This window comes from Myotis yumanensis, unplaced genomic scaffold (assembly GCF_028538775.1).
Source record: "Myotis yumanensis isolate MYYU_CA2020_CCGP unplaced genomic scaffold, mMyoYum1.0.hap1 SCAF_7, whole genome shotgun sequence".
Lineage (NCBI taxonomy): Eukaryota > Metazoa > Chordata > Mammalia > Chiroptera > Vespertilionidae > Myotis > Myotis yumanensis.
In genome coordinates, this window is record NW_027223758.1 from 47,351,614 (window position 1) to 47,495,792 (window position 144,179).

At 36.3% G+C, this 144,179-nt stretch overlaps 1 protein-coding gene and 1 non-coding gene across 4 annotated transcripts; both read right to left on the minus strand.

The window, feature by feature from the left end:
* Window positions 1–50,418: 50,418 nt before the first annotated feature.
* Window positions 50,419–106,858, minus strand: CDH19 (cadherin 19). 3 transcript variants are annotated; one of them, XM_070421540.1, is made up of 13 exons: window positions 106,753–106,858; window positions 88,775–89,083; window positions 85,951–86,245; window positions 77,473–77,592; window positions 73,163–73,327; window positions 69,638–69,822; window positions 68,726–68,979; window positions 64,612–64,733; window positions 56,648–56,769; window positions 55,225–55,342; window positions 53,594–53,845; window positions 51,990–52,030; window positions 50,889–50,906 (listed from the first exon to the last, which is right to left on the minus strand). In XM_070421540.1, exons 2-12 carry the CDS (start codon window positions 88,967–88,969, stop codon window positions 52,026–52,028), a joined length of 1,833 nt encoding a protein of 610 aa, XP_070277641.1. In that variant the 5' UTR covers window positions 88,970–89,083; window positions 106,753–106,858; the 3' UTR covers window positions 50,889–50,906; window positions 51,990–52,025. The 3 variants fall into 3 exon arrangements, with proteins under 3 accessions (XP_070277639.1, XP_070277641.1, XP_070277642.1); XM_070421538.1 differs by lacking the exon at window positions 51,990–52,030 and having other exon boundaries at window positions 50,419–50,906; XM_070421541.1 differs by lacking the exons at window positions 50,889–50,906; window positions 51,990–52,030 and having other exon boundaries at window positions 53,681–53,817.
* LOC139014763 (small nucleolar RNA SNORA25) lies at window positions 78,836–78,959 on the minus strand. The gene has a single exon (XR_011472317.1). It is a non-coding gene; the product is annotated as a small nucleolar RNA SNORA25 (small nucleolar RNA).
* Window positions 106,859–144,179: the final 37,321 nt, after the last annotated feature.

Genomic DNA, 144,179 nt, shown 5'->3' on the forward strand with positions numbered 1-144,179 from the left:
AAGGCCCTATTTGCTTGCAATCTGATACTTTAAACTGTCCCTTTGATCGTATCACCAAAGCCCATACCTTCACTCTTCCGATATAATTTTATTAATATAAAGTTAATAACAGTTATACAATTTAAAGTCACAGAATTGTGAATGCAGCAGTTGGATTGCTTTCTGGTGTACAAATTACGATTTTTAAGTGGGATTTTAATGTGTTCAGTGGTTTACTGGTAATTTTTTATTATTTCAGTCAAAATCTGTTTTAAAAATCCATTTCTTTCTGTTATAGCTGCCTCTGAAGCAGTCACAACTGGGTTTTAGGGGAATTTGGGAGGATTAGTGTCTAAGCCCTTTATCTGGGTAAGTCTGATAAAAATGGAGTGCATTCATACACTTTTCTTAGTGGAAGTACAGCCACTACTCTCTCCAGCTTTTTCCAGGTCTCACAATTAGTGTGATTCAGTTGCTTCTCAGAGTAAAAGTAATTTCTGTTTCTGTTTCTTCGAGTGCCTCACCAGGAGACAGTGTGCCTCCTTGTTAATGTCTGTCTCATCTTTTTACCCAGGGACTTGCAGTGATGCACATCAGCTTTGGCCCCTCCTCAGCTAAGCTCCTGTTCCATAAATATTACCCCATTGATTCAACACATGAAGCAGAGTTTTTCCTAATTTGAAAGGAATAGAAGATAGATAATAAGAATTGATCCACCAGGGAAACACCACAGAACCACAGTCAGAGGAAGAAAGAATTGTTTGTAAGGTTTGTTTTCCATTTTTAATTCAGTAAATGCCTTTTTCTCTAAAAGGCAGCTGTGTTATTACACAGTAAGGCATATTTTGATAAGGCCCTTGGTGCTAAATTGATGAGAAACAGAAGTCGTAGGAGATGGGATTGTAGAGTGCCTAGTGGTCAGGCTTGGTTGTAGAAGAGAATCATATGGGGAGCTCTACAAAATACTATGATATAGGTCCCACCTCCACAAAATCTGGTTTAATTTATCTGGGTGCTAGCTAGAGCCTCTCAGAGTCATGTGTGAAAAGTTGACATAAGTGGAACATTTACACATGGAGCCAGAGCAGTCATTCTGAAGGGGAAAATGAGACATTTTGGGGAGCTAGCTATCTGAATCTGTGCCAGTAAGCTGCATTCTGACGCACACTCTTGCTTGCTGATAAACTCCATTCTTATCTGTGATGCCTGTCCTGCCTTGCAGAACCTGTTTCCCCGAATATTCCCCTTTTACAGAGGCCATGAACCATGAACCATATACAACCCCCTGAGGGGTTTGGCAACACTGATGCCAGACAGGCCTCTGATTGTAATCTCACTTATCCCATCCCAACTCATGGGGGGCTGGAAAGACAGCAAAAAGTTTGAAAGTCTGATCCATATTTGGGGGACAAGGAAACTAAAGGGTATAAAGGGAAAGCTTCATCCATATTCATCACTCAGGATTTGGAGACTGAATCCCTTGAGTCACGGCACTAGTGCACCTACAAATAAAGGCTACTGTCCTGAATATCCTCTGAGTGCCAGGCTGATTAATTCTCCCATGCCTCCTGGCAGCTTATCTGCAGCAATCCCAGATAAAATGTTTACATGTCTTGCCCCTTAAACCTTAGCAATGTTTGAACTAGGTAAAATAACCTTTGGACTGGGCCAATACAACATTGTCTTACAAACAACTGTTGGTAAAACTAATAGGAAAGCAGATATCCTGACCATAAGGACTACTGATATAGGACCTTCCTTCTGAAGATAGAATCAGTAACCACCCATGTACAGCTAAGGTGTAACTCAGTTTTTTAACACCAACAACAGTTCCTTTCTCTTCTCATGTAATTAATTCCTTTCCTTTTCTCATAAAAACACCTTGCTTTCACCCTGTAATCAGGCACAATTTGGGTTTGTGCCTAAATCTGTGCCCCATCAATGCAATTCTACGATCTCAAACACAAGCTGCCTCTTGCATTTGACTTTTTAATATATATATATATATATACACACACATATATATATATATATATACACATATATATATATTATTGATTTTTTTAAAGAGAGGAAGGGAGAGGGATAGTGAGTTAGAAACATCAATGAGAGAAAAACATCAATCAGCTGCCTCTTGCACACCCTCTACTGGGGTTGTTCCCGCAACCAAGGTACATGCCCTTGACCAGAATTGAACCTGGGACCCTTCAGTCCACAGGCTGACGCTCTATCCACTGAGCCAAACCGGTCAGGGCAACTTTTATTTCTAGGTTAACACATGAAAACTCTAGTATGAAGACAAGATTGAGAAAAACTGGTATTAAAGTTGGAAGCCTCTGTTTTACTCATCATTGAATCCTTCAATTCTAGCCTTCTGTTTGGTGCAGAGTGAGTGCTCAGTAAACATGTAGTGTTAACATAGTAAAGAAACACTGAAATTTGTTAAAGTGGCAAATACTAAGTATGGGTCAGAGTGAAAACACAGAACCCCTGGAAGTTGCATATACAAGAGGAACTTGGCCTTTTCACAGGCTCTTTTCTAGGGACAATGCTGAAGACGGGAGAAAGCATTCCACTGGGTGTGATCCTGGTAGAAGGAAAAGGCAGCATTAAGCCACTGGGGGATAGGCAGCAAACTCTAGTGCCTACAGGGCACAAGTGGAGGCCCACTACAGCTTGGAAAGGAGGAAAGATGAGAAAACCCTTTACCGCTGGGAGAGGAGGAATAAACATTAGAGGTCTTCTAAAATAGAGCTTTTATTTCACTGGAGGTATGTGGGGGGGGGGGGGGGGGGGTAGCCAGGGGGGAACACTGAGACCAGTTCTGAGACTCAGAATTTCAGTGGCTGCTTAGGAGACAGAAAATCCTTTCCCACATCCTGTCTAGCAAGTACCCAATCTTATTACTCAGAGAGAAATGACTGCAGAGAGAGAGAGAGAGAGCCCTGTTTTGAGGGACAGACACACAGAGAAGGTCTAACAGAGGAAAAGGGCACTGAGAAAAAATCTTCAGCAAACCAGACACCGCCCTAAGGACAAGGCAAGGTAACATTAGATAAATCTGAAGCTAATGGTGCATTGAAACAACAAAACCTAAACCGTAATTCAATTCTTGAAAATATTAATTCAACTCCCCTCATGAACTTACTAGGAACATATGCACATAAATATCCAGTTATAAGTATAAAGTGAAAAAATCACACACTCAGATATGACCCAGGTGTTGGACAGAAAGGAAATCCTATATAATAAAGAGGAAATATGCAAATTAACCCTCACACCCTCACAAGATGGCTGCCTATGACCAGGCCAGCAGGGGGGTTAGTGAGAGACAACCAAATGACTGAACAAGCAGGCTGACATGGGGCAACCAGGCTGACGGGGGGAGGGGGGGCAATTGGAGGTGACCAGACCAGTGGGGGAGTGCATTTGGGGACAACCAGGCTGGCAGAGGGAGGCAGTTGGGAGCAATTAGGCTGGCAGGGGAGCAGTTGGGGGCAACCAGGCCAGCAGGGGGGGAAGTAAGAGGTGACCAGGCCGGTGGGGGGGGTGGCAGTTAGAGGCAACCAGGCTGGGAGGGTGGGCAGTTGGGGGTGATTAGGCTGGCAGGGGGGGCAATTAGGGGTGATCATGCTGGCACACAGAGGCAGTGAGGGGTGATCAGGTCAGCAGTGGGAGCAGTTATGGGTGACCAGGCAGGCAGGCAGGCAGGCAGGTCAGCAATCAGGAGCCAGTGGTTCAGGATTGTGAGAGGGATATCTGACTGCTAAACTGGCAGTCGGACATCACCCAAGGGATCCCAGATTGGAGGGGGTACTGGCTGCACTGAGGTGACCCCTCCCCCTATGCACAAATTTCGTACACTGGGCCTCTAGTTTAAAATAATTGTGATTAATGTGTTAGATGTAGAAAAGGTGTTGAACATGGAAGAGCAGATTGGAAATTTCACAGAGAAATGGAAACTGTAATAAAGAATCAGCTAGAAATGTGAGAAGAAGGGTAGCAGAGATGAAAAGTCCCTTTGGTGGGCTGATCAGTAGACTTGACACAGCTGAAGAAAGAATCAAAGAAGACAGATAAATACAAATTACCTACAGTAAACCACCAAGGGATGGGGGTATAAAAGATAACTATGAAAACAAACAAAATTAGAGTCTCTATAAACAATGGAAAATTCTCAAACAATTTCACATACTAGTAAATGGATCTCTAAAAGCAGAAGAATGTAATAGAAAACATATATTAGTAGACATAAGGTTGAGACATTTCCAGATATAATGAATGAAATCAAATCATGGATCCAGGAAGCTAAATTAATTAAAGAGAATAAATATTGCCCAGTTGGTGTGGTTCAGTGGTTGAGAGTCCACGCATAACCAGGAGTTCACAGTTAGATTCCTGGTCAGGGCACATGTCTGGGCTGCAGGCTAAGTCCCCAGTAGGGGGAGTGCAGGAGGCAGCAGATCAATGACTCTCTCTCATCATTGATGTTTCTATCTCTCTCCCTCATACTTCCTCTCTCTGAAATCAATAAAGTCATTTAAAAAGGAGAATAAATATCAACATATACACACACCTATATAGATCATATTCACATTTTCACATATTAAAGATTTTTTTTAAAAATCCCAAAGCAGCTGAAAATAAAAGACACAGTACATCTAAATAAGATAATGAATTAACACTCCATAATGCTGAAACAGTAATAGAATCACTGCAATGCCAAATTCTATGTATGCTGAAAATATATTTCACCAAAAATGTAGAAATAGACTTCTTTTCTGACAAACAAAGGCTGAGAGGATCCATTATCAAGAGACCAAACAGAAATATGAATCTCCAAAAACAACCAATGATCAATGGTTAAAATATATGGAATATAAAATAAATCTGTCTCATCTTAATCTCTCTAAATAAAAATTAAATATTTTAAGGAAAATTAGTACCAATGTGCTATTGTCTGGAATGTATGAAAATTAAACTGTATGACAGCAAATAGCACAAAAGATGGAAAGAGAAGTTGGGAAATTGCTGTTGTAAGATTTATATAATAATGTATCAGCTATAATTTGATACATTATAGAAATGTATCAAACCTTCAATAAAGAAACATGAAGATAAGCATAAAACAACCGTAAAAAGGGAGAAAAAGGAAAAAAAGGTGGAAAAAATAATATACAACTATAAAGATAGATTTTAATCCTACCACTTTAAAAATTTCATTAAGAGGAATATAATGAACAACATAAACTGATGGAAAAAAAAAAACCAACAGATCCAGAGACAGAGAAGCATCGATCAATACAACAAAATAAGCATACATATCAAATCGCATATATGTATGAGAAGCATCGATCAGACTGTCAAACCTCAGAGGGAAGGTAGGGGAGGGTGAGGGTAGGGGGAGAGATCCAAAGGACTTATATGCTAGCATATAGGCCTAACCAATGGACACAGACAACAGGGGGGTGAGGGCATGAGTGGGGGGAGTGGGGGGTAATGTGGGGATAAGGACACATATGTAATAACTTAATCAATAAAAAAAATTTTCATTAAGAGTAACTGAGCTCTAATTGCATAAGAAAATATAGATCCTGACTCTATTCTGTCTATAAGAATTACACTTTAAATAAACATAAGTATATTGTTCAAAAACTACATTATTAAATATATATATATATTATTCAACAATAATTGCCGAAACCGGTTTGGCTCAGTGGATAGAGCGTCGGCCTGCGGACTGGAGGGTCCCAGGTTCGATTCCGGTCAAGGGCATGTACCTGGGTTGCAGGCACATCCCCAGTGGGAGATGTGCAGGAGGCAGCTGGTCGATGTTTCTCTCTCATCGATGTTTCTAACTCTCTATCTCTCTCCCTTCCTCTCTGTAAAAAATCAATAAAATATATTTTAAAAAAAAACAAAAATACAAACAAACAAAAAAAAAACAATAATTAAAAGAAAGCTTTAGTGGCTATATTAAATCAGAAAAGCTTGGCTTGAATAAGGAATATTACAATGGAAAAAGTCTACTACCTACAAAGAAAATCCCAGGTCCAGTTAGCTTCCCTCAAATATGTAATTACTCTCAAATATGTAAACATGGCACAATACCAGGTGTACTGGTTAATAATGCAGCTTTTTTTCAATTGATGGAGTTACACATGTTGATATATATGCGATTTGATATGTATGCTATTTTGTTGTATTGACAGCAAGCTTCAAAACTTCATATGTCAAATTTGCTGAAAGTATTAACATCATAGATATTTTTACACTTAAAAATGTCGAAAATTGTGCCAAAAAAGAGCATTTGTGGGAAGTTTTAATTCATTACTTTATTTTGAAGAAAAGTACTCCTGAAAGTTATCGTATACTTCAGGAAGCTTATGGTGAACATGCTCCATCTCAAGATACTTGTGAACGCTGGTCGATGTGAAAGACAAAGAATGTCCAGGTCAACCGAAAAAGTTTGAAGACCAACAATTACAAGCATTATTGGAAGAAGATGCATGTCAAACTCAAAAACAACTTGCAGAAAGATTAAATGTTGTTCAGCAAACAATTTCTGATCATTTACAAGCAATGGGAAATATTTTAAAGGAAGGAAAATGGGCGCCACATCAACTGAACAAAAAACAAATGGAAAACCGAAAAGTCATCAGTAAAATATTGCTTCAATGGCACGAAAGAACGTCTTTTTTGCATCGAATTGTGACTGGTGATGAAAAGTGGATTTATTTTGAGAATCCCAAATGCACAAAATCATAGGTTGATCCAGGTCAACCATCAACATCGACTGCAAGGCCAAATTGCTTCGGAAAGAAGACAATGCTCTGCGTTTGGTGGGATCAGGAAGGTGTGGTGTATTATGAGCTTCTAAAACCAGCTGAAACCATTAATACTGATCGCTACAGACAACAAATAATCAATTTGAACCAAGCTTTGATCATAAAAGGACCAGAATGTTCCAGAAGACACAGCAAAGTAATTTTGCTTCATGATATCGTGCCATCACACACTTGAAAACCAGTTAAAGACAGGTTAAAAGATCTTGCCTGGGAAGTATTAACCCACCTGCCATATTCACCAGACCTTTCTCCTTCAGATTACCACTTGTTCTGATCGATGGCACACACACTTTCTGAGCAGCACTTCAAAATGTAAGAAGAGGTGGAAAATTGAGTCTCTGAATGGTTTGCCTCAAAACAAGAACAGTTCTATTGGGACGGTATCCACAAATTACCTGAAAGATGGGGAAAATGTGTAGAGAGCGATGGACATTACTTTGAATAAAGCACTTTTGATGTTTCTCTTGAAATTATCATGTTTTCTTTGATTACAAAATTCGCATTATTATAAGGTACACCTGGTACTTATTGTTAAAAAAAAGTTTCAAAAAATAGAAGAGAACATTTCCCAACTCATTTGGTGACAAAGTATCCTGACACCAGCCAAAGACCTGTCATTCCTCAGAAAATTCATCATGACAATAATGAAGAAAAATCATATGAATATTGGATAGGAAAAAATAAAATGACCTCTTATTCAGAGATCACATGATTGTCTACATAGAATATCAAATAACCTATTATAATGTTACTAAATCTAATAAATAAGTTGAGTATTTTCACAGAATAAGATGTCAATATACAAAACCTATTGTGTTTCTATAAATTCAAGACAAATGTAAATTCAAAGTTTAAAAAAAATACCATTTACAATAACATCAAATACTTAGACATAAATATATATATTGTGGTATATACTGCTTATGGAAAATACTGCAAAAAGAAAATAATACATTTTTCACAGTGTTCCCCTTATATTTTCAGCACCATACATAGTTATTACAATACTATTGATTATATTTCCTATATCCCCCTGACTATTTTGGAACTACCAGTTTGGCTAATTCTTAATCCTATTGTCTAACCACACTATGCATCACACATAAAACTAATACACTATAATATTGGAAGAAAGTGTATTGAAAAATAAAACAAAAAAATGCAAAAACATTAAGTACATAGTAGGCTTATGAATTGATATTTCACATAAATATATGGATTTATTAACTTAAAAATAAAGCCAAAAAAACTGCAAAACAATTTTGAAATAAATACAAGGAACATACACAAGATTTATTAGGCATCTTCCTAAAAAGCAAAACCAAAAAACCTTTATGTCTATTTCACACTATATACCAAAAATTGTCTTGAAATTTGGCAGGAATTCTGACAGGTATCAAAATGACATGCAATTTAACATCATTAGAAGTTTCCATCAATACGAGTATTGGAATTTATCCTCAGAAGGCTTCAAAATCCTTCAACCATTTTTCTTCTTTCTGAATATGTCCTAATAGAAAACTCCTGCTTATATGTATGCAATGCAATCTCCTCATTCAGAGAAAATTAGCACCCATTGGGAAGAAAAATAATGCTTCCTAAGATGAATGAGTTTTCCCCTCTAGCATGTGATCAATTCATTTTAGATAAAAACTGAGTGTACATTAAGCTGAATATGTGCATGATATTTCGAAAATTATATACAAATAACAGAGCATGTATGTGCTTTGTCTACTGCCACTGTAATTCCATTTCTTGCACTATAAAATAGAGTTTCAATGAAAGAAAAAATATGTTTGATTCATATTTAAATGCACAGTAATTATCCAACAGGCTGAAAAGTCATGGCTCCCACAATGCTTTGCATTCGCACAATTTTATAAGTTATATAAAAGGCCTGTTTCCTAGAAAAGATTCTTCTTTTAATTTTGTACACTTTCCATCCGTTTTGTTAAATGCTTAACCAGTTTATATTTTTAACTCCCACTATTCAGAGGTTGATGTTTTCATTTTCCCCATAACTTCAAAATTAGCTATAATATTTTCCTTTTTCTTCTTTTAGTTGTTTTCACCTAATTGTGCAGCTCTTTATAACTGTTTTGTGTGCATACTTCTTATGATCTATTGCATCTTTACTACCAATCTATATATTCAAACTATGTATTTTCACTTAATGTTTCTGTAACATGTATCCTAGCTGATTGCATTGAGAATATCTATCTCTGTTTTATATTTAATTTGACACTTTGATCCATTTTTTTATCCCTTATAAGTTGCTCAGCTATTTCTTTTTTTTTTTAATTCTCATCCAAGTATATATTTTTATTGCTTTTGGAGAGAGAAAGAAAAACATATTTGTGAGAGCTACATCAATGGATTGCCTCCCATATATGACTCCACCAGGAATAGAACCCACAACTCAAGCCTGTGCCCTGACCAGGAATCAAACCTTCAATCATTTTGGTGGACCATATGATGCTCCCACCGACTGAGCCACCCAATCAGGGCCTGACTATTTCTAACATAAGCTTTGGTTGTGAATAGAAAATAAGATACTGATGTACTATAAAGCTATAAATAGCCACGATACAACATGAAGAGTGTTAAAATAAATGCTCAAAGTCACATGAAAGCTCATGGAAAAAGATGCTAATTTGAAGTAAGTAGAATTTTACAATGTATAGCTCTGTGAAAATCTTTTAATCAATGGTGGGCTTGTTAAAATCTTACAATTTCAGTAAAAGCCTGAAATTACTTTGCTAAATAGTTGTTTACTTTTGAGCCTAAATTAGGTATTGAGTCTTAACTCAATTTAAATGTGATTGGCATTATTTTGTAATCTTTTTTAAAATTAAATTTATTGGGGTGACATTGGTTAATAAGATAATATAGGTTTCACGTGTACCTTTCTATGATGCATGATTAGTATATTGCATATATTGCATTGTGTGCCCACAATCCAAAATGTGATAACATTATTTTTAATACTTTCCCTACTGTTAAATTTATGCCACAAACTTTGATTTTTTAAAAAGTAAAGAACTTGGTTATACTGACAAAGTACATTTTAGTGCAAGCTGCTAAAACATGCAAGACCCCTCCCCTTAATCACAAGAAGGCATCTTACATTGGAAGAGATGAGCATTAATTTTTAGAAATAATTTCTCATGTAACTCCAATTGCTAAAAGGTATTTGACAGAGATGTTAAATTATAAAAGATAAACATGTGTTAAAAGATGTTACATAGTCTCAAAATATAATGCTGTTAACAGTTTTAAGAAAATATTTTCTCCAGACATAAGAGAAACACACAAGCTGTTAAGTAGGCAGATAGGCCATGTATCACTGGGGAGAAAGGAGAGCAATCATCAATGTTTAGTATTCCACAAGTTTGGGGTAAATGAAGCTACTAAATGTAACCAGACTTGGCCTTTTCTACTGCCCAGAATATAGCTGGGAATTGGGAATTATGCTTGGTAATGAGCTCTTAAGCATATTTGTAGTGTGGGATAAAGTTCTTACTTGGATGAGTGATGTTCATTCAACCAGAGCCGATTTTAAAGGGATAGAATATAGGCCAGCAGATTTCTGTGACACATGTATAACCTTTTTGTAAATGTACTGCCTTTATTTTTATATCAAATGAATGCTGGGGTTTCAAAAGGTATTATTCATAAATAAGACATAGTTTCTCAAAGGGGAAAAAAAACCTAGCCCATAACATGCTGAGCCCTGGGAAATAAAACACCAAATCATTTCTTCTTTAACTCCAAAGGAAGCCTATATGTTTTATCAGTCACTTTTGTAGAGAAAGAAGTCACTAGAGTTTCACCATCTATCTCTGTTTCTATTGGATTGTCAATTTGGTTTGAGTTTTCATCAGAGTTGGATTAACAGCTGGGAGAAAAAGTTGTCCTATCCAAACATTCACCAGGGGGCACTGAGAAAAATCTATTAAATTTGATACAGGACAATGGTACTTATTCAAGAAGACACTTTGAACATTTGTAAAGAAAGGCAACTTTTTGAAAAAGTTTAGATAATTCTCACAAATTTAAGATTCTATTGAATGGAAAAAGCAATTTAATTCAACAAAGGAGAAATAAAGAACCATATCTGTATGTATTATTAATTAAGGAAGTATTTTAAATTAAGGCATTAATTTTGGAGTACAAATGCAGTAAGATTTCAAAAACTATCAGTGCCAGAATCTAATGCAAAAGAATAATTCTACATAATAAAAGATATATATTACTTCTAGTTTTGTTGCAGGGAATGAAAAGGATTTAAAGATTGCTCTAGTTACAGTTCAAGTGGCATATATTTTTAAAAGAAATAGTTGAAGTAAACATGATAAAATATTAATGTTTTCTAATTTGGCTGATGGCATCAAAAGAGTCTAATACATTCATTTCTTGGCTTTTCTATATATTTTAAATGCTTGTATCTTTCTTTCATATAAAAAATTCCTAAGAGACAGCAGGTATCTATTTGTTAATAAAGCCATGGGAAATAAATTTGATTTAAAAAAAAGCCATAATATTTATGTGGTGAAATGCAGATTATAAAGTATGATCTAAGAAAAACATCTTATCTAATAAAGAGGAAATATGCAAATTGACTGCCACACCATCACAAAGATGGCAGCACCCATAGCCACACGATGGTGGCACCCAGTCCCCTCAGCCCTGCCGGAGTCCCCCAGTCCTTTCAGCCCTGCTGGGGGTGTGGCAGGCGAGTGGTGTGGCCAGACCTGCCCTCAGTCCCCCAGATCCCCAGGGCCGGCCTGCAGTGCAGGCAAGCCTCAGATGTCAGCTTCCCAGCCACCCAGGGCTGGCTCGATGCACAGGCAAGCCTCGGATATTGGTGGCTCAGCCACCCAGGGCAGGCCGGAGGCACAGGTAAGCCTTGGATGGCGGCTGCCCAGCCACTCAGGGCTGCCCAAGGCTCAGGTATCCAGGGCTGGCCAAGGCTTGCACTGCCAGCAGTGGCGGCAACAGAGGTGTGATGAGGGCATTGACTTACCCTGATTTCTGGGTTGCCTCTCACTCCTAAGGGCTCCCAGACTGTGAGAGGGGGCAGGCTGGGCTGAGGGACAACCCCTCCAGTGCATGAATTTTCATGCACCGGGCCTCTAGTCTATATAAAAAAAAACACAATATGCAAATCAATTGGACCACAGAACGACTGGTTGGCTATGACACATACTGACCACCAGGGGGCAGACACTCTGCAGGAGCTACCCCCAGCCCACAGGCTCTGATCGCCCAACGGGGAACTGGGAACTGGGAACCGGGGGTGGGTGGTGGTGGACACACAGCCCTGATCACAGGCCAGGCCTAGAGACCCTACCTGTGCAGGAATTTGTGCAGTGGGCCTCTAGTAATAAAATAATATACCACCACCAATGAGTAAATAATATATCTAGTTTAGAGTTAGAACAAGGAACTACCCCTATATAAAGAGTTACCAGAAAAAAAAAACAAAAACGTGTTCTATTGATTTTCAATGAGTGTAGCATATTTACAGATTAAAAATCTTAAATGGTACAGCAGTTAATGTATTAGTTATATAAAGCATAATTTTTAAGATTACCTATATTTTATTACAACAGTCCCATGTTGCTTTGGGAAAAAAAGAGTTCCCATGTATGAGTTCTACATTGCTATTGACTTCCCATGGCTCCTTGAGCTATAGAGCTCTTTATTCATCATTCATGAATTATTCATTGAATATTAAAGGAAGTATCATTCCATCTCTTATCACACAATTTATCATGAAATTTAAAACAGCAAGTTATGCAATATACAACTTTCTCCTTTAATAAAGGAGATATTCTTAGGTATGTTTTCTTCTAAGTGCATACCCTTCACAACCCCTAAGGCAATTTGACCTCCAGGCTGCTCCTCCAGTTGTAAATATTCCTTCCCTCAATTGGTGTTAGCATCATATCACATGGTGACTGAATACGGTCCTCACTCTCACATCCACCAAGCATTAGGTGTAGAAATCAAATATTCCTGTGGCCCTATTTTAGCAGTTGGAGCTGCACTTCTTGATAGAGATGTCCCCATTACTTTTCCTTTGTGACTATTCCTCAAAATTGAAATTCACTTTCCTATCCTGATGCATCTACAGAGATTTGAAACATGTTCATGAAATATTCTGAACAGTTACACATAATAACCTATCAACTGCTATAATATTTCCTCTCATAGACCTTTCTCTCAGCAATATTTCATCTTATTGGAAAGATCCTATTCTTTTGCAACCTATATGGTGTCTCAAAAAATATATATACACACTTTAATAGCTAATAATTCACTTAATTTTGAATACTAAATGTATGTTAATAAACACTGGCTTTATAATTATTGAAAATCTATATACATTTTTTTGGCACAAAAAATCTATATACATTTTTTAGCACAAAGCTTATATATACATATCTCTTACAAAAATGTGTCTTAAGCAATGTTTACAATACAGAAATAATAATAACTATTATTACTTGGCATTGTTTTGTGTCTTCATATGTAAACAATATAATCAAAGCACATTATATTTTCAAAGAACTAAAATATAGCATTTCAAATTATAAAATATAAAATAATGAATATAATTGGATTCCTCAATTATTTTTTAACATATATGTAGTGTTTTCATTATAGACCTGCAGGAGGAGTAATCAGGGAGGGTGACTATTCCAACTGATGAAAATGGTTGGAGATTAACATTCACATACTGTTTCACATTCAGGAACATTAGGTCACGTGTGACTAATTGTGGCCCAACCTCTTGTGAGTTGCTGTTGTTTTGGATGTACATTACTAATATTCGGGCTTCAATCATATGCAATACCAGAAGCCTTGTCCAAATTATATTTTTAATTTCCAGGATTCTGTTAACTTTAATGATCCAAAAACATAATCTAATCTTTTCCTCCATCAATATTTCTGTTATAGATCGTAATTTTCCCTGGACCTCCTCCTGCAAATGCATATAAATTCACAATTTTTAAGGTGAGTCTCATTTTTCTAACCAGTGCCCTTCTTCTTTCTAGCATGGACCCTAACATCCTTATGCAAATGAGGCTATCTCTTGAATTTATGTGTCTCTAAAATGCTTCTGTCTATGGCAGGGAAGACATACCAGTATCTATGCCAGACATTTCTGCTTGTTTAGTTCAAAATCTAGGGTAAGCTTATTTAGTTTACTAAGATGAATGATCCAACCCAAAACCTTTATGTGAAGAGGTGTTATGATTGATATCCTCGGCTTTATGTCACAGTTTTCTGTACAAGTAATTCCTGAACAATATATGCACTGCTAAAGTGAGTGGACTTAGGAACCTCAGAGGACCTTGTAGTCTATAATCAAGATACTTGTAATGACCCACCCAAAAGGTTCAGAATTCCCAAGAAGTTTGCTTTCATCTATTTTTAGGACTTTATGGCTTATATACCATATATTCTACACTGAGGTCTACTTAGCTGATGATGTATTTTTATTATCATCTAAACTGTCTTCTCTCCCTTTACATAAAATATGCTATATTTAAACAACTTCAAGTTATCTATGACTGTAATTTTTGCTAATATGCCATGTACAAGATAGGATTATAATTATAAACTGTTGATTGCAAAACATTTCTCAATTTCTGATAAGTAAATTTTTGAAAAAATATATGCAACTTAAGATCAGTGTAATACTCTTTATCTTTAGAAAGGCTAAGTATAAAAAATTTGAGCAACCAGTCAGAGAAGCTCCTTGTTGTTGTTTTTTTAATAAAACAACAAAAATGTTTAATCTTGCAGATAGTTTTTCAATTGTTAATTTATTATGAATATGATGTGAAATCTAAACTTATATTTCCACCTGCATAAAGTAATGCATCATTCAGCTGAGACCCAGGGTAAAACCCCATGAGATCGGGTACTGGCTGCTACATGCAGCCAGGTAGATCTCGAGCACCTTTCAAACTGCAAACCCCCTGAGACCGGGTCCTGGCCGCCACTTAGATCGAGAGCAGCTTTCAAACTGCAAACCCCATGAGACTGGGTCCTGGCCGCAATGTAGATTGTGAGCACCTTTCAGACTGCGTGGGTAAAACCCATGAGACCAGGTCCTGGCCCTACATGCTGCCATGTAGATCTCGGGCGGCCAGCAGCCATCTCTTCCCTGCCCCCCTCCTCAACACCCGCTCCCCCCCCCCCCCCCCCCCCCCCGTGATCAGAGAAGTACCTGTATTTTTTTTTTCAAAGTACCTGTATTTTTAATCATTTCTTGACATGGTAAAAGAATTTTACATTACGATCCAAGGGTGGTGGGTTGAGGAGAAGGACCAGCAGAACAATCCAACAAACAAAAAGGGAAACAGAAATGCATGGTGGAAGGGATTAGAAGGGTGGGTAGGAACATTGCCCAACTAAAATGCAATTGGTTTGTTACTGAGTACTATTCATGGGAAGACAGCATCCTGACTCCTACTCTATACAGCATATTGGGAGTAAATATGATGCATCCAGGTGGAAATATGATTAGGGGTTGGAAGAGACAGGGAAAGAAGAAGTCAGAAATGGACACTGAGAGAGTTACTGGCTGGCTGGCTGCAAATACTGACTCTCCAGTAGTGATAGAATAAAAAAGTGGGGGATATCTCTGGAAGATTCAAGAGATAGGGGGCAACTCTTCTATGGTTTTGACTTGCCCAGCAGATTTCCACATACACACGTGTACACGCCTATGTTTGCATGCACACACATATACACATAACTGACTGCCCTCCCTGGAAGCACAGAAGAAGAAGAAGCAGCCAGAAGAAGAAGCCGCCCACCTTTGGTCCAGGCGCCAGCGCCTGCGGCTGGCTGCAGCCCAGGAGACGGACAAGCCATCGGCCCGAGGTCCCAGGCTGCAGCCACCCGGAGAAGCTGCTGGCCCTGTGGTCCAGGGCGCCAGTGCCTGTGGCCAGGGAAATAGGCTGCCTCTTCTCCTACTGCAGTCATTACTTCAACATTCCCCTTCTGAATTTCTCTCCTGTGCTGCAACCCAACTCTACTTTCCATCAGAAGGATACGGAACAGAGAGAGCAGTGTTAAAAGCTTACATTTTTAAGCCGGTAAGGTTGGTACTTAAACATATACATGGAAAACTAGAGTCCTTAAGGTAACAAAGGCTACAAAGGACAGGGACAGCGCATGACCTAGTATATCCAGCAATCCATATGGGGACTGAAAACTTTGCAATGATGACAATTAGTGAAGATATGAATCAACTAAAATAGTTGACAGGGACAATTCTTCCATCTTTGAAAATATCTACATCAAATCTGTTTAAATAGATTTTCATCTGCATAATATAACACATTCTGACAAGACCACCACCACCACGAATGTGGTCAGTGTTGTGCCGATAAATGTTTAATAACTGAGGGACCCCCCCCCCCCCCCAGTGCACATGTTTTTGTGCACTGGGCTACTAGTCCTATATTATAAAAGGGTAATATGCAAATTGACCAAACGGCAGAACAACTGAGTGCTGCTCAGCCACAAGCCGGGCTGACGGCTGGTGAGCGCTATGGCAGTGGTGGGAGCCTCTCCCGCCTCTGGACATCCCCCGAGGGCTCCTGGACTGCAAAATGGTGCAGGTCAGGCTGAGCGACACCCCCCCTGCCCCGGGTGCATGAATGTCGTGCACCGGGCCTCTAGTCATATGTAATTAACAACTATATAAATTTTTTAAAATGCATGAAATCCAGAATTATTCTGAAGACATTATGGTTCTGTGTAAGGAAATACTGACATTTAAATATTCAAACTTTAGTCAGGTTCCTGAACCTTCTCCTAGACCTGTGTACTTTCTTATAAAATCCAGTTTTAGCAAGAACCCTACTAAGTCATTTTAATTGTAACTCCTCCCATTCTGCCTCAATATCTGATCAACCTCAAAATCTGATCAGGTTCCTCATCCTCCATAATCTCCCAGATGATATCTGATCATTCTGGTCTGTCTAGAGCAGTGGTTCTCAACCTTGGCTACACATTACAATCACCTGGAATCTTTTTAAAATCCTGATTTCTGGGCCTCATCCTCCAGAAATTCTGTTTCTTTGTTACTAATGTTGTGGCCCCACCCCATAACAAAGAAACAGAATTTCTGGAGGATGAGGCCCAGAAATAAGGATTTTAAAAAGATTCCCAGGTGATTCTAATGTGCAGCTAAGGTTGAGAACCAGGGGTCTAGAGCAAAATGCCAGTTAGATTGGTTTTGCCAGATCCTCCTACCCTTGATGCTTTTCCTCTTAGTAATTTTCCACTGACCTCTACCCTGCTTCTTGGCTATAAATTGCCCCAGTATAAATTCACTGCAGTGGTCTCTATAGCTGTCACAATGGTCCTAAACTAGCAAATGTCATGGACTTATTTTTTTTTAATCATATTTGCCTTTTTTTTTTAGAATTGTAGAAAAGATGCATATAAGTACTATAAAAATACCTTGTATAACCCAATAAAGAAAACTAAACAATTATTTTTACTGCTTAGCAAACTTGATTAAATTCAACATGCCCACCTCCAAGGCTTTGAGAAAGCCATGAGAATAAAACTCTGGTTAGATCATGTTGTGTTCATCTAGGTTTTTTAAAATCTTCCTAATGCCACGACCCTTTAATACAGTTTCTCATGTTGTGGTGACCCCCAACCATAAAATTATTTTCATTGCTACTTCATAACTGTAATTTTGCTACTGTTATGAATCGTAATGTAAATATCTGACATGCTGTATGTGTTTTCCGATGGTTGCGACCCACAGGTTGAGAACCGCTGAGAGATCTCAGTTAAATATACAAAGACTAGAGGCCTGGTGCATGACATTCATGCACTTGGGAGGGGGGGATCCCCTCAGCCCAGCCTGTACCCTTTAGCAGTTGGGGGATGTCCAACTGGGAGCACTTTGGGGATGTCCGACTGCAGCTTAGGCCCACTCTCCCCTCCTCCACCCCCCGGAGCGGGCCTAAGCCACAGTCAGACTTCCTTACTGCTGCTGCGGAGCAGAGCGGGAGAGGCTCCCGCCACTGCCCTGCACTCACCAGCTGTCAGCCCAGCTTGTGCTAAGTGGTGCTTCTCCTGTGGGAGTGCATTGACCATCAGGGGGCAGCTCTTGCATTGAGCTCCTTCATAGCTACTGGTTGATTTGAATATTACCCTTTTATTATATAGGATTCACAACTTAGAAAGTAAAAGGTTTACACAATGTTATAACCTATAGTTTTTATACCTTTAAAAGCATGTGTTACCATCTAGTAGGCATAACCTCTCCATCTTTCTTAACCTTGAACTACAAATTGAAGCTTTAGGCCTTTCAGAAGAATTTTAAACTGAGCCAAAGTTCTGCCCTATGTGCAAAGCCCACGGTTTACCTTTCAGTTTGTGTGGTCAAGGCACTCTAGCTTCATCCCTGTGCACATAGACTCCGAGAAATGGGAGCCCAAATTCTATTTCATTGTAGACGTAAATGCACAGCAGATCCTGGACACATGGTGGATGTTTCAGCCAACAGTTTCCCCAATGCATGCAAATTACGTAAGTCAAAAGTCACAGTTCATAGCCCTCTCCAATATGAATAGTCATAGAGATCCATCACATGTTCTCCCTGCTTATTACGGTTATAAAATTGACTGGCAGGATTTCAACCAGTTATTTGGGGTTGTCTTGCCAGCAGATAAGCTCCATAAACTGCATGCACAGGCCAACTGCAGAGATAAACCAAATGCTCTAGAAAATAGGAACTTGTACAGGTAGGCTCAGAAAAATTGGTTGAGGCAGTTTTGCGATCTGCCTCAGAAGGTCAGACTGAACAAAAGATAAACATTTGTAAATTGAGCAAAGGTGAGAGAGTAGGTGAGTACCTTGGTAGAGTGACTAACATATTAGAATGCCATTTGGGAATTGAAACCATGGGAAATGCTCTTCTGGGCCATATTTGTCCGTGGCCTTCACCCCAAAGTGCAAAAGCAATTTTAAATCACTTTAGTGAGCAGAGCTGAGATGCAGAGATTCTGTCCAGACTGAGACAAATGACTGATCACAGTGGAAGCTGCCAGTCAAAAAAATGGGAAAGATACACAGAGTCAAATTTTATGGCCCTCAATTTAGCATTCCTAAATTGTAAAGTAAAAGATTGTGGGACCATCAGGATCAAGGAAGAAACTGTCAGAAATGAGAAAATGTTTCAATAAAAATGAAATGGCTAATGGGATTTTATTCTTCCTAGACTATAATATTGTAGTAGTCAGAAAAGCCAGCATTTTCATTGACGTTGTAAAGCACCACCAAAAGCTCTTTGGGGGTTGGGAGGACTTGTCAGGTTGAATAATCAGAATCTGTCTTACACTCACCTCTATTGTATGTTTAGAACCCAGAGGTCTTTGTTCCTATGTGAAAATGTGTACCAAAGACACTAGGCTAATTAATCTATCATTTGTGGTCTTTCTGTAATTGATTATTTGTCTTTCCAATTACCAGTATTGGGCCTATGTTTCTAAATTCAGAGAGTCAATTAAGGCATATAGAGTCAGAGTAAATCCAAATATAATAATGTATTTTTTCCATTTATTTTTTGAGTTATGGGTTATGCATATCCAGAGTGGGAAGGTACATACATGAAATACTGAAGCCAAATATCATGAAACTAATATATTTCCTTCCCTGTAATAAATCTGTAGCTTTTACATATAAAAACTGAAATTCTTGATTTATTCTCTATGACAAAAGAAAACATTTTCACTTGGTGTTGTTGTAAGCATAAACAGAAATGTACTGAAAATGAAGAAAAATGCATTTACTCAGACCCATGTGTGGAAATAGTAACATATTCAAAATAATGTACTATAATGAAGAAAATACTGAATGGTAAATAAGTAGTATGAGAACAGCATGAATAATTAAACACATTTCACAGAACAATTTTGGATATTCTGAAGAGAAGTTAATGGTAAAGCTTAACAAAGCATCTTTAATTGTTTCTTTCTCCTCAGTCATTTTATAAAACTACTGTACACTAACAATACATTAATAACAAAAACATTTGATCTTAATATGCATGCTTTTGAAACAAAATTTAGGAAGTAAAATCTAAATAAAATAATCTGTTTAGTATTGTTTTGACAGGATTTTAGTAGTCTTGTTTAAGCATCATGGATTTCACACTAGAAAAAAAGTGATGTTTTTAGGGCAGACTAGGGTTTGTTGTAAATCTGCACCATCACCCCATGAGGTTGTGATGAGCTTTGAGACACTCACTGAATTTCAGGACCACAGCAGTGTTGTCTTCAGAATCTAATTGATTTTCTTTGGGTTCCCAAAGAAGGTTCTAAAATTGAACAGAAATGAATTTGCATCTCTATGCACTAGAGCAATATGCTACTGTGCACATATATTCAGAAGATCCCTGGCTGGAAGTGAGGATTTATATGCAATCTCTTTTTGTATTCATAGCACTCTGTATTTTAGGAGACATTTCATTTTTATTCTGAGTGGCATCCTCTTCTTTAAACAACTTTTCCTTTTCCACTCCTTGTTAAGAATCAGTTGTCTAACTGCCCGACCAACTCCAGGGTTAGAGCTCAACAAGATCTTCAGACCTTAGAATGTGAACATTGAATAGGTACACTTGAATGTAAAGAAGTGGGATCTGAATTATTATGATGGCAACACCCTCCTGATGAGTCTGCTTTCGGCTTTTGAGTTTCCTAGAGCTTGTTGCTCTCTCTGTGATGATTTGGTGGGATCAGGTTTTTCACAGAATAATTGCTTTGATTAACCAAAGGATACTCTATAAAACACCTGTTTTACTTAATGTTATCAAAATTTTACTGGTTTTGATTTCCATGAAAAAGCAAAGGCAGGTAGGAAGCTCAAAGACCAGAGTTTCCACAGACACATTACAAATTTGAGCAAAAACAGTCAGTATCAACTATGGCAGAACTATGATAAATAAAGGTTTACAACATAAAAGTATACAGTGAAATCTTAAAGAGAGGGCAACTTAAAAAATAAAGGTAAGTGAGTATATGGTATTTTGTGTGTCTGACCCAAACTCTCCCTGGACTTGTAGAGGTATTGAAGAGAACAGCCCCTATACCCAGTGGTCCTCCACTGGAGGAAGCAGAGTAGACCTTATTTTCAAAGAATCATGTTTGTCTGTTTCTGTTTGTGGGCTGCTATTCACAAGCCCCATGATCACATTTACACAGAAAATCCTAAAGAAATCACAAAGTATTAGAGCTAAATATAGTTTAGCAAAGTAGAGGGTAAAATATCAACACAAAAATCAGTTGTGTTTCAATGCACTAGCAATGAATTAGCTACAAAGAAACTAAGAAAGAGCCTGGCCAACACAGCTCAGTGTTTGAGCGTCGACCTATGAAGCTCACAGTTTGATTCTCAGGTCAGGGCACATGCTTGGGTTGTGGGCTCAATCTCCAGTGGGGGGTGTGCTGAAGGCAGCTTATCAATGATTCTCTCTCATCACTGATGCTTCTATCTCTCTCTCTCTCTCTTCCTCTCCCTTCCTCTCTGAAATCAATAAAAAAGAAACTAAGAAAGCAATTTTATTTTAAATTATGTTCCCAAAAATAAAATACCTAGAAATAAATTTAACCAAGGAGGTAAAATATTTGTGCATTGAAAACTATAAAACATTGCTGAAAGAAACTAAAAAATATTTTAGTAAGTGGAAAAACAACCCCATATTCATGAATTGGAAGACAATATTGTTAAGAAGGCATTACTACCTGAAGTGATTTACAGATTCAATAAAATCCCTATTAGAATTCTAATGACCTTTTGCTGCAATAGAAAAGCCAATCCCTGAATTCCTATGGAATTCCAAGGAGCCCTTTAGGGCTATTTATAGCCAAAAATCCTGAAAAAGAAAAACAAAGTTGGAGGATTCACGGATCCTAATTTCATAACTTATTATAAGGCTGCCATAATCAAAACATTGTGGTACTAGCATAAGGAGAAACAAATATACTAATGGAATAGAATGAATCCAGAAATAAATCCATATATGTATGACCAATTCATTTCCAAAAGGAATCCAAGATTACTCAATTAGTAAAAAGTAGTCTCATCAATTAATTTTGCTGGATCCACTGCCAATAAGTGAAGTTGGAACATACCTCACACAATTAAATAAAAATTAGCTGAAATGAGTCAAATATCTCAATGTAAGAGCTTTAAACCATAACATTGTTAGAAGAAAATCACAACCTTAGATCTTAGCAATGGATTCTTAGGTATTACTATACAATCACATGCTATGGAAGAAAACAGACAAACTGGCCTTGTTAAAATAAAAACAAACAAACAAAAAAACCCAAACAACTTTTGTACATTGGAGGGAATTATCGATAAAGTGAAAAAGCAATCTATAGAATGGAAAAAAAAATATTTGCCAGTCCTATATCTCATTTACAATAAGGGTCTATTATCTAGAATATATAAAGAATGCTTGTTTGAGCATCTTCTTTCATGTGCTGACTGGCCATTTGTATCTTTTTGAAAGAATTTCTACCCAAGACCTTTGCCAATTTTTAAATTAAGTTGTCTTTGGTTATTGATTTGTAAGATGGAATTTACTAGCATTGTTTTTAAACTTTTCCCAGCAGGTTCCATTTGCCTTCATAAGACAGAAATGTGAGGAAGCCCCGGCTGGGTAGCTCAGTTGGTTAGAGCATCTTTCCAATATGCCAAAGTTGTGAGTTCGATCCCTGGTCAGGGCACATACAAGAATCAACCAATGAGTACATAAATAAGTGAAATAATAAATTGATGTTTCTCTCTCTCTCAAATCAATCCATAAATAAAAACAATGATAAAAAAAGGCAAATGTGAGGAAAGAAATTATGTGTAGAGTGTATACATTATATAAATTTAATTCATTCTGAGAGGAAATTTTGGTTTGTGTATTTTTAAGCTAAAAGATATTTCTTTCATACCTATCCATATCTACCTATCTATCCACACAGACCCACCGCACATTTATCTAATTAACATTAGTATGATGTAACAAAAACTGATAATTTATATTTAAAATCAGATATTGCCTGCAAATGACAATTACATCTTAAAATGTTTCAGACCATTTAGAATGAAATGTAAAGGTTTAATGAACATAGAGAAAATGTCTTGCTGTAGTTGTATTATTGCATTACCTTATAAATGAATAGCAATGTTTCCCTGAGAAGTGAAGAGGAAAGGATACACTATATATACTAGAATTACTGAGGTCAGGGTAGGGAATGTCAATTTCTAGTACTCAGTATGATTGATGCTAAAACTGATAATATTGATTATGAAATACATAGTTGGTGATTTAAACCCAAATTAAATTCATATGAATTTGAAACATATAGAGTGAAATACATTGAATTAGTATTATCATTCAATACACATGATTAAATGCTATAGGCAATGATGTCAGAATACTGAAACTAAAATTGCTACCTGATGTATGTTATTTCCTGAAGCTTCCTCTCTTTGCTAAATTTCACAGCAGTGGCCACTGTCCTTATGCCAAATGTTTGGCAGATAATTTGGAATCAACCTTTGCCTGCATATCATAATTTCTGATCTTGGCAATAATTTAATTTTTCCTTTAAAGCAGAAAGCATCCACTAACTGCCTTCTTGCTGAGATTGAGACCATAGATTTTGCTGTTTTAACCTGTAGGACGGACTATCATCATGCCCCTCTTAGATGGCCTTTGAGGGGGAAAATGCTATGAAAGCTCAACTTTAGCAAAAATGTTGCTGTCAGAATTTTACTCACACTAAATGGCCTCAGCATGTCTCCTCTTTTCTATGGGAACCACAATGGCTCTCTGTCAAATACCAAATTGATTTTAAAATTGCTTGGATGGCTTCTGAGGCACAGCAGTTGGGAGTGGCGTATTTATCTGAGTTGGTGTCAGTACATGAGTCAGGGTCCCTTCCAGCAGGTGTGAAATATGTTTCCACATGTTCACAGCACAGGAGAGGTTAAAAGCCCCAAGATCAACAACTTCACTTGCACATATGTAGATCACAGCATTGCTTCTGTTCCACATTTTGAATATTTAGTATATGTGCTGCCAAAGTGAGTACATTTGGAATATTTATATTCTCATATAAAGCACATCCCAATTTAAAACGTGTTTTTAAAATGTATGACTTTTTATACTTAGATTGTGACATAGAACAATGCTGTATACACAATAAAGGATTAGAGAAAAATATGTTTTCAAAGGTAGCTAAGCTTGTTTGCATTTAGAATTATGAAAACGTGCAAAGGATAAGTCAACAGGATGTGTGAATTCTCTGAAGATCCAGTAAATTGTAGGCCAATTAACCTTTATTTCTTTGTGCCAATTAACAGTCAGTTATTTAAAACACACCGTACGATCAATTGCACACAAGGATGCTTCAAGTGTTCAAGTGCACCTGCAAGGCCTATATCAGCGATGGCGAACCTATGACACGCATGTCAGAGATGACACGCGAGCTCATTTTTTTGGTTGATTTTTCTTTGTTAAATGGCATTTAAATATATAAAATAAATATCAAAAATATAAGCCTTTGTTTTACTATGGTTGAAAATATCAAAAAATTTCTATATGTGACATGGCACCAGAGTTAAGTTAGGGTTTTTCAAAATGCTGACACAGCCTGCTCTAAGCTCTGAAAGCAACAGCTCCAAAAGCAACAATGTTTCAATTATAGAAGGTAAATAAATCCCAGAATAAAAAAAAAAGAAAAAAGGAGAGGCTGGCAGCTTCAGTTGCAGGCTAGCCTGAAAATGGCCCTCAGCCCCTCACCCAGGCTGGCCAGGCACCCTAGTGGGGACCCCCACCCTGAAGGGGGTGTGACCAGCTGCAAAAAGCCATCAGCCCCTCACCCAGGCTGGCCAGGCACCCCAGCGGGACCCCCACCCTGATCCGGGACACCCTTCAGGGCAAACCTATATAGTAAAAGGGTAATGTGCAAACTGACCCTAACAGCAGAAAGACTGGGAATGACTGGTCACTATGACACACACTGACCACCAGGGGGCAGATGCTCAATGCAGGAGCTGTCCCCTGGTGGTCAGTGTGCTCCCACATGGGGGAGCTCTGCTCAGCCACAAGCCAGGCTGATGGCTGCCAGTACAGCGGTGGTGGTGGGAGCCTCTCCTGCCTCTTCAGCAGCGCTAAGGATGTCCGACTGCAGCTTAGGTCTGTTCCCTGCTGGCAAGTAGACATCCCCCGAGGGCTGCCAGGCTGCCAGAGGGATGTCTGCTAGCTTAGGCCCAATCCCCCAGGGAGCAGGCCTAAGCCAGCAGGTGGTCATCCCCTGAGGGGTCCCAGACTGCCAGAGGGCATAGGCCTGGCTGAATGACCCACCCCCCTAAGTGCACAAATTTTTGTGCACCGGGACTCTAGTCTATATATAATTATATATATGGCTAATATGCTAAGTGTCTGACCAGTCAACCAGTAGCTATGACACACACTGACCACCAGGGAGCAGACACTCAACGCACAGGCATGGAAACATGGAACAGACTGATGAATCTCACAGATTCATTGCAAGAGGGCGCAGGCCAGGCTAAGGTACCCCACCAGTGCATGAATCCATGCACCGGGCCTCTAGTCATAAATAATTATTTTAATAATGAGCCCTGACATTTTAGAAGAAATTACCTGGTAGATTACATAGCAGGTAAAATACTTTCAAAATATTTCATGTCAGGAAATACAATGTAGAACTAAACTTATTTATTCAATTATCTGACAAAGTTTCTTTTAGAGTAATATAAAGGCACTGCACTTACAAAATTGTTACTAAAAATCTTTGGCTTCTTTATTTTTTCCTTAATAGAATATCCTGAAAAACTATCCATTTGGCGAAGTCAATTTCTATGCATTTTTTAGAAGTTTAGAACACATTTCTTCATTTAACAATGTGAGGAAATTGAGGAAGCAGATGAAACATCAAATTGAATCTCAGGAGAGATAAAAGGAACAATTAAAGGAAAATCATTTTGAGGTGGTTTTCTGAGTGAGTCCCTTTAACAGCTTAACAGGAAAATCTTCTTAAGAGAACTATGAAAGAATGTATTGACAAGTCGTGGATAAACATGGATACACAATGTGCTAATAACCCAAAACTCCTTAAAAAAGTTTTTTGTTTATGCTTTTCCTAGTGTGAATTTTAATGATATCCATGCATTACATTTCTCTCCACTGGGGACTGTCAGGACTGCTATTTTTAGTTTATTGGTGAGTATAATACTATATATTTTCATTTCAGTTGCTATGCTGAATACTGGCTTGCATTGTTCACTCTAGGCTAAATGAAACTCTTTATTGTTTTAGTAACCATAGTATTCACAGAACATTTTTTTGGCTCATAGGCAAAATAAAAATGTATGTACATGACCGAGTTTGCATATAGGGATACGGTCCTGTGCTAGAGATTTATATGCTTGATACATGCTGGAGGTCAGGCAACCTTCTCATCAAATGCTAACTTCACCCATCAGTCTCAGAATCCAGCTTATGAAACTATTGTTTGACATACAATCATGTATATTTTACTGATTCCTTAAAAATCATTTCATATTGTGGAGATTGTAAACATAAATCATGGTTTTAGAGATTGAGGGACTTACTGTCATGGAATTATAGAACAGTTGCTACAACCCTGGTTTTATTATGCAAACATAGTCATTTGATAGTATAATTTCACATTCATGGTCAAAAATACAATGATAAAATATAGAATTTGGGGAACAAAAACATCATTCTTCACAAATTTATTTAGGGACTCTGACACATAAAATCATATTTTAGAGTACATGTTTAAAGTGTCAAACTCATAATAAGGTAAATACTATTATTACTAATAAGGTAAATACTATTATTACTAATAATGCCTTCATTTAAAGAACTCCATAGTGCCTGGCTTGAAGATGCCCAAGGACAGTGCTTGTGTGCTAGTTCATAATTAGGCACTGGGGTGCTTTGGCACAATATATATAATGTCTCTAGTGTGAGTTACGAACAGCCCCTTTATAACTTATTTTAATAAAATCACATTATTCCTCAAAAAAATAATCATCAACTTTTTTACTTTTTCCAGTTTACAACTACCTAATTTTATGACATGTTCCTAAGTAACTCAGAGAATCAGATAATAACTGACTTTCCTTAAACATTATATAATAGATAAATATTTTAACATTAGACTGAATCCAAGGCATCTCTCTCAAATTAGGTGATACTCAACCAACAGGATTTGGTTGCCTAATGAGAGGCAAAGTAAAATCAGACAAATAAAAGAACAAACAAAAATCAATTGCAAATATTCTTGTAGCCAGCTTTCATTGTTAATTTCATATCACCATTACATTGGCAAGGCATTTTTATCCTATATCCTCATGCTTATATTTTACTCTCTAAGTTCTAACTAGAGACAATGCTGAGAAAATCACAATGAGTGAAGATGCATCACTGTATTGCATCCATTATTGCAAGCACTTCCATTCTCCAATGAATTAAGGAAATAATGCCCTTTCTAAGTGTATCAAATGATCTCCGCATTTAAAGGCAAGCATCTGTTAACAACATAAATAAAATGCAAATAAAACCATAAAATATGTAAGCTTATGGGAACAACTATAAAAGGCATCTCTTTTCATTTTCAATAAATTCTTCATGGCTCAGCTGCAAAGAGAGTATCTACACTGACTCTTGCTGAAAATAAATGCAGTTCATCACATAGCTGCAAAATATTTGAAAATACAATAAACATAAAGATCTATAAAATATTTCCATAATTTTATCTGGTACAAAATATTTAATTTTAGCTATCATGTGTGTGCTGATTGACTCTAGAAAAAAATTGGTGAGCCTGTGTCCATCTCTATCAATATTTGTCTTGAATTGACTTTATAATTCATAATTCAGTGTCACCACCTTCCCTTCCTACTGTATTTATACAGCAACAATTAGCACATTTAATCTCCAAATAACAAGAAAGACGAGTTCCTTTGAAAGTAACTGAAATTAAAAAATATGATAGTATCGCCCTGTAAAATAATTCTAATGCAGCCAGCTAGCTAAGTTTCTGGGCATCTGCCTCTTTTTTAGGACTAGAGTTAAAAGGACAATGATTTGTATTCAAAGCCTTATCTGTCCATCTTTCTGGTCCTATTGCCTGTTCTGCTTGATATTTTGTGGGATTGTATCTCACAATCACTTTTAATTGAAGTTAATGGAAATTTCCACAACTTTATCAATGTTTCAACATTTCATCAATTTCCAGTGTTCATTCTAGTATGTTAGATGATTTTCTATATTTTCATGAACATTTTCCATGAAGTTTGGAGAGATGGTAGCAGAAACATCTGAGGATTATATTAAACATTGTCTTGGTTGGGTTCTCCTGGAAAGAGACCTGAAGATGTTGATAAGTAAAAAGTGATTTGTTGTTTTACCTAACTTATGTTTGGTTCTTATTTTAAAGATTAAAGATCTATATTATATTAAAAAAATAAATGTTTTTAGGTTATCACATGAACTAGAGACATAGTGAGTTACCCAACCTATATACTGCCTATAGAGTACACTTACATATACAGATATATACATACACATATATACAAATACAAATATATACACACATACATATAAACATGTACAACTTATAATATTGGATATATAAAAATAGTTACCATAATTAAGCATAGCTTTGTTACTTTAGATATTAATTAGCTGGTTACAATTACCTGGTTATCTATATATATATATATATATATATATAAAGCCCTAATATGCAAATAGAGCGAATGGCAGAACAACTGAACAGCCGGTCGCTATGATGTGCACTGACCACCAGAGGGCACATGCGGAGCATGGCGAGCATTGGCAGAGCATGGAACATGGTGGGTGTTGGCTGCGGTGGGATGGTGGAGCAGGTGAGCAGGGGCACCAGACGTGGGCGAGGCACCGGTCGCTGTCATCAGTACGAAAATTTTTTGCTCCCACACACTGAGGTCCCACCAGGCACTTGCACCTGCTGCCAGAACTGGCCCTGCTTACACCCACTGGAGGTGCTGGAGCTGCTGCTCACACCCACTGCTGGCACCTTGCACTGGCCCCGATCACTTGGCGCCATCAGTGGATGTGAACAGCAGCTTCTGGCCCCAATTGCCCCTGAGGCTCTTCACCTCCCCCTGCTCCTGAAGGGCAACTGGGGCAGCAGCCACCACTCGCACCTGCGGTGATGGTGATGCCAGCCCCGCTCGCATCCACTGCTGGCGCAGACTCCAATTGCTCAGCGCTGTCAGCACGTGTGAGTGGGGCCAGCACTGTCAGTGCATAGGAGTGGCAGTGGTGGCAGCAGGATGCCAGCAGACAGGGGACTGGGGCCATGCCGGGGGCATGTGCCCACCGCAGCCTCGTGGCCCAAAGTTCCTTTCAAGCTGCACGAATTCATGCAATGGGCCCCTAGTTTAGATATAAATGCATATATGTTGTATTGATTTTTATAGCTGTTGAGCTCTGATTTGCACCTTTCCATACCAAAACTTAGCAAGAATTTAGACCCACCACTCATGAGATAAAATAAGTGGTTCTGATAAGAACAATTAACCTCCAAGGCATATTTTCGGAAGATAATTATTTCATACTTATTACCATTGTGGATGCCATCATGATGCACTGTCAAGATTTCTTCTTTAAGACTAAGGCATTTGTTCCTTTGGTGCTAAAAGCAGTGACATCTCAAGGCACTTAGCCAAATCATTCTGTGGGAATTTCTTACTACTTTGTCCATGCTCATGGCATCTTCTTGGAACAGAGTGCATCTAATGATTAGTCAACATAGAGAATACAAAGGCTCATCCACTGTGTCTTTAGGTAGGGCAATTCTAAAGGTTTTTGCCGGGTCTAGATCTTATGGGATCATCTGAAATCTTGACTGCTGCTTCTGGGTTTTTCAAAATTGTTATTTTACTTTCTTCACTTCCCCATACTCCATACATGGAGACAATTTTTCATAAACCGTACTATAACAATTATACCTTATCTTTGCAAGCAGATCTACACTGTTATAATAATACAGAGCAATGCCATAAAATGTGTTTATTTTCTCTATCAGATTTGTTCTGTCTTCACTGTAGATTTAATTTTAATATTTGAATGGCAGTAACTCTGTTATACTGCAGTAGGCAATCAAAACAGATATGAGCTTTTCAAGAATGTAAAATATTTATGTAGTGGTTCTCAAGGAAAATTATTTAATTCTGTGAAATATTTTTATCTATTCTACCACTTGAAATAGCATGATTAATCCTTAACTGCCACTCAATCTTTATAGTAATTATATCCATACTGCCTCTAAACAATAGGCATTACAATTTGACATATTCTATTTTAGAATGTTATCATCCCCATTGAAAACAGGGAGCATAGTTTCACAACAGTATCCCTATTATCACCTATGGCTTACAGAAAGAAGCCACCAGTGACCTGAACAATAAAGTCAGCATGAATTTCATCAGCACAATTTTTATGAGCTCAGAAACAGAGAGCTGTTTGGCTTTTTCAAGGAACAAAGTCATCTTGTAGATTCTCTTACAACATAGATCCATTCTTGCATGCCCACATTCTGAGTTATTTGATCATATTCTCTGTACTCTGCCAAGGGAGTTCTTAAGTTTTCACTCTATTTTAGATGAGCCATCACAATGCCAAGCTTCTAGGATGATCCTAGTAGTGGGTTATGATTAGTTCCTGGTGTTTTAGAGAAAGAAATTTAGATCCTAAATCAAAGAAGAGTCCCCAACACATACCAACAAATTTTACTTCATGCTCTCAACTTCTTATTCTCTGTTGTTCTATAACCCTCATGGTCCTCTCAAAAGCATGCTATTCAAATCTCTAATGATTAATATTAGTGAATTACTACAGTTGCTTTTGTTCACATGCCAATTTGTACACAGCTACATCCATTGTGCCAGCAGAGATTTGACCTCATTTCTGGACTTGTGGCCAGGAGAGGATGTAGGGGTCCAATCTAGAGAGGAAAGTATTGTCTTGCAAACTACACTTCACAGTTTCAGGGCAGAAGTGATAGGCTCATTGAGGAGACCTTGGATAGGAATCAATACTGTTATGTGTGACCCCACAGTTCCCACTGAGTCCCACCTATATCACTTTGCAGACATGTGGCCTTTGATAACTTTATAGATCCTCCCGGTCTCAGCTTTTGGATATGAAATGAAATGTGGACATTGTATGTTATGTAATATATATGTGCGTGTATATATTATATACAGAGAGAAAGAGAGTTGAAAATTAGTCCATTCTTGGTACTTTAGGTTGCAAATCTGAGTGTTAGACTTCAACATAAATGATGAGCTAACATAGACTATGGCCCAAAGAGTATAAATAGGATTGTAAGGAAAACAAAAGTTCACATATGAGAAACGAATTTGGCTTTTGTAAAGAAAAATTGGGGGGTGGAAGGGATGAGAATTATCTTTAAGGAATTAAAAGGATACTCTCCTAGGAGGAATTGGATGTGTGGTATCTCATCAAACTCCAGATGAGATAATTAAAATTAATGGGTAGAAATTATGGTGAAGAAGATTTTGTATCAACATTATAATATCCTAAAAACAACTACAGAGAAAATTAACTAAAATTTATCTGGAAAGGATTTATTCTCATGTCTGTGGATGTGTTTAAGTGAAAGCGGGATGGACACTTGCCCAATATGTTGCACAAATGTATGCACCTCCGGAAGGCCTGGAATATATGCTCAGCGATTAACTTCTGACCATGAGATCCTAGTATAGTATTTTTACCTAGCTGCATTATCCTATCCTATATAATAAAAGGATATATGCAAATTGACTCTAAGGGCAGACAACCAGTCACTATGATGTGCACTGGCCACCAGGGAGCAGACGCTCAATGCAGGAGCTGCACCCTGGTGGTCAGTGCGCTCCCACAGGGGGAGCTCCGCTCAGCCACAAGCCAGGCTGAAAGCTGCAAGCGCAGCGGCAGTGGCAGGAGCCTCTCCTGCCTCCTCTGCAGCACTAAGGATGTCCAACTGCAGTGTGGGGAGCGGGCCTAAGCCGTCAGTCAGACATCCCCTGAGGGCTCCCAGGCTGCCAGAGGGATGTCTGACTGCCAGCTTAGGGCCTGATCCCCAGGGAGCGGGCCTAAGCCATCAGCCAGATATCCCCCAAGGGCTCCCAGACTCTGAGAGGGCACAGTAAGGGCTGAGGTACACCGCCCCCCCCCCCCCCCAGTGCACAAATTTCATGCACCGAGACTCTAGTAAATTATAATTAATCCATGATTACATTTAATGATATATTCAGAAACAGGAAATATTAATATACTTACTATGGATTTCTTTACTAAAATGATTTGTACCATGATACGTATAACACTTTCTTTTAGGAAAAAATAAATAATTACTGACAAATTCAAAACAGCCTAGAAGTACAGATTTATTTATAAAAATAAATGTGAAATGTCACAGTATTTTCTCACATTCAGTACTGCTAAAAATCATGGTTAAGATATATTGATGTTTTTCATCATTTTACTTTTTATTTATTATAGATTTATTTTTTATGCTGTATTAATCAATGTGAATATAACTGAAATAAACAGCATTTTTTTTATAAATCTTTCTTTGCTAGGTACAATAGTGATTAAAGTTTTACACAAAGTATCATTTGTGAATTGTCCCTCAAACATGAAGACTTTAAATATTCATTTAAAATTTTCTAAATAAATTTTCACCCAAGAAGTTTTTATCAACTTTAACATTGTTAATTTGCTGGCATTTGGTAAATATATTAAATTTATATTGGTGAATATGAACTTCAGTGATTTCACAGTATATCTACCTGCATGAGTCATGGCCTGGTACATACTAGATACAGAAGTACTAGAAATCTGAAACAATGAACTCTCCTTCTAAACATTTATCTTTCTCTCTTTTTTAGGATTTTTATTAACTTTGCTTTTGAAAATAACGTCTTCAATAATTTTCCAGAGAAATGGATGAGATTAACAACATTGAAAATGTTACATTATTAGTATTTGATGGATAATGTCATATGTCAACTTTTCTAGGCCATGTCAAACAGCTATGTGGTAAAATATTATTCTAGATATTTCTATTTAGGTATTTTTTCTCTTTTAATATGAGATTAACATTTAAATAAGTAGACTTTATCCTTAAAATCCCCACTATTGCCATTTTAGGGGTATTTCTGAGGTAAGAGAGATAAAGCCATATACTCAGCCTAGTGGTTCTATATGAAATGATCATAGGATTTTTAAAAATATATTTTTATTGATTTCAGAGTGGAAGGGAGAAAAAGAGAGAGATAGAAACATCAATGATGAGAAAGAATCATGGATTGGCTGCCTCCTGCACACCCCACACAAGGGATCCAGCCTGCAACACAGTCATGTGCCCCCCTTTTGGTTCATAGGTGGACATCCAACCACTGAGCAACACTGGCCAACCTAGCATTTTTATGTATTTATTTTTTTTGATTGATTTTAGAGAGAATGGAAAGTAGAGGGAGGGAGGAAGGGAGAAAGAGAGAGAGAAACATCACACTGATTAGCTGTCTCCTGCATATCCCCAGCCAGGGATCCAGCCCACAACGTAGCCATGTGCCCCCACCAGGAATCGAACTGGTGCCCTCTGGGTACACAGTATGATGCTAAACCAACAGGTCAGTCATAGGATTTTGAAAATAACATTTTTATAGTATTGTCTATTTGCCATTTGTCTATATCCTTGAGGTGTTCAATACTGAAAGAGAAAATGTAAAGTGCAATTATGAATGTGGATAGAAAAGTAGAGTACTGCTGGAAAGGATATGGTGACATTTCAAATACAACCTACTATGCTTGAAGATGATAATGTAAATTTTAGCTCAATCCAAACATACTATCAAAGCAAAACAATCTATACTAAGAAAAGAGAAACATACAAATTGGTGTCACTCTGCTACACCCACCAGCTAATCAGAGTGACTATGCAAATTAATCCAACAAAGATGGCAGTTAATTTGCATAAGCAGGCGTGGAGTGAAGACTGAAGATGACTGAAGATGGCGGCCGACACAGAGCTGGAGTGAGCAGGAGGCTTGGATTTCTCCCGGCAATGGAGGAAACCAAGCTTCCAGCCCGCTCTGGGCTCCGCTCAAGGAGGGGCTAGGGGCCTGGGTCGCTTCCAGCCCACCCTTGACTCTGCTCGAGGAGCTGGGGGGGGAAAAAAAAGGAGGGGTTGGGAGCAGCTGGAGCGGAGAAGCCAAGCCTCGCTGCTGTGGCCAGACCAAAGGCCTGGGTCCCAGGTGCTGGAGGAAAACCAGTGCCGGCAGCCAGGGGAAGGGAAGGCCTATTGCGTGAATCTTTGTGCAATGGGCCACTAGTAGCAGAATAAAAGCCCAAAATATTTATGCCACACCAATTATCTGCTATAGCCAATTGGTCAAAGAAGATTGGTACAGGACTCAAGGACATATATGCACTAAATAAACCTAATTAGAATTGCCTGGTAAGTCTCCAATATACGGACATTGACTTGCCTTGTTTTAAGATAATATTTTAAAGTTTTTTTTTTCCATACAATCTTTTTAGAAAGAGGAGGTGTAAAGGTGGAATCTTCCAGAGGCAAAATGTGCTCTTTCAGCAATTAATGTTATAATTTGAAGGGATGTAAGAATGTGTAAGTCCATATAAGTTTTATCATTTGGAAGTATTATCTTATTGAATCATGTTAAAATTTGCTTATAAATAATAAACTTCACAATGAAATTTTTTACAAGTTGTTACTAATAATACACTTCTCCAGCTTTCCATGCGTTTACTGCGTTTACTGTGTGGGATGCAATCAAGTAGGTGTAGTGAGAAACTAATGTTAGTAATTGCCTGGTAATTTTCATGCAATTAGCAGATTTCTGTTGCTCTGGAGGAGGGAAGATAATATGGTATAAAAGTGAAGGAAATAAATATTGACCTAAGAATCAGGGAAATGAGCGTTAGGATTTGGGGTAAAATAAATTAACCAAGTATAGACATAAACACACTATTATATCACCTTCTTACATTATGAGATCATGAATTGAAATATCTGTTCCATGATCTGCAGAAATTGGAAACCCTTATTATTACCACTCAAGGCAAATGGAGCTTCTATTTATGTCACTGGAATTCAGTTTCCAGCTTGAGAAGGAAAGTAAAACTTCATGAAGTTTCCCCATATGACATATCAGAAAAGATTAACATGAAAAGAAAAAACCAACAGAATGAGTTTAATTCTGAGGAAGGTAAATAGCTCAAATACAAAGTCAGGAGAATGGAGAATGGAGAACTACGGCTCAGAGTAAGAGATGGAGCAGACTCTGGAGTTCTTGAACTTACATTGGACATTGTTGAACCTAAACAAATAGGTCAATCTGGAGAAAAGTTTGGTCCCTTAGATATGTTGAGATCATAACCCTCAAGGTGATGGTATTAGGAGGTGGGGCCTTGTTATTAGTGCTTCTATAAAGGAAGCTCCAGAGAGCTCTTCTGCCCCTTCCACCAAGTGAGGGTATAGTGAAAAGATGGCCTTCTATGAGGGTGTGAGACACTGACTTGGCTGGCACCTTGATTTTGGACTTCCCAGCCTCCAGAACTGTGAGAAATTTCTATAATTTGTAAGCTCACAGTCAATGGTATTTGCTATAGTAGTCTGAATGGACTAAGATACCATCATATATCTTTTCTTTTAATCCTCACCTGAGGATATTTTTCCATTGCTTTTTAGAGAGAGTGGAAGGGAGAGGGAAAGACAGAGAGAAATATTGATGTGAGAGAAACACATTGATTGGTTGCCTCCTGTATGAGCCCTGATTAGGGCCTTGACCAGGGAGGAGCCTGCAACCGAGGTACTTGCCCTTGACTGGAATTGAATCCAGGACCCTTCGGTCCACAGACCAATGCTCTATCCACTGAGCAAAACTGGCTAGGGCCCATCATATATCTAATTTTAATTGTTGCAAATTTGAAACCTTAATAGTATTGATCTTTTGAGCCATTAACGAGATGTGTATATTTCTTTAAATTATAGAGGTCATCTTTAAATTTTCTCAGCAGTATTTGCATTTTTCAGTGTAAAGGTGTTTATTCTTATCAGAATTTTTTCTGTTCTATTTTTGATATATAATAAATTATTTTGATTTAATTTTAATTTGTTTATTCATTGCTACATAGAGGATATCATTGTGTTTTTGCATATTAATCTTGTATTTCTGTAGTTTTACTAAACTTATTTAAGAGTTCTACCATCTTTTTTGGTAAATTTCATAATTTTACATAAACTACCATCCTATTCATAAATCAATTCAGTTTTACTATCCTCATTTTTACTTTAATATATAATCTATTAAAAAAGAAAACTGAAATTTTTCAGAGGACAAGCTTTCTAGAGTGATTAAAATATATATTTAGCAAAATAATATTTTAGAGAAATTAAGAATATTAATATAAATGATTCTAACTCCCTCTAAGTATTGCCCTAAAATTAAATATGGCATGTCTTGGGTGTGCTCCCGACAATGGTACACAGCACTTTACTTGATGTAAAGCTCACAGGAAATGGGCAATGAGATCTGACTCAACAGAACTCAAATGATCTTTGCATTCATCTTTGCATCGGAATGAGACATTTCTTTTTACACCTGTGAGATTTAGCATGTATAATATGTTTAGTTTTAGAAGACATCTTAGAGAAAGATAATTGTCAATTTTATAGAGTCAGGAAGATGTCTAACACTGGTATGTGAGAATGATTGGAGCTGTTTAATTTGCAGAAAAGAAAAATTGATGTGAAGATAAAGTTTGCACGTAATAGCTGATATTTAGCTACATATGTAAAGGACCTAACATGCAAAAAAAAAAAAAGTACACCCATCCCACCTACATGATTTAAGGTGCATTTCAGCAAAGCATATGGTATTGGGTTTTATTAATTCACCAGCCTTCAAAGTTTTAACATGTTGCCATTTGGCCCATTACTACCCTGCTTCTGAAAATTCCTAAATCCAGATTTCACATGTTGGTCCTGGTGGCAATATTTTGGCTCTGTTCTTCACCATTAGAAGAGAGATAATCATTAATATTATTGTTTCTTGAATTTATATTTGGCACAGTTAAAACTTTTCCAACTTTTCAGCATCTTGGCAAATAAATTTGAGATAGGACAATTACTATACGTTGGCAGTGTGCATACCACGCATTACTTACTAGATTTTATTAGAACTACTTTAATAACACTACCAAAATTTATCATGTTCAGAGAAAAGAGATCTGTGCTTATTTAGACATTATTTTCAGAGCATAACTTAATTAAATTTTTATATAACCTAGATAATAAATATGATTATTTAAAAAGTTATTCATCATCTTTATTTTGTGATTTTCTACAAGTCTAAGTTCCTAAGAAAGCTTTATATTAAATATGTTATGTAACAGAATGAAATTGCTTCAGGATCTAAAAAAATACTAGTATTTCATTCTCATGTTTTTCTAGTTCCTTTTTCCCTTATTTATTTGCACACTCTTCACTCTTTTATTTCTTTCTTTTTATTTAATTTATTGTGGTGACATTGATTAATAAAATTATACAGGTTTTAAGTGTACATTTCTATGATACATGATCTTCATATTGCACCTTTTTAAAATATGTTTGTGTTTATTTCAGAGAGGAAGGGAGAAGGAGAGAGAAACATCAATGATGAGAGATAATCATTGGTCAGCTGCCTCCTGCATGCCCCCTACTGGAGGTTGAGCCTGCAACCCAGGCATGTTACTGACCAGGAATAGAGCCATGACCTACTGGTTCATAGGTCGATGCTCAACCACAGAACCACACCAGTCGGGCTCATATTGCATATTTACTCAATATTTTTTTCTCTAGAAAAGTGGTTCTTACTAGTTTTAATGTGGACTTATACATTTTTGGTAAAAATTACAGATGATTAAAGCTGAGTGTTCTTCCAAATTACTAGTCTCTATTAACATGTTGGTTAAATCCATTTAATTGGATATTTGTAAAATAAAATTCATTAAATAAATTTGGGATGATTTTTTTCCTCTATGTACAATCAAATAACATGGAAATAAAATAATAATATAGGTGAACTTAAACGTAATTCATTTTCAACACCACATCAAAAAACTAACACTCATAAAACATAATTTTCCCCAGGAACTGTTTGAATTGCTTTACATAAACCAAGTCACCAAATGATTGTAGGTTTATTATTAGTGCCATGCTACCTTTGATAAAACACAGACACAGGGAAGCTCAGAGTTGCTCAAGCTGGAACTTTAATTGAGCATATTTCACACTCAGGGTATGAAAATATTTTAATCTCCAAATATTTTCTATTATAATAGTTGGTATTAAAATTTAGAAATATGATTGTTGAGTTTTAATTTTATGGAATACATTTTATATAATTAAATTGTGATTCTTATACATAAAGGATTCTCTCTAATGTGAGAGATTTATAAAGATCCATTGTGTGTTTTAACTGAGGCATTTTTCATTACACTGCAAATATAAACAACTATTCACTGATATAATTTCAATAAAGATAGGAGGAATCCTCTATCCCTGCTAAATAATTCAGAATATTCTCATTAAACCATGCCTTTGATTAACTTCAAACTTCAATGAAATGTCCATTTAAATATGAATAGCTAACCATGCTACTCTACAGAGTACCACTTCTAGAGGGTTTGCAAAGTCAGGCTACTTTCAAAGGCTTTCAGTTATGTCTACAACACTAATACTTAATGAAATATAAAATAACTTTTCAAAAATCAGCACAATAACCTCATATACTTTTTACATTAAAAGGAGCAAAACTAAATTATTGCATTAAAAGGGATACATTTGTGGTAGTGAAGTTCCTTGATTTATTCACTTACCTAACATTAACTCAGCACCCGTATTTCTGCAAGTTACTGATTTTTTAAAATTTAAGACTAAAATTGAGAGTTAGTATTGGTTTTTCGAGCCTTGATTTCTTCAGCATTCTCAAGGAATTTTAAGGATATCACTCCATGTATTAAAAAGCTATTTGCAGGAAAAAGTGGCTGTCTGACTCTAGTTAGACTGTGCTCCATGTGGAAACATCCCTCAATCTGCCTTATTTTACTTTTAACTCTACTAGTAAGAAGGAGTTGTGTAAGATGGGGACAACAGAAGAGAAAAGGAAGGCAATTATTCGTAGTGATAGGCAGACCTATGGGCTTCTGAGGAAGTAATACATTGAAGCTCCTTTATGAATTATTTTCTTCCTGCAAATTTTCTGTCCTGTGCTATAGGCATGTGTGATGATTGTCATTGTTTTCCTAATTAGGTAACTTTTGACTTCCTGAAAAAGATAACTATCTAGGAAAGGTTCTTTTCAGTGGTTCTCAACCTTCTGGCCCTTTAAATACAGTTCCTCATGTTGTGACCCAACCATAAAATCATTTTTGTTGCTACTTCATAACTATAATGTGGCTACTGTTATGAATCGTAATGTAAATATCTGATATGCAGGATGTTCTTAGGCGACCACTATGAAAGGGTCATTCGACCACCAAAGGGGTCGCGACCCACAGGTTGAGAACCGCTGTCCTAGACTTTTGTAAATCAAACCCTATATAATAAAAGGCTAATATGCAAATAGACTGAGTGGCGGAACAACCATTCGCTATGAGGTGCACTGATAACCAGGGGGCAGATGCTCAAAGCAGGAGCTGCCCCCTGGTGGTCAGTGCGCTTTCACAGGGGGGAACACCGCTCAGCCGGAAGCTGGGCTCATGGCTGGCGAGCGCAGTGGTGGTGGCGGGAGCCTCTCCCGCCTCTGAGGCAGCACTAAGGACCTCTAGGGGGTCCTGGACTGCGAAAGGGTGCAGGCCAGGCTGAGGGACACCCCTTCCTCCACCCCCCAGTGCATGAATGTCATACACCAGGCCTCTAATCTTTCAATAATTTTCATGCATTTAATTCCTTCAATTGCATTATATCTCTTTAACTCAGAGGGATAAAAATCAAAGTTCAATAGCCACATTACTTGGTCCTGTAAATCATATTTAGGAATTACAAGATCAGGACATAGAGCAAGAAAATAATACATCTAGATTTAACAACAAACTTGGCAATATTTCTTATATTCTTATGGATACCTATGACTCCTATGAATTCTGTGATAATGTTTTTGAAAAGATATATACATGTTAATGAGAGTTTCTATCTGGAGCTCACTTTAAGATGCAATACTAAAGATCTCTCATAGAAAATGACTGCTGAACCTTAAGCTTTCAAAATGTTTGTCCATGACCCCAATTAAAAAGTATGAAAAATGTTATCATATCATCAGATGCAATAAAGCTTAGAGATTGAAAAAATAAATTGTGTACCATTAAAATTTTCCTGTCTTGTGCTTTTAGCCAGTTTATTTTTTAAGTTTATTATGACACTTGTCAAATCCAAATCTTTAATTTATGAGAAGTCATGTAGTATAGGATATATTTCACCTGCTTGGCATTTTTCCCATGCTTGACATAAGACTATATAAAAATAATGTTGGGATATAACACATGATATCACTCAGTCTACAGCCATTCATTAATTCTTACTAACTTGAGATAGAAGGCATCTATGACCCCAAAAGAGAAACCATCTCTTTCAGCCCAGCTTTAACCACTTCTCTTTTGGATAAGTGAATTTTGTAAGGATAATTCATACCTATCCAAAGAGCCTAATTTATTATTTCATTGATGACCTATTAAGTACTCAGCTCTGTACAATGTCCTATGATTATTAAAGAGATAACTTTTTGGCATGATAAATTGCAATCCATTCAGAAAGGAGTAACTGATATGAATTAAAAAAAAATCTAAGCTAACTAGAAATAAAAAGATCAGTAACCACTCTATCTTTCTATGACCTGTGAAGTATCACTATGGGATTTTGCAAATTAAGTGACTTGCACTTAATCCCTTTTCTAAAGGTACTTCTTGAGGCATTTACTAGTTTCTCAAAGAGTGAATGCGGATGGAGACAGTGCTTTGAAACTATTTTAAAATATGCTCTGCTGGGGTTAATTTTGAAATCTAAAAGGCTGATTCGCATTGGACTATGTTTCAAAATAAAATTGCCCATAAAAATACTGTAGTTCCAGCCTGATAAATTCATGTTTTAGAAAAGTTTCCATAATTCTTTAGTAAAGCATTAAACCCACTTCACTGTTAAATTATATAGGAAAAAAATGATCTATAGGCTTTTGTTTTAAAGAAATGACAGGGATGGCCACTACTTAAAGAAGATCTGTATCTTATGAGAAGTACTGTATAATGAAAATCACTCTACCAAAAGTGTCCATTCAGAGGAATGGCTGCTTTGGGAGAAATTATGGATGAAATGTGAACTTAGATGCTGAAATCTAGGTTATTTCAAAGTCATAGAATCCTCTCTAAACCAAGCCAAGTTAAAGCGTAGCCAGCAGACAAAACTATCTATTCCTTTAAGGGGTGAAAACACCAAAGAAAGAGGGATAAAATGTAATGGCTAAACCATTAATCAGTAGATTAAAAAGTGCTTTAATTTATAACTGGACAATTAATAGATACATGCTGCCTGTCACTACTTGAGCCAGTTAAGCAGATACAGGGTTGAATCATATGAGCGTTTATTTCAATAATGCCAGTGAAGCGGGATTTTTGGACTGGAACACGCAGTGTTCCCCTGGGCAGAATGGTTCCCAGGTCCTTTGTCCTTTGGAGTTGAAGAAGGAATCCATGGAGGGAAGATGGTATAGCAAAGGTAGAAATTTACTGAAGAACATGTACAGATTCCCTTGTAGGGAAAGGGAAGAAATTTCAAAGCACAGACTCCTAGGTGGGGATGGGGAAAGGGTCCCACCGAGTCCCTGTTTCCACGGTTTATAAAGGCTGTAGATCTTTTTGCCTTGATATTCCCTGATGGGTCACTATTCTCTTAGACTGGTTACTATAGTAACTCCTGAGCTCAAAGGTCAAACCTCACATGGGACATGTGAGGTTTCCCTCCCCTCCTTCCTTATTGTTTTCCTATTCCCTTTGGGTTTTCTTCTTCTCCCTTTGAGTGAGGGGTTTCCTTCCCTTTATTTTGTAAATATAGACCTTGGCTGCTTCCAGCTCCCCTATTCTATGGAGATTTACCTTCTGCTGCTCTGTGGCCCTGTGTTTTTTCCACAGTCCTCTTAATTTCTAAAATTTCCTAAACCTGTCTTTTCCACCCCTAAAAATTCCTGTTTTACCAGCAGTAGGGGAGAGCAGCAGGTTAGCCACAAAAATCTGCTCTGTCTCTCCCCATAAGTCAGCTGCTTATATTGGGTAGAAGAACAAAGATTACATGGTGAAGTAGGCAAAGGGTATACCAAATGGGCAGTTAACAGGTAATGCAGGCTGGAGATTTACAAAGGCCTGCGAGTATTTGAAAAGGGCCGGAGGTCTTAAAACGCTGGTGGCTCTGGTTTCTGCACCCAGATTGTGAATCTTTCCATAATAGGCAGCTCCCTGATGGGGAGGATGGGCTGCATTTCCAGGTGAGCTCCCAGGTCCCTCATGCAACTCCCAGCCAGGTTAGAATGTGCCTTCTTTAATCCAAACAAAACAATCATGATTAACAGACACGATTAATATTTATTTATAATTATAGCTGGTCCCCAATATTCTATTTCTTCCCATATCAAATTCACTGGGATATGTCCAATTAACTTAAATAATATTTACCAGAATATAAAAGACAATACAGTGGGGCCTTGACTTACGAGTGTCCCGACTAATGAGTTTTTTGAGATACCAGCTGTCTCTCTACCGATTTTTTGCATTGAGTTGACACAGTAATTTGAGTTAAGGAGCTCCTTAAGGAGCTCGGTCTCGGAACGAATTAAATTCTTAAGTCAAGGCCCCACTGTATGTTTATTTGTTATAATTATAAAAATTTTTAATTATCCAGTATCATATCATTTTCAGTAGATTTTAACATAGATTTTCTAATTTGATATTTAAAAACAGACCAAATACATAAAGCAGGTATGTATTCCTACAAAGAACTGTGACAGGCATAGGAGGGTATTTGTTTTCCTCAACTCCACCTTCCTGGCAGATAGATAATACTATCTTTGATTTTGCACTTGAATTAAGTCAAGTGGGGAATTTTAACCACAAGTTGACTGAATACAAGCATAATCCAGGCAAATTCCACATCATATTGTTTAACTCTTTCAGACATTGAAAATAAATCATGATTCACAGCACCAGAATATTGAAATGTAGCTGTAAGTGTATTGGATTTCCAAAGAACACACTACAACAAGGGCTGGAGAACTATGGCCTGTGGGCAAACTGCCTGGTTTTACAATGTATTATGGAACAGGAACCTAGTGAAACTTCTACTTAAGGTATCAGCCATGGCTGTTTTATATTATGCAAGCAAACATTGAAAAGTGGCAATGGAGACCAGAGGCAGGGCGCCTAAATATGTCCTGATTCTTTAAGGAAAGATTCACTGAATTCACAATGGCCACCGACAATTTCAAATTTCAACAAAAAACAGTGAGAAGCTCAATCCCCAATTAGAAGGAACACAAAACCCAGAGCTTCTCCCAAGGAGAGAAAGGGAGCACCCCCACATGGGCACCCAGATTATAAAACCTGCACCTGAGAGTCGGACCCCAAAACATTGAGCTTCAAAAGCCAAGGGTGCTCTGACCAGGACACCCCCAGACTGCAGCAAACAGAAACCATTTCTAAAAGGCTCCTTGCAGACTCCCTTCCGCCAGTCCCCACCAGAGAAGATGCCCTTTGAAAAGCTCCCAGAATTTATGTAAAAGAAGCTCATTGCTAACCTTAAGCTTCAGCCTGAGGGTCAGGGTCTTGCGGGGTTTGCTGCAGAGATGAAGGCTGGAGGTGTCATCATTTTTCTTTTTTTTCTCCAGCCAGGCCAGCCTTAGCTCCCTTTGGCCCTGCTCCAGCTGCACATGCACCACAATCATCTTCAGGCTCTTCTCACGCCATTGCTCATATTTGTGGGAGAGACTTCTGGTCCAAGAGACAAAGGGTGGAGAGCTTGGAAGATGTCACCCCCTTTCTTAACAATATTAACAAAAACTGTCCAAACTGAAAATCAATGACTGCATAAACAGGTCTGAGAACTGACAGAGCAGCTCTTAGTTCAGGCCAAACTGCCCCGCTGGCACCTACAGAGACAGGTGAAGACAGTGAAGGCTGGATTGCTAACCTGGAGGATGGGCTTCCGGAGCCTTTAAATGGTGATTTGCATGAATGGCTGGAGGCTGTGTGTGCGGCCTAGATTGAGAGGGAGAAACTTCCTGAGCTTCAGTCTTTCTTAGATTTCACTTCTGGAATTCCAGCAGATTCTCAAGGGAAAGAGACAAAGGGGGGGGGGGGGGGGGGGGGGCGGGGCGCAGGGGAGAGGAGAGAGAGAGAGAGAGAGAGAGAGAGAGAGAGAGAGAGAGAGAAGGAAATGAAGAAAGGAGGGAGGAAGAAAGAAATTAAAGGAGAAAAAAAGGAAGGTTCCTTGTGTTTCTGGGAATGGGAAAGGAAAAGTAACCATTGTGTAAATGTGCCATAAAGTTCTCTGTGAGTCTCTAGAATAGCATGTCTCCATGGCCCACTTTCCTGTGGAAAAGACCACCCACAGACAGGAACATATATATGACAGTAACTTCCATTGCACAGCTCTGAGGTGCTTACAGTGTGTGTGTCTGTGTCAATGTGTGTACATGTATATCTCTTAGTATACTAGAACTAAATCATCCTAAAAAATGGGCCAGAACCGGTTTGGCTCAGTGGATGGAGCGTCGGCCTGCGGACTGAAAGGTCCCAGGTTCGATTCCAGTCAAGGCCATGTACCTGGGTTGCAGGCACATCCCCAGTAGGAGATGTGCAGGAGGCAGCTGATCGATGTTTCTCTCTCATCGATGTTTCTAACTCTCTATCTCTCTCCCTTCCTTTCTGTAAAAAATCAATAAAATATTTTTTAAAAAATGGAATGTTATAGGGATCACATAAATACTCCATTTAGTGATATTTAATAATATTATTTAAAATGGATAGTTTGAAGAAAATAATTGCTGAAGTAACAAAAAAAATCTAAAATTTGCATTTCCACTTCTTGCTACTTTGAGCCATTGAGAGACAGGTTAGGGATATACTGTCTACCAAGTAGTTTAACTATATGAGATTTAATCTTTTGAAAAGATTAATAATATTGCCCTAAAAAATATCTGCTAATGTCTGAGTATTCCAAACCAATATCCCTTAACTCTTTTATTTTTAACTAGAGCCCCAATGCACGAAATTCAAGGGGCTGGGCCCCCAGCCGCCACGGCTTCATCTGGAAGGTCATTCGGAAGGACATACAGAAGGATGTCTGGTCTAATTAGTATATTACACTTTTATTATTATAGATGCAGAGCAGTAGAGGTATGACTATTTACAAAGTCATTATTATTCTGATTTTTTTCATCTGGGGCAATGCCTTAAGGCAGAAGCGAATTGTAAAAGCCACTTATCAGATCGTTCCTATCTTAATAAAGGAACTGCCTGAAAGAAGAGACACATCTTTAATTGCTTTATAAAGGTGATGATGCTGTTGAGATCCCCAAGTCTCTCAGTGGGGCTGTTGCCCTGTTCAACATATTTAATACATTTAAACATCCTACATTCAGAAAAGCAATTAGAGGTCATAATGAAATAGTCTGGTTTAGTTAATGTTATATACAGTATGAAGATAAATAGAAGTGATTAGGGAAGGGAAATTTGGGGCTGAAATTTGCCTCAGGGAGTAACAAAGTACTGCCATAGAAACTAGCATTTGGCTTTCAGAATTATAAGGCTTATAGCAAAACAAGAGTCAGCTTGGAAATGAATAGCCCTGTCTCTATAATGCTCTCTCAGTTCAAATCCCCGGGCTCCACAAGCTTTTGTGCAACAAATTTAATTAGAAAAGAAAACCCATTATAAACTAACAAATGATTTACAAGGACAGAAAACCCTTCTGTAATCTGGAATGTTACACACACTAAGATGATTCACTCTTGTTATAGTTATTTCTCTATACATTTCAGTTCTAGTTATATCTCTATACATTTTAATAAATCTATTAATTTTTACTAACGTTGCAAATCAGGAATTTGAAAAACTGGACATTATAAGAAATGTAGGATTTTAATGAGATATACATTTCTGGGTCACTTACTTTTCCTTGTACATATTCAAATATGTTCTCTTCCTCTAAGCTGATAATAGTGAACATTTGCCTTCGCACAAGATGTAGGGGAACCCAGGCTTCCATCTAAGTAAAAGTGAGTGGAATGCACCCCCCTGCTGGGCAGATCATCAAGTTGGTGGCTTGTCTACCTTTCCTTTGCAGATCAGAGCCAAGGAACCTTAGGAACAAAACAAACTAACGAACAAAATAAACTGATGAACAAAATAGGTCCAGAGGCCTGGATACATGAAACAAACGGACAGATCTCAAGGGGGAGGCAGGTGGAAGCTACTGGAAGAGATTAACCAAATAATATATGTGCATATCTGCATAGCCCTGGACACAGACAATAATGTGGTGATGTTACAGAAAAACCGGACAAGAACCAAACAGCGCTCTGAGAGTTTGGAGTTATACTTTATTCACCGCGGTGGGCTTAGGGAAATTAATCCAAAATTCTAAGTAAAGCTACAAGCAGAACTTCCCTTTTTTATGGAAGAGCCAGCCCTTTGTGCGCTTGCTGGTGGCGGCCTTGAAAACTACACAGTTCTATCAATTAAAAAATGCACCTGGCATGGCATTGGGTGTATCTGGCCTACAAGGTCAGACAGCTAAGTTTACTCCCCCATTATTCAAGCAGGCTAGAAAGCAAAGTTATTTTTTCAGAATTAGATAGAGGCCGTCCAAAGAATAGCAGAGAATTCCAAACAGTAGTTTTACACAATAGGGGTTTTCCTTCACAGTGAAGGCCTGGGAGTAGGGGGGGCGGGGCGGGGGGGAGGGGGAGGCGGAGGAGCTGGGTGTAGGGGAGGAAAGAGGGGAGGAATGGAGGACATCGTAATAGTGTCTACAATAAAACATTTAAAAAAGAGTTACAGGCATTTTAATGATCTGGTTAGAAATATAGTAAGGATTCAATGCTAATCTATCTTATGTTTTAATATTTTTTTCTAAAATATTATTATTTTAGATTTCCTCTGCTTTTCACCGAGTAAAAAGAGAAAGAGAATAAGGTCACTTAAGAACATTTGCCCTTTGAAAATGTGTTTAGATATGTAGCTAAGAGAGATTTATTCTCTCTCTTGTTTTCACCCTTTCCAGGCTTATTACTAAAAGAAACAGAAATGTGTGAAGGAAGGTTGATTCAGGCCTAGATGAGATTGGACAGGTTAAGAGACTGTGATCAAAAGCAAGGATAGGGTGATCAGATAGGACACTGATTGGTATTTGAAATGCGCGTTGAAGCCCTGGGGCCCCATCCTGTTCCAGCAGAATAGCACCAGCCCTGGTGATGATGCTGTTGTTTACTGATCCAACACCTGGGTCAGATACTGCTTGTGCTGCTTGTTTCAGTGACTCTTCACAACAATCTTGGGTAAAAGGGAGACTGGACCTCATGTCCCAGATTAGAAAGGTTAGGCAGTTTCACAAAATTCAGTTTTTCAGATAAAGGTGAATTAATTCAAACTCAGCTCTGTGAGGCTCAAGCTTGTGCACATCTATGATTGCTAACTTTTTTTATTTATATAAACAACTAGATATTTTTCTGTCTCAACCATTAGTAATTTAAGATTCACAGCTAATCCTGTGAGTTAACTAAGGGTGGTATTGAAACACTTGGGGATTAATGTGAGGCTGTGCTGTTTTTGTAAATATCTGCATTGAGGGAGCCCCTATTAAAATTAAAAATGAGATCTTAATGCCAGGTCTTTAGATTAGGATATAACTGGTATGAAACACCGATGTGACTAGGAAGAGATTAAAATAGTTATTGAGATATTGCCAAGTACAACATCTAGGATATTACAGCTTCTTGAGTCAGGAAGCATTTTTAATGCAGTTCAAAAGGATACTTTTTAGACTAGAAAATAGCTATGCAACCAGGTGTGCTCTTACATGTACCCTATGATTGCCAATCCCATCATTAACTAAACCAGAACTTATTTTAACACATCTGTTTAATACACCTGAGCACAAATGTGAAACCTGGTGTGTGTGTGTGTGTGTGTGTGTGTGTGTGTATTGCACTTTTATAAGGTATTCATCCAAATTGAGAAGTTTTTATAAGGCTTTCAATGACAGGATCTTCTGCATCACCAGACCATCCTATTTCTATTTTCTAATAATCTATTTTCCATAGATTGCTTCATCTGTTGTTTATCATTATTTCAAGTTCTTCAACCATCATTACATTGTGTTAATTTTTAAATATAGGGAATATTCCTACCTGTATTTAACTTAAACAAATAAACAAATTTCCCTAGCTATACTTTTTCAAATTTTAGGATAATATGGTAGAAATACAAATATCATCTGTACTCATAAATTTTTACTTGCAAGTTTTCACTCTTTAAAAATTTTCTTTTAATATTCTTACTCTCTCCTAAGTACATAATAATATGAATGCATAAGGATTTACTACAGTTTATCTACTTGTTCATGTCTACTTTCAATGTCTTCCTAAATTGTATTTCAAGTCTGATTTTCTCAGGCTTTTGTAAAGTTGATATCTGTGTCACCAACATAACAGTATCTGATTGATATTGGTGTGGGTGTTTACATGGTGTGGATGTTTACAGCTCAAAGTACAGAGGGGAAATATTGTAGCCATTCAACTACTCTATCTTTAGCACAAAATTATTCAAAATATTTTATTTAAACATATATGCCCAACTTCGTTCAGATCAGTTAAAAGTGAACATATAAACCAATTTTAGAACATTGTTCTCACTACTTTATTTTTGTTTAAACTATGAATTTTGAATTCCACCTTGATTTGAATAGAATAATAAGGATCATTCTTAAAAATTTGATTAAAATTAAAAGTTTTATTTTATGATCTAATGTTACCATAAAGCTTTATGTGTAGCAGCTTAGCATCTATTCTTCATGAAGTTACAATAAAAATAGCCACTGCACCTAATTCTATATTCCATAATAAAAAACACATCAAAGAACAAGTCATACTCTAAGTTTTTAATAAAAAGGAAATGTTGATAATTTTATTCCTGTGCATGGTAGGATTCAGTGCAGTTGATCATAATACTTAGAATGGATATTAATTCAAGGTTGAACACAGTTCTTTTATTTGCTTCTCTCATTTTAGTAGCAATAAAAAGTTACTTACATTATTTCACACTTTCCACCATTTTTATAACATTTAAATTTAATGATGAGTAAATGTTGACAAATATTCTGTCATTGCATTGTGACATAATAAAGATGCATTATGGTTACACAGGAACACAAATTATGAAAAACTTTTAAACAAAGTAAATAAAACTTATATACAAAGCTCTAATATCAAAAATAATACATATATACTATATCTTTGATTAATTAGCATATACAGATTAGCTGTCTAAATGTGAAATCAGTTTTAAAATGTGGTCTTGACAAAGATTTAAAAATATCAAACTAGAATGAATCATAGAATCCTTTTAATAAACTTCCTTATTTATGTAAATGAAATAGTTTTTCAAGTTTTATACGATTACTCAGATTCTCCTAGGTGTTTAAGTTTATCTGTGTATAGTATCAGGAACTTAACACACATGTATACTTTACTCTTACTTGGTAAGATTTAATAAGTGCATAAATGAAATAGTATTAAGATACTCTAGGTTTAGTGCCTTTCCCACATTAAACATTCAAAAATGTTGAGAATTTGTATTGGATGGTATGGGGGGGAAATGCTAGGAGAATATGCCAGTGCAGTGCTTAAGGTGCCTTGCACTGGCATTTTTCTCCATGTCATTATTCAGTGACAACATGTGGCTAGCTTGAAATAACCATGAGTATTTGCTCCAAGGAAATCAGAAAACACTATAACTCAGGTCTTATTTTTCTCTCAGAGAAATGAAACCTACAACTCTTTACCAAGAGCCTCCCAGTTTGCCTCAAAACACATTAGCATTTTAAAACTTTTATTTTGATTGAACTTACTGAGGTGACATTGGTGAATAAAACTATACTGGTTTCAACTGTATAACTGTGTAATACATCATCTGCACACTGCATCGTGCGCTTACCACCCAGAGTCAACACTCTTTCTGCCACCATTTATCCCCCATTCTACCTCACCCACCCTCCTTTTCCCCTGGTAATCGTCATACAGTTGTCTGTGTCCCCCCCACACACACACACTCTTAATGCTTTCACCTTTTACACCCAACCCTCCCCCCCAATACCCCCAAGCCCTTATTATTTGACTGCATAGCAGAACCAAACATACATACTTATATTTGAAAGGGAAGTTCCAAATCATGAAAGCAATCAAAATTTTCATTCTCACCAGAGGCTGATGACTCTAAAGAGCTCAGGGATCCAGCTAATGACCCTGTTCCCTCAAAGGCATAGGTCTGGAGGGAGTCCAAAGGATGAGCGTAAGTATCAGTGTTAGCTTCTTCCAGCTTTTCTAGGATGAATTCCTTGATTACAGCATCATCTGGGCCAACCTGCCATGACATCCTGCACAAGCTCCTAATCTCTGCAGATCTGGTTTTCCGAGTCCGAGGTTCCCTCATGAAGGTGCTGCACCTCAGCTCTCCCACAGGAAAGGCCTCCGTATCTTCTTCTCCTGTCCCCCCATCATCATATTTGAATATATTCTCTCTGCAATCTTTACCTTTCTCAGGAAATAGAGTCTGTTTTCTTCGTTGTTGTAGATGTAGGATCATAAAAATAAAGCCTGACAAACAAAGCATACCAAAATATTAACACAATATAGCATAACATGACATATTATGATAAACTTTACAATCCTTGCTTTTGTGACAAGATCAAGACATAAGATTTGATTTTTTTATCTTAAGACAAAAAAGATATATTTGTTGTTGAAAATTTACCGAAGGGGCTTGCAGAAAGACATGGGATGGATAGCAAACTTCCTGGTTGATGATTTAGAGAAGGAAAACATCATGAAAATATAGTGAAATGTTTTTGAAGATGATCAATTTAAAATCTCTACAATTTTATTTTTTTCTTATATATTGAAAATAGAACAAAGCAGAATATGAGAACACTTTCCAATCTATTTGCATTTGTCCATTTAGTAACCAAAGAGTCAGGTTAATAGAAATTAAGCAAAATGGACCAGTTTGATTGTCCCCATTGAGGCAAATTTGGTGGTATAATTATTTTCTAAGTTAATATTTACTGCCTGCAAAGAGTGCACTGGGCATTTTTCTGAAAGCTTTTAATCTATTTACTAATTTAATTGTGAGACCCATATGTTATTCTTAATTCCCTAATAAAGTTGAGGAAATGGAAGCCTGGGAATGTTCAATAGCACACTCAGTCACACATCAAGGAAACAGAAAGCTGGCACTCAAAATCAGATAGTTGGTCATAATCTGCAATTTGTGATACCACATTAATTTTAGAAATTCCAAACTATCAAGTCTTTTAATCATAACACTGGTATATCCACTATCAATATTTATTAATAAGGTAATTTTAATAACATGTAGAAACGGAACAATTTCAGTACACTCTAGATTTTAAAGAAAATGTGTGATGTGTGATGTGTGTGTGTGTGTGTGTGTGTGTGTGTGTGTAACCAATTCTTACTCAATCTTGGATCTTATGTGGCTGTTCAGAATTTCATAGAGAGGACTAGAACAAAAATTGAAGCAATGCCATTAACATTATCACAAAGATAAATACATTAGGTGATATTTATATAAAACTTACATTTAAAATATTGAAACACTGCTCTTGACTCAAATAAGGTCATCATGTTTAAATTTAGGTACTGCACTTTAAAACTCACCTGATCCCTGGCCAGGTGGCTCAGTTGGTTGGCACATCATCCTGTACATCAAAAGATTTTGGGTTTGGTTCCTGGTCAAGTCACATACCTAGAGAGCCCGACCCCCAGTTCAGGAGCATAGGGGCAACAAATCCATATTTCGCTCTTCTCTCTCTCTCTCTCTCTCTCTCTCTCTCTTCAAATCAATGAAAAGATATCCTTGGGTGAGAATTAAAAAAACCCTAAACCAACCCACCAAGCAAAAAAAAATCTCATTTGAGATATACAGTTGAAATTGAAAGGAGTCTAGTAAATAATTTCTAAAGTTATGAACTGGAGACAGTCCTCATGAAGCACTCAGAGGAAACTACCATTGGTGGACCCCACTTTCCTTCCTCTAAATATTATGCCTGTGCAGCTGCCTTTGGTTTACCTGCAGATTTTCAAGACTTGGTTTAGGTCTAATAATTCAGTACTTGCCAAAACTACACTGTTTTAACTGCTTCTTGATTCTGATGTCTAGCTATGTAGCTCTAAATTCATTCTTATGATCCAAGATCATTAAAAGTAACAGGAAACACTGAAGCTATGTATAAGAGAATGTTGGATGGTAAGAGAGGATAGCATGGGTTCTGAAGCTTTGAGAAAGTTGAGGCGAGCAAAGGCAAAGCAAGTCCTGAAACATATTTTATGTCAGTTTGGAACAGTGGCTGTTATAATTGCTTTGGAGACTTAGGAAGGTTGTGTTGTTTTAATGTATAGTTATGAGGTATGGAGGAAAAGGGTTTAGATTATAGATACTGATAGATTATGTAAAAGCTTATGCTAAATGAATCATTTGTTGTCTTGAAAGCCTGACTACATAAAACATTTAGGGGCTCATTTGCTTCATCAGTAAAATGAGTATAACTTATCTTCTTTTGAAAACAATAATAACAACAACAAACAAGAAATAATGGAGTTATCTGACAGCAATTTCTTTTGTGTTTAGCACATTGATTAAGTAAAAGTCTCTTGTTTACATCCCTCTATGCTAACATTTACTCTCTTTTTAATACTCCAGAGCTGAGAGTGAGTTGCAGTGTAGGATTGAGTCGTGGTTGGTTATGGTTATGGAATCTCAAAACATCATTTAGGAGCTATGGAACCCTTTGCAAAGGGTTCCATAATACTTTGAGTTTCACTCTCTGTCTGTTCAACACAGGTGATAATAGTTACTACTTCATAAGATTATTCTAAGGATCAAATTGCAATATATATGCAAAGCACTTAAGACACTCCCTGGAGTGTAATAAGCACTCAGCAGAAGCTCATCATTATTGCTACTAATTTTTACATAACTACGTATGTTGCAATGTGTATGTGTCAAAAACATTCCTAAACAAGTGAGCACATACATGCATACTCATATAATTCAAGAATTTTTTACTTTCAGCTTGAAGTGCATATTTATCATTTTTAAAATTAACTTCACTTGACTAAAGAATTATAAGACATTCAGAAGAGGAATTAAATATGTGCACACACAACATGTTATATTGCTATCATTATAATAAAAATTATCTATTTTCTATATTTATGATATCGTCAATAAATGAAGATATATTCAGTTAAGCACTACTTACCAAGTATTATTATCACAGCACATATCAGAACAGCAGTCATGATCTCTGTCCTGGGTTCCATGAGTAGCATATCTTTACTGTGGCAGACCTGTATACTGCCACTGTCACCACAGTCACAGACTTGGATGGTAAGGGTGTTTGTACTTGTAAGGGATGGGATACCATTGTCGGCAATTAAGATGGATATGTAGAAGACAGGCTCTTCTTGAAGGCTGAAACCAGTTCTATTAGTCAAAATTACAGCTGTGTTATCTAAAACAAAAATCCACGTGCATAATTTTTTCAACAATACATAAAAAATTCATACCAGGCATATGTACTAGAGGCAATAGTATAGAAATATCTAAATAACTTTTTTTCAGTTCAATTTATTACACCTATATGATATGCATTTTCATTTTTGTTGTTGTTTTTTGTATTACCATCTCCCAAAAAATATTTTCTGTAGCAATCAGACAAACTTTTTAAGGTAATCTATAAAACCTAAACAAATGGAAGTCTTTTGAAATGTATGCCTACTAATTTTTCTCAAATAATCTTTTTAAAACAAATTCTCCATCTTGCTCTTGAAGTCTATAAAACCATTTTGATTCTAGTTACCAGACAGAAATAATGTGATGTAATTTACATTTTTTCCAATATATAGTTTATTTGTAATCACAAACATTAAACCAAATCAATTATTTTCTTTGTTTCAATGTCTATATTTTGCCCCAGTACATTGTTTTGTATTAATGTAAACAAATCTAAGCTACATATTATTTCTTATGTTGATATTTGGGCTTTCTATCCTAAGTTCATTTGAGTTCCCTTCACTGGGGAATTTGACCAGGACTAAAAGGAGATAACATGTCTGCATTTATTCTTCTAACGAAAGATCCCCAAGATTAAAGATTAACCTCTGTTTTCTGGAAGAACAGCTGCTGCTATTGGTTATAGATTCTTGAATAATAAAGGCTATGGCTCATATCTTTGGGATATAAAGGAGAATTAAAACAGAAATCCATAAGATGATAAAAATATTTTACTGAAGTTAAAGAAAAAAAATAACAGAGTGACTCTATAAAGTTATTCACTTCTATATGGAAGGAAAGGAAATTTTGTCTCTCCACATGAAATCTTTTAGAACATTTTGTCCTTAGATTGATAATAATCATTTCATTTTGAAGGAAAAAGAATAATATTAAACCTATTTTATATAGTTATAGCCAGAATTAATGACACCAAATATCTTTGAATTAATCGAGCTAAAATGAGTACAAGTTAAGTATGTATCACTCTGATCCCCAGGCATAGATTGAAATTTGAGTTACCTGATGACATGAAAGGAACCATTCTGTCAGAACTGCAATTATATTTGCAAAGCTATTCAAACTTTTAAAGGATTTATAGCCACTCATGACTTGAAAAAGTGCTTCTAATTTCAAGAAATCCAGTAGAAAATGGAGATAGTATTTTCAGAACTTGACTTTAGGTTTTCTTTCCCATTTTCATTTCCACTTCTTGCTCTATGTCTCAACATGATCAGTATGCAGTTAAAGTATAAAAAGAAGCAATGCTGTAAGTTTGCTTAAAATAAACCACAATGCTAGGAAAATGGGTCAAAGGCCATCAAGAATGAATGTAATTACCTTGATTATCTATGATTGTAAATTTAGAGTTCTTTGTGTCTTCCACAGATAAATTAAAATAAAAATTTGGACTTTCTATGGAGTCATCTTTATCCACTGCACTGATGGTCTGAATCACCTAGGGGGGAAAAAAGTTTTGTTTTATTTTGTTTTTTATTCAGGAAAAAGATCACTGACATTGTTGTTATTAGATTTTTTAATTAAAATCGCTTTACCAAAATCTTTATGAACATTGCAGAGGATAACTATCAAACGGATAGAGATATTAACATATTTTCTCAGCTTAAAAATATCTTTGCTTGCCCTGATCAAAACAGTGTTTTGCTATCACATAATGAATATATTTTTGTTGATGGGCCAGATGGTTTTCATAAGCTAAGTTTGTTAGAAGATCTCAAAGCACTGTAGCTCTATGTCAAGACTCCCTCCCATTCTCCCAGCCTAGATTTCTCCCTTCCTTCTCTCCTTCTCCCTTCCCCATCTGAATGCCAGCCATTATGATTTGCTGCAATTATACATTCCCTGCTTATATTGAGAGCGTAACTGTGGAGAAGTTATTGTCTTACTAAAGTATTTGCTAAAGTAATGAGTTTGTTTAAATTTATTTCAGGAAATAGTGCATTTAAAGCTTAGGGACAATGTACATGCTTTCCTTTGACCCATAAAGATTATAGGAAAAGTGTTCCACCTCGGATAAGTTCCTCTCTCTTGGATCATAAGAAGTGAAGTAATGCAGCTATGAACAAATCAGATATCAATTAATTATTTTCTTTAGACAGGGATGTGTCAGTCAAGTGGCTCCTTATTGTCAAAAAAGAAATAAAAAGATATGCTGTCAGGGTCAGATGGTGAGATTGTGATTAATTCTGTAAATCAAAAGTTCATTATATAAGTTAACAGTGTGTTTATACTCCTGAACACACAATTTCTGAGTTTTTACCTTTTAATATTTTCAGAAATTACTTTTAATTATAATTTACATCTGATATTTACAGCCATATGCTTAATAACTTTGTTGTGTTTGATTTTATGTGTGCAGGTAGGTGTTTAATTATGTCTTCTTTTTTTATGGGTCTTTTGAAAAGAATGATACAACCTGTACTCTACAATTCCTGTCTTATAAGGATTTAGTAAATTTAAATACAATTAGATGAGTACATGGGCAGAATTGGCCGTTGTTAAAAGTAATTTTATTAATATTAGCAGTGATAGTTAAGACTAGTGTTGTGCATTACAAGTTCTTCACATGGGGCCCATTTCCTTCTTAAGAGATTCTGAATGAGTTATAAGATGTCTGTTACACTCAGCATTGCAGAGAAACACTGTCAAAGTGTGACAATTTTAAAAAGAAATTTAAGTTATACAGAACCCACAACATAAAAGCATGTGATTAATATGTCAGCAATTTATTATGAGTTCCTACCTGACCAGAGCTTGCATTTTCACAAACGTAAATCTCATAAAATTCAGGGAACTCAGGAGCATGATCATTAATATCAAGAACCTGTACATACACAGGGACTTCAGAAGTCTGTTCTTCATTATCTACAACAAACAGAATACAAATAGATAATGGTGTCTTTAGGGGGGAATTAAAAAAAAATTAGTATGTTATAATTTCATTTGAATAAAAGCTATCTGAAGACAGGCTGTCTATATCATTCATATATTTATCAATAATACAGAGTGGAAAAGAGGGTTATCAACATATTTAACTCAACCAATATTTATCAAGTGCCTTGTACCTGCCGTAGATGTAGGAGCTGATGAGAACAAGTAATAGAGAAGATAGTTATATAAACATCTTCCTAAAACCCAGGAAGTTTTTAAAATATTTGTATCAATTCATCTAATCATGATGAATATGTGTTATTATTCTTCCCCCAGCTCTACTAATAAAATCATTGAGAAAGTGTTTAATTTTATACATTGTAGATAATTGACTTGCCTAAGCTCATAGCTGAAGTAGAAAAGGCAGGTAAGAAGCCAGCATCCAGTACTCTCAATGAGGAGCATTATTCAGTACAGTTTTAAAAACAAAAACAGGACATGAACTATAATCTAAAATACATGGTAAAATAAGATAATTAAAATAATATCTAAATATGCATACATTGAGTTGGGAGGATTTTCTTAAGTGAGCCAAGAAATACAGAAACCATGAAAGACTGGGAAGATATGGTGGTTAAAAAATTTATTTCATGGCAAAAGAAATGTAAAAAAAGCCAAAACAACAACCAAACAACAGTGATCAGAAAAGGTGTTTGCATCACAAAATGAAATATTGATACCTCACATTTTCAAATCCTGACAAATAATATGAAAAAGACAATTCATTCCCAAACCACAAATTCACGGATGAGAGAATTCAAATGATTCATACCAAGGTTTCTTAACCTCATCAATATTGATATTTTAGACTAGATAATTATTTGTATTGAGGGGTTATCTGTACATTGTAGGATGCATAGCTTCATTTTTTAGTTTCTATTAAATGCTAGTCATGATCCCCACATTGGTTGTGATCATTAAAACTGTCCTCAGACATTGTCAAATGTCCTAAGAGGAAAAAGAGCCCACAGTTAAGAGGTGCTGCTCTCTAATAACAGTATTCACAAAAATTTTTGCTCACCAGAAGTAAGGAGAATGATTATTTGGTCCATGTAATTTATGTTAAATGTGCAAAACAGACCCACTGATGGGGGAGTAATGAGAAATAATGGGATGTACCCATGTTCTAGAATGTAATCTGGCAATAGATAGTGAACGCTAAATGACACATAATTAGCTTGGGCACTGTCACCAGAAAGGGACTGGGATCAAAGTGGGTCTACCTAAGTTCAATCTGGAATGTGTGGGTCCTTGACTTCATGCAGGACATGAGTGATTTTGAGAGTGCCTTCATTAAAGCTGGGGACACTGAAATTAAGAAAGGGCTTACGATAGAAGAGGCAAGATCCCAGCAATGGGAGTGACCCTAGGCAGAGCTGCCTTGGCCCTTCGGAAAGGGAGGGAGTCTAGACTAGCCTAGATATGACTGCGTTGGCCCTTTAGAAAGAAAGTCAAAAGGGCAGAAGAAGTGACCCAGCCAGGCTGCATGGATTCAGGAAAAACAAGCTACAGAGGCAAAAGCAGTGCCCTTAGAGACAGCTTCAAGGGGTTAGTCCAGCACAAGCTGCTGCTGCCCACTGCTTCCCTGGTTGCAATTCTCCTTGGGAACCTTTACTGCCTAGGAGAAAAAAAACAAAGTTGCCCATCTGAGGAAAGAAGGAGTGGGGGGAGGAAGGCATGGGTATGCTCAAGGGAGAGAGTGTGCATTGGGTTCTTTGTCCTAAGAGTTTTTATCTGTTTTTTATTTTTTTTAAATTAAATCTTTATTGTTCAGTTACATTGGTTCCTCTTTTTTCCCACCATAACTCCCCTCCACCCAGTTCCCACCCTTCCCTCTGCCCTCACTCCCCACCCACTGTCCTCATCCATAGGTGCACGATTATTGTCCAATCTCTTCCTGCATCCCCCTACCCCTTTTCCCCCCAAGAATAGTCAGTCCATTTCATTTCTATGTCCCTGATTCTATTATAATCACCAGATCATACTGTTCATCAGATTATTTATTCACTTGATTTTTAGATTCACTTGTTGATAGATGTGTATTTTTTGTTCATAATTTGAATCTTTACCTTTTTCTTCTTCTTCCTCTTCTTAAAGGATACCTTTCAGCATTTCATATAATACTGGTTTGGTGGTGATGAACTCCTTTAGCTTTTCCTTATCTGTGAAGCTCTTTATCTGACCTTCACTTCTGAATGATAGCTTTGCTGGATAAAGTAATCTTGGTTGTAGGTTCTTGCTGTTCATCACTTTGAATATTTCTTGCCACTCCCTTCTGGCCTGCAAAGTTTCTGTTAAGAAATCAGCTGACAGTCTTATGGGTACTCCCTTGTAGGTAACTGACTTTCTTTCTCTAGCTGCTTTTAGGATACTCTCTTTGTCTTTTGCTCTTGGCATTTTAATGATGATGTGTCTTGGTGTGGTCCTCTTTGGATTCCTTTTGTTTGGGGTTCTATGCGCTTCCTGGACTTGGAAGTCTATTTCTTTCACCAGGTAGGGGAAGTTTTCTGTCATTATTTCTTCAAATAGGTTTTCAATATCTTGCTCTCTCTCTTCTTCTGGCACCCCTATAATTCGGATGTTGGTACACTTGAAGCTGTCCCAGAGGCTCCTTACACTATCTCACTATCTTCGTATTTTTGGATTCTTTTTTCATTTTGCTTTTCCGGTTGGGTGTTTTTTGCTTCTTCATATTTCAAATCTTTGACTTGATCCTTGCGACCCTCTGGTCTGCTGTTGGGAGTCTGTATAATATTCTTTATTTCAGTCAGTGTATGCTTAATTTCTAGTTGGTTCTTTATCACAACATCGAGGGTTTCACTAGATTTCTTGAGGATCTCACTATATTTATTGGCGGCTTCTATACAGTTCTTTAAAGACTTAAAAGTATGGTTTTGAATTCTATATCCAGCAGTTTGCTTTCCTCCATTTCTTTTGTTTGTGTCCTGTTTCTTTGTCTCGGCAGTTTTTATGCTTCCCTGTGTCGAAAAAGTGGTTTTCTGTGCTGAGTGTCCTCTAGGGCCAAGTGGTTCAGCCTCCCAAATTACCTGAGGAGGACACTCTTGGTGCACCCCCTTGTGGGCTTTGTGCACAGTCAGGTTGTAGTTAAGCCTTGATTGTTGTAGTTATCACTGGGAGGAATTGACCTCCAGGCCAACTGGCTGTGAGAATCAGCTGTGTCTGCAGTGGGAGAACTTCTGTGCTGGAGACACCCCTCTGGGGCAAGACTTGCTTCAATGGGGCTTTGGTGCTCACTGAGTCTGCCCCCTGAGTGTGTCCTTTATGTATCCAGGGAGCTGCAAACTGGATAGTCCCACTCTGACCTCTGGGCTTCCTGGCTCCTGGATCTCTAGGGAGGTGCTAATCTAGCCTTTGCCTGAGGCTATCCAGCAAAAGCCTCCCTGCAGGGCTTGGGGGGGCAGGTCCCATGGGATCAACAGGGCGGGGCTAGCAGTTATGGCTGCTCTCAGACTTGCCCTCAGAGGCTCTGCTTCTCAGTGTCCCGGTAATCGCTGCAAGCCCCTCAGAGAGAAAGCTGCCCTCGGGTTCCGACCGATGCCAGACAGTCCCGCTTCTCCCGTATGAGTCTGGGTCCCTAGAGACTCGCCCGGAACTGGAGCTCAGAGCCTGAGACTCCACTCCTGATTGAAAAGGACAACCTCTCCCTCAGCCGCCAGCCCGCTCCACATGCACCTCCGCACCTCAGTATTTTACTTCCACACTGCGCCTCCTCTGAGTCTTGGTATGCTTTTCTCTTTCCTTCTAGTTGTAGAATTTCCACTCAGCCAGCCTTCCTGTGGTTCTGGATGATGTCTGTTCCGTCTTTTAGTTGTATTTTTGAAGTGGTTGTTCGAGGCAGCAAACTCCGGTGTTTACCTATGCCGCCATCTTGGTTTTCTCTGTTTTTTAAAGGTTGGAATTTTATGGGAGTTTTAGGGGAGAATCTAAATAAAATATTCATTGACTTTCCAGGTGTGTCTTTTAATATGCTGATTCATCCAGATGAGCATATAGAGGGGTCATGGTCATTCTCTGGTCAGTTTCACCTTCAAAGAATATCACCAAAGATGGAGCAGATGAGACAGTATTGCCTCACCAGAGTCTGGAATGTGTAAACCATTTGCTCCTGAGTCCTTGGTTAGGGAAGATAAAAGCTTGTGACTTATTATCTGGCTGTAAATTACTCAGCCTCACAGCGGTTCTCAATCTATGGGTCACGAACAATGAAAACATATCCTGCATTATGATTCATAACTAGCAAAATTACAGTTATGAAGTAGCAATGAAAATAATTTTATGGTTGGGGGTCACCACAACATGAGGAACTGTATTAAAGGGTCGCAGTATTAGGAAGGCTAAGAACCACTGTAAACTATCTGTCTTAGTTTCCCCATTCCACTTGCCAAGGAATTTTTCTAGCTTCTTCCTATCCTGCCTCAGCAACAGTATATAAGAATATAAGATTCAATTAATTTATTCCAGAATTGTTTGCATCACACCGAAATAACAAAATAATGCAAATGTATATTAAAAGGGAATTGGCAAAATAAATTATAACCATACTATGAAATTCTGTGTGCTTATTAAAAATGAAAGAGTCATTGTAACAAATGTATTAATATGATGAGCTTTAAAATGGATTTAAATCTTGGTTCTCAACTTGAAAAAAATATTTAAGTACTTTTTATTTCAGTTGATTCTCAGTAAAATGCAAATGATAGTAGTAACTACTAACAGAACTTTATTTATTTAATAAGTATTAAATAAATTAATGCATATAAAGCATTTATAAGATCACTTAGCATATAAAGAAGCAATAAATATCAAATATTATGTTATTTATCTACTAACCATAAGTGATATACATGATATTTTGTGAAATGCAAGTTGCAGCATAATATGTTCTATATTTGTATAACATTATTTTAAATCTTTCGTCTTTTTATTTAAAAATGCTGTGGAAAAGGTACATAAACTAAAGAATAGGAGGAATAAGGTTCTTTGTTTCTCAATGTTTCTATTTATAACTTACAAGCTCATTTGTTCATGGAAAAGCATTATATTTAAAATTTTAATTTCAATGCAGACTTTTTTTAATCTTTATTGTTGAGAATATTACAGATGTCTCCCATTTTTCCTCCATTGCCTCCCTCCATCCAGTTCCTGACACACCCCAGGCCTTCACCTCACTACTGTCTGTGTCCATAGATTATGCATATATGCAGATACTTTTTTGGTTAAACTCTGCTCACCCCCTCTCCTCCGTTCCCTTTGATCTCCATCAGTCTGTTTGTTGCATGCTTCCATGCCTCTGGAACTATTATGTTCCTCAGTTTATTTTGTTCTTCAGATTCCACAGATGAGTGAGATCATGTGATACTTGTCTTTCTCTGATTGGCTTGTTTTGCTTAGCATAATACTCTCCAGGCCCCTCTATGCTGTCTCAAAGGGTAAGAGATCTTTCTTTTTTTACAGCTGCATAGTATTCCATTGTATAAATGTACCATAGTTTTTTTTATCCACTCACCTACTGATGGGCACTTGGGCTATTTCTTAGATATTGTAAATAGCACTGCTATGAACATAGGGGTGCATATATTCTTTCTGATTGGTGTTTTGGGGTTCTTAAGATGTATTACTAAAAGTGGGATCACTATAAAATGTCAGTTTTGTTTTTAATTTTTTGAGGAAACTCCATACTATTCTCCATGGTACTATTCTTCCACCAGCAATGTACCAGGGTTTCCACTTCTCCAAATCCTTGCCAATACTTGTTGATTTATTGATGGTAGCCAATGCAAAAGCAACCATTCCTCAAAATGCAAAGGGAACCCACTGTAGAGGAGAACACAATTATCAATGAGGCATAGGACAAGGTGTTAATTTCCAAAATATATAAAGACTCATACAACTCAACAAAAGGAAGACAAATAGTCTGATTTAAAATGGACAAAGGACATAAATAGACACTTCTCCAAAGAGGACGTACAGATGGCCAATAGTCATATGAAAAAAAAGCTCAAAGTCACTAATCATCAGAAAGATGCAAAGACAATTTTTTTTAAAAGAGACAATTCTCTCTTTTGAAAATAAGGGAAAAGACTGTCCCTCCTTCCTCATAGAACATTTATCCTAGAAAACTTATAATGGTAATGTCTCTGCTTCTTTAAAATATATGTAAGCCTTTTAAAAGTTAAAGAGCCTTAGCTGGTATGGGTCAGTGAATAGAACGTCAGCCTGCTTACAGTGCCCCAGGTTCAATTCCAGGCAAGGGCACATACCTGGGTTGCAGGCTCCGGGTGCGTGCGAAAGGCAACTAATCAAGGTGTCTCTCTCACATCAATGTTTCTTTCTCTGTATCTCTCCCCCTCCTTTCAATCTCTCTAAAAATAACGAAAAAATACACATACATACATAAAATAAAAGTTAAAGAAACCTCTTGCCAACTTTCCAATCCAGGTTTGTATTTCTCAAGTATTGGGAGCCAACTCTTTGGAATGTAATTTCAAGCAGGAAGCACTGCTTCCTTCCAGTTTCTGGGTAGGAGGCAAAGTTTAGCAAAGGCCTTGACCAAAGTTGCAAACTACCTCTTGTCATCCAGGAATGAGAAGCTTAATTTTCATTTGGATAAAGTAAATTAGCTAACACAGATGGTCACTCTAACTACTTAGTGAATTTTAAATAACTATATGTGACACCTGATGTGAAGTCCTCCTAATTGTTATTTTGAGAACATGCTTGCAATGGGCTATATCTGCCTGGGTGTATAAAGGGTTTGATTTCTTTCTGTCTTGGCAATTAGTGGATTTACTTTAAGGGGCATCACATTCTGGTCAATTATAAGACTGATCAATGACTGTTTTCCCTCTATTCCACTATTGTAGACTTCTCTTGCTGTGTTGGGATGAGATTTTGAAAAACTCATGGCTTTAAGAAAATACATAAACCATTAAGAGTTATTTTAAGACTCTTATCTATTGTTTTATAATCATTATAAATGGATAAAATAAAAACATTAAAATATTTAAAAATTATTTCTAGAGATTTCAAGATAGAATGACTCAAAATTTAAGGCTCATCTTTTAATGGTTTAAACATATAATATATCACCATAGAATAACTTTTTGCTTAAACAAACTAGAAAAAGTATTGCAGGCACAAATAAATTTAAGAAAAATTAGTAAGAAATTCATTTAAATATTGTATTCTTTTTTTTCTGAAAAAATCTGTTTAAAATTAAGTTCAAATTAAACCTCTGACATGACTATATAAAACATACATATATCTTCACAGCTTCATTTTAAAGTAATTAGTATTTTTATTCACTTAGCTGGCATGCTGAGAAATAGCTTGTTGCTTCACTTGGGAAGTTTTCCAGGAACCAGACTAAGCACAGTGAACTTCATTTGCTGATAAAACAAATGTTACAAGGCAACATCTCTTTCCTACAATCAACAGACCTGTTGTGTTGCAAGCTTCTAGGTAGTGAACACATACAACAGGGTTTTTTATAGCACTTTTTATGGGATGCCCTGTTTTCCATGATTCAGGAAGTTTGTTTATATTATTACTGAACTTAAATTGTGAAATGAGTTATAAGCTATAAAAGGAATGAGCAGACATTGTTAATTGAAAATAATAAAAATATACATGTATGAATTGACATACAAAATATCACTAAACTTTATTCCCAATAACATTTTAAACTAGTTTTTGTCGCTATGTTCAGAAGTTATTGAATGGTTTAAAAAGTATGGTTCTCAAATGAGTACTTACATAGTTCTCTGGCTGTAATGCTGAGGTTGCACCAAGCACTCATCTCTCGGTCAAGAGGGTAAGTTGTGATGATGGTGCCATTGTCATCAATTTGGAACGTGTTGCTTTTGGTAATAGAATACCTGAACCAAAAAAAGTGTTCCTCAATTTTATTTACTCTGTATAACAGTGATACATAACACCTCTTTAAAAGCAACAAGATAAATTGTTAAGTGCATGTCCACATAGATAATTAAATTCAGACCAATTTCAGAAAGGTGAATTTATATATTTAAGATTCAACTCAGAGAAAATTGGGGGGAAAACACTAAAACACTTAAATTGTTGTATGCTCAATCTAAACTCACACTAATTTCTAAGAGAGAATTTTAATAAATGAGTAACTTGTTTAAAAGGAAATGGCAAATTGCATTTATAAAGAGAAATACAAATAAATGGGGATAAAAATTAATTTCTGTGAACCTCTTTTTTAAAAGTTTAAAGCAAGATAAAACATATTCTCAGCCTAGACTGTTCTGAGTCTCTTTCCGACACCACATACTTGCTTGTTAAATCTGAGCATCACATTATAATTACTTGATAGCTGACCTATGGGAAATTGCTTGTTTTTTTTGCTGAAATAAAACAATTTGATAATATTTAATAAATAAAGCATATATATAGGGATGGGCAAAAGTAGATTGATGGTTGTCCATATGGAAAGTAATACAATACTTAATAAATTATAATAAAAGAATAAACTTTTGCATATTCACAACTGTAAACCAACTTTTAAAATTCATTATATGATGAAAGTGGCATATCAAATCTCTGTGGAAAGTTAAACTAGGTTTTTAATAATAAATGGTGCTGGTATTATAGGAATAGCCATTAGAAAGTGATAAACTTAGATCCATACCTTCAGCCTTCCATTAGAATAAAGTTCAAAGGATACCCAGGAATCCTACACCCAGATTACAACATTTTTGGACTTGTCTGCCTTCCCTTATGATTAGTGTTAGATTATAGTTTGGCAGGAATACCACACAAGTGAGATAATATTATTCTCTCTCTCTCTCTCTCTCTCTCTCTATATATATATATATATATATATATACATACACACAGATATACAGATATATACAGATATATACATATATACATACATACACACATACATACATATATACATATATACATATAGATAGGTACAGATATCCCAGGAGTAAGGTTAGTAGATCTAATGTGCTATTAGATCATACATGGAAAGAAGACAGATCATAAAATTCTCTCATGCAAAAGCCTGGAAATTGATCTCCAAATCTACAATGAAAGAAATCTTTGAAGTACTCAGCAAAAGTTTACCTGCCTGCAAATGATTAATAATAAAAATTAAAAAAGAGTAATGACTAGGGTTTGGTGATGGCTTCTCATTGCACAGATATTCCACATGACTCTGATGAAACATCAATGAGGTTTGCCAAAAATCATGTGGCAAAAGATCAGAACGTTTTAATCTTGAATTGATAGGTCTCTAAAAATATCAGTAATTTTTAGCTTGGTGTTCCAGGAAGAATTAGAATCGGAATTACAGAGAACTAAGCTTTAGAGGAATTCAGTTTTAACTCTACTCACTTTTAAACCTTTATAATCAATTTACTTACAGACCCACAGATGGTCACATTTCCTACTTAAGAGATTTGTTGACTAATGAAACATTAGTTTAACAGTTAATATGTTGTTTTAAACATCTAAAATATCCTTTTCTACAATACACCATTTTAAATAAAACCAATCAAATGTTAGAGATTATTCCCAAATTGAAGTTTTTAAAAATTATGATCCTTAGTCAACATTAACATTTTAAGGAACAATCAATAAACACATTTAAGAAAGAGCACATGTCTGCAATCTATATATAGAAAAGGCTAATATGCAAAATGTCCCCTCGGGAGTTCGACTGGGAGACCAGAAGTTCTATTGCTCACTATGACATGTGCTGACCACCAGGGGCTAGCACGAAATGAAGGAAGGCCCTGGCTGGCAGCCGGAAGGCTCCAATCAGCCCTGATCTCTGTCCAGGCCTAGGGAACCTACCTCTGCATGAATCTCGTGCACTGGGCCTCTAATATATTTCATAAAAAGCCTGGGCTAAAAAGCTTAAACAGTAGAATTTTGATGCTTAGAAAATTAATCTTTGGTTCACTTCAAATGTCCTTTTATGGACTCTTCATTCTAATATATACAATGAGATACAACTCAGCCATAAGACCAGATTAAATACTGTCATTTGCAACAGGATGAATGAATCTAGAGAGTATCATGCTAAGCAAAATAAGTCAGACAGAAAAAAATAAAAACCACATGATTTAACTCATATATAGGATATAAAACTGAAAGCAACAAATGCACAAACAAGAAAAACAAACAAAACTCATAGACACAGACAACAGTATGATGGTCACCAGAGAGAAGAGGGAATGGGGGAAGCAAAGAGTCAAGGGGGGTATAATGTGACAGAAGATTGGGTGGTGGGCATACAACGCAATATGAAGATTATGTATCATAGAAACGTACACTTGAAACCTATAAAATATTATTAACCAACATCACACCAATAAATTTATTTTTAAAAAGCTAAATGATTAAAATCTGACTGTGCAATGTTTTCTCATTGTTAATAGCTCTTTAAGGAATGATATAAACAAATGATTCTTCCAGGCTTTCTCCTCCAGGTGCCTTTATATCTTGTTCTTAATGTTTGTGCGATTACAAAAGTTCTATCCCCACTTCACAGAAGAAACTGAGACATGTGAAAGCCAAGTCTCTATACATTTAACTTTGTTTTCATGATATATTTTGAACATTTGCTACACCACATAGAAAAAACAATATTTGTGAAAGCAATATATGAAAAGCAATCTTATTTATAAGATACTTATAAATCTTCGTCTAGAAAAGGCATTGAAAGATATTTTTAATAGGGTCTCACAAACTATTTTTAAAGGTAATTAATTTTGATGTAAAAATAACAATTGTTACTAAATATATATTGTAGAAAATAAGGTAAATAACCACCAGAAGTGATACTATAAAATACATTACCTCTGTAATATTTGGATGTGTCTCATATATGCCTAACATTTTCACTAGTAGTAAACACACAACTCTAATAATTTTGTATTATCTTTTAAAATCATGCCATTGTTTTTTATCGACGTTCACAGTCATTGTAAATCATTCATCATTCATTGCCTTATTTGCATCACTAAGATTCAATATTTAAATTGTTTTCAACAAGTTTCTGTAAATTATAACATAATGAAGAACTTAATAATTAAAGCATTTTAAAAAAAAATTAGATAGTCTTAAGTATTCTAAGGGAGAACAATAAATAGGTTAATATATCTACTACTTTAAAATCTAAACAATTGATATACTGGGTTATAATTATATATATAACATATATATATGGTTAAGCGACTGGCCGACTGGCCAATCGACCGGTAGGTATGATGCGCACTGACCTTTAAGTGGTATCCTATAAAAAGCTTTGTACCTTTTTTAAAAAATATATCTTTATTTATTTCAGAGAGGAAGGGAGAGGGAAAGAGAGATAGAAACATCACTGATGAGAGAGAATCATTTATTGGCTGCCTTCTGCACGTCCCCTACTAGGGATCAAGCCTGCAACCTAGGCATGTGCCCTTGACCAGAATCGAACTTGGGACCCTTCAGTCCCCAGGCTGACGCTCTATCCACTGAGCCAAACCAGCTAGGGGACTTTCTATATTTTTGAATATTATTTTATTTAAATAATATTTAAATACACCACATTTGGATCAACTTTGTTTCTTCTTTGCTAGGGCACCATCACCTCCTTACCCCACTTAATGGAGTTGGTTGCATCCAATTTTAGATGGTGACTGCCTATTTCTTGCATGTTTGCAATTACTTATTTTACTGCTTTTTAACCAATAATGAGGTCACCTATTATAAATTGTCTAAATTGTTGCTAAATTTGATAAGTACTATGCAGAGAAATATAGACATATCCTTGTTACATTCACATCTTATATTTAAGCCAATCTGTGTTCATTCATTCATTACTGCAAAGTTGGCCTTCCAGACATACCTGACAGGACTTCTGTTGTCATCTGGATCTATGGCAGAGACCATGCCCACCGATGATCCCTGTGGGCTTCCTTCAAAGATCTCAAACATGTAATACGGAAGGAGGAAGACAGGAGGTTCATCTTCATCTTCCACCCGGACCCTAATAAAAGTGGTGGAAGCCATAGTGTGATACTTCTTGAGCTGCTCATCAACATGGCGGTTTTTAACTTTTGCTCTAATTTTATAGTAGGTCTGTTGCTCATAATCCACTTTCTACAAAGAAATACAGTGTACATAAAAAAATGGCTTCAATAACCCACCACATTACTTAGCAAAAGCAAGTTTCTGTTGTTACATTATCTCAGTTATAGTTAGGTTTTACTTTTTCACTCCCTTAGATTCTTCTTTTTTTAATTTTTCCTTTTTATTAAATTTATTGGGGTGACATTGATTAATAAGATTATGTAGGTTTCTATGATTCATGATCTGCATATTGGTTTTACTTTTTATCTACTGGATCCCTCTGATATTATTATTAAGCAGTGGCAAAGCAATCGCCTATTTGTACTTTGTTATTTTTATCTATTACAAAATTTTTTGGGATAATAACTATATTTTTTAAATTTAGGTTAAAATTACACTTTTCTGGGCAAAAGTATCTTATAAAATTAAGAATTAATTTCCTGTATTTTAAGATCTTTTCAAGAGGTTTGTCCTCTATTTGAAATTTTGAAATATGCTCTACATATAAATAGAAGCTCTGTAATAAGTAATATCATCTCTAAATACCTTTTCTTTCTAAATCATAAAGCACAGGTTATCATTTCAATTACTTAATAAAGCAAAACTAACTGCTTATACAAAATAATCATGTGTTTTTCTGATTTGATTTTGCATTATTCTGTAAAGCAAATAATTTTAATATATCTACCTTTTTCAATATAACAATGCCTTCTTGGGTCTCATTATTAGTAATGATGTCGAATGTTTGTGATTCATCATTTTCAATGCTGTAATCCATTTCTGCATTCTTTCCTATGTCCCTATCATGTGCCATGATTGTTCCTACAGAAGTACCAATGGGTGCAGATTCGGAGACATTCATGCGGTATAAGCCTTCAAAAACAAAATTCAAGATACTTTGTATTAACATAAGACTCCCCCAATTGTAGAAAATCCCATGAACACTTTTCCACCTTTCATTTTTATAATCTGAACATTTCCTTAATAATATAATCGAGCATCTATTATTGTCCCTTAAATATATCTTAGGAAGTTCTATTACCAGTACACATAACTTTCAAATTTCTATTCATATAAATACATTCTCAATATTCATGGATTTATTTTTTATGGTACCCTTCAACCATCCTAAATTAAATTTGATAAAAAGAGCTTTTCAATTTCACTCAAGCATTCTGATACCTAAAGTTACCAATAAATGTGGGCATGAATTAAAGATGGGAGAGACTAAAAGAAAATAGTTGAGTTCTAAGTATGATGGTTTGATTTGAAGATGTTGAGCCTAGATTCCATTAAACATACTGGAAGTGAAAAAGAAAGTTGGATCCTTATAATTTGGAAAGTGGATATAGTGGAAAATCTGTGTTTAAATTAGATGACCCTGCTTTAGCCATAACAAAATAATTACAATTGTCCCTGAAATGCAGAGATAATAAATAGAAATAACTGAGCGCTTTTCCTTATTTGGCAGAAGAATCTTGTACAAAACTGGTAACGAACTAGCAATTCATATATTATTATTTGTAATATATTCTTAAATGTAGGAAATAATCATATATGTTAATATTCTAAAGATTGAAACTTCTTAGAATTAAAAAAAATAACCCATGCAATGTAATTTTCTTTAAAGGGACTCTTGATCTTCTTAGAAGCATAAAGCAAGTCACTTCACACGTCACCTTGTAATACGTTCCTTTATTTTTTAAGCGACAGGAATGTTACTTAAAAGTTGCTAATATTTTACTGTGTAAGGAAATAACAGTTTAACTATACTGCAGTTTTTATTTCGTTGTGGGAAAATGAAAATAATTGCTTATTTGATTGCACAAATTAAAAATTGCCAACAAATTAATCTGGAGAACAGAGTGACACTGCACTAAACCTGAAAGCGTATGCTTTAAACAATTAGATAATTCAACACTTTCTGCTGTTTTCCATACTTTCAAAAAATATTTTGGACAAAAAATGCTTATAAGAAGTGCAATGGATGGCAATAAAGAAAAGTAGCTTGAACAAGAGTAAGGAGGCCAGCATGCTTCTTTTTTGTAAGAATAGTCAATACATACATTTTCAAATGATTATGGTGTGGGACGGGAATAGGGAAATCATTTTGAAGAATGAGGTAACTTTATGGTATTAGAATTATGTCCTCCACACTCACATTCAATTGAAGTTACTAAACTATCATTGCGCATTAGGATTCTGGGTAACTAAGAGGATTTAAAATGAGTATTTCAGTTTTTTAATAACTGATAAATATTGGTTCAAAAAACTAAAAAAGCAGCTGAAGTTTGGAAGACTTCTCGCCATGCTTCATTGAGAGCTCTCTTCCTTCTAGTCTTAAACTAGCTTTCTCACCTTTATATGAATAAAATGTAGACCAGATTTATTCAATGAATTCAGCCACCATTTCTCTACATGTATTATATGCCAATTATTTTATAAAGTTCTCAGCTTTTCAGATTTACTTAGACATTGTCTTCTTGCCTTTAGGGCATATTCATGTTGTGGAGAGAGTCACAACACGATACAATTCATAATGAGATGAAGGTCACAAACTGATACTCCATTGACTACCTTCCATCTGAAAAGGAGCTTTTTATTGACTCATAAGATGTAGCACAAAGGGTGAAAAGTTGCAATGATGTAGGATGGATAAATTTTAAAAATCTAGAAATGAGCTTTAGAAATGTAGATCATGGTGGTTATACTGTTTTTGGTAACAGAAATTTTCTAAGAGAGTATATATTTCTCAGTTTCTCTCAACACACACACACACACACACATACACGCACGCATATCCACGGTGTGTGGAGATGGACAGGTTAGTTTGACTGCAGTAATGATTTCACTATGTATATATCAAAACATCATGTTGTACACCCCGGATATGTATAATTTCTATTTAAAAGAAAATGCAGTAGCTACATTTTGTAAACAAACACAATTTAAAATTGGATGATAGCACACAAATAAAAATTCAGAATTCTAATAGTTTTCAAAAGTTCAAAAAATCGGTTAACCCTGGACCTGGCGCAAATTGGCTACACTGAGTAGTTTCTGCATCATTTAGGAGTGTGTGTGTGTGTGTGTGTGTGATCTACTTTCTTTGCTTCATGCTTATCGAATTTTCCTTCTATCATGATAATTTCCCATGATTTATGGAAATGCTTGCAAATTTATTTCTGTAGCTAAGAAAGTATTCCCTGAAAAAGAAACTCCTTAGAAAATAAGTTACTCCTAGGAATGTCATAAGAATTTCTTTCTGAAGCACACCATGTGATTTAACTTGCATTTACTACTTAATTCTCAGATCAGATGTGACCTTTTCTTGCTACAAAAATAAAAAAATAGATATACTCATTTTATTTTTTTTATTTTTTTTTTCAAAACTAGTGCAGCTTTATTGGCTCAGGCGATGGACATTATCATTGTCTGGCCTGCCCTGTGCTTCCCGCCAAACCGATATACTAATTTTAAATAGTTCCTGGTAGTAGGTAGAAGAATGATTCCCAAAGTTATTTGTGTCGTAATACCCTCAAAAACATGCAATAGGGAATTAAGGTTTTAGATGGAATTTAGATTGAAATGTGGATATAATCTTGGTTTATCCAAGTGGTCCCGATGTACTCACATGTGTCCTTAAAAGTGGAAGAAGAAATAAAAGTGCAGGTCAGAGTGACGGCAATGAGAGAAGGATATGACACCCTTTGGTGCTTCTGAGATCTGTGGCCATGCACAAAATCCAGAAAGAGGCCTCTAGGAGCTAAGCATGTCCTTCAGTTGACAGCCATTAAAGAAACAGAGACTTTTATCCTACAAACACAATAACTGAATTCTAGGAACACCCAAATGCAAGGAAATAGGTTCTGCCCTAGAGCCCACAGAAAGGATGGCAGCCCTGCAGACATTATTTTGCATGATCCGACTTGGCCTGCTGACATGCATATTAGACATCTTTAAGGTAATAAGTCAGTGTTAAGACATGAAGTTTGTGGTGATTGGCTAGAGAAGCAATTGAAAAATAACACATTACTCATTCATTTGTATTTGACTTCACGCTAATGAAAATAGGCATGTCTTAGAACAATTAAATTTCTTTTATATCATTTTAGTGCTGTAGAAGTGCTTTTAGAATACACACTAACACCTGCATATATTCAACATACTTATAATTACGGTATAATAAAAACTCAAGATGCTTTCTACTTACCTTTTTTAAATGTAGGGATGTTGTCATTAATATCAGAAAGTGTAATTAATACACTCGTTGTTCCAGACAGTGCTCCGGGCAGACCAATCCTGTCTTTGGCTTGAACAATTACCCAATATGAATCTTGCAGCTCTCTATCTGTTTTAGAAGATGTTCTTATAACTCCTTTAAAAGTTTGATAAACTCCAATTATTATTTTATTATTAACCATGATATATTCCTAGTTAATTTCAAGAATTCAACCATATTATCATTCTTTTGACACATTTTGAACTACGACAATGTGCCAGACACTGCTCTAGATAAAATAATAACAATAATGGCAAATTAAACAACAATTCTAACTGGACTTTCATGGGCCATCACAATATTAAGGACAGTAGTAGACCCTTAATAAAATCCCATTGTATGATAACCCACAGGTAGAGAAGAAGACTGTATTATTTTTACCTGAACCTATTTTCTGCTATCTTCTCTAACATAATGTTAGTGTGCTACAATTAACTTTTCTTCTTAACTTGGAATAAGTTAGGTTATTATGGGTAAATGTGTAAATTACAATACCAAATGTATGTAAAAATATTGTGCACCTGTGTTGTCTATTTTGAGTCATGTTGAATAAAGAAAGATTGGCTTCTGACACTATTATTCATAATCTACCAATAGAGATGAACACATGCACAGACATTTGAACTCAAGATGAACCATGATGAATATGTTGATACATGTCCACTATCTATGAAGTCATTTAGTGAAAAAAATCATCACTGAATAAAACATAGAAAAAATGTCAGCAGTTTACAGGACAGGGGAATGCAGTCCTAAAGATTTGGGGAACATGTGAAAAAATACAGGAGAGATAATGGTCAATCCTCAAATGTGTCTCGAAAAAGAAATGCATTAAAAAATTGTGATACCAGGCTGTGTGTGTGTGTGTGTGTGTGTGTGTGTGTGTGTGTGTTAAAGAAAGATAAAATAGCTATATTGTGAGAGGATTTAACTGTGGATAGAGTATTTCACAGTTATAATCTATTATGTGAGTCAGTATGAAAAGCACTGAATATATTAAATAGATGCTGCTAGTATCTACCTATATGTAACTCAAGAGAGAATTGTTTTATATCAGCAAAGGAGAATAGTATTTGAGCTTCTGATATATCCAAAGATGTAGAGATCAGTACAGCAGTGAGTGAGAGGAACATAGAGGCCTTCACTCCCCATGTGGGGGCTTCCATGAACTTTGCCTATTTTATTTCAACTTTTCTTCTCACCTTCAGAGTGAAGAAAGGATATATATTCCCAGAGCCTCTTATACACACTGAAATTTACAGTTTCATGTTTTTTGGCTCTCATCTGTCTCGCTGCCCATTCCACCTCTCCTCCTTAACTAACTTGCTCAATATATTTTTAGAAAATAGTGAGAATTGGGAACAAAGACAGTGCTTAAAATGGTCAAGAAGCCCCAGGATGACCCAGCACATGTCTGTTCTTCAGATACCTCATTTTCTACTCTCCTGCTCTGTGCTTTTCTACATTGGCCTCGGGTCTAAGAGCTTCAACACTCTCCCATCTCAGGAATGTCTCTTAGATTCCATAACCTGGAATGTCCTTCCATGCCCTTCACCTACCGGCTCAGCTCTGCATTCTGGTTTCAGGGTATTCTGTCTTGACCATCCAATATAAAGTAGTCCTCACTTTCTTTCTCTTACTGGATCTTGTTTGTTTCAGTTAATAATAATATTCACAAACTGAGTGTATGTATTCATGAGTATTCAACATGTTTAATATATATTTGTAAGTTCCAAGGAAGGAATTCATGTTCTTTTTCTGTCTTTGTTATAATTTTTAAGGGTGTAATATTATAAATATCCAGTATATTGCATAATGCCTGTTAACATAATTCACCCCTCTCAACCAAGATTGTGTGAGGGAATTAAAACCTAATGTCTTAAGTAATCCACTGCAAGTATTAAAATAGCTGTTGTCCTGTGCATCCCAAATAATAGAAGCTAGGTACCATCCTTGATAGAATTAAAAATAGAGTCACTCAAGTCATATTTTTCTGAATCTGATTCTCTTAAGAAATTCTAATTGAGAAAGAAAGGCTGAGACATTTAATATTTGCTAATTGAGCAAACTGATAAGAAATGTTTAAAGGTCCAATAGAATGCTCTATTCGTTTAAGCTTTTCATGTTACCAAGATGAAAATAATAATTTGCCTCTTAAAACAAATATAGAATTTTCCTTCTTCTGAAATTTGCCACATTCCTGGCAGTTAGCTACAAATTTGTTTTATTTTTGTTTCTTTGTTTTCCATGTTTAGAGACTATAAGCTTTTAAAGGCAGGATTCATATGGGCTTAATCTTTGTTTTGGACATGGCAATCAACATTTTTAAAATGAATTAGTGTCATAGAACTCTTATGCATTTAATTGACATATGTAAAAGAACAGAAAAATGTCCTACTTATTTTATAAAGTATTCAATTCATTAATGAAATTTGGAAAAGCAATTTTTATACTTAAATTTTTAAATCTAAATAAAAATACATAAAATGCAGAAATACATCTTTGAAAGCAAATGCCTATCAGTTCCTACATCCAGCTGTAAATTCATGCTTAATATTAGTCATTCTGGTTGGGTTTTTGGTGTATCTCATTGTGGTTTTCATTTGCATTTCCATAAAGATTAATGAGGTGAGCATCTACACTAATAGATAAATATGTAAATTGACCATGCCTCTGTGACTCCCCACAGCCAATCAGGAGGGAATATGAAAATTAGCAGGACAAAGATGGTGGCAGCCACAGAGCCAGCTGGAGCAGGTGGGAGGCTTGGGGTACCCCCGGTGACAGAGGAAGCCAAGCTTCCTGCCCACCTGGGCTGGCTGCCAAAGGAGGGGCCTGTGGACAGTGTCCACAGAGCAGGCCGGAGATAGTGGGAGGCTTGGATCGCCACTGGCAAAGGAGGAAGCTTGGCTTCCTCCATTGCCAAGGGCGACCCAAGTTTCCTGCTTGCCCTGGATGGCTGCTGAAGGAGGGGCCTGTGGGCAGTGGCCACAGAGTTGGCCTGAGCTGCAGGAGGCTTAGGTTGCCCAGGCCGGCCGCAGAGGGAGGAGCCTACAAACTACCCTCAGCTCCTTACCCAGGCTGGCCACACCCCATGGGATGAGGGTCCCCGCTGGGGGGTGTGGCAAGCCTGCAAACAGCCATCAGCCCCTCACACAGGCTGGCCATGCCCCACCAGTGGGGACCCTCACCCCATGGGGGCATGGCTGGCCTGCAAACTGCCCCAGCCCCTGGCCCAGGCCACCCCGCCCCCCAAGGGAACCTCCACCCTGATCCAGGACACCCTTCAGGGCAAACCAGCCAGCTCCCACCCGTGCACCAGGCCTCTATACTAATAGAAGGGTAATATGCTAATTAGACTGGGAGACCTTCCAGGAGACCTTCCGGACATTCTTCTGGACAAAGTCATGGTGGCAGGGCCAAGGTAGAGGTGGTTAGGGGCCAAGAGGAGAGGGCAGTTGTGTGTGATCAGGCCACTGGGCAGGGCCATTGGGGGTGATCAGGCTGGTGGGGGGGGCAGTTGGGGGCAAGCAGGCCATCAGTGGGGGTTCAGTTGGGGGGGTGATCAGGCCGGCAGGAGGGGCAGTTGGAGGCAAGCAGGCCAGCAGGGAGGGTGGGTGGGGGTGAGCAGGCCAGCAGGCAGAGTGGTTAGGGGCAATCAGGCAGGCAGGTGAGTGGTTAGGAGCCAGCAGTCCCGGATTGCGAGAGGGATGTCCGACTGCCGGTTTAGGCCTGATCCCTGTGGGGTCGGGCCTAAACAGGCAGTCGGACATCCCCCAAGGGGTCCCAGATTTGGGAGGGTGCAGGCTGGGCTGAGGGACACCACCCCCATGCACAAATTTCATTCACCGGGCCACTAGTTTTTAATATGATTGTAGTCTTTTTTATAACAATATTTTTGTCAACTGCTTAAAAAGTTCTTTTCCTCATATTTTGAATTGGGTTATCTGTCATTTTTTAATTGATTTGAAAGAATCCTTACATATGTGTTATGCCCCACACACAAACCATTTGTGGTATGGGTGTGTGGAGCCCAATCTTTCAGCCTTAGAAAAGTCATTTAAAAGACTAGAAAATGATTAAATGTTTAAAATACAACCCCTTTATTTTATTTTATTTTATTTTATTTTTTGTATAACAACAGGTCTGCAATACAACATATTTGTAAGCTGAGAATTTTTCCTGCTATGTTTGCCTACTTTGAATTATGTTGAATTGCACTTGGTTTCATTTAGAGATACCTGTTGTTGGCTCAATGGAGAAATATGGTTGGCCATGTAGTAACTCGTATACAAGACGAGCATTATTATTACATAAAGGATCATCAGCATCACTTGCTGTCACCTGGATGACGAATGTCCCTAGAGAGAAAGTAAAGACAAAAGTTAGTACAATGATGATATACAACACAAGACCAGTCTACATCCTTGTTCTGGATTTCAAAACCATGTATAATTTCTATATAGACAAGAGGCTATAACCTCATACTATGTAGAATTTTAAATATCTATGTCTATGACATAATTAAATGTAATTGTTGAACAATCCATTATAATGTGTGATTCAGGATTTTCAAAGGGGTGTTACTAGCAGAGAAATAAAACAAAATTGGAAACACTTTCCTTCAAAAATCACGGTGTGATCTGCACCTCAAAAATTGGAGAATATTGATGGAATTTTAATAAATATTATTTAAGTAAGCTGGAAATAGTATCAAGTTGAGGACAGGTATAACTATTTTGCCTGTTTAATTTCCTTCTATAAACTCCCTATTTACTTAAGGAACTTTTGTTTTTAATGCAAATCAAAATCTACCAGATACTGATAAGTAAGCATTATCATTAAATCCAGTAGTAATTAATAGAAATACGAAAAATAAGTACTTGTACATTTAAAATTAATGCTCAACTTAAATTTCTTGGAATCTAGTATTATGGGTCTTTTTGAAAAATTGCATTTATTGATTCATAATGTTCTATGTCAATAAGAATGTTAACACAAATAGCACAAAGTCAAGTTTCCTATGTGATTTTTTTTGCAACTAGCATCCTGTGTTTTTAGTTTTTTAATTTTATAAACTGAGAAACTGTAATAGAAAGCCCTTCTATTCTTCAGTAATAAAACTTTTGAAACTTTACCATATTCCTTAATTATATGTAACTGAAGGCCGAGTGCAAGGGGGAGGGGGACATGACCTGTGGGAACTGGCCCGCTGTGGGAGCGCTGCTCATCCCAGTCAGGCTAGCGGTGCTCCCACTGTGGGAGTGCACTGACCACCAGCGGGTAGCTCCTGTGTTGAGTGTCTGCCCCCTGGTGGTTAATGTGCATCATAGCGACTGGTTGACCAGTCGTTCTTGTCACTCCGCTGTTTGGCTGCTGGGCTTTTATATATATATATATATATAGATAGATAGATAGATAGATAGATAGATAGATAGATATAGATATAGATATATAGATGTTTGCTGTTTTGTCTTAGTATTTTGATGTTAGTTATTTAACACTTGTTTTACACGGTTCAAGTACTTAAAATGTACACACATTTGTTTCAAGTGTTTTATTTAAAAAATATATATATATATATATATATATATATATATTTAATCATATATCTCTTCAGGACAAAATAGACACTACTGAGTGTTTATTACATCCTATGGAGAACTTCAATTTTCGGTCACAGCGTTAAGAGCTCCTGGTTTTAGTCCCATAAGCTCTCTTTGAAATTTAAATATATTTTTATTGATTTCAGAGAGGAAGGGAAAGGGAGAGAGAGAGATAGAAACATCCATGATGAGTCATTGGTTATCTGCCTCCTGCATGCTCCCTACTGGGGTCGAGCCCACAACCCAGGCATGCACCCTTGACTAGAATCGAATCCGGGACCCTTCAGTCTGTAAGCCAATGCTCTACCCACTGAGCAAAACCAGCTAAGGTTGTTTCAAGTGTTTTAAAACTTATTTCTGCCACTTGTGAGACTATGGATGGATCTTAGGAGCATTACAATAAGTTAAGTCAGACAAAGACAGACAAATACCACTTAATATGATATGTGAAATATAAAAAAGCTGAACTCATAAAAACAGAGGGTAGATTGCTGGTTACCAGGGACTGCAGGTGGGGAAATTGGGGAGATATTGATCAAAGGATACAAAATTGCATTTAAAACATAAATTCTGTAGAAATGCACAACATAGTGATTATCATCAAATATGTATTTTTTATAAACTTCAAAGCTGCTGAGCAACTAAATCTTAAAGGTCTCACTACTAAACGAAATGATAATTATGTGACTTGATGGAGATGTTAGCTAGTGCTACAGTGGTAAGCATAGTGCAATATATAAATGTATCAAATCAATACATCATACATCTTAACTTTACACAATGTAATATTAAAATTATATCTAAATAAATAAATAATAAATAAATTATTGTAGTGATTATGAAGTTATTTCAGCAAAAGCGTTCTTAGGAACCACCAATTCAACCAGTTTTTATTGGGCAAGATGTTCTTTTAAATACTCTTTTTTGGACACATCCATTTACTTCCCCTACAGCTTCTCATTGTTTCCATTTCATTTCTTTCCATGGGAGTTTTCTGACCCTAGGTTGCAGAACTAGACTATCTGCATTTAGCTTCAGAAAATAATAGTCAAAATCATGGTATGGTTAGTTGTTGACCAAAAGAAATTCTTTGTATTAAAGCCTTAGATTTTCTAACACATGATTATTTCTCATACCCCATGGAAGAAGCTACAAGTAAAAAGGAGATATCTACCAAATTCACTCTAGTTTATTGCAGTGCCCCTACTATTAATATTATTTTTTAAAAAATTAAAGCAAGTAAACTTTGGGTGGTAAACACACAATGCAATATACAAATGATGTATCATAGAATTATACAAGTGAAACCTATATACTCCTATTAACCAATGTCACCCAAATAAATTTAATTAAAATGGTGAAATAAAACAATAAAAATAAAAAATTTGGGACAAACGTTTCCAGGAAAATTCCTGAAATAAAATAGGGTGAAGCAGAGCTGTTCTGGGTAAAACTGGACATAGAATTACCCTACTTCAGAACACCTGTGACAATATAAAATGACCCCAGGATTATGTATAAAGGAAAGCGACAATTCCCCAGAATAGATATGTGCATATTAAATTGCCTCACCCTTAACACATACTATTCCATCTTAAGACTCCATCCTATGATTAGAATTAAATATTAAAAGTTTAGGCTAGAAAACTGTGGTACATCTACACAATGGAATACTATGCTGCTGTAAATCTACACAATGGAATACTATGCTGCTTTAAAAAAGAAGGAATTCTTACCATTTGCAACAGCATGGATGGAACTGGAGAGCATTATGCTAAGTGAAGTAAGCCAGTCAATGAAAGAAAAATACCACATGATCTCACTCATTTATGGATAATAACGACCATTATAAACTGATTAATAAAAATAGATACAGAGGCAGAGCAGCATCAAACAGACTGTCAAATTACAGTGGGAAGGTGGTGGTGGGGGGTAATAGATCAACCCAAGGACTTGTATGCATGCATATAAGCATAACCAATGGACACAAGACACTGGGGGGTAGGGGAGGCCAGGGGAAGGTCAAGGGGAGAAAAAAAAGGAGACATATGTAATACTCTTTGTAATACTTTAAGTAATAAAACAAGTTTTTTTTTTTAAAAAGTTTAGGTTGGCTAAATCCTTGAAATCGAGTTAGAAATGAATGCAAACTAGTCTTCTCTTGGGAACTGAGGGTGCCTAGGTCAGCAAGAATTTCTGAATGGAGTCACATTCACTTGATCAGCTATATCATTGTAAGAGCAAACAATTGCATTTGCTGTCTAAAGATTTTCTTAAATCCTTATTTTTATCTATTCGTTTTAGTGAACAAAGGTTTAAATACAATAATTATTCTCTCAGAATCATACAAATATTCAATAGAATAATTCTGGGTTCTATTATCACTTTGAGAGTTGCTATTGTCTGCCAATATCACCCTTGAGAGACTTTTTCAAAAATGCAAATTTAAAATCAGTTTTACTTTTCCAGCTAGCTTCTGTATCTTCAGGACTATTATTTTTTTGCAAAACAACTTTATGATAATAAATTTAAGAGATATTTGACTTCACCTATTTTTCATAGACTTTATTGCAAAAATGTATTGTTATGTATGTTACCCAAGATGTAAACTTGTACCAGTGCTTGAGAGAAAAATTATAGTTTAGTACTCTCAGAATCTTCATTTGCTGACATATATTTTTATTTGTTATAACACAGATAGAAAATTATAATGAAATAATGGTATGTCAATATAAAGTATTTATTATTTGTGAGTAATTACATATAAATTATGCTTTGTGTGATAATGGTAATAAATGCTAAACCTTTTTGAAGATTGCAAGCATTATTGATAGCATCAATTATATTCCCAACACTTTAGACTTATTTATCTTTAAGAGTAAATGTAACTAATGTAAGAATAATGTAACTCTGTCAATGTTGATTTATATGGACTTTAGTATAGACCAGCAGTATAACAAAGGACTAAATGATTCTCACCCAAATGTTGTTGAATATTTGTTAACAAAACTGTATTAGATGGTGATGTCTCATATTTCACACAGAATGCTTCATCTTCTAGTGATTATGGGAGGCATTCAAACATAAAAATGGAAAAGAGTGATAAATTTTGATATGCAGACTAGTTTAGACATCATGTAAGCAATAGAGAAGTCAGCTATCTGTGGCTAGAAAATTAAGAAGTAAAGTTTGCATTTATAGAATACTAAACAAACAGCACACTATAGTTTAATATGGGGCTTGAATGCCAAGATTTGAACTGTAGATTTCAAAATGGCTCATTTATTTTTATATGCAATGTTTTTGTTTTAAACTCAGTGGTAAAAATAATAACAGCCTTTTCTTAGAATGAAGTTATAAATTGTTTAACAGGAAAGGTATTTTCACTTGCATTTTTAGTACAGGTACACTTTGATTAATCTGAAACAAATTTATTGAGAGGATATTGACTCGTATAATGGTCAAATTTAAAGTAGCACAAATTAAACAATAGTATTTTGACATACAGTATGAATCTGTGAGTTTTGGAAATAACAAAAACAGATATAAGATATTAGATGATCTAGTAAAAATGTAATTTTCAGAAATTAAATCCATGATGGAAATGGTGGTTTAATCCATGCATCTGCTCACTCCTTCATACTGAGAACTTATTTTATCAGTGCAATGATTATTAGTTATTTACAAGTATTAATTGGCCCATTCTTACTGTGAGTATACTTGAGATGCAATTACTTTACAGCTTAAAATCTCCAGATGACACTCAAGAAAGAGATGGCATTTCCCTCTTGTCCATGCACTCATTCACTTAATCATCCCAAACCTCAGGTACTGTTTTACTCTTGGCCTATTAGATCTTATATTTTTGTGTAGAAGAAATATACTATTTGCAAACTCAGACTAATGAGTGAGGAAACAGAATGTTTTATCATAGTTCCACCTGATAGTTCTAGTTTAAACGTATTGCATTTCAAAGGTAAATGTAATCAGTACAAACCTATCATTACTTGTAAATAAATATTATTTGTTAAATAAACAATCCATGGTTTATAATTTTCTTGGTTTTCTCTTTTCATGATCCTCAAATGTAGATTCCTTTTAATAGTCTACCAAGTTCTAAGTTTAAAGTTCAGGTTTAAATATAATAATTAGTAGTAGACTCTAGTACAACACAAATCTACTTAAGAAAGACAATAGAGAATAAAATTTTTCACTGGTTGCTTTATAAAAGATAAAATGGGGAATTTGAAAGCAAATTAACACTCAAGGACCTGTTAAATGGCAATGGATATGGAAAGAAGATAAAGAATTAAAGATATATTCAAATAAAATAAGGTCCACACTATCTATTAATTAAATATTGAGACTGAGGGAAACAGAAAAAACACATATAATATAACCAGTTCCTTCACAGCAAAGTTAATAACTGTAAGCATTTTTCAGAGGGAGACCATCTACAAAATGATTGACAGAGCAATGGGGGTGTTCCACTATTTCCATATTAGAAAGTATTTCTGGTTGCAGCTGCTCATCATGCTATTGACCCCTTCCATCGCTGGACAGATATGAAAAGTGTTCATTGCTTTTGGTATGATTCCATACAAAGCCTGGACCCTGGATTTACTTGTAAAGAAATATTTATTCGTACTTCCACAGGCTACATTAAATTACATAGACTGACTAGGTTAATATGTACTGGGATCTCTAATTGCAAAGTGTAAGTGGCCAAATATCGTACAGACCAAACCGATGTTTTGTGATCTCCATCAAATCAACCACAGCATGGCTACACGTAGTGCCATGATACAAATACTGTATTGTACACACTGGAATATCATTGTGGGCTCGCTCTCCAACTCTATAAAATGCCCGTTATGTACCCCATCTCTCTAAAATTCCTCCCCTCTGCTCTCAATTACTGCCTTTGCCTCAGGCATAACTGATTAAATAGAAATAATCATGTGTTACCTGGTTTGTTAACAATCAATATGTTAACCTACCTGGATCTGTCCCCTCTATTATTCCTTTAGATTTCATCACTCTTTCTCTTCTCAAAAATAGTTTTCTAGCAGTCACATCCCTTTTATTTTGCTTCAAAATACTCTTCTTTTGCATCATTTCCTATAGTATACTACTATGCTATTAAATATCCCATCTTAATAAATAATTAAATAATAATTTTTAAAAAATTGCCTTTACATTTCACATCCCCCTCTCTCCTGCCTCACATCTCTATTTTTTCCTTGCATGGCACTTTTAAAGAGGCTAAATTAACTGTCAATCACCTTTTCACCTACCATTCATGCAATAGAATAATTTCCAACATAATGTACTTACACAAATTCAACCAAATTACTCTTACTGAAAATACTAGGGGCCTTCAACTTGCTAAATCAAAATCAGGGCTATCTTGATTTTATTCAACCTCACAGCAGCATTCCACATAGTTGAAGGATCTCTTCCATTGCAACATCTCATCTCATCTTTCTCTTCTTCCTATATCACTGGCCAATCCCATTCATACTAATTTACCAGTCAACTCCCATTTGCTTAACAATCAATTTACCAGGTATGTTTTTCTCATCTCTACCTGTATTGTCTACTAAGAGGATCTCATATAGTGCCATGACCTACATGCTCACTACAGTGGGGCCTTGACTTACGAGTTTAATTCGTTCCATGACGGAGCTCATAACTCAAGTTACTCATATGTCAAATCACTGTGATGTTCGCTGTGCCAACTAGTGGTGGGGTATCTGAAGCTGGCTCGTAACCCGAATTTTTTTGAGCTTGCAACTCAAAGCAAAAAATCGGTTGAGAGATGGCTCTTATCTCAAAAAACTCATTAGTCGGGACACTTGTAAGTCAAGGCCCCAATGAATAGGCCAATAACTTTCATACTCATAATGCAATCTTCATCACACTGCTTTTCCTAGAACATGGGATGGCTGTCCTCTGTATCATTCCCTTCAAATTTTACCTACTAACATGTCCCCACTTCCTTCAGTCAATTAATCATCAGCATACTTTTCCCATACTGAACACTTTCATAGCATACAGTATCAAATATTATCTTTTTTATTTAAAATAAGTATTGTTTGTATTATAACTAAAACATAAGTTTCATACTGGTAATTACTTAGTAACTCTATATATCTCCTTCACAATCGAATCCGTAGTTTCAAAAGAAAGTTCCTAGAACATGTTAAATTTATAATATGTGCTTATTGAAGAAGAAGGATGAGGTGAGTAGAGAAGAGAAAGAGAAGGAGAAAAAGAAGGAGGAGGAGGAGGAGGAGGAGGAGGAGGAGGAGGATCGAGGGGGAATAAATAATGTTTCATTGCCTAGCTACCAAATGGAACAATATTAATATGTCCTTTAAACCTAATAATAATTGGTTGTAATACATATTATACAATTAAAGTTATTTATGCTTTAATTAAAAATTTATGTTCTGAATACATGTAGAAAGAGGTCTTTAAATTGCTACCTGGAAGGTTAAAAAACAGGAAAATGTACAATGGAATATACATTTTTATACTCACTGGCTAATGAATCAAGTGTTAAGGTAAAACAGTTTTTGAGCATGGAAGCAAAATTTAAAATGATCATTATTAAATCACATTTAAGTTTATCATGTTAGTAAATTATATACATTTAATTTAATTATATATTGTGTTATCAAAATTATCTTGATGGGAGTGGGGCTGGCCAGTCTGGATCTCACCCATGGGGGTGGGGCTGGCCGGGTCTGGGTCTTGTGTAATTTCGAGGCTCACATGGGTGGCCAGGGACTTGATTCTGGTTCCCATGGTGTGCCCCAGACTCTGACATGGGGAAGATTTTCATATATATTTTACTAATTTTCTTTCATCTTTGACACTTTTATTATAGAGTAATGGCAAATAGCAATATTAAAATATATCCTCCAATTAATCCTTTTTAATGTGCATGAATTTTATGCACTGGGTCACTAGTTTCAAATAGTTTACTTAACATGCTTGTAAAAGGAAGTACAAATGTAGAATTTTCAAATAATTCACTTCCAATTCATATGCTCAACATCTCAAACTTGTTTACATTGCTAATATATGTTTGATGTCGATTAATACCTTCTGGAGACATCTCTGGTACAACAGCCGCATAAGGTTCATGTAGGAATTTTGGTGCATTGTCATTGATATCTGTAACTTTGACAACAAAGTCAGATTCAGGTTCCACAGCCTTTCCAGTAGTTCTGTCTATTAAATGGGCTTTTAGATTGTAGAAGGCCTGTTTTTCTCTATCCAGCTTCTGTGCCACAGATAAGACACCTGTTGTTTCATCAACGAAAAAAATACTTTCGGCTCCATCTCCTGAAATCCTGTACTTCAAAGACTTGGATCCATTGTGTATATTTGAGCTCAGCTGCAAGTGCAAAGAATGATCATTTAGTTTCCATATGTGTCAAAATGGGCAAGTCAATTATAATGGTTTTATTTTCTAGTCTGCTTATTATTCCCCAAGTTAATAATTCCATACAACTCCCATATAATATTTAAAAAGGTATAATATTAACTTTAACATTAAATTCTATCTCCACATATATTCTACTCAATTATCAAATATACCTGTTCTCTTTGCGCTCTCATTATTTTTATGTTTTAAAAGCAAAGTAAATCTGTTTATCTTTGTGTTAATGTAAATTTGAATTTCAGATATAAAAAGTGTTATTATGCTATAGAGAACATTGGTTGTATTTTTTTTATATCTAAATTATTTTTATACAAAGAGGAAAACCTGCCATAAGCTCCTAATTATTGTGAACCCATGATCTTCTTGTTTCATCACTTATGAATATGCCCTTCTTCAAAGTAAGAGCTTCTCTGAAATTTTACAAAGTGAACCAAGAAATAAAATCTTAAATTCAGAACTTTCTGATAGCTCAAGATATAATGTATTATTCCTGACTAATTAATAAATTGTTCTATGTGCTTGGGGGAGAATATCTGAATATATCTAAAACAACTAATTTTAATAACACATTGAGTATCACTGCCATACAATAAAAGAAATAAATTGGTACTACTAACAAAAAGCTAATGAAAAAGTTCTAGCTATCTTAATTTGACAATTCATTATCATAAAATAAAGTCTTCATGACCTAATAAGAAGAAATTAAGGTAAACAAATGTCCTTCATCATTTTGATGTAGGTTGAAAATTTGATTCAATATTGGAATGAAAATAAGTCAAGTTTAGTAATGTATATATGCTTTTCAAGTACATTGATAGACTAATTTTCATAAATCAGTGAGCTTGGTTTTTATAAGAACCCAGATTTAAGTTAAAAAAATATTTTCTCAAACATCTGCTTCTTAGTGTCATAAGATGCATCAGTTACACACATTTCAATTTCATGGATTCAGGTATTATTAAATTTCTATATTCCCATTCAAAAATATTTTCTCAATCATGCAGTTATTATCCGTTTGACAAATCAACATGAGTTTAAATTTTTACTTAATTGTGCTCTCCAAACTTAATCACTTTTTAAAAATAGGTCAAAAAGAAAGTTATGTTGGACACCTCAGCTGCATTTTATTTTTACTAGCTATTTACTTACAAGCACCTAAACATTCATTATTACTTTCTTTTAAACAAGTTATCTATATATTATTATTTAAGCCTAATGAAGTTGTTTAGAGGGGAAATTACCGCATTTTCATAAATATGTTTACAGAATGCAAAAATAGGCAAAGCCAGGGAGGAGAAAAATAAAAAACAAACAAACTAGAAAATGTGGCCACGAGCCAGGGAGGTAGTCTGTCTGGGCTGCACTGATGCACGTCCCTGTAGAGCCTTACTCACTAAAAGCCACACGCCCCTGTTGGCCTGTCATTCTTTCAATGAATGGAGAGCATATGGAGTTCTGTGGAGTCCACTTTAAATGTGGTTAGAGAGACTCAGGTAAGTAGCAGACACTTAACTACAGACCTCCTTTATGGTATTCTGCCTGTGATTTACCTGCAGTCATCTTACAAAATGAAAAGGGAGGAGAAATATTACTTTCAGGACATGTGTGCATACAGTTTGAATATGTGCCTAAGACCCTAGTCTAAGCCTTTGGTTGAATGTACTCATATACATTTGGACAATGGAATAGATGAGCTCCTATGGAATCTGGACATCAGGCTAACGCTGCAGTTCTCCTGAAAGGGCTAGAAAAAAGAGTTAATGAATTCTGAGTGCTTCACCCTTTGGGCCCAATTAAATTTTAGTGCCAGTTAATTAGCAGTTAAACTTACTTCAGTTCATTCATCTATAGAAAGAGCTTTACAGAACAGGACTTGATATTGTAATTACCTCTATTTAAAGAAAATCAAAGAATAATAAAAGCCAAAAGTATAAATAGGAAATGTTCTTTCTCATTAAGGAAATTCTCTTACAATATATTCTTATAAGGAAGTGAAAATAATAATTCTTTGTATTTCAACTTCACTAATCAAATGAATATGTAGGCTCTTGAAGCTACTCAGCTGTAAAAGAATTTGGTATTAACCTGCTTCATTAAAAACTAATGAGGTGTATATCAACACCTGCTTAGCATAATAGAAAATCAGGCTAAATACTGTTGGTAACTTTATTGTTCTCAGTGTAGTTGCTTTGATCCATTACCAAAAATAACACCATCAAACTTCCAGATGTGGATAATGAGGGCTGTGTTTTTACATGGGAGACTAAAGTGAAATGGGAATACTAGAGCTTTCCCTCTTCTGCAAGCTTTTGTGGTTACTCTAGGTGCTAACAAACCTGAAGCAATTAATTATGCTGGTATTTGAAGTTTTCTAATGGTTCTACAGAGAAAATTTAGAATTCATCTACTACCAAAACTTTCAACTCCTTTATTTAGATTTATACAACATTATTTCCTGTAACATTTTCAGAAAATCAGTACCCGGCCAATGATCTTTCTAGTGATATTCATTTCCTCTTCTACAAAATACTGGTTCCAAATCCAGCCACTCTTCAGTCTCAGATGAGACCCTTCTGGGTGCTTCGCTTCCTCTGTTTTGGAGTTTTCTGTTGCTGTAAGGCAAGGCCATAGGAGGGAAATTCCCAACACCAAATGTAGGAATAAGCAACAATTCATTCTGCTCGTTTGATGCCAGCTGATGTATACTCTTTAGAAGAAACTGTACGTTGCAAATGAAAATCTTAGGTTCCTTTATAATCTTTTCAAAAATCTGAAGTATCTTTCACATTCCTAAAGAACAAAACACAAAAACAAAATTTGCCATTTTAAAAATAACACTTTCTCACATAATTGCTAATGTAAGGGTACAACTTTTGCATTCATAAAATGCAAATGAGACAAAAATACACATTTAATTTCTGTTTTGATTAAGCCCGTTAATTATATTTTGTAGCTCAGCGATACCTTGAATGTCATTATGGTACATTTCTGCTCAGGCATGGTGCAGCTTAAGCTGTAGTCAAATCTGCCTGAAGGTTGGAAAGTTGCTCTGGAGTCTCCTTGATTGATAGCTAACATTCAGATAGACTTTAAGCAAAATTATCAGGATAATATTGATTAATAGGGTCATACAGGTTTCAGGAGCAGATTTCTATGATACACTAGTAAGATTTGTATGTCGCACTGTGTGCTCACCACCTAAAGTCAAATCTTATGTCACCATATTTTAGGCCCCCTTTACCCCACCACCTTCCCTCTGGCAACCACCACACTGCCTTTTGTGCCCACGAGTTTCAGTTTTATATCCCACACTAGGGGCCCAGTGCACTAATTTGTGCACCTTGAAAGGAACTGTGGGCTTCGAGGCTGCAGTGGGCACAGGGGTGGGTCTTGGCCCATCCTCCGTGCCTCCACCTGGTCCCTCTCACCACCACCCTCTGTCCTCTGTCTGCCTGCAGCTCCACTCTCGCTGCTGCCACTCCCATGTGCTGACAGTGCCGGCCATGCTCCCACCCGCTGAAGGCGCGATTGGGGCCAGTGCCAGCAGCAGGTGCAATTAGGGCCGGTGCGGTCAGCTAATGCAAGCAGTGACTGCTGCCCTGATCGCCCCTGAGGAGTAGGGGGAGGTGTAGAGGCCCTCGGGGCAATCGGGGCTGACAGCCACTGCTTGCACCTGCTGATGGCACTGAGCAATCAGGACCAGCGCCAGGCGCCGGCAGCAGGTGTGAGTGACGGCTCCAATGCCGACTGTGGGTGCAAGCGGGGCTGGCGCTGGTGACAGGTGAGAGCGCCCGGTGGGACTGCGGCATGCAGGAGCAAAAAATTTTCAGTAACCAATGGAGGCTTTCCCCGATGACAGCGACTGGCGCCCTGACTTGGTCTGGCGCCCTCGCTCACCTGCTCCACCATCCCTTCATGGCCAATGCCCGCCATGTTCTGTGCACACCCCCGGTGGTCAGCACACATCATAGCAACCAGTTGTTCAGTTGTTCGGTTGTTCCGCCATTCGGTCTATTTGCAATTTAGGATTTTATATATATAAGATGTGAAATCATATGGTTCTTAGAATTTTTCTGACTGGCTTATTTTACTTAGCATAATATTCTCAAGTTCCATCCATGTTGTCACAAATTGAAGTGTTTCATTTTTTCTTATGGCTCAGTAATATTCTACATCTTCTTTATTCAATCCTCTATCACAGGACACTTTTGTTGTCTCCATGTCTTGGCCACCATGAATAATGCTGCAATGAATATAGGAGTACATATATGTTTGCAAATACATGTTTTTGAGCTTTTTGGGTATATATAAAGGAGAGGGATTGCTGGGTCATATGGTAACTCTATTCTTAATTTTTTGAGAAATCGTCAGACTGTTTTCCATAGTGGCTGGATCAGTCTACATTCCCATCAGCAGTGAATGAGGGTTCCCTTTTCTCCGCAACCTCTCAACACTTGTTAATACTTGTTAATAAAACCATTCTAAGAGGTGTGAGGCAGTATTTCACTGTAGTTCTCATTTGCATTTCCTTAATGGCTAGTGAAGTTGCACAACTTTTCATAGATCTGTTGGCCATTTGTATGTCTTCTTGGAGAGGTGTCTGTCTGGGACTTCTGCACAGTGTTTAATTGGGTTGTTTGTTTGGCATTGAGTTTTATGAGTTTTTTATACATATTGGATATTAAACCACTGTTGGAACTATTGTTTGCAAATATCATCTCCATTTGGTCTGCTGCCTATTTGTTTGGCTGCTGTGCAGAGGCTTTTTAGTTTAATATAGTCCCATTCATTTATTTTTACCTGCCTTTGGGGTCAAATTCATAAAATGTTATCTATGACTAATTCCATAAATTTAGTATCTATGTTTTTTTTCTATGTAATTTATTGTTTAAGATCTTATATTTAGGTCTTTGATCCATTTTGAATTAATTTTTTACAAGTTAGAATTTGCACAAAAAAAATAAAAAACCTATGAATAAACCTAAAGAATCTGAAAGACCTATACACTAAAAACTGCAAAAACAGTATTAAAAGAGATTGAAAAAGACACAACAAAACGGAAAAATATCCCGTGTTCTTGCATTAGAAGAATCAACATAGTTAAAATGGCCATATAACTCAAAGCAATATTCATATTTAATGCGATCCCCATCAAAATCCCAATGTCATTTTTAAAATAAATAGAACAGAAAAATCATCATATTTGTATGGAACCTCAAAAGACCCCAAATAGCCAAAGCAATCCTGAGAAAAAAAAAGAATGAAGCAGGAGGTATTACACTACCTGACTTCAAATTATACTACAGAGCTACTGTAATCAAAATAGTATGCTATCAGCAGAAAAACAGACACGTAGATCATGGAACAGATTTGAGAGCCCAGATGTAAAACTACATGTATATGGGCAGATCATTTCCGACAAAGGAGCCAGAAACAAACAATAGAGTAAATAAAGCCCCTTCAATAAATGGTGCTGGGAAAATTGGAAAGCCACATGCAAAAATAAAAAAATGAAACTAGACTTTTTTAAAAACCTGCTTACTTCTTCCATTTTATCTGGTAAAAACACTATCCCATTAAAGCAACAGCGAGGAAAAATATATTTCTACTCTTTTTCAATAAAAATATGTTTTCTCATACAATCTTCAAAAACTATGGTTTTATGTAGTATTAAATAAGCAAACTGATAATTCACCTTAAAACCCAGGGGGCTTAATAATCACTTATACTGATGTTATAAAACACTCTGAGAATAGAACGTTTGTGCAAGATATTTCTCATTTTGTACTATGAAATAGAGGAAATAGAATGTTTTTTATCTTAACAATAAAGAATGCAGGTTTTTGCCCTAGCTGGTTTGGCTCAGTGAATAGAGTGTCTGCCTGCGGACTGAAGGGTCCCTGGTTTGATTCTGGTTAAGGCACATGCCTGGGTTGCAGGCAAGATTCCCAGTAGGGGGCGTGAAAGAGGCAGCCAATCAATGATTCTCTTTCATCATTGATGTTTCTATCTCTCTCTACCTCTCCCTTCCTCTATGAAATCAATAAAAATATATTTTTAAAAAAGAATGCAGGTTTTAGAAAATAAATACAAAATTATAGTGACTAGGTAAAAATGACTGAATGTTTTTAATATGTAAGACGAAGTTGAAAGGTATCTTCTAGTTATAAATATTAAAACAAAAAAACCCCTCAAACTGTGGAGTTTTCTATTTAGTTTTCCATTTACCTGAGATTGATTACACACACACACATACACACACACAGGTGTGTGTGCGTATATGTGTGTGTGTGTGTGTATGTGTGTATATATATATATATATATGAAAAATCACATTTTCAAAAATGGGGATGGTGTGATCCCTCTGCTGTTCCTTTAAGCCAATATATTTGTTATAAGTTTACGTAACAAAAGTCATGAAGAATTCAGCTGAGATGAAAATTAAAGATAAATTCCACCCTTACTATTTGAGATTCAAGTAATGTCTGTTATTTAGAAATTGTTAAATATGTATATTTAATATCTAGTGAATAATGAAAACATTTGGAACATTTAGTTTTCTTTTTGAGAATGTATTTTGCAGAAATTTGGAAAATTATCACGAACAGTAACTTTAAGTATACTTATAATGTTAGATGAATGACATTCTTATTAACTTTATATTAAGATATTTTCATACATCTAGAAATAGAGAAAATAGTACAATGAACACCTAGAGACCATTACTTAGATTCAAAATGATCAAGGCTGGACAATCTTATTCCATCTATGTACATATCCACTTTCAGATGTTAAAACAAATTTAAAATGTTATAGTATATTAACGATTCATTACACACTTGGGCACAAATGCTACATATCTGGGTGCAATTTATCTTTCTAAAAATAAAAATTGAATACTTACTAAAACTTGAGAATAAGTCTTTAATATAATCAAATATTCAACCAGTGTTCAAATTAAAATACTTTTTACTTAGGATTCAAAGATGTCTATAGAATGCAGTTTGTTAATATATTTCTTTGGTCTCATTTAGTCCATATGTTTCATCAGTTTAAATTTAATTTTCTTTTTCACTTATGTGTTGGACAAGCAAGATAGAGTTTCCTAAAATATGACTTAATATGTTTATTTTCTATAAATCAGTAGAGGTTTGATTAGATGTAATTTTAAATATTTGTCAAAAATACTCAGAGCTGATACTCGGTACTTCCTATTGCATGATGTCTGGAGGCATAAAATACCTAGTTTTTTCACATTTTGTTTTCAGTGTTAAAGTTGTTCTTGTTTCCAGATTCATTAGTATATGCATGTATTGTTGGTTGGTTCATTTATTGTGAATTTCCTAGTTACCATTTGTTTTAAAGTCTTACCAATTATTGATTATTGCTTAAATTGACTATGGCAGTGACCAGATGGTGAAACACAACTAATAAATAGAAATTAAAAAAGCACCAAAAGAAACTCCTACACAAATTAATATTTGGAATAAAAACAAAATTAAAAGGATGGTTTTATTAAAAGATAAAACATTACAGAAGATAATACTTTGGTTTTGAAGATTGTTTAATAGAAATTATTAAAATTACAGTACAAAGATAAAGTACAATAGTAAAAGTAATTTTTAAAATTAAAAAAAATAAATTTGGAGAAACCAAGATGGTGGCATAGGTAAACACCAGAGATTGCTGCCGCAAACAACCACTTCAAAAATACAACTAAAAGACGGAACGGACATCACCCAGAACCACAGGAAGGCTGGCTGAGGAGAGACTCTTCAACTAGAAGGAAAGAGAACAGCATACCGAGGCTCAGAGGAGGCGCAGTGTGGAAAATACAAAGGTGCGGAGGTGCACGCGCAAAGCGGGCTGGTGGCTGAGGGCGCGGTTGTCATTTTCAATCAGGAGGGAGTCTCAGACTCTGAGCCAGATCTGAGAGAGTCTCTAGGGACTCAGACTCAAACGGGAGAAGCGGGATTGTCTGGCATCAGTCGGAACGTGAGGGCAGCTTTCTCTCCAAGGTTTGCAGTGGTTGCTGGGGTTCTGAGAAGCAGAGCCTCTGGGAATGGGACTGAGAGCAGCCATAACTGCTCCCTCCACCTGCCCTGTTGATCCCGCCTGGCCCAACCCCTGTGCAGAGCCATTTGCCGGATTGCCTCAGGCAAAGGCTAGATTAGCACCTCCCCAGAGGACAGAAGTTTTCCCACAGCTGATTCTCACAGCCAGTCAGCCTGGTGGTCAAATCCCTCTAGTATTAACTACAACAATCAAGGCTCAACTAGAACAAGACTGCGCACAAAGACCACAAGGGGGTGCACCAAGAAAGCATAAAAAATGCGGAGACAAAAAACATGACAGAAATGGAGGACATAGAGCTAAAAAACGCACTTTAGAGGGCTTTCAATAATGTGCTAGAAGCTGCCAATAAACTTGATGAGAGCCTCACGAAATCTAATGAGACCCTCGATGTTGTGATAAAGAACCAACTAGAAATTAAGCATACACTGACTGAAATAAAGAATATTATACAGACACCCAATAGCAGACCAGAGGAATGCAAGAATCAAGTCAAAGATTTGAAATGCGAAGAAGCAGAAAACACCCAACCGGAAAAGCAAAATGAAAAAAGAATCCGAAAATACGAAGAGTGTAAGGAGCCTCTGGGACAGCTTCAAACGCACCAACATCAGAATCATAGGGGTACCAGAAGATGAGTGACAGCAAGATATTGAAAACCTATTTGAAGAAATAATGACAGAAAACTTCCCCCGCCTAGTGAAAGAAATGGACTTACAGGTCCAAGAAGCACAGAGAACCCCAAATAAAAGGAATCCAAAGAGGACCACACCAAGACAGATCATAATTAAAATGCCAAGAGCAAAAGACAAAGAGAGAATCTTAAAAGCAGCAAGAGAAAGAGACTCAATTACCTACAAGGGAATACCCATACGACTGTCAGCTGATTTCTCAACAGAAACTTTGCAGGCCAGAAGGGAATGGCAAGAAATATTCAAAGTGATGAATAGCAAGATCCTACAACCAAGATTACTTTACCCAGTAAAGCTATCATTCAGAATTGAAGGTCAGATAAAGAGCTTCACAGATAAGAAAAAGCTAAAGGAGTTCATCACCACTAAACCAGTATTATACGAAATGCTGAAAGGTATCCTATAAGAGGAAGAAGAAAACGGTAAAGATACAAATTATGAGCAACAAACATGCATCTATCAACAAGTGAATCCAAGAATAAAGTGAATAAATAATCTGATGTACAGAATGAACTGTTGATTATAATGAATCAGGGACATAGAAAGGGAATGGACTGACTATTCTTGGGGGGGGAAGGGGAGTGGGAGATGCGGGAAGAGACTGGACAAAAATCATGCACCTATGGATGAGGACAGTGGGTGGGGAGTGAGGGCGGAGGGTGGGGCGGGAACTGGGAGGAGGGGAGTTATGGGGGAAAAAAAAAGAGGAACAAATGTAATTTGAACAATAAAGATTTAATTTAAAAAAAAAATTAAAAATAAAATAATTAAATTAAATTAAATTTAAAAAAAAATTCGTAACTGAGGACCAATCTTAAGTGGTATTATAAATATGTCATTTGAGTCCTAAAAAGGAAGAGAGATATTGGCTTAAGAAATCATAATGGCCAAGTGTAAAGAGCAAATAATAAAATTTCACCAGAAAAATGAAATGGTAAGAATATCTAATAAATATTCATCAGAAAAAATGTAAGACTGATAGAATGGCATTCATAAAGTTATGAGAGAAAAACTTTTAACCCATAATTAGACAACCTTTAAAAAAAAAGGGTCATATAAAGCAAAGTAGAAAAATTAATCAACAATATCACTGAACTCTAAAAATACTAAGTAAAAATTCTTCAGAATTAAGGACATGTGAATTTACACAATGTAAAAAAATATGGAAATATGAAATATAAAGGTAAATATAAAATGTTATTTTGTGTTTTATTAATATTATAAAAATAATTTCACTATTTATGCATTAATAACAATGTGTTTCAAAATATATAACATATGTAGAAGTAAAATTCATGATAGTGACACAAACAACATGTGGAAAATAAAAATATCTGGTAGTCAACTTCCTATAAAGATATAACAGTCATTCAAGTAGACTGCTGTGACAAGTACTAATGTACATCAAAATGAACTACTGATGCACACATCTCAAAATAATTATGCTGAGTGAAAAACTCTTGACAAAAAAATCCATATTCTATGTTTCCATTAATATGTCATTCCAGAAAATGTTAACCTAGCACAGTGACAGAAAACAGATAGTAGTTCAAAGAGAATAGAGGTGAGGAGGGAACAGAAAGGATGACCAGGATCATGATGGAACATTGTGAGTTAATAGCTATGTTCTTTATCTTGATTGAGATTATGGTCTCACAGGAGGAAAAATATGTTTAACCTATAAACTAACAAATATTTTTTACTCCTTTATACATGAAGAAACTTTCAAACTTGTCCACTGGGAGGCAATATAGATCCAATTAATTGGGAAAAACATATTAAAAAAGAAAGTTCAGATTGAGGTACTACATAATACCAATTGTAGAAGTGTTTCACAATTAGAAAATAATACCCTACAAGACAACTGTCATAAATAGATTTTGTAAAATAAGTGTAGGTAAAAAAAAAATGACATGCAAAATTTATCATGATAATTACCATGAGAGTCGGGAGAGAAATTGGTTTAAAGGCTGGACTTTAGAAATAACTATCATATTTTTCTCCCTCTAAAACATTTTAAATTATATATATCAAACAATAGTATTCATTAAATCTGGGTGATTCCTCTACCATATGTCATATTTTTATATGATTGAAATATTTCACAATTAAATTTAAGTTAAAATGTAATTTTATAATACTAAATCATAATAAAATAAATATGGGTACCCTTTTATTTGAACCTTTTTGTATAAAAGTACGAGAATGAAAAAGTAGCAGAAATGTTGTCTGAATTATGAAATAATGTGGCTTTGTTTATACTCTTCTACATTCTAAATTTTCTATAATGGTCAGAAAATATACCCTTCTATTTAAAGGAAAGAGAAAACATTTCAAATAATGATGCACTTGTGATTGAAGAGTGTTGGCAGCTGTCAACATGCCAAACTGAGAAATACTCAGGGCTGAGTCCCGGCTAATAAGGAAAAGTGCTATCAATTAGTATTCTGAGATGGTCCCTAGAGAAACAAGCAGTGACATTTTCACCCTACATCTGCAATCCTGGTTACAGTTTCCAATCAGGTGAATAGCTGGATAAAAACTGGCATATTATTTAAATATGGAAAAAGAAAGTCATGCTAATACTGTCTCTTGTTAGTGTGCTTCAATTTAATCTAATTGTCAGAATCTAGGTGTAATTCTTTATATTTATTAAGTAAAATACAGTATTGTATAATTCAAAATATATGATGTATAATAATAAAATGACATTGGTATTAACATAACATTATATAATGAAACAATTTTACTATATTTAAGTAACACTACTTCATAAATATCAAATATTATGTCCAAGTAGAATCATATAATTTCAGAATTGAAAATGCCAGGCCGGCATAGCTCCGTGGTTAAGCATAGACCTATGAATCAGGAGGTCATGGTTCGATTCCCGGCCCAGGCACATGCCCAGGTTGTGGGCTCAATCCCCTGTGTGGGGTGTGCAGGAGGCAGCCAATTAATGATTTCTCTCATCATTGATGTTTCTATCTCTCTCTCTACCTCCCCCGTCCTTTCTGAAATCAATAAAAATATATTTTTAAAAAGAGAAAAATTTATTTCGTTTAATACATTGCATTCACATAGAAGAAATTTATATCTAGAAAATTTAAGGGATCTGCCCAGTACCAAACAGTTATTTAACAGTAAAGGTAGGACTGGAAACCTAATCTTAAGAGCATAGAGTGAACAATATATACTATGCTATCCTGAGTGGAAGAAAGGAAATTTATAGATATCTGGCATCATGCATAACATCTGTCACCTTTAAAAATTGAATACAGATCTATAAATTGCATTATACTGTTTGGACAAGTCTTGAAACTAGACATAAAAAATGTTTTCTATTACCATCTTTTAAGACACCTCCACCCCACTTATTCTAAAGACTCATGAGATTAATAAAAAATGGAAGAATAAGTCAGAATGATGGATTTGGTGGCTGTCGGGGGGAAGATATAAGTTGAAGCTGGGGAAATGTGGATGGTTTAAATATAGAAACCTAATCCTATTTGTGATCTCTTAAAAATCAAAGGAAACCTGGCAGCCTTATAGAGTGACACTCTCCCTCAAGACTTTTAAATGGCTTTCTCAGAACTGCTAATCGGAAATATGGAAAGATATACGAGTGATAGAGCCTGCATACATAAGTGAGAAGAAAGCAGCATTTCTGGGCTCAAAATTGTCATTGTCCATATACCAACTCTTTCTCCGCAGAGCTAGAATATAAGAGATTATTCTTTGTCCCATTTATGAACTCTCATTAAACATACTGTGCATATTTACTGTCACAAATAAAAGCTGTGTGCTACGGATAAAGGAACATAAAGTCAGAATGCCTATATAAGAATGTTTCTAGCCCTCTTTGACAGTACTGCCTTCTCCATTCACTATTCGTGTGGTGTCCTAAGATATGGACTAACAAGTGCCATTCTCCTGGGCTGGCCATCAGGAACTCTGTTTTTGAGCAGTGAGGAGGGCTGCAGTTTAATGAGCACCCCATTCGATGTGCTGAACATTGACAAGATGAGCCTGGGTGGGCAAAGTATTCTAGAATGAGAAGAGACAAATTCCAGTTGCTGATATGCACACTGCAAAATCTCATTTAAAAAAAAATCAGGTATCCCACCCCGACACACACTCACCCCTACCCTCCACAAGATACCACAACATGATTTATCCTTATTATTTCAAGGCTAAATCTTTATATGCCTCTGTCCTGATGATCTGTCTAAAACTCTTTTTGGACCATATACCTAATTATATGTTGCCAATCCAAGTAATCTGTATAGAATTTGTGTCTTTGCCATTGTGTAATCTGATATTGATTTAGCCATTGCATGTCCATAGGCTATTTCTTATACTTATTTTCCTGTGAGACTACTCTCGAACCCTTTTCAGAAATATCTTCTTCTCTTAATTTTCTTTTAAAAATAAGTAACATGTACAAATAAAGCAATTCTTTATTTCTAATGTCTAAAACATTAATGTGACTTTCATTACTAAAGAGGTAACTCATGTACATTTGTCTCTATTTTGATTGTCATTGTATAATTTAAAACCACTGGGAATTCCCTGAAAACTCCAAATCTATTCATTTGGAGAGAATACATAAAATTAGTCTCACAGTTGTTTTTATTTACTTGTTGAAAAAAGTGAATAAAAACAAATTTCAAAATTCATATTCACACAGCGTCATACAGCCATCGAATGTGGTGCTTTAGGTCATTTTATGACATGGGAATATGGGTGTAATACTTTTATAGATGGGAAAAATAAATAATTAAATGAATTTAAAATGATTTTATCCAGTTAAGGGAAAAAGGGAGGCAAATGCGGAGAGAGTGTAGAAGATTATGCCTTCAGATGCAGACAGTAATCACCTCTGAATTGAGGAATTATAAGTTGATTTGAATTTTCTCATGAGTATTTCTATGTTTCAATCATTATTCAGTTAATACATATATACATCATGTTATAATAAATTATAAAACTATTTTACATAAATACAGGTTAGTTAGCATGATAGCGAAGATCAAGAAATTATTCTTTACCGACTCTGCTGTTATTCTCCCAAATATGCGAGATGAAATGTTCTGAAGACAGTTGGTGAACTGAAGAGTCCACCTGTGCAGCAAGGATGCCTGAATGGCTAAGACAGTCTGCCACCCACCAGCTGAATGACTTCAGGACAATGGCCCAACCTCTGGGAGCATCAGTTGTCTCATGTGAAAAGGGAGGATAATAATCACCTTCCATAGGGTTGTTATCTTGATTAAATGAGTTTAGGCATCCCCTGTCTGACACATACTGTTATGTATTTTAAATTAACTATACAAACACCTACTTACAGGTGAATGGTAAGGATATGATCATTTCTTTACTTCAAAACTTTAAAATATTCAGCTGCTGTTATTTCCACAAACAATACACACAGATTCCAAACTTTACAGATGACTTTTGTAAAAATAGTGTAGGATACATTGTCCCTGATGTATGTGCTTTACATGTATTTTCAAATGATTTAAATGCCATTATATTTTTTCCCAAGAATGGCTAAATGACTATGACAAATAAAAATTGTCATGCTTGAAACAGTATATGATATTGTGTGGGCGTATATAGGCTGAAAATGATCCTGATGAGACACAAAACAATTATGTTTTCAAAGAAGACTAATTATGACTTAACGGATGAAAATATTATAATCTAGGCACTTATACCATTTGTAACTGGATATATTTAGAAATTGTCTTTTCTATGACCCCTTCTTGATTACATAAAGATAATTATTCCATCTGTGAAAACTTTACCAAAATATAATGTATTATGGAAGGCTTGTCGAAAGCTGAACTAAGCTCAGCTATACTAGCTTTTCATAGAGAAAAGCATGGCAATTAATATAATGTCTCCGTCTTTAGAAAACCATTGAGTAGGCCTGACCAAAAAAAAGGAAAGAAAGAAAAGAAAAAGAAATCTCTTAAAATAATGGTTTATAAAACTATCCTTAAAAATAAGAGAAAACTGCCTTGGCCAGTTTTGCTCAGTGGATAGAGTGTTGGCCCTCAGACTGAAGAGTCCTGGGTTCAATTCTGGTCAGGGCACATACTTGGGTTGCAAGCTCAATCCCCAGGGTGTGTGCAGGAGGCAACCCATTGCTTTGTCTCTCTCACATCAATGTTTCTCTTTCTCTGTCTCTCACTCTCCCTTTCACTCTCTCTAAAAATCAATGGAAAAAAATATCAAAATATCCTCAGGTGAGGATTAACAAAACAAAATAAATTTAAAAAAAGAAAGTTTTATCTTCATCAATTTAAAGAACTATGTCTAACATACAATGGAGTTGAGCCAGCAAACAGTGCAAAACACATATTAAAATGTACGTGGCAATATTATAGTAAAAGTAGTTAGAGATTTTTTTCTTTCTCTCTTTTAATTTGAGGGATTATTTATAGAAGGGAAAAAACTGAGTCCTTGAAATATCTATTAACAATCTCCATTTATCCCATATACACCTTTATAATACCTTATAGAAAAGTAGCGTGGAAGGTTGGTGGCCAGTTATAGACTAAATCTCAAAGTCTAATTTTTTTTAATGTTATAGACACTGCCTCAATACTCATTTTGAAGAAGGTACTCTGTATGGTGTGAATCTACTTAAAATCTTGTCTACATAAACACTGAAGCAAGGATATTTTAATGAATGTTAGGTATTTCGAATAAAATGTTAGGTGTTTAAAGCTGAAATATCTTGGAGAAATCTGTATTATCTATTGTCTCATTTCCCATCTAAATGTCTACCATTATATCTAATTTCTATTTATTTTTATTTTAATCATTAGTTGCAATACAATGTTAGTTTTCAATTAAATCATTTGAATCTTCTAATCCAAGCATGTCAAACTGGCGGCCCATAATAAATATTTTTGCAGCCCAGCCAATATATAGGTATGTAAGAAACATTTTAATAAAAATTCCCTAACTTAATTTTTACAATATTCTGTATTACATAATTATTAATAACAAACTACAATGTTCCCTAATGACTGATTACTATAATCATGCTGCATTCATTTTCCTTACTTGACTTATGCAAAGGCGCAGCATTTCTCTCCACATGCTCCAAGTCACTCACCAATCAGTGCAGGAGGATTCCTTTTTCTCCACATCCTCACCAGCACTTGTCATTTGTTGGTTTGTTGATGATAGCCATTCTGACAGGTGTGAGATGGTACCTCATTATTGTTTTGATTTGCATATCTCAGATGACTAGTGACTATGAGCATGTTTTCATATGTCTCTCGGCCTTCCTTATGTCCTCCTTTGAAAAGTATCTATTTAGGTCCATTGCCCATTTTTTGATTGGGTTGTTTATCTTCTTTTTGTTAAGTTGTATGAGTTCCCTATAAATATTGGAGATTAAACCTTTATTAGTGATAACATTGGCAAACATGTTCTCCCATGCAGTGGGCTTTGTTGTTGTTTAGTTGGTTTCTTTTGCTGTACAGAAGCTTTTTATTTTGATGTAGTCCCATTTGTTTATTTTCTCTTTAATTTCCATTGCCCTAGGAGCTGTATTGGTGAAGATATTGCTTTGGCATATGTCTGAGATTTTGCTGCCTGTGGATTCCTCTAGTATTTTTATGGTTTCCCATCTAATGTTTAAGTCCTTTAACCGTGTTGAGTTTATTTTTGTGTATGGTGTAAGTTGGTGGTCTAGTTTCATTTTTTTGCATGTGTCTATCCAATTTTTTCAACACCATTTATTGAAGAGACTGTCTTGACTCCATTGTATGTTCTTGCCAATAGTTAACTTACAGAAAGAAAGACCAAAAAAATAAAATCCCATTTACCATCGCACCAAAGAAATTAAGATACCTAGGAATAAACTTAATTAAGCAGGTAAAAGGCCTTTACTCAGAAAACTATAGGACACTGAAAAAAGAGATAGAAGAAGACATAAACAGATGGAAGAACATACCGCGTTCATGGATTGGTAGAATCAACATCATTAAAATGTCCATACTACCCAAAGCAATCTATAGATTCAATGCACTCCCCATTAAAATACCAGCAGCATATTTCACAAACCTAGAACAAACTCTCCTAAAATTCATCTGAAATAGATAAAAGACCCCGAATAGCTGCAGCAATCCTGAGAAAGAAGAACAAAGTAGGTGGGATCTCAATACCAGTTATCAAGCTGTATTACAAAGCCACTGTTCTCAAAACAGCCTGATACTGGCACAAGAACAGACATATAAATTAATGGAATAGAATAGAGAACCCAGAAATCAACCCAAACCACTATGCTCAATTAATATTTCACTAGAGATTTTAAAGAATAAAATAGATGGCAAATTTTTGGAAACAATTTTGCTAAAATTCAACTTTAAAGCAGGTAAATAGTGGAATTTTTCTGTACTACTATTGATGTGTAACTTGCTCATTTTCATAGGAATGACATTTCTAAGTTTTGTGCCTAGAAAAAATTACTTAGGTTATTTTAAACCATAACTGATGTGCCCAAATTATTTCCACTTTAATGTGCTATTTTGCAAATTTACAATGATCTTTTATCATGTACGTTCGTAGAATGAAGGCACAGAAAATGTGTATATACTAATCTTACATGTTGATAAGTCACTGTTCTATAATAACATATAACATTTTTATTTTATTAAGGCAACATTGGCTCAAAACTTGATATAATTTTCAGGTGTACATTAAAATTCACCACCTTATATACTATAAAGAGTGTAGCTTCCATCCATCACCACAAAGAGTCTAGTTTCCATCCATCACCACACAATTGACCCTCTTTACCTATTTTGTCCTCCCTCCACCCCTTAACCCCTTAGGGAACCACTCATCTGTTGCCTGCCTCTCTGTTGTTTTGTGTTTGCTTGTTTGCTTAGTGTTTTTGTTTGTTTGTTTGGTTTTGTGTGTGTGTGTGTGTGTGTTTGACTTGGCATGCCAAAGTAGGGTCTCTGAAAATTGTGTTTTGCTTTAATATTAAGACATTCTTTGATGATTATGAATGTCTTCTATCAAGTAGTTAATGCAACAAATTTCTGAAGCCAACATTTCTGCTTTACTAAAGCTAGAGCTGTTTTAAAAGTCAGATGAGAATTCTCCTACTGAATCATATCAGAATCTTTGAGGGCATGCATCATTTCAAAAGGAAATTAACTAGTTAAGTTGTGGAAAAGCAGGTTTTATAACATGTGCTGGATTCTCTCAAATGAGGGGTGATGTGAGTTGCTAACAAACTCTCTAATAGTGTGGATTTTTTTTAAGTGTCAAACATATTTCTGGTCACTTTGGTAAAAGTAACTCATTTCTCAAATATGTGAGCTGTAAGCAGCTTTGCCAGAGAGAAGGATTCATACAAGTTTATTAAATTCCATATTTGTTTATGTTCCATCCCCAATCCGATATGCTAAAGCAAAGATACAGGTATTTGAAGATCATGGGAAGTAAAGGAATTCATCATGACAACAAAATAGAAAAATTCCATTTCCTCATACTCATCAGCAGAGTTCTCAAACATGAGGTCAATGGCAATAAAACCCAGTCAACAAAGGTATGTGAAAAGGACACTATGTTCTATTAAACACAAAACACTAATTTACATCACATTACTGTCAATAATATGTTAAATACTACTGTGTAATATCTGAAATATAACATAATATTTAAGGGGTACATATTAAGAGAATGGGTGGCAAACAATTCAGTATCAATTTATGTTATAAAAAATTCCTAAAAGAATAATAACAATTCTTAAGAATGCATAGTAGGCATTTGTGCATACACTTTTAAAGCATCCTCAATTTATGATGATTTAATTGAATTTATAAAAAGTCTCCTGGAGATAAGTATTCTGGAAACATTCCAAAGGGAAAAACAAAACAACAAAAATATAAGCTGATACTATGTGCTTTAAGACTTCTACAAATTGTGTGTGTGTGAAGGAGGAAGGGAAATAGGAAAAGAGAGAGAAAGAGAGAGAGAGAGAGAGAATGAATATTTCATTAAGACACAAGTAAAGGACTTATTAAAACTGAGGCTGTAAAATGCCAATATAATTTATATAATCTGATACATTTCAGTCATTGTTAAGACTTGGGAAAGTAGAAAATACATATAATAAATAAGATGATTTCTAGATTTCATAAGCTAGTTGTTTTTAAAAATTGAATGATTCCAGACTTTTAATTTTGTTATGTTTATTCCTTTTAGGAAATAATTTTATTGGTTAAAAAATTTGGTAAGGAGAAATATTCAGATTATATTAAAATTTAAATATTTTTAAATGTTTTTACAATGAATTTTTAAGTTATGGTTGACATACAATATTACATTAGTAAGTGACTATGATTTTATTGACTATATTCCCTATATTTTATACCTCCTAGTAATTTGTTTTATAACTGGAAGTTTGTAATTCTTCACTCCCTCTAGCTTTTTCAAATAAAAAATTATAAGCATGCATATTTATATAATTGATATACTTAAACATCCAAAGTATTTAGAATTTTAATAGAGTATTATTTGAACATATTTTATTATGTTATTTGATACTGTAAATACACCCAAAATATCCATATTACTAAATTTGCAAACATTTTATATAATGTCTGCTATACAAATATAGCAAGTTAATTCATAGAGTTCAAGTTAAGTTTATATAATATAAAGAAAACATTTACCATTTTATTTAGATATTTTTTGTTATTTACCTCTTCCTGTGTTTGTTGTTGATTTTTTAAATATATGTTAGTTACAGATTTATTAAATCCCTTTGACAAAACTTCATTGAATATTTTATCAAAATTAGTAGCCTAATTGAAATTATTTTTAACAAATTAAAATTGAAACAATATCACATGTCAATATTAACCCTTTGCATTTTGTTAATTTATACTTTCATGTGATTTGTATTTGATAAATTATATTTTTATTATATATAATGAATATAATATATTGAAAATTAATATGTATGCATGTTTTAATATGTATGTGTTTATATTTATAATATACTCAGTTTACTTTTATTAGAATTAGTATTATAACATTCTTAGTTACTTAAGCTTTTGGTTTTCAGAATTGTCTAATGTCAATGGAAAGTTTGATAGAAAAAGAGGAAGAAAAGTAAATATCTGTATGTCAGATTTGATAATAGATTGTCCTTCAAAGAAACATTTAGATTTATTTTGATATGCAGAAAGCACCACACTGAATATCATTTACTAAAAATAAATAATTTATCATATTAAAATATTCACTCTGTAAATAAATATTTCCTTCATATCTTTAAGGTTGACAACTTTATTCTTCACAACATTTGATAGTACAGAGTAATGCATGATAAATTAAAAACCAAATTCTAGAGAAAGAAAAAGATGCAGTAGTGAGTGAAACCTACCTCCCAAGAAACAATGTTTCGAATGTTCTAGACATGAGCAACTTTTCATTTTCCTCAATCTAAATGGTAAAGATGGCAAATTGCTCTCACACATAGTTGTGTTATAAAAAGTTCAATATACATGTCACAAGTTTAAAATTTTAGAATTTTTTCTTTCCCTTGTGAAGTGCAAACTAACAAAGAGCTTTTCAAAGTACTTTTTGCCCCTATAGTCATTAAAAAAAAATTTATATAGTTCAATATATGCCTCATTAACACATTCTTACCTGTGTCTCTTCAAGTTCAAGGAATTCTGTGGAAATTAACATTCAAAATTCATGTTTACCACATGAGAAATATTAGAAGGGATTGTTCTTGCATTGCTTCTCTGGCTTCTCATCCAAACTGCATGAGCCACATTGCTCTGAGCTTGGGCTTTAAGTACTGTCATGTCACTGCTTAATACTGAACGCTATTTTGGTTTTAGTGTGTAAAACCACAGACACTGAGCCCTTTGTGTGAAATATCATAAGGTCTCTGTGCTGTCCACTCATAGTCTGGGATTCAAATGCAGACAGCTCCAGCAAGTAGTATGAGCTGATTATATATGTTTTTTTCCTTTTTTCTAACAACAAACAAACAAACAAAATAAAGTACTTATTGGTTTGAGGTGATAAAGGGGAGATGCAACTTATGTAAGAATTCCGCAAGTGGAAAGGTCATGCCTCTGCTTGGGGGTTAGCTGATGAAACAAATGACCAATTTAAAGTTAGCAGGAAAGTTACTAAAAAGAGAAGAGCTTTTCCATTGTGTCTGTGTCTTCTGGCTGCTTCTTAATTCAGTCTTTCTGCTCAGAAATCAGTAACACACAGAGAGAGAAGGCAGTGTCTAAACTGTAATCTTCCTCCTGTCCTGGGCTTATTTACTACCCAAATATACTGATTTCGTGAAATGTATAATTAGATTTTGTCATAAATATTATTTATTGTAAAATACATAATATTAAGTGTTATGCTGTTTTCTCAAGCTGTGTTTAGTTAAAAGTAATTTGTACCAGAACTTGAACTGTTTCCTAAGGTCAATGGGAGGTAACCACTGAAAATTCCCACATTGTAACCAATCACTGAGAACAAACAGTCCCCGGCCCCTCACTCTATCAGCGGCTTGATAACAATACATCCCCGAGCCACATGCATGTGTCAGTCTGAGCGCTCCCAGTTTACAAACTGTCTTTTTGATGTGTGCACAATAAACTTAGATTAATTCCTAAAAAGAACAATAATTTTCAATCCAATTCAGAGAGAGGTTAAAAATATTGTTACAGAATTTACCAGGCGATTGAAAAATACGCAGGAGTACTGGAGGCACAGGGAAAACACATTTATTTCCAGACGTTTCACATGTACCTGGTACAGTGACTCAGGGGAGACTGTTTCTCTCCAAGTCCTGAGCAAGCCAACATGGAGGAAGCTTTCCCTGTATACTCCTCGGTTTCTTTGTCCTCCAAATATGGGATGGAACTTCGGGACCTTTCGCGGGCTTTGCCAAAAGCCCCGTGTGTTGGGCTGGGGGCTGTAAGACCACATCTCAAGGCCTGGCCTGGCACCAGTGCTGATAACTCCGTCTGGGGGTTGTGTATTGTTCATGGTTTATGGCCTCTCTAAAGTGGGAGCAGTACTTAGCTAAACAGGTCTTGCAGGAACAGATAATTAAAGAAGTGGCAACTAGACTATAGGCTAATAAGAATGTGCATTAGGTTACTGGAACAGATTCAGATTGCTAGCCCCCCAAAAATGCCTCCTTTTCCCCACCAATATGAACAGTGTCTAAAACTATGAATGTCTCTATAACTTAACATTTTAAGGTTTGTATGTACAGTTATTGTAAGCAGTGGTTCTCAACCTTCTGGCCCTTTAAATACAGTTCCTCATGTTGTGACCCAACCATAAAATTATTTTCGTTGCTACTTCATAACTGTAATGTTGCTACTGTTATGAATCACAATATAAATATCTGACATGCAGGATGGTCTTAGGCGACCCCCGTGAAAGGGTCGTTCGACCGCCAAAGGGGTCGCGACCCACAGGTTGAGAACCGCTGTAAGGAGACAGCATCAACTGGAGTCCTACAATATTGGGACTATAAGCATGTGCATTGCTCTTTTATCATAAGAAGGGAAAGATAGTAGCAAAAGGGTTACAACTAATGCTGTGAGAATGAACTGCAATGCGGTCTGATTTATGCTTGTTTCATTTTTTTGAATTCACAAAAAAACACACAAATTTTATTAGTTACCGTTTGTTAAATAAATGTTCCATACCTCTGTGACATGTGGCAAACCAAACAGAAGTTAGCTTTTTTTTTTTAAATCGTGGTAGGAACACAACATAAGATCTATCCTCTTAACAAATTTTAAAGTGTACAACACAGTATTGTAAACTATAGGCACAACATTGTACAACCCATCTCTAGAACTTACTCATCTTGCCAAACATTATACCCATCAACCAACCTCCCATTCCCTCGCTGTCAGGCTCTGTCCACCAGTTTCTCCTCTCTGCTTCTGTGAATGTGACTAACTCAATTGTCTCATGTAAGTGGAATCATTCAATATTTGTCCTTCTGAGACTTGCTCATTTACTTAGCATAATTTCCTCAGGGCTGTATCCATGTTCCAGAATCCGCAAGATATGTGAGAAGCTCACATTTTACAGGGTGTGGCTTCTTGCTTAGATACTATTTCCAGCCCCACTTTGGATCGCAAAGACACTTTTGAACCTGAGAGGTCACATTCAACATCATGTCCCGAGAGCTTATTTTATGGCATTAGGGAGCAAGTGTGGGCCAGAGTGCTACACTGATTGTTACAACACCTTACAAAATCCACCAGAACTGTAGAAACTACAGTGAGACAGGATTATGTTTCAATGGACAGTCTGGAACTCTATGCTTTATGTAGGACACCATTAACAGCAATTTTTGATTTCTTTAAATAGAAGATGTTTTTATAAAACACCTGTGTAAAGAAACCAACTAGATTTGATTTTCAGATAGCCTCAAAGTACTTTAAAATTTAAATTACTCAGCAAGGATGTTGTCTGCCCTGGAGGACAAAAGGTGATTCACAGCAGACAGACTGGAACCCAGCAAGTCTTTACAACTATGTCACAACCAAGAATGGAGGCGACAGGACTGATGGGAATAGGAATCATACCAGCTGAAGTCTTTTCCAGCTATGGGAAGAGAAAGAAATTTTGGGAAGTGAATGGAACATGACTGTATATGAAAGGAGAGTTTCAGAATTAGTACACCAGTACTCAGAGGAGAGTCAAAGCCATTGCACTAAGGGTCTTTGGGGGTCTCCATACCATAGAATAAGCACGTGAGAGGTGGACGGTTCCTGAGATGCTGTTTCATAGCTACAGAGAAACATTTTGGTAAGCAATTCGCATTCTCATGCAACCTGGGGGAATTCTACCAACGTCATCTGCCAGCAGGGTGACCAAGAGAGCATGAAGTTTCAGAAGCCTTCAAGCAAGAATTGTATTGAGCAAACCTAAGGGTTTGAATTAAAATATAATAATTCATCAATGCTCTGAAGAGCCAGCATTTTTTATAAACCAGATATTTAAGAAATGTAAATCTATTGATTAACTGTAGACTGGACCATCTAATAAATTTCAGATATAATGTAGGCAGGAGACAAAAGCCAAACATCATTCAGATTCTTTGAAGATAAACGTTTTCCTTGAAAATAAACATTTAAGCAGAAAGCTTAGGTCTACCTGCTTCACAGCCTTGACTATCCAGGTACCTTCCATTAAATATTCAGGTTTCATCCAATCATTGTGTGCAGGATGATAGAATCTAAGGTCTACATCATCACCAGTCTTGGGCATAGTATTTCTCAAATTAAAATTATACTCAGACATGTTTTTTTTAAAAAAAATTATGATATATTGCCCTAGCTGGTTTGACTCAGTGAATAGAGCATCAGCCTGCAGACCAAAGGGTACTGGGTTTGATTTTGGTCAAGGGCACATACCTTGGTTGCAGGCTCCTCCTGCCCCCAGACCCATGCAGGAGGCAACCAATTGATGTGTTTCTCTCGCATCGATGTTTCTCTCTGTGTTCCTTCTCTCTTCTACTATCCCTAAAAATCAATGGAAAAATATCCTTGGTTGAGTATTTAAAAAAAAATGCGCTATATTAAGATAGAATAATTTGTCCTATATTAAGATAGAATAATTTGCCCTGATTGTGTTCTCAGTGGTTAGAGCATTGTCCCTCCCCACCCCCGCCTATCCCCCCTCCCCCCAAAACACACACACCCTCCAAAGGGTCTTGGATTTGATTCCCAATCAAGGACATGTACCTGGGTTGCAGATTTGATCCCAGACCCAGTCAGGGTGCATGCTGAAGACAACTAATCAATGTGTCTTTCTCACATTGGTCTCTCTCTCTCTCTCTCCACCGCCCCTTTCACTCTCTCTAAAATAAATCAATTGAGTATAAACAAAATTATTTAAGAAAATAGGATAATTTGAAAATGTATTTGCTGTATGGTATCACTGTATTCATTAGGATTTTTGAAGCTGCCATATAAAAACTAATACAAAACAAAGTCCCCAAACAGCTTAAAGAATGAAGAAATTTGACACATGCATAGAAAGATAGACTTAGGATTAGTTGATTCAGTGCCTTCACAATGTAATTAGTTATCCAGGCCCACTTGATCTCCTCTTGTGCTCAAGAGTAAGTAATTTTTTCCAAAGTGCCCCCAAAGCACTCTATGTTTGTGTTATTGACTAAATTAATCATTTGTTCATATGTGAGCAAATTATGCCGAAGAGAAAAGCTTAGAGAACCACCAAGCCATTCCTGCACCAGGAAGTAAGAACTACCTGTTGGAGAAACTTGACTCTAGTTATAAACCAACAGCATTCACTGTAAGTATTATGGGTGGGGAGAGGTCGACATCTCCACCTGTTGCTTCTGGGGTGGGCTTCTTGTCATATCCTGAGAAAAGGAATTTTCTGAGACTCACATGGGAGGATGAAGTAGTGCAGAAGGCTTTATATCTGTGGAATGACACCTCCTGAGTTTCTAAGGGCCCCTCTCTCACCGACCAACCATGGAAGAAGTGTCGCTGTGACTTCGTTAGGGCTAAAAGAAAGGCCAGTGTCCAGAGTTCCCGTTCCACGTTAAGGCATAGTCAAATCCAGCATCAGGCTAGCTAAGTCTGTGTTTCCAACTACAGTCCATCAGTCCGTTGACGACATTGCTATGTGACTATGGAGGGAACACAGGCAGGAGCAAAGCCAATTCCATTTGTTTACCAAAGAGCTGAGAGAGCCATGAGTCAAGAGCCAAGAGAGTGAACTTTTTTGTTTAAGGGGTTTTGCACCCCCAAATTTTCCCAGGCTTGCACTGGCTTCACCTCTTCTAGCCAATGATTTCTGTTCCCAGGGTTGACAGACAGACATATTTCCTAGTCAGCTCAACTCACTGCGCATGCATTATCTCCTTTTTGTTGGACCCCTTCCCCCGGTGACCTGCAGGGAATGGGCTGGTGGTTCTCTGGGGAGTGTGAAATTGTAGCTCCCTGGTGAAGCTGCCCAAATGACATGCCTATAATGTCTGGCTTCCCTTTTGCTCCTTTCCTATTATTATAAATAGCTAATTACAATGGCACCATAGGCATGTGTAAAATCACTTTTTAAAAAAACTGAAAACAAAAAATAATTTCCTCCATGGATAATCATTAGATGTCATTTTTTCTACTAGTCCAATTAGCTGCATTTTATTTATTAAGAGTGAACATGCATCACAGTGATAAATAGGAGAACACAAAATGCACTGAGCACAAAAACAATAAACAAAACACTAGCTAATCAATATACTTCAAACAATGGCAAGTCTTTTTTTTTTTTTTTTTGTCAGACTCAGTAAAACTTGGCTCCTAGTAAAAAACAAAACAAAACATTCAATTGAATATGGCAACTTGTGCATGGCCTTAGAAGATTTATCTTTTAAATTCTAGTTGTAGCAGCGTTGGCTTGATATAATTAAAATGTGTCTGTTCTTAAAAATCCACATTTCCTTCTCTTAGTTTCCTTTTACTTTGTTACAGTAAGCAGACCTTCTCTGGAGTTCTGCATCCAAGGAAAACTTGTGTTTGATTAAACTATAACATAACCTCCATGATAAAGGAAACTGGCAATAAATAAGTACATGAGTTACCAAAATGTCCATTCTATAAAAGGACAGCAATTGGCAATAAAAAGACAAACAATTTAAAATACTAAAATTCAGAAATACAACCTCAGAAATGCAGAATTAGTACCCTTGACCCCTGACTCTCCATCTCTCTATCATCTATCATCTTTACTTTTGCAAGACATTGTGTCAGAGGTTAGAGTTATACAAAGACACTTTGACTCTGACCAACCTTTCCTTGAAAATGAAAAAAAAAAATTAAGTATCATAAGGAGTAAAAACAAAATGGATATTCAATAGAATCATTTGGGGAAAGAGGAATGTCAACCTCCACTGAACATATGATGAAATGTGAAATGTGTGTTATTGATTCAAGAGCTGATCATGGGAGAACTGTAGATCAGAACAGCTTGATTTCAAACTGTTGTATTGTATAGCTAAATGTCCTGCATATTGCTTAAGTTGCCTGAAATGTGATGGTTCCTCTAGAACTTTTCTGCATTTTATAAAAATGTTGTATATACCTGTAAAAAAAGAAAAATTCTGCTTAAATGATATATTTTTAAATTAATGAAAAACTGGTCATTGAAAATTAGTAATGTTTTAATATGAATTAAATGGCAATCTTTCTTTCATGACTTGCTAACTAAGAAGCCCACATGCTAAATCCACCTGGCTTTCTATTTACGTAAGTAACACTCTATTGGAACTCAGCCATTCCATTTGTTTTAGCATAACCCAAATTGTCTGGTGACTTTCATACCATAATGGCAGCCTTGAGTTTTTGCAACAGAGACTCAACCTAAAAAGCTAAACTACTTTCTCTTTAGCCATTTACAGAAAAAGTTTACCAATTCCTACTTTGTATTTATGTGATATAGTGACATTTAGTTAATATTTATAGCATAATTTACTTACAGACACATCAGGAAAAGTCCAATTGAGAAGGAGACAGTAGGTAAAAACATTAATGAGACGAGAGAGTGTGCTATGAAGTTATCTTGCCGAAGAACAGCTTAGATCATATGAAAACTGTTAGCCTTAAATGTTCAAGAAACATCAAGGAGCCGTAACTGGTTTGGCTCAGTGGATAGAGCGTCGGCCTGCGAACTGAAGGGTCCCAGGTTTGATTCCGGTCAAGGGCATGTACCTTGGTTGCGGGCACATCCTCAGTAGGGGGTGTGCAGGAGGCAGCTGATCGATGTTTCTCTCTCATCGATGTTTCTAACTCTCTATCTCTCTCCCTTCCTCTGTGTAAAAAATCAATAAAATATATTAAAAAGAAAGAAACATCAAGGAGTCCATTCTGACTGGAGTGTAGAGAAGCAGAAAGTAGGAGATGGAGAGGTGTGTTTGTGAGGATGTGATCACTTGTTACACAAACTGGGGGAGGAGGGGTAGACTTTATAAGGCCTTGCTGTCAAATTTTGGTTGTTTGGCTTTTACAAGTAGTGAGATGGAAAGCTATTGGAAACTTTTGAAACAAAGAGAATGTGACCTAACTTATATTTAAAAAGCCCAATGTAGTCTGTGTCATGAGATTAGAATGGCACTGGCCATGTTGGAAAAGGGGGTAAAATATGTTAGAACTATTGTATATTCAGTATCCAGCTTCTTGGTTTCAGCAAACTTATGAAGCAAGTATCATTGTAGTTATGCTCAAGCAGAGTTTCATGGAAATAAAAGAAGACCTTTGGCAGGGTTATAACAGATCCAGTGGTTGCCATGGTGAGAGTTCATAGTTGTCTCTTTAGGTTTCCAGAAGTTATTTGGCTACTCTCTCTCTTCATCTAGTCCTGTCCCACTTAATACCAAAGGTGGGTCATTACCTTCTGTCTGAGAATGGCTTTTCTTTCCCTCAGAGTTGTTGCTTATGTATGATTTATCCTTTTTTATGGCTGAATGTTACACCTGTAAGTTCTTAGTCTCAGATTATAAACTTCTACTAATAAATGATTATTCTCTTCCTAGTACAGATCTATCTCAACTAACAAGAAAAAAACCAAATAAACAACCTAACATTATATTTTAAAGAACTAAAAAGAGACAAAAGCAGCCCAAAATTAGCAGAATGAAGGAAATGATAAAAATTAGAGCAGAAGTAAATGAAATAGAGAACAAAAAAAGTATACAAAAATTAATGCAACAAAGAGGTGGTTCATTGAAAATATTAATAACATTGAAAAACGTATGGCTTGACTCACTAAAAAAAAAGATGAGACTCAAACAAAATGAGATATGAATGGGGAGAAGTTACCACAGACACCATATGAATACAAAAGATCATACAAGAATACTATAAAGCCTATATGCCACTAAATTCAATAACCTGGCCCTTGCCAGCATTGCTCAATGGTTAGAGCATTGGCCCCTGCACAGAAGGGTCTTGGGTTCAATTCCCAGGCAAGGGTGCATACCTGGGTTTCAGGTTTGATTCTATATGGAATCTAAAGAACAAAATAAACTGATGAACAAAAAAAAATCAATAACCTAGAGGAAATGGATAAGTTATTGGAAATATATAACCTTCCTTGAATGAATCCCAATGAACTGGAAAATTGGAGTAGACCAAATCAACAGTGAAGAAATTTAAACAACCATAAAAAAAATCCTCAAAAAGTAAAAGTCCCTGACCAGATAGCTTCACTAGTGAATTCTACCAATTGTTCAAAGAAGATTTAATACCTACCCTCAAACTCTTCTCCAAAATTGAAGAGGCAATATTTTTTTGTTAAAACTTTCAAGGGGTAAAAGTATTCCATGTATATTGCAATGGTCCTCTAGTTACTTATCTTTTGGATTCATAACTCTAGTCCAATTTTCTATGGTAATTCTCCAGGGCATCCCTCCAGCAGAAAAACAAAACAAAACAAAACAAAACAAAAAACAAAAAAAGAGAGAGACAGAGAGGCTGCATGGCCCTTCTAAGTGATACCTAGTTTTCAGACTTTGTGATATATGTTGGATGCTATTATTTTCCTCAGGCTTGAGGAAAGTAAAACTCAGAAAATGTCATGCAGTTAGGATGTTTTGCAGCCAGATTTCAAGTTCCTGTCAATCTGATGCCAAAAATCATACAGTTTCCACTCTATCATGCTGTCATATATTTAGGAGTGCCAGTGAATGTACAACATTCATTTATTCAAAGAATGTGATTGTTACTCTGTGTGATGCCCTGTGCCAGAAGTAGATAAAAACAAACAAATCAAAAAGTCCCACTATAGTCTTTCTCTACAAGATTCAAGGCATCTCTTAGTTAAAGGGCCCCGCAGATTTTAAACTCTGGTAAATGCTATGATATATTTATCACAGAATACTATAGGAACGCAGGAGGATGAGGCTTAATCTACCCATGGTTTGCCAGTGGAAGTGTGGAGGCAGTTGGGAAAGTTCCCAAAAGAGATGGTGCTCATATTGAGTTCCATAAGCAAGCAGGTCTACTTACATCAAAAAAGGTAAGCCTAGTGTAATACCATTAAGAATGGCATCTTCATGGAATGCTTAAAAAGCAGCATACTTGGATTTTAAGGTAGATGTTGAGAAATGTTAGAAGTTAAACATGAAAATATAAGCAGAACAAGAACATGGAGGTATAAGATTTAGTTGTGAACACATTAATATCTTCTGGGAAAGGACAACTTGACTAAACTGAATTTTAAGAAAGTAATTTTGGCAACAGTAAGGAGTGGTGTCTAACAGCAAAGGCAGAATATCCGGTCATGAGCCTATTTTAGTAATTCTCACACAAATCGATAAAACGTAAAGGCATGGGCTAAACAATGTTAAAGGAGATGAAAATTACTTGTAAAGATATTGGTTAGGTAGGCCCTACAAGATTTGCTAATTGTAAGTAAATATAAGGGAGAAATGGAATGTTTCTTCCGTAGGTTCCTATATTGGTCAATTGTGAGAAAAATGGGGAAAAGGTGTAAAGTAAAACAGTTGGGGGTAATCTGTTTTGGGTATGAAGAGAGAAGAAAAAAATGGAAGCGACAAGAGATGGGGAGAAAAGGGAATGGTATTTTAAGGACATGTTTCCCTTGAGTTTATAATCTATATGCGCAGGTGGGGGATGGGAACTGTGTGACACTGTCATAGTTGTGATAGCTCTTCAACCCATAACATCACATTTTCCTCCCTCAGAAGGACATAGAGAGAAACTCTATGTTAACCTCAAGTTATATTTTTAAGTTCTTGCGTTATTCACACATAATACGGTTTGGCATCATGAGATCAAAAGAAACCAAAAAAGCATAAATTATCCTATATAATAAAAGCCTACTATACTAAGTGTTCAATTGTCCAGTCGTCGGATTTCAGTACCAGTTAATCAATAAGTAAGCAAAGGTAAAATCCAAATACATTGATATTACAAGTTCTGTTTTATACTCACAGCATGTCTTTTCTCCTCATATTAAAGCCATGGATGTCTCCCACTGTAGAGAGAACACATATGTATGGATCAGAAACATATTTTGCACCAGTTGGCAACATTCATGTTTAGAAATTGCCTTGCAAATAGATAGTCACCTCTTCCATGATTAGTGACTTATCAAAGAATTTACTAACAAATACTTTCTTTTCTCTGAGGATAGTGTGTCATTTCTATGTATACATGTTACTCTTAGTGGCAACTCCACCTAAACAAACCATGTGAGTCATCTTGGAAGGGGCCCCTTCCCTAATCAAGCCTTCAGATGACACCACAGCTCAATCACAACCTTGTTAAAGATCCTAAAGCGGGGTGCCCAGCCAAATCATATTTCATTCTGACCTATAGAAATGTGAGATTATAGATGCAGGTTATTTCAAACCACCTGTTTTTGGTGTAATGTTTTCTGAAATAAAGGTAAGTAACAGTTCAGGAACCCTGTGTCTACTGCTTTACCAAATGACCACATGAAACATTAAATTTAATACACAAAATGAGCTGTACTTATGCTACTTAGAGATGTATCATCTACAGTTACTAAAGCATATAAGATAAACATAGGAATTAAGTCATTTCAATATACCCTTATTCTATTGATTAGTCAAAACTTTAGTGAACCTTATAGATGTCAGTGGCCTTATAGCTTATTTTTATTTTTAATTCAGATTATGAGTACATTTTTTAATGTAAATTCCCTTCCAGGGGTACTCTGTCTTTTGAATTGTTATAGTGCCATGGTTAGGGGGAGTCAGTGAGAACTGAAGGAGTCCCTGTGAAAGGCCATCCATTAAAAGCAGCCAAAAGTGTTTTACAGGCATGATTGTGCTTTAAAAGCAGTTCGTAATGTCAGATTTTTGGAGTGCTTCTTAAAATAATGTTAAGGGAAAAAAAAAATACATAGAATGGGATCTGAGTTTCGGTTCTAAAGGAAAATGTTGTAAAGTGCAGCAAAGATTATTTTATTTTAAAATTTTGAGTTTAGTTCTAAAATTTAAAATCAGAACTTTCACATGATAATCCTATATAATAAGAGAGAAATATGTTAATCAGCCATTACGCCCTGAGGCATAACGACCAAGCATGTCACACCAGATCACGGATCAGCAGGAGGGTGAGCCAGGGAGGTACAAGTGAGCTGTGGAGAGCTATAGGAGGGGGCAGGGCAGCAAGCTATAGGGGAGAGAGCTACAGGAGGGTGGCAATGACCTACTGGCTACAAGTGGGAGGCAGAGAGCTACAGGATGGGGCAGGGCAGCAAGCAAGTGGGAGGCGGAGAGCTAAAGGAGGGGGCAGGGCAGCAAGCTATGGGGGGGTGGGGGGGAGCTACAGGAGGGCAGCAGTGACCTACTGGCACACAGATTCGTGCACAGGGCTACTAGTGTGTAATATAAACTTTCAAAGGCAACTATCCAAGGTAACTTACCAAAGGACCTTCCTATCCTTGGGGCACCGATAAATGATTGACAAAATAGTGCCTCTTGTGACAAACACTTCACGGAAATCATTTTTGGTAAATCTGTGAAAGTTGTTAACGTGTTAAATTGTTTCAAGGAACCTTGTTATGACCTCCTATAATCTTCTCCTTTTAATGGTTCTATGTAGGATATTTTCTTCTTTAAAAAATATGCAAGCTATTTATCACTGCCACACTTGTGAAGGAAGAGGGTCAGTAAGTTTTCACACATAGCCCATTTCCCATCAAGTAGCTAAAGTGGTTAAAAACCTCTCTAGACTATTTTATGCCTTTTTTTTCTATGGAGCTCATGAAATCAGCTTTTTGTCTATTTAAAGATAAAGTCAGTATATGGAACTACAGCTGAAGAGCTGACTAATGGCAGGTTAATCAATTTCTGAAATGCAGGCGAGGAAAAACACTGGGATACATTTCAACTGTGGCTCTTCCACATTTAAGTTGTGTGACAAAGAGTAACTCACTGTTTTTGTTATCTATAAAATGGATAGTATTGTCATGAATATTCAATTCCATAATATAAATAAACTTGTTATAGGCACCATGCTAACCCTTAAAAAGTATCACTTTTCCTTCTGCTAAAAGCAAATATTTTGCTTGCGAATACTACTGTGAAAGATTAGATGGTGTTGCAAATTGATTCAAATCAACTAGCTTTAAAACTTTGTAAGGCTACTTTTTAATAAATGTCCTTCAGTGAGAGGATTAAGATAAGAACACTCTTACCCTAGACCAGTGGTTCTCAACCTTCCTAATGCCTCGACCCTTTACTCATGTTGTAGTGACCCCCAATTTTATTGTTACAAATTGAACATAATTAAAGCATAGTGATTAATCACAAAAACAATATGTAATTATATATGTGTTTTCCGATGGTCTTAGGTGACCCCTGTGAAAGGGTCGTTCGACCCCTAAAGGGGTCTCGACCCACAGGTTGAGAACCGCTGCCTTAGACTCTATGCCTCCATTAACAGGACCAAGGAGAACACCTGGAACTCTTCGTAATTTGGGTAAATGTCCCTCCCTTCAGTCTCCACAGCTTCACTGTCAGGAAGGAAGACAAGTGCAGATATCTGCATGGCCTGGAAGGACCTCATCACCTCTATTTTCTTTACTAACAGCCTCAGGACCACCATTTGCCTGGACCTAATCCTGATTACTATCTAGCCCTATTTATAGCAGAAGGATCCCGAGACTCCCAGAGCCATCCTATTACCTGACATTCAGCACCACAGAGCTGTGCCCATTATTATCCTTCTTGGAATAGTCAATCATCAGCAAAATCCCTCCAAACATTATTTATAAGCATTTTATTCACTTTCCTGCTCCAATCAAACTTAGCTCTCCCTGAGCATACTACTTCCCCAGCAGCCTACCATGTTTATTTTTCCTCCTCATACTTGTAGAAGTGAGAGCCTCACCTAGAGATGGGCCATACCTCAGCTATACCATGCACAACTCTTCTTGATACAGTCATCTAAAGAACCTGGATCACTTTTTCTCATAATCTGAATATTTTAACTTATTATATTGCTACTCTCTCCAAAAAGATTTTCCAGTTCTCTCCAAGAAGACATTATAATTGTTAACAATTTCTACATAGATGACATTAGTACTTTGAAATCTTCTCCTCCAATAGCCTTCTCTACTTCATGACAACCTTTTGACCCAATCCTAGATTTTGTCTTTACCTACCTAGGATCTTATTTTCAAACTTCGCATTTATTTTTTCATCTCACAACCCTTCTTGCCTAATCTTTGACCACAGAGGGATATGATTCATTCAGACACTATTTCCCTTCATCTACTACACTCCTGTTTGCTCACCTCACTCCACCCCAACTCCACCATCCTCTTGCTGTTTATCCCAAAGGCTGGCACTCTTCTTCCTCAGAGTATTTGAATTTGCTGTTTCATCTGCATTGAGTGCTTTTCTGCTTTAAAACCACACAGTAACTAAAAAGAAAGGTTCACACCCAAGCAAACTCAATTATATTGTAATGAAGAAACAGGGAACGCTCCATTAAAATAAGGAAAGATTCCTCCATTAAGTTTTCGAGAGTAGAGAATGGGACTGAAAGGTCTTATAAGCAAGAGTTAGTTCTCAGAGGCCATTGACTTTCTGGGCAAAAGAATGAGGCAAGAACCAATGTACCTACATACACCTATCAAAACAAATTTCTTGAATGCCATTCATTTACTTTCATTTCGCCAAGCTGATAAATGACTTTACTCATGCAGATTCTGATAGCTATATTTAAAGCACTATTTGTGGCTACCTCTGGAGTGTGGCTCGTTTTTAGAATGTTTTAGACACTCATTAAGCATGACTACACCATTGATTCCTAAGTGATATTGCAAAAGTTAACTAAAAATCATTGGAGTATTGATTAAAGAGACTAACATACAATTAAGTTACACCATGTATACTGAAGTATTTGATCACAAATAAATACGTATTTGGATCTATGCTAGCATTATTTGGAATCAACAATAGCCAACAAAGAGTCCAGAAAAGTGTCACTTATCAGATGTTTGCTGAGGATATATATAATGAGCTGGTTTGTATGGAAAGGTGGGATAAGGTGTGTGCTAGTTTATTGGGGGAAGTACCTAGGATTGATGACTGTGGGAAATCAGAAGTAGCCCGGGAGAACTGTCAGACCACAATAGAAGTCTGATGCCTATGCAGGGAACTGGAAAGGAATGAGGATTGGTTAAGAGAGATTTAAGGCTGCAGCAACACTATTCTGGTAAGGTTTTGATTTCTCTCATGTGGGTCATTGACTCCAGACAGCCTGTAAAGGGAGTCTCCTAGAAATGGGCCTGTACTAGTAGCTCTTTCATCACCAATCTCTGGTGGCAGCAGCCTCAGGGCATCATGATCTTGGCATCAACATGGTGGTGGATCCAGACTCCAGAGGGGTATCAGTAGGGACTGCCAGTCACCTATGTTCATCATAGCAGCAATTCATATGGGGGATTCTCATGGTGACCACAATGACCATTTTTAGAGTTTGCAGGAAGGTTTTTCTTTTTTAATGTTTTTGCCCTAACAAAAATGTATGCAGACTTACAAATTAAATATTAAATACAAAGTAGCATGTTTGATAAATATTTGTAATATCAAGTCATCTACTTGGTCATTATTTGACATATATGACCAGCATGCACACACACACAAAGAGTAATCAAAACAATCTCATATTTCCACCTGAAAGCTCCTCCAGGACAGTGGGACTTGCACCATTCTTGGTGGCTCTCTGCTGCTGCGAATTATACCTTCCCATCAAAAACTCTGGGGTATCAACAGGGGTATCACGCCTTTTCTGCTGAAGCATGAGGGGAATTGGCAGGAAAGGCTGTTTCCTAATAAGCCTGCTTTAAGACTAAAATAAAAGCCATGGATGTGTCTACTTAAAGGGAAATTTTACTAAGAAAGTAAAATTAAGGAATAATGAACTTAAACTAAATAAAAACCTTGAACTTTTTCTTGAACCTTGGAAGATGAGCACTCAGATTCCCTTACATCATTCATCCTATACTTCTTCCACTTCTGACCCAGCTCTTCTGAGTTTTTGCCTATGCTACACTTGTATACTTATTGTTATTTTGTTTGATAGCAACAATTGTCAAAGCACTCTTTCTACAGGCAGTGGTAATTTTATCAACTTAACTTGGGCTTCATACTAAAGTGCACTTCACAAAGGTATGCAAACCAAAAGTTTTGTATGTGAGCGTAAATGTCTTCTTTATTTAGTTTAAATGTTTGTACTTGAACTCTAAAACTAAATAAGAGGCCCTTGACTTGGTTGCATGGCACAAAGAATCAAGTTACTCTAATGGCATCCAGAATATTCAATAAAGTATCAAAAACATAAAGATTATAAAACATGATGAAAGCAGTTTTGTTTAACAAGCTATGACTCTTGATAAGGTAGGCCATATGAGTCTTCCCACCAGGAAACAGTGCAGAAAAATACAACATAATGAATTATGAGGCCTTCTAACATTCTGGGTTTGTTTTCAAGTATGTTCATGTTAAAATATCTAATGTAAATAGTTGAGATAAAAAAATGAAATTAATCTTCAGAAAATTACTTCAATGGTGTGAAGAAAAAAATACTAGAGCACACTTTTTATTCATGTTCAAACAAAATTGATATTTATACAAAAAAATGAAATTTCAGATGTAATTCTATTCATAAGAGTTAATTTATGCAATGCTACTGAATCTCATTTCATTCACATGCAACTATTATGCTTACACAGTAAATGGAAGGACATTGAAGAGTTTTGAATGCTAAATATCTGGTCAATTCAAATATTATTTGGGCTATTATTTTACGGGAGAAACATGTAGCACCATTTTAATTAAAAAGCTGATTGTCTCTTGATAAACTAAATTTAACTTCACTGCTCAAAACTATTTTGATCTGTCTTAGTAAATTTTTGCTTTCACTAAATATTGTAAATAATAAATTGAGTTTCTAGGAGCAACTTACTTATGAAAACTGATTTTTGTCCAAGAACTTAGGTTTCTCTCTTTCAACACATCTTCTAAAGAAAATCCCAATAACATTTTCATGTTAAGGAAATCTGTAGCAAAAGGATTTCTAACCTAAGTCAATGAACAGTAGTTCTTTTCTTCACCAATAAAATAGATAGCTACCATGAAGCTGTATTTTCTGTTCTGTTCTCTATTGGTAGGTATTTTTGCAACAGGCTAACAATTGCTTCACTGATTGCTTCTCACTGCAAAACACACTTAAATAGGAAATGCCCTATCTAGGCTGGTGTCTAAAAACAACATTGTCACTGGGGAAAAAGTATGCAAAATGTATTACTTCAACATTTTTGCACAGTTGTACTGGCATCTAGGGTATCATGGTTGCTTGTTTACACTTAAATCCACAGTGCACTCTGCTTTGTCTTTTTGCGACACAATTTTCCTATTCCTATGATTATATATTTCTTAATATGGACTATAAAAAGTGGATCCTATGTTAACAATTTCTTCTATAATTAATGATAAATAAAGGGATATGCCTGGATAAAAAATTATTAGATTATGACTATTGCTTTAATAATTAATATGGAAAATACTGCTGGGTAAAAATATGCACTCCTCACCACAATCTTGAGTAATTTTCAATAAATGGTTGTATCTATCATGATAGACTAAATCATACTGTAGTTAAAAAAAAATAATAAAAAGTTAAACCATAGTGACTGAAAAGAAATGATTCTTTCTCCTAAAGCAACATTTTACAAAGCTTAGCTGGGAATCTGCTTTGCGTACTTTCTTGAGAACTCAAGCTATCAGGGCAGACACTATATGGAAACGATACCTGTTATCAGCGTGGCCTAAAGAAAGACTGATGGGCTGTGTACTGGTTCATTAATATTACAACTGGACCTGACAAATGTCACTTCTACTCACATTTTATGGGTCTTCAATGATGTAGGACAGTGAAATCATAGAAGCTTCTCTTAAGGAGAATCAGCAATATTAGAGGGGACATTGCTAATTATAACCAAAACCAGGTTCTGCTGCCTGCCAGCATAAAAGCCAAACTCGTGAGACAGGTGCTGGTTGAAACAGGAAAGATGTTTAAGTGTTGGCCATTTGAGAAGATTGGGAACTCTTGTCACAAAGCCCATCTCTCCACCTCAGTACAGGCAGATATTTTTATAACGATAGAGAAAGGAAATAGAGCAAAAAGATCAAGGGAAGTAGGTTACAAAGTTCTCTACATGCAGACCAGTACAGTCCAATCTTATAAGGATCTTAAATTGGTGAAGTGCTTGTCTGGTATCATTCTGGTCTTTGTTATACTGGTTCTACTAGTACATCTTCTTGGTTCTATGGTTGAAGGTCAGCAAATTTCCCAGAACTGGGATGACTGAAGGTCAGAGTCTGTATCTTCTGTAGTTAGTTTCTAGGAGTCTTACACACATACTAGAGGCCCAGTGCGCACCAAATTGTGCATGAGTAGCTCGCTTCCGCTTGCCTCAGCTGACCGCCCCGCCCATTGCTGCTCATAGCTTGCTGCCCTGCCCTCTGCCGCTCATAGCTCTCTGCTGTTTGTAGCTCTCCACCGCTTGTAGCTCTCCATCACAAGTAGCTCTCGCCCCGCCTCGTCCGCCATGAGAACCACTGCTTGTTTGGTCATGACAGCATTACGGCGTGACGGCCACGGGCCTTTTACATAAGAGATGCTGTTTATCTACAAGCGGCATTAGTCAGAGTCAGCATTTATAGAAACAATGTCAAAAAGAATGGTGGGGTGGATTACAATTCCCTTCTGTTACATAATGATTCCACAGTCTGTCTAGCTATGCTCCAGTTTGTAGGTTCTTCTATTTATTATATGTAGACACACTCACTCACTCCTGTAGGAAACAATGCAAACATCACATGAAGTCACTGTGTTCCAGGTCAAATCCCAGGAACTTGGAATGATATATGGGTGGTTTTTGTTTGTTTTTTTTTTGCTTTTATCATGTTCAGATATCATGTCCTCTTGGTTTACTAGTAGAGACCTACACATTGGAAGACAAGTTTTCTCAAAACTCAAGCAAACACTATGCAATAATAAAGTAGTTACAGAACATAAAATAAACTCCTGCATTTGGAAAGACAGAACTCTAAGTGCGCAGAGAAGTCACAGATATGCAGCAATTCTGACTTCCCTGCAAGCATGGCCAAGGCCTTGACCCCCATGGTGGAAAATGCTTCAGGGTCATGCCTTAATTTTGCACATAGGGGGAGTTGCCCAATCAACTTTTCTCTGTAGATGTTGGTTTCATATACTGGCAGTTTCTTTTTATCCATTATTCTCCCCAATCATGCCTACGTTGGATTAGAAACCATACTTTCATGGGGGTTAAGCAGCTTCCTCAGCCCATTACCTGCCTCTAGTCACCTGGATTAAAAGAACATTTTAAGTCTAAACAGACATAGTTTGTGTTGGTCTGGGAGAAGTGATGGTGGATGTTCTGGCATGGCAACTTGCTTAAGAAACAAGTTGGCCTCTGATTTTAGTCAGATCGACATGCCAAGACATACATTCACATTTTTTCTAAAATCTACTTCCTGAATTGGTTGTGCATTTTTTTCACTAGAGGCTAGATGCACGAAATTCGTGTGAGGGGTTTGGCCCTCATAGCCGTGGCAGTTGCCTTGGCCCTCGCAGCCATGGCTTCGTCTGGAAGGATGTCCAGAAGGTCGTTAGGCTGTCCGGTCTAATTAGCATGTTACACTTTTATTATTATAGATTCCCACCCCAACCATGATGAGGTATGTGGTAGGCATAATTCTAAGAAAAAATTTATTTCAGCAAATGATTAAAATTGAGTGCAGATGAAAATAGTTGCATTTGGTGACATCAAATCATTTTACATAATTAGGCAGTTAAGCATTGACTCAGACTATTACCATAAACCAATGCAATAGTCTGAAGACATTTTCCAAATGTAGCCAAGAAGATATAAATTCTCACTAACCAGGAAGGCTGAATTATTTATCTCGTTTTTGTTAATATTGTCATAATTATTGTTTCAGGCTCTATAAGCAAATAAATTTCTAGTATGAAATTTTCTTCAGTTAGCTATTTGATCTTTAACCAGTGATGTACAATTTAAATGCCAGTATTTTACTTTAACATTATTGCTGCCTAATATAATAAAAAATGGAAAGGTAGAGAAATTTTTACCATGTTTTTCACACAAGAACTATAGCATAACTGTAAATTAAGCCAGATGCAGAAGAACTATAATTTCACATTACATGAGAATAGACATGATGAAAATATTGATTATACAAAACATATAAATATGTCTTCATCACTTGTTTAATTTTAGTATATTATTTTAGATTTGATTAAATTGTGAGTTTAAGCTTGGCAGTTAATATTATTTGACTAATATCTTTGCATCTAGATGCTTTCTAATAAATAAAAATCACAAATTAATTTCAAAGATTAAGATTGCTCAGTGTCTAAAATAAAAATTCAAATATAATTTTTTAAATATTAAGAAAATGCCCCCAAAATGCAATTGAATTTAGTAATGATATAATATCAGATAAAATGAATAGAGAAGTATTATCTACCTCTTAAAAATTTAGCAAAAAAATTGTAGAGTGTTACCTTTTGTATTAATTAATTATCAGAATTTGCCTGCGAAATTATATGGTACTAAAATTTTCATTCTTAGGAGTTGAAGTAAAAAATTAAATTTTTCTATTATAGTACTACTCCAATTATTCATTTATTCATTTTCTTTATTTGGTTTTTGTAGTTTGTGTTATTCAAGGATTTGTTCCTTTTAAACTAAGTGTTTAATTTTTTGAAATACAGTTTCTAAAAATATATCTTTACTGTAAAGGACCAAAATAATATTTACTTCAGAAGACTATGATAAATTCACCAAATAATAGATATTAAATGCATTTATTAAATGTAAATTACTTGCAAACAGTAATTATTGTAGTCATTTGGTATTGTAATGGGAAACTGTAAACCATACCATCATTCTTATTTCTGTAAATGCTGAATCTGACTAATATGTAGCTTGTAGATAACTAGCAGGTTTGTTAAGAATCGTAGGAAATAACTTCAGAAGATGCAGACTCTGATCTTCAGTCATCCCAGTTCCAGGAGATTTGCTGAACTTCAGCTCTAGAACCAGGATGACAAAGACCAGGATGACACACACTACTAGACCATCACTTGACTAGTTTTGAGGTCCTTATTGGAATGGACTGTGCTGGTCTGCACATAGAGAACTTTTCAACCTCCTGCCCTTGATTTCTTGGTTCTGCTTTCCCTCTCCCTCCTTATTAAAAAACCCTCTGCCTACACTGAGGTAGGGAGATGGGCTTTGCAATAAGATCCCCCAATTATCTTAGATAGCCAGCATTTGAATAAACCTTTGTCCTTTTCACCAACATCTGTCTCATGAGTTTGGTGACAGGCAGCCAAAACTAGGTTTTGGTTACAGCATCATATATCTAACTGATGGGAAACTAAGAATTATTCTAAGCCAGGGTTCACAACCTTGGCACTATTGACATTTGGGACTAGATAATTCTCTGTTGCAGGGCTTTTCCTGGGCACTGTCAAATGCTTAGAAGCATCTGTGGTTACCACCGCAGATACCAGTGCCAACCTCTATTCCCCAGTTTTGAAAACCAAATGTATCTCCAAACATTGCAAATGTATTTTGCAAGTCAAAATCCCTTCTGGTTCGGAGCCACTGTTCCAGGTTGAAGGATGAGATGCAACATCTCATGTAGTATATAAATTATTTTTTATATAGATGAGAAATATATTATTACTCCATGTATTCCAGTTTCTAAAACAAACAAAAAAAGTTTAATACAAAGGCAAATTGATCTTTTAAATGCCCTTTTTTTAAAGAGATTTATTGATATCTTAGCAGCCCTATGGAAATAATGGGAAATACTTTATTGCTGGTAAGGAAAGCCCAAGTGACAAATAGTAGTCACTATGTCTTTTGCCTTTTTCTTACAAAGTAAAGATAGAGATACCTTAGTAAACTGAATATACAAGCTCTTTTCTTTTTTCATATTTTTCATTTATCAAATTTTAATAGGAGCACAGTTTATGAAGTTATCATCCAAGTGAAAACTAATTGAGATAACTTATAGATGACTAAGATGAATACATTCATCATGACAGGACACTCACAATCTTGCTCTAAATCCTTCCTCTGTTAGAACAGTTTTTCATGATGGCTTATTTTTAGGAGTCTAAAAGGGAAGAATACAATGTGACCTTCCCTATACCATGTGTTCAGAAAATATGATACGCTCTGGGGAATTAATGACATATCATCACCATTACCCTAGCAAACACATCAGTGCTGTAATTTGTGCTGACCATAAACCGGGTGTGGGAAGGATACTGAAATTAAGTTGACATTGAGTGAAAGTTAAAATTATAGCCCCCCCTCACATATGCCCATGGGGTTTCCTTCATTTTAATAAGGTATTACAAAGGAGCATTCTGACTGATAGGTGTTTGGTATTCATGAACCATATAAATAGAACACTTTTAGAAATAATAAGGTTGCAGAAAACCTTATTAAAAGTGGTCTTACTGCTCTGACCAGATGGCTCAGTTGGTTGGAGTATCATCCTGTACACAGAAAGGTCGTGGGTTTGTGAGGGCACATACCCAGGTTTTGGGTTCATTCCTGGAGTGGGAGGCAACAGATCCATGTTTCACTCTCAAATAGATGTTTGTTTATTTTCTCTCTCCCTTCCACTCTCTCTAAATTCAATAAAAGCATGTCCTCGGGTGAGAATTAAAGAAAAAATAAAAGCGGTCTTACTAACTTTTCATAACTTATATTCACTGATGCACATGTAGACCTTTTCCTTGTGGGTAAAACCAAACTGACAGGATGTTAACTGCATATCATTTGTTTATAAACGTTGGAATGATATAAATAGACTGCATGTTCAGTTTTTAATTCCATTGTTACTATTATATAATTTTATATTTTACTTAATTTTGCTTCAAAATGCTATTAAAAGATAGGAATGTTGCTAATTCCTCTCTTAGTAAAAATACAGGAAATAATTTAGTCTAATGCCGTGGTCGGCAAACTGCGGCTCAAGAGCCACATGCGGCTCTTTGGCCCCTTGAGTGTGGCTCTTCCACAAAATACCACGTGCGGGCCCGCACGTACAGTGTGATTGAAACTTCATGGCCCATGCACAGAAGTCGGTATTTTGTGGAAGAGCCACATTCAAGGGGCCAAAGAGCTGCATGTGGCTCGAGAGCTGTGGTTTGCCAAGCCACAGTTTGCCGACCACTGTCACATTATTAATGTGACACTGACTTGTAGCATACTCATACTCCTCTGATAACTACTATGGAAACTAGAAAAATACATCAAATACATATAAATATGTAGGAAGGCATCTAGGACTTTAATGTTCAAAATTCTGGGGAGAAGGCGAGCCGGGCATTCTGCCCACCTCTTTTTCCTCAGGGTATTTTCAAACACTTAGTATAGGTAGACAGTTTGGAAAATTAGTCAGATGGTGATTTCAAAAAAAAGCCACAAGCAGAGCTCTCAGCAATCTGACAGGTGTAGAGATAAACCTTGGAGTTCATGGATTGTTAGACAAGTAGGGCTTGAAAGGGCAATAACGTGGAGAAGAGAGAGGTTCAGAAAACTGATCTTGACATTTGACATTCCTGAGGCATTTGAGATTAAGCTGTGTAGGGAGAGAGACTAAGAAGCCAAGCAGAAAAGAAATGGAGAATTGTTATTAATGTCACAGTGCGGAAAAAATAAAATATGAATCCAGCACCTCTACAAAGATGGATGCTAATAATTATTCTAGATTCTCAGTTGATACTCTGAAAGGGCTCTTTGGAGAGAAGGTGAATCAGAGGTATGTTTACATATACAGAACATGCATACTAGCCTGGAATAAATGTAAACCCCAAGTCAATTGAAAGTTGTCCCACTCTGGAGTCTGAAGCCAATTCGAACATTTGTGAGTTGAAAGGACTAGTTCAAATACTACTACCAAGCAATTCTCGGGAGACTATCTGGGTGTCCTACAATTTAACTCAATCTTGACACTATCTACATGAGAGACAACAACAGATCCAATATAGTACGGGTTCAGTCCCACAAAGCTACCAGCCATTTCAGATGTCAGTCATAAGCTCATGTCATCTGCTGAGCACTTGACCTACTGGATACAAATTGGAAGATCCCATGACCTCCTCTTTGCATTTCAGAAGCCAGTCGAAAGCTCAGGTTGCCACCTGTACTCCTAGCTGACTGTCTATGAATCAGAGGTGCCCAAGACCCTTTTTAGGGTTTGATTAATTTTTTTAGAGTGGCTCACAGAAGTCAGGAAAACAGTTTACCAGTTTACTATCAGGGATATAACTCAGGAGCAACCAGGTGGAAGAGTGGCATAGGGCAAGGTATCAAGAAAGAGCATGAACCTTATATGTTCTCTCCACGCACATCACTCTCAGTTTCCTCATAGTCACCAACCCAGAAACTCTTTGAACCCTGTTCTTTTGGGGGTTTGTAAATGCTTTATTACATAGACATACTTGATTAAATCATTGGCCACTGGTGCCTGAACTCAATCTCAAACGAGGAGTGGGGCAGGGGTGGGACTAAAGTTCTAACCCTCTGAGATCACACAGTGGACTCCACTGGCAACCAGCCCCATCCTGAGGTGTTGTCTAAAGGTCACCTCATTAACATAACAAAGGACAACTTTATCTCTCTCTTCACTTGGCAAGAAATTTAGTGCTATGCCATAAATGGACAAAGACAAAACATGTTTTTCTTATTAAAAATCATAATATCACATCCTCACACTAGTTCCCTATCAATCAGATCTACCCTGAAGATAACAACATCCAGAGTTTTTTCAAGCTTTTCGTGTAAATCTGAGTTTAATAAAATGTTTCACAAAAACATAATAAAATATTTTTTTCAAAAAAGATAAACTCAGAAGTAACCTGTACATTTATCAGAAATAGATTTTTAAAGTTGTATGAATTAAAAAAAAATATGCCAAGATGGAGAATTTCACTGAAAACTGGAACACACATTAAGAATCAATTAGACATTCTGCAATGGAAAAAAATACAATAAATAAAATTGAGAACTTAGATGGACAATAAGGGATTTATTAAGGCTAAAGAAAAATTATCAACAAGTGAGAAAATAGACAAGAAAATACAGACTTTCAATCATGGAAGGCAAACAGGATGAAAAACACACACACAAAAAGTAAGTGTGAAATATGTAGGTCAGAATGAAATATGTAGGTCAGAATGGAATATGTAGGTCAGAATGAAAAAGTTTGTAAGGAATTTAAATGGACTCTTAGAAAGGAAGAGGAAAGAATAGGTCATCTATGGTTATCCTCTGGTCAAGGGGCCTGTGTCATGAGGGAGGTTCACTGCTCCTCTAACATGCTCATACTGATGCTTCTGTTTGTTCGTTTTTGTTTTCCTTTATTAGTTTCAAGTAGTCTGCTGTGCACTTGCATTTTTGTTTACAATTCTGTAGGGTCTTTCTTTTCTGAGCATTCTTTTTTATTGAATGATTGTTTTCTCCATCTGTGTTTTGTTTTATTTTATTTTATTTATTTTATTTATTTTTACAAAAGACAAGATATATTAGGGTTTTTCAGAGAAATAGAACTTGAACTTTATACATACGTTTATATCCATACCTATGTAGACAAAGAGATATCAATCCATCGTTTATCTATCTACCCACCTATCTGTGAATCTATTGATATTTATTAGGAGAAATTGGTTTCTCCGATTATGAAGGCTAAGTCCAGGATCTGCCATCTGCGAGCTAGAGACCCAGGAAAGCAGTTGGTGCATTGCCTGTCTGGATCCCAAGGCCTGGGAATCAGGGGAGTCAAGGGTAGAAGTCCTAGTGCAAGGACAGAAGAAGACCCAAAGTCCCAGTTCTACAGGCAAATAGAAAGAAAAAAAGTGAATTCCTCCCTCTGCCTTTTGTTCTATTCAGACCTTAAATAAATTGGGTGATGCCTGCCTCATTGAAGAGAGAGGTCTACTTTACTGAGTCTACACATCCATATGCCAATCTCTTCCTGAAACACCCTCACTAATACAACTAAAAATAATCTTTAATCAGGGCACTCCATGGCACAGACAAGTTAACACAAATAATTTAACCCTCACACAAGTTTTTACTCTTTTGTTTACATTTTGAGAAAACCTCTTCATTTTTTAAATCTTGATTTCTTAATGGTGGGCTCACTTAACTTCTGAGATTCAACTCAAATTTTTGTGTTTCATTGCTTATTTTTTAGTATGCTACCCAATTATATTCTACTGGAGGCCCTATGCAAGAAATTCATGTAAGAGTGGGCCTTCACAGACCCAGCTGCCTTGGTCCTCGCAGCCCTGGCTTCATCTGGAAGGTGGTCTGGAAGGTTGTCTGGAAGGACGTTTGGACAGTTGTTCCACTGTTCGGCCATTTGGACAATTTGCATGTTATGCTTTTATTATTATAGACTAGAGACTTAGTGCACAAAAATTTGTGCACTTGGGGGGGTCCCTCAGCAAAGCCTGTGCCCTCTCACAGTCTGGGACCCCTCGGGGGATGACCACCTGCTGGCTTGGGCCCACTCCCCAGGGGATTGGGCCTAAGCTGGCAGTCACACATCCCTCTGACAGCCTGGGATCCCTCGGGGGATGTCCACTTGCCAGCGGGGAGCAGGCCTAAGCTGCAGTCAGACATCCTTAGCACTGCTGAGGAGGCAGGAGAGGCTCCCACCACCGCCACAGTACTGGCAGCCATCAGACTGGCTTGTGGCTGAGCAGAGCTCCCCCTGTGGGAGCGCACTGACCACCAGGGGGCAGCTCCTGCATTGAGCGTCTGCCCCCTGGTGGTCAGTGTGTGTCATAGTGACCAGTCATTCCCAGTCACTCTGCTGTTAGGGTCAAGTTGCATATTACCCTTTTATTATATAGGATAGAGGCCTGGTGCAAGGGTGGGGGCCAGCTGGTTTGCCCTGAAGTGTGTCCTGGATCAGGGTGGGGGTCCCGCTGGGGTGCCTGGCCAGCCTGGGTGAGGGGCTGATGGCCATTTTCAGGCTGGCCACACTCCCTTCAGGGAGGGGGGTCATGCTGGGGTGCCTGGCCAGTCAGGGTGAGTGGCTGATGGCTGTTTGCAGGCTGGCCACAGCCCCTTCAGGGTGGGGGAGGGTCCTGCTGGGGTGCCTGGCCAGACTGGGTGAGGGGCTGATGGCTGTTTGCAGGCTGGCCACAGCCCCCAACCACCCAAGCTCCCAATGGAGGCTGGCTGGATGCAGGTATCTGGTATTTATTTATCTTCTATAATAAATCTATCTTCTATATCTCCATCGCCGGGGCAACCAAGCCACCTGCTTGCTCCAGCTCCGTGGCTGCCGGCCGCCATCTTGGTTGGGTTAATTTGCATATAATCGCTCTGATTGGCTGGTGGGCACGGCTTGGGGCATAGCAGAGGTGCGGTCAATTTACATGTTTCTCTTTTATTAGATTAGATGACTTAAAAATAATACTTGTAGCACTAAATGATAAACTTATATGTTCAGTATGAGATGCAATGAAATTTGGTTTGTATTAAACATTCACTACAGGATAAATACCTAGTGCATATTTCTAAGAATACTATTTGTTAGGCTCCAGTACATGAGAGAACATGGTATATATTTTGTCAAATAAGAAAGAAAACTGCTCTCTGTATCAAATCTCTCTCTCTCTGTCTTAATAACACTCCTTGATACCATCTAGCAGAAAACATTTATCTTGAGATAATTATACTTCCAGTGTCTCATCAATTAAAAATATTAAAAGTTCCCCAAACCTGCCTGTTTAATTAAATGAAATTAAAAATTCTATATAAGAGATTTATATTCCTACTAATTTATTTTTAAAATTGCATTATAAAAATTAAAAAAAAATAACATTTTAAGATAAGACTAGGCAAGCTATTATGGCATGTTAATAATTTTGACATAGCTGGATGATTTCCAAACTATTTTTATAAATTTTAATTGTTTGGGCTTTGGTTTTAATATATCCATTTCTAGCGGTTCTAAATAGGCCTAAATGTGTCACTTCGGCATGTGAATTCCTTTGAGCTAAAGGCAACAGAGAAACTCTGTCACCTTAGGAGAAACTTTTACCTTTCTCTTAAAAATTTAAATTATGAGCCTTGCTCATAATAAGAGTTATTACCAGAAATAACATTTTATGACTTACTACAGGGCAGGGTGGACTTCTAATTACTAAACATCTGTTCTTCTTATCATCCTGCAATGACCTGTCTCATCTTTAAGCCCCAAGGGGATTCTTGGCTCAGAATGTCATCTATACCTCCTCTTCCCTTTCTGTCTTTAAACCACTCATATATGCGGGGTTACCACATGTCCATATGTATTAAATTTGGTCATTTTCTCTTACTAATCGGTATCATGTAGATTTAATTATTAGACAAGCCAAAAGGACCTTGAGGGTAGAGAAAAGGTTTTCCCACACACACATCCAAAATAATGTTCTTATTGCCAAATAAGTAAAATTATTGCTTCTGGTTATTTAAAAATACGACTTTGTTAAGCTTAAGCAGATGCAGAAGAAGTATATTTGAGAACTTAAATTTGTATGAAGTTTTCCAAATCTTTAATTTTTTTCATCTAAATTATCAGGCTCCTATATAAATTAAAAATATGCTTACTGTTAATAAGACAAACTCTATTTATCTAAATTCACAGAGATAAACTTAAAGAATCAAAATAACAACACCTTCTCTAAGATATAGCCCATACACTTCAACTTCTGTCCATCACTAGCATCTACGCTCAGAAACAAGTTAATCCAGGAAGGAGATATGGAACACATTAAGATTTATTTACCAAAGGATGTGAGAATAAAACCATAACAGACAGAAATATGTTTCAGTCCCCTCATATTCTTAAATGGGAAAATATTAATTGGTTTCAGTTCTGTTAAGATTAACAGAAAGGTCAAGAATAAAGCTGTCTGGCTAGTGTAGCTCAATTATTGAGCGTTGACCCATGAGCCAAGAGGTCGCTGGTTCAACTCTCAGTCATGGGGGTTTCAAGCTTAATCCCCAGTGAGGGTCATGTTTCTATCTCTCTATCTAAAATCAATAAAAACATATTTAAAACAAATAAATAAAGCTAGTGGGCCAGTTAAAGTTTTAGCTCCCATAAAATTTTTCTTTAAAAGTATGCATATGGCCTGGCTGGTGTTGCTCAGTGGTTGAGCGGCGACCTATGAACCAGGAGATCACAGTTTGATACCAGGTCAGGGTATGTGCCTGAGTTGCAGGCTTGATCCCCAGTTTGGGGCATGCAGGAAGCAGCCTATCAATGATTCTCTCTTATCATTGGTGTTTCTATCTTTCTCTCCCTCTCCCTTCCTCTCTGAAATCAATAAAAAATATTCTCAAAAAATAAAAAGTATGCATATGAACTATAAAAATTAAGTATTTATATATACACTAGAGGCCTGGTGCATGAAATTCATGCACTGGGGGGGGGGGTCCCCAAGCCCAGCCTGCACCCTCTCCAATCTGGGACCCCTGGCTCCTAACCTCTCACCTGCTTGCCTTCCTGATCGCCCCTAACTGTCCCTCTACTGCCAGTCTCATCACCCCTAACCGTCTTTGCCTGGAGGCCTGATCAACCCTAACTGGCCCCCTGCTGGCCTGGTTGCCCCTAACTGACCCCCCTGCCAGCCTATTCGCCCTCAACTTCCCCCCCTGCCAGCCTGGTCACCCCTAACTGCCCCTCCTGCTGGCATGGTAGCCCCTAACTGCCCCTCCTGACATCCTGGTTGCCCCCAATTGCCCCCCCCTGCCAGCCTGGTCACCCCAGGCAGCCTGCTGTTCAGTTGTTTGGTCGTCCCTCACTAACCCCCTTGCCGGCCTTGTCGCCCCATGCAGCCTGCTATTCGGTCGTCCATCTGGTTGTTTTGGTCATGACAGCCCCTGGCTTTTTATATATTAGGATTTATAGGTGAATGTACTTATATATTATTTGGGGGTGGAACAGTAGTTTTTCTCATCTTGTGAACAATTAAAAGTTGATCCTTTATAACTCCTTTAGGCTTCTCCTAAATAAACCATTTTTGGTAATCACCCACTTACCCATCGATCTCTTATATCAGCATGAATTGTATAATGTCAGTGAATATTTATATTTTATGTGATGCAAATAGGATAAAGATGAATAAACTACCCAGTCCCCAAAGAATATATAGTGATCACTTAAAGTTATTGATTTTGAGGAAATAAATGTATTACTCCATCCAAGGCAAAAATCATATGAGCACTTTCTCACAATTAAGAGAAATTATTCATTTCCCACTTTTGTGGTAAAGTAGCCAGGACTCAGGAGCTGAAAGAGGTCAAGGTGTTATCTTTAGCCTGCTACCATTAGTTAGGTCCAGGCTATTGTCTTCTGCTGTCACAGGAGTTAACAATTATCAAGGTGAAAAGTTAGGTCTATAGAGAGAAGGAAAAAAAAGATATCTAGAGCTATAGTCACATATCAAATCAAAATCATGAGGACTCTCAGTTTCAAAATATCATCATTGATCTAAGAATCTAGACCTACATACCATTCCTAATTATTCTTTCTAAAATATTCAAGAGTCTTTTCAGAATTTTCCTTCCAAGTATGCATTTTATATATTTTCAAATTAATATTCTTTATACTTAGAACACATCTTAATTGTATTATTAAAAACAAATACATCTTGACAAATTTTTTTGTCAAATCCATGTAACCTAAAATTCACCCAGAAAATGTATAAACATTTGTTAATTTAAAGTTATATATTTTCAGATATTTTTCTTTGCAGGCATGTGTATAACAATGTATTTTGTTTTGTTTGTATAGAGTTACTTAAAACTATACAATCCATTATGAAAATTATAATTTTTTGCTTTAAAAATAGAATATTTGATACATGCAACAGAATCCATATTATTTTTATAATTTATTTAAAAAATAATAAAATGAACATCTATTAATTTACCACACAAAGAAATAAATTATATTATTGATAATCATTAGGAGCTCCCTCTAATTATCTTGCTCACCACAATTTTTCATTTCATTTCATGCTTTCTTAATATTTTTACAACAAATACTTTATCTACAATAAATATACATTTTATTACATGCTTATTGTGAACATTTTGGATATGCTACCATGCTGTACTTTGCCTTTTCAACTCAATATTAAAAATCTAAGATTCGGTAAAGTGGATAAGTGAACAGTTGCTTTTTTTCACTGTTGAAAAGTATTCCATTGTGTTATTATCTACACATTACCTTATTTAAATTTGAAAGCTCCTTTTCCCATCTCTTTTTGATTTTTTCATTGCTTTTATAGCCCTCTAATATATCATACCATTATTTATTATGTTTTTAATTTTTTTCCTGTGTCTCCTTACCAGGATATGTCTCACTAAAGCAAACAGTTTTGTTTTGTTTACTGATATATTTCAAACATCTAGAATTTTGCTTGGTACAGAGCTTGAGCTCTCTAATTTTTTAAAGGTTTAAATTAAATTTTGGCCCAATTTATAATTTTATGTTGTACATATTGGTGATTCTGCATAGTTTCATAGAAAGCCAACCTGAAGACACAGTGTTTGTTTTGTTTTTTATGATATCTTTTTGACTGATCACCATTTAGAAAAGTGAGCTCTTCTTGTAATGTTGAACATTAAAAGTGACAGTTAAATAAAAAACATGCCAATAGGGAAAAAAGGAAAAAATATCAGAAAATGTATAACTTTAATTTATCAAAAGTCTATTGATTTTCTGGGTGAATTGTAGGTTACTGGCACTAGACAAAAATTTTAGTTAAGATGTATTTGTTTTCAATTACACAACTAAGATCTTTACTAAAAATAGAGAAACAATATTAATTTGAAAAGACATATAATTTATAATTTGAAGAAAAATTCTGAAGACACTCTTGAAGATTTTAGAACAAAAATCTTGTAGTAGTAGGTACAAGATTCTTAGATCAAGGATGATAATTTGAAAGTGAAAGTCCTCATGATTTTGATTTGTGACTACAGCTCTAGAAATCATTTTTTTCTTCTCCCTCCATACAACCCATAGACCTAGCCTTTCACCTTGATAATTGTTAATCCCAATAGCCGGGACCTGATGAATGGTAGCAGGCTAAAGATAACATCTTAACCTCAGTTATGTTTCAAGTCTTGAGTCCTAAGGTGAAATGACCCTCTGTCCATGGAAACAAGAGAGAGAGAGAGAGAGAGAGAGACAGACAGACAGACAGACAGACATCAGAAAGGACCTCAGAGCTGTCCTCAAGACCTGAACAAATGATTTATTACCCTTAACTCATCTCTGACCAACCAGCCCCTAACAGAACCCTGAACCCCTAACTCAGTGCCTTGTGATTTTGCCCTATATGATCTGTAACCTACACGCCGTTGGCAGTTGGGTCTTTTAGACCAGGAGCAAACATATAGTCTGGATTGGCCAATCCTTTGCAGTGGTTCTCAGCCTTCTGGCCCTTTAAATACAGTTCCTCATGTTGTGACCCAACCATAAAATTATTTTCGTTGCTACTTCATAACTGCAATGTTGCTACTGTTATGAATCGTAATGTAAATCTCTGATATGTAGGATGGTCTTAGGTGACCCCTGTGAAAAGGTCGTTTGACCGCCAAAGGGGTCGCGACCCACAGGTTGAGAACCGAAGTGAAACTGCTTTGATTCTTCAGGGCAAACTCCTGCTCACGCATTTCTTTAGGCCAGTGTGCTCAGGTGGACAGACTCAAATATTGGGATTAAATAACAAATGTAATTAAATTTAAAGTGAAACCTCAGCCTGCACTGAGTTCCCATTACAAGCAGAACATACCTCAAAGTCCTTTCAAACCCCTTAAAGACTTTAGGGTTCTAGCCCTTACCTACTTTACAACCTCTGCACCTACCATGCTCCCAAGTTCCCTCCCTTTTACTTATCACTCTAGCACCCCACCTCCATGCCTCCTTGCTGCTCCTCAAAGGAGCCAAGCATGTTCCTACCTCAGAGCCTTTGCATTTGTTGTTATAAAATGTTGAAATGTTCTTTCTCTAGATATAGTTCAGTTTCTCAGTTGTCTTTCCTCACAGTCAACTTACCTGATCATCATAGTTGCTATAGGAGCAGGAAACATATAAAGAAAATACTATAAAGCTGTCACCTAAATATAAAGTGTTTGATAATGGAATTGTAAATTGGTACCATTTTGTGCCATAATTTGTCAATTTCTGTCACATTTTCTGCTACAAGCAAATATGTGCTCATGATTTTCCCTACAGCATTGTTTTGTGTTAGAAAAACAACCTGGAAACAAACTGAGCATCCACAAATTAAGACATGGATGAAATACATAATAAGGGACTATTTGGCTAGGACCATGGATATTCTATTTTTGCATTGCATAGAATGAAGAATTTTCTGCTTCCCTGCACAATGTGTAGAATGTCCCACAGGACATACATGTTTATAATTTTTGTGTCTTGAACCTTACTGCATTTTGCATATAAATACAACTAAATGTTTGCATGATTTCAAATATACTGAATATATATTCTTCAGCAAACCCAATCCTGTGTAAACTGAGGGAATATAATAATAATTTATTCTATTTAGAACATTTTTTGACATTTTGCTGAGATATGTTAACAACAATACTGCATGTTTTATTTTTGCAAAAACAACATCCTTACTTCTGTCTAAATTTGTAGCTAATAATTACACTGAGTTTAAGTACTGGTGCAAAATGATTATATGCCTTCTAGTATGGTCATGTCTGAATACTTTCATATTGAAATACATATTATTTATATAGTAAATAATCTTATTAGCCAATGTTACCCCAATAAATTTAATAAAACAGTAAAATTGATATGCTAAGAGAAAAGACAAAATGGAACCATATAATATGCTCATCTAAAAACAGAGAAGAAAAAGAGAGAGGAACACAAAAAAGAAAAGACAATGATAAAAAAACAATAAATCCAACTATATCAATAATCACTTTAAGTGTCAAAGGTCAAAATTCATGAATTAAAGGACAGAGATTGTCATAAGGAAGCAAAGGAGAACACCCAAGTATAAATTATGTACAATAAACCTATTTTAAAGACATACTTATTTGAAAACTAAAGGGATGGAGAAAGATATTATATTTTGATTTATATAAAAAGTCCACTATTACTTTGACCATCATTGAAGTTTGACATAGATACAGACTTTATTCAAAACAATAAAGACCATTTTTACATGCCATGAGCTGTTATTGGAAGTCTCCACAAGTAATTTAATATTTACCTGAATACATTTTGATTGGTTTCTTAAAAATAATTGGGAAAAAACCCTTTTTAAAAAAGGAATCAACATTATTTCATTATAATTCATTTTCCTTTTATTTCTCCTTTTTGTAATTATTAGTAGGGTACTTTTTGACCCACTGAAGGTTTTTTTTACATGTTTTGATAGATTAGTTTATCAATAAACTTGCTTCAGAAAACAAAATGGTACTGCAAAACTTTTGTTTAAATGGCTGAGAAACACAGAGCAGAGAAGTTTTTCTCTTACCTTCTGCTGCTCAAATGTCAATGCTTACTTGTTGGACCAATAGTATTAGCAGCATCTAGAAACTTATTAGAAATGCACAATATCAGGATCCTCCCCCAGACCCACCCAACCAGAGTCTGCATTTTTGTATCTGCAGTGCATTTATATTCACATTGGTATTTGAGAAGCATGACTTTAATCTATCTCTTCCCCTTCTTATCCACTCTATCAATTTTATCCTCTACATTTTAGTAAGGGTTCTGCAAACGTTTAAGGGCTTTCTATGCATGTTCCATTCCAATGCATTCTTCAAAAGGAGAAAGAATTATCCTTTCAAAAGAAAAAAATCTAATTTGCCCAATCCCTTCAATGGCATATTAGTACTTTTAGGAAAACACTCACTTCACTAAGAGTGCATGACCCTACCTCCCACTAAGAAGCTTAATGTGATCTGGTCCCAGCACACCTCAGCCAGCTCATCGTAGACAAATCTGAATGCTGTGACTGAGGACATGCAGGCTTTTCTGTTATCTACTGTCCATGCTGTTTCTTATTTCAGTCATTGCAAGTGCTAAGCCCTGCATTTCAGAAGCTCTTTTCCATCCCCCCAACCCAATTTCCTTAATTTTGCTAGTTCTTATTTTTCCTTCAAATATGAATTCAAATATATCTTCTTCAAAAAAACTTTTTTTAAACATTATAATCTATTATTTGAAACTTTTGTTTATGCTAAATGAAATAAGTCAGTCAGAGAAAGATAAATACCATGTGATCTCACTTTTATGTGAAATCTACTGAACAAAGTAAACTGCTGAACAAAACAGAAACAGACTGACAGCTGTCAGAGGGGTGGGAGAGGGAGGTACTGGATGAAAGAAGGTGAAGAGATTAGCCAATGAACATACATGCATAGCCCATAGACACACATGACAGTGTGATGATGGCCGGAGGGAAGGGGCTGGGCGGAGGTGAAAAAAGGAGGGGAAATAGGGACTGAAAGGACTTTGCTAGAGTCAATGGGTGTGCGACGCAACGTGCAGATGATGTTTTATTGAGTTGTATACTTGAGACCCGTATGTTTTTGTGAACCAATGTCACCCCAATAAGTTCAATAAAAAGTTTCTAATTATATTATCATTTTTTGAGAAACTGAATATACTAATGGACAATCCCCAGGAGGTATATGATGATAAAACTTTGACCACAATCTCTGAAGCCAAATCATCTTAGCAGTGATCAGCTCAGAAGGTCAGAATTTTATCAGTGACTGACAGCTTCCAACTCAGGATGGACCAGAGAAAGCCAAATATGCTTTCCCAGCCAATCACAGAGAATGCCCTGCTTCTAGTTAGCCCACCTACAGCTTCCCCAACTTCCAATCAGAGTATACCAGAAGCCGTCCCTCTCATTTGCAATAAAGCTTATCCACTCTCCCACCTGCCTTTGAGTCTTTGCCAAGGCAAATGACTGTACAGCTTAGTGGTTAGAAAGTCATATACTTTACAGAGAGTTCCTCTTGGTAATTTCAAGTACCCACCTGGCACCGTACATGGTTATTGCGATATTATTGACTATATACAGTAATGCTATACTAAATAGTGTAGTTATCCATTTTAATGAGTGACTATATTTTTAGAAGCATCCCATCTGTTTTTAGAACCCAGGAAACAATGGATATCCTTTCTGTGCTTAACTAGAGGAGGATAAAGCAGAAGAAACTGCTGTGTTTTTGCCAGTGTTGTACAAAATTAATTCCACATATCAGCCCTTCTCACTGCTCATGTTCTATATTTGATCTCTGTTTTTCAATTAACTGAAAAGAAAGGACTATTAAGGAGACAAGGAAGATAAACAATAATATTTTACGTCAAAATTTTTGTTTCATGATTCCTATTAGAGCTAAATAGCAGCTGGAGAGCAATGCAGGCAGTAAACAAATGTACCTTATTCTAAATGAAAGCCCTGCCATCTCCCAAAGGCTTCCTTGCCATAATCGTCTTATGTCATTTTAAAACTTACCCAAGGTATTTACAAATTAAATTACTATCTTTGGTATTTGTGTAAATCTATGTATTTCATTATGTTTAATCAACCCTAAAGATTTGTGGCTTCACTCCAAATATATTTATTAATTTCTAATAAATGCGTTATATGGAGTCAGTTCTTTTCCTCTGGGTTTCTTGTTCCCAGCGGAAGTGAATGGTAATGGGAAGGACACATGAGGAAAAGAGTAATAGCATATCCAATATAAGGATAGTCTCTTTATAAAGGCAAACATGAGGGCCCCTTGAAGCCGGTCTATTTGTTGAAGTTAGAGAACCCGGGGAGAGGATGATTACAGTAATCATCACCGGAGAGTTAAGTAAGAAAAATGAATCTGAAATACAGGGCCACGAAGCACCAGTTGAGCAATCCATAGCCAGGACTGGCAAGGCCTCCAAACCATGGGATTGGAGGTAGTCCCATGTGGGAAGCCACCGCTTTCCAATACTGTCATAAGCAGGCACCAAGGAATGCGGGAGGCCATGGACACTAGGCACTGATTGTTCATGTTGAGATAGTGGTGGCTCGAAGCAATCTTCTGACCCAATAGCCTCAAAGTAAATGTTTACTGGACCTTACTGATCTTTACTGACCTTTGAGACTGTCAGCTATGAGTTCGCCGTGCTGTACTGAGGGCAAGATCATCTAAAACGGAATAAAAAGCGGAGTAGGCCAGATCTCGGTGTGCCTCTTCAGGAAAGAGGTTCCACCTGGCCCCCCAATGCCGTCTAAATTCATGTTTCTTGTCTAGCATTTTCATTTGTGCGTCGACCCCTCCTTCAGATCCTGAACCTCGCTGCGAAGGTCGCGGCAGTCCCATTTGTGGAGTGGCGTGTGAAAGGAAAGGTGGTATGCAGGTGAGTCAAGTGGAGTAAAATGGTCCAAATGAGAGCTGATGAAGATGTACCGTAGGGTTATTTATTCCAGCTGGTTTCCCTTGTAGCTAGCATGATTGAAAATATTTGCATCAAGAAAGCTCTGTCTGCTGTTAAATTTCAAGGGGTATCATAGTTGTTCTCCCCATTTGCATTCCAAGGAGGCAATGTGGGCTCCAGGTGTGGACAGTTAAATGTGGTCCATTAAACATGCCTTAAGAGACATCAAGAAATGGTGTCACACCGTGTAATTATTAGTAAGCAATTGTATACATCACATTTACAGCCAGTAAAACTTTTATAAAGGTTCCATAATTAATAGTATAAATCCAGTTAACAGTCTGTGATTGCTAATCTAATGCATGGAGACGCAACAATACATTTTCCCATAAAGTTCATTAGAGTGTCTCCTCTATTCGAGGTCCTTTCTTAAATCTATCCTAGAGAGTATTTACAAAATAGAAAATATCATTTCAGTCTTAAA

What these genes read in the sequence shown, in the direction of transcription:
- CDH19 (XM_070421538.1), bottom strand. Translation starts at nt 88,969, where the DNA reads ATGAATTGTTGCTTATTCCTACATTTGGTGTTGGGAATTTCCCTCCTA. An exon ending in CATCCCTACATTTAAAAAAG is followed by an intron (nt 69,823 to 73,162) that starts GTAAGTAGAAAG and finishes TTGTTTTTGAAG; the next exon opens with GCTTATACCGCATGAATGTC. An exon ending in AAAATGCAAGCTCTGGTCAG is followed by an intron (nt 55,343 to 56,647) that starts GTAGGAACTCAT and finishes TTTCCCCCCTAG; the next exon opens with GTGATTCAGACCATCAGTGC.